General features: G+C 38.5%; 5 protein-coding genes and 1 non-coding gene across 7 annotated transcripts; 2 read left to right on the top strand and 4 right to left on the bottom strand.

Annotated features, from left to right (window-relative positions):
* Positions 1–377: 377 nt before the first annotated feature.
* On the bottom strand, positions 378–10,548 carry LOC117291232 (cysteine/serine-rich nuclear protein 1-like). The gene is made up of 4 exons (XM_033772843.1): positions 10,462–10,548; positions 3,898–4,131; positions 3,077–3,208; positions 378–2,502 (listed from the first exon to the last, which is right to left on the bottom strand). Exons 2-4 carry the CDS (start codon positions 4,055–4,057, stop codon positions 752–754), a joined length of 2,043 nt encoding a protein of 680 aa, XP_033628734.1. The 5' UTR covers positions 4,058–4,131; positions 10,462–10,548; the 3' UTR covers positions 378–751.
* A 1,116-nt stretch (positions 10,549–11,664) lies between these two features.
* On the top strand, positions 11,665–20,233 carry LOC117291664. Its single transcript, XM_033773506.1, has 7 exons — positions 11,665–11,752; positions 13,059–13,244; positions 13,931–13,981; positions 14,770–14,835; positions 16,047–16,119; positions 18,379–18,426; positions 20,206–20,233. Exons 2-6 carry the CDS (start codon positions 13,077–13,079, stop codon positions 18,384–18,386), a joined length of 366 nt encoding a protein of 121 aa, XP_033629397.1. The 5' UTR covers positions 11,665–11,752; positions 13,059–13,076; the 3' UTR covers positions 18,387–18,426; positions 20,206–20,233.
* Positions 19,435–48,950, top strand: LOC117291365 (myosin heavy chain, non-muscle-like). Its single transcript, XM_033773014.1, has 28 exons — positions 19,435–19,443; positions 20,206–20,279; positions 20,885–20,998; positions 22,677–22,783; positions 23,136–23,243; positions 25,057–25,157; positions 26,462–26,575; positions 27,228–27,354; positions 28,536–28,642; positions 29,109–29,172; positions 30,741–30,862; positions 31,596–31,670; positions 32,884–33,083; positions 34,247–34,380; positions 35,036–35,091; positions 35,943–35,997; positions 36,541–36,587; positions 37,629–37,751; positions 38,279–38,335; positions 39,806–39,888; positions 41,086–41,218; positions 42,276–42,398; positions 43,176–43,278; positions 44,186–44,280; positions 45,329–45,405; positions 46,731–46,935; positions 47,804–47,895; positions 48,809–48,950. The coding sequence occupies exons 1-28, from the start codon at positions 19,435–19,437 to the stop codon at positions 48,924–48,926; spliced, it is 2,823 nt and encodes a 940-aa protein (XP_033628905.1). The 3' UTR covers positions 48,927–48,950.
* An 83-nt stretch (positions 48,951–49,033) lies between these two features.
* On the bottom strand, positions 49,034–54,328 carry LOC117291663 (prenylcysteine oxidase-like). The gene is made up of 5 exons (XM_033773505.1): positions 54,075–54,328; positions 53,195–53,401; positions 52,608–52,782; positions 51,742–51,953; positions 49,034–50,536 (listed from the first exon to the last, which is right to left on the bottom strand). Exons 1-5 carry the CDS (start codon positions 54,247–54,249, stop codon positions 49,746–49,748), a joined length of 1,560 nt encoding a protein of 519 aa, XP_033629396.1. The 5' UTR covers positions 54,250–54,328; the 3' UTR covers positions 49,034–49,745.
* Positions 54,329–57,541: 3,213 nt separating this feature from the next.
* LOC117291568 (potassium voltage-gated channel subfamily H member 8-like) lies at positions 57,542–84,357 on the bottom strand. Of its 2 annotated transcripts, none has more exons than XM_033773372.1 (16): positions 84,130–84,357; positions 83,331–83,459; positions 78,638–78,822; positions 77,587–77,824; positions 76,517–76,677; positions 75,552–75,753; positions 74,647–74,844; positions 73,901–74,100; positions 71,517–71,623; positions 65,962–66,104; positions 65,573–65,678; positions 65,354–65,462; positions 64,222–64,457; positions 62,120–62,310; positions 61,420–61,520; positions 57,542–60,970 (listed from the first exon to the last, which is right to left on the bottom strand). In XM_033773372.1, the coding sequence occupies exons 1-16, from the start codon at positions 84,257–84,259 to the stop codon at positions 60,473–60,475; spliced, it is 2,934 nt and encodes a 977-aa protein (XP_033629263.1). In that variant the 5' UTR covers positions 84,260–84,357; the 3' UTR covers positions 57,542–60,472. The 2 variants fall into 2 exon arrangements, with proteins under 2 accessions (XP_033629263.1, XP_033629264.1); XM_033773373.1 differs by having other exon boundaries at positions 77,587–77,821.
* A 35,433-nt stretch (positions 84,358–119,790) lies between these two features.
* On the bottom strand, positions 119,791–119,863 carry Trnas-aga. The gene has a single exon. It is a non-coding gene; the product is annotated as a tRNA-Ser (tRNA).
* Positions 119,864–121,896: the final 2,033 nt, after the last annotated feature.

Raw genomic sequence — 121,896 nt, 5'->3', positions numbered from 1 at the left:
CCAATCGCAGGCGCATGATTTCTCAGTTGTTTTGACCTGAGCATATTTTGTCTGCGCTTTGCTGGCAGTTTGTTGCGGGCGCAAGAAAATCGTAGGTTGACCTTAGGCCGACTTTAGTCTTCAAACTTTCAAACTTGACACATCTTACGCGAGTCCAAACATAGCCGATATCAATTGACAATATTTCGTGATCATTTATAAATAAGCAGAAATGTGGCTTTTTATACAATGAGGCTGTCCTGCTAGTCCAAGTATTTGATCAAATACTGAAAATAATTACTTCGCTAAAATCCATCTTTCATTCTCCAATGAATCTCAATATGAGGTGGTCAATAAAAATCAATAAGATATAAATAAAGACGGCTATGAAAGTCTTGTTTTTCCCCTTTTATTAACAAGAAACTTCATGCCGGCATAAATACATTTTGGTAAAAAATACTTCTGAGTGGGCCAGCATGTCGTTGGTTTCTGTAACAGAATCCTAACGGCAAATTTTCGTTGGTATATTATTTTTCCCTTTTTCAAGTAGGCCTACCACACCATAAAAATGAACAAAGCATGTCACATTCCATGGTACCTGGACTTAACAAGTTGAATTTCAGGTAGATGTTGGCAAGAGCACCAGCTGAGTTGTGCATTTGTTGCTTTTTCCAAAATGCAATACGGCGAGATTGATGAAAACAAAAAATAAATAGAGTATTTCAATATTTGCCTGGTTACCATCTATGTAATACGGTGGCGTAAAAATGACTTACATTAAATGTGGGGACGTAATGCTTTCATCTTTGTTTTGTTCATCAATGCTTTTAACGGACTCAAAACAGTTGAGCTCATCGTGCCCGTTATCGTGTGGCGTTAGCTTCACATTGGGGCAATTCACAGTGACCATGCCCGACACCACGGCCTCGGCGCTGCAATTCTGCAACTCGTGAAAATCGGAGTGATTTGTGGCGTGATTGAAACTGTCCCCCACGGACACAGACACGGAGCTGATCTTACTGGTGGCTAGCTCAGTCTCGTGTTCGTGCATCTCGTCAAGGGGGTCAATTGCATTCAACGCACTCAATATTGTATAACTACTAGTGGTTGTGCATGGCACTGAATCAGGCGTGCTAGAGGATATTGCATCTTTGCCGTAACCACAAAGGTCTGAATGGCTGCCTTGTGGAACAATACCGATCTCATTTCCATAACTACTGGGGCTACTTGTTACACAGCTGGAAGAGTGTGGAGTCACGCTACTTCCAAAGCTACCTGCAAAAGTGGGAATATGAGAATTCAGATCTGTGAATGTGTTGCTACTTCCCATGGACAACCCCAGAGGTAACTCGGAGCTCTCGTCCAAGGTCGTTAATTTAGCGCAAGGACCCTCGGCGAAACTGGAGTCTACAGAGCTAGACACGGTCTTATTCATTTCTGCAAACGTTGCCGATTCTTTGAGTGTAAACTCATCACATTGATTATATTGGTAGCTGTCGTTGGAGCTAGATTCCGAGGTGGATGTCAGAATGCTGTCATCCGATGCCGAATAAGTATGAAGAGTAGGGACACCGTCGCTGCTACATTCCATACCAACATGATGATTATGATGATGATGCACTAAGGTATCGTCCCCGTCGTTGTACTGCAACATACGTGGAATGAGGTCTTGCACGTTCAGATGTTGCTTGACCTCAATTGGAATATTGGCCTCCACGTTGGGACCGCCCGATACCTCATACTCCGGATTATGAACAGGATACACGTGACTGACTTCGGAGGAGGTGCAACCCATTTGTCCGTTGTTGACCTGACTTAATGAATTGTTGTACCCTACCACCATGTTATCTCCTAACGACGAGGAGTTATCACAGCAAGGCTTGGTACAAGATGCTGACGTGGTGTAGTCCACAGAAGTCCGATTTAATAAATGTGCCTCGTCCTCCTCGAGACTGTCACTACCGCTTGGACCCTCTCCGTTCATACTCCTCTCACCGTCTAGTTTCATAATAGTGTGGATGAAATGTGTTCGGACGCGGACAGGATTGAACTCTACTCTGCCTACAGGATTACTGCATCCTTCCTTGGTACAGCCACAGGGGAAAGATAACCTGTCTACTTGACACTTGATGCCAGCTGCTGCACAAGCACACGTTGCTGGGTTACAATATGCCCTGCAGTCACACCCACAGCTCTCTCGAGAAATGCGTATCTTCTTCAAGTCGATCTTCTCCAGGTTGTCGACCTTCTTGACTCCCGCGACACGCAGCAGAGCACGCCGCTGCTTCGTGGGGATGGGCTGCAGGAAGTAGTAATCGGAGATGTTGATGCTGTTCAATTCGTCTTCGATCTCCTCCTCGGAGACGTCCTCCGAGGTCAACTCTTGTGCTCCTCTCTCGAGGAGCTGTTGCTGACGTTTCTCAATCAACTGCCTCTTGAGGATGATGCGGTGGATGCGCTCCTGCTCAGTGGAGTAATCACACAGGCTGAATTTCTTCTTCAGTTCATGTCTAGGCAGCATTCCTGAAGGAAAAAATATGTACAGATGAACTTTAATCAAGACACATGATATTTTGATCTGAGCATCAAGTGAAAACCAGAGTGCACCCTTCTTGTTGGCATAAGTAACAATCTTGAAGAGATGTAGTTTTGTTTTTTAACTTGTCAATTTTGCTTCTAAAGGCATTGAACACCTTTGGTAATTGTCAAAGACCAGTATTCTCACTTGGTTTATCCCAACTACACATGCATAAAATAACAAATTTGTTAAAATTTGGACTTCTTTGGTCAACGGAGTTGCAAGAGATTTTTAAAGAAAAAACACCCTTGTTGCACAAATTTGTGTGCTTTCAGATGCATAATAACAAGCTTTATTCCTGAAGTAAATGTTTAAGTGACAAATTAAATCTTTCTCAAAAACTACATTACTTCAGAGGGAGTAGTTTCTCACAATGTTTTGTACAGCTCTCAATTGCTCATTACAAAGTAAGTTTTTATGCTAACAAAATTTTGAGCGCCTTTAATTCTGTTTATTTGTACATTAGAAGAAGTGGTGTAACTCTTCGTGGCATTGGGCAAACTGCTCACAATGTCTCACCTAACGTGGAACCTCCTTGGCTAGGTACAGATGTGAAACCCTGAGAACGCCGAAAATAGTAGACTGTCACGCCATCAAATGACACACGTTTCCTCTTCTTCCTGGTTGGCCCTAGAATACCTCTTGTGTTACCTTGGAAAGAAACAACAAAAATTATTGTTAGTAGAGTACTTTGTATCATAAAGCAATGACTTCTTACTGGGCAAGATTGTGTGAAGATGAGCAAACCTGAGTATTGGATAGCAGCTGCCTCTTGGTGTGAAAATTACACCCAATGATTTTTCAGGGTGTTACATTTTGGAGGTTTACTGATATTTGGCGGTTTGGGTTATACCAAGGGCCCGAGTCTTTCAAACCAATGATTGTAATTTCGCCTCTTTCAAGAAAATTTGAAGATGCAGGGAGATCTTTGAAAAATCTTGAAAACAGGAAAAATCCTGACACATCACATGCCATCTATGCAACACATTGAGAAGAGCAGACAAGTGCACTGGAGTCAAGCTCTGGTGTTTCTGACCAGCAGAGTGTGGGTTCCACTCTTGTCCTTCAACCATAATTGCTTTGTCCTTTGGATGGGTTGTAAAGTACATGTATTTGGTCTAGAGAGTTGTGTAATGCACAAGAACCAAGTGACACCTATAGCTAAGAGACTAAGTAATTTGCCATGTGGTTTCTTTCAGTGGCTGCTGAATGCACCACAGCACCATGTCCAATTTTACAAGGTGCTACATTAACAGGTCTCATAGCGTCTTACAAATGATAATAAGTGCTTTGAGACGCCCCTAGATAGAGCAATCATATTGTAAACAGAAGTAACTCACCTTTAACCACAACCTCTGCATTGAGATCATGAGAGTTACTGCAGCTTCCCCCACTTCCCCCGGCCTCTGGGGACGATGGGGACGACTCTTCGGAAGGACAAGGACTAGGGGAGCGTTTACGCTTATTGGTGGTGGCCACAGAGGAGGAGGTTGAAGCCATGGTTAATAGGTGACACAACCAAGAAGATAAGAGGATGGAGACAAGAACAGAAGGGGTGTATGTTTCCTCTCTACCTGTAGTTCAAGAAAATGAGACACAAAGCAAAGGTCAAAAATAACTGCAAAACAAATAGACTTGCCATGAAGCTGTACTTTGTTTTCTTGCAGCTGCAACAACAAACACAGGCATCGAAACAACCCAGGGCACCCACAGTAATTGCCTTCTTGCCCAATGCTTTTACTGTGGTGCCCTTGGCAAAGTTAAATTTTCCTCATAGAAGTGCTCCTTACCAGAGGAAGATTGCCGTGTTCCTTCAAGAGTAAAGTTCAAGGCCCGCAAACAGCAAGTAAAATACTTCTCATAACAAATTTCATGATCTAAACTCCGCTTTCCATGCATCAACCAAAGCCAGCAGTAATCTCAGAATGGAATTCATTGCCGTCGCCATTACCTCACTAACCGCAGCCGATTTCACAGAACGCTTGAATCGCTCGTCCTAAGAAGTTACTACACACCATGCAAAGCTTCAAACACCATGAACTCGTCCTAACTAGGATGGGTTCAATGCATTGTAACGTTTAAGGATGGAACTTAACTCATCCTATGTCCTTAGACTAATCCCAAGTTACATGTACATGGAGGAAGAGTTTGGTGAAATCGATGGCTGGCCCCCCATATTTACTAATATATGCTTCCAAGTGAAACTTGAACTAAACTTCACTCAGTTCTACTCTGGAGGTTCTAAAATATAAAAGGTACATGTAAAGAGAGACACAACTTCCTGTGAAATTATTGGAAATATCCTGTGTGGGTCTGTGATGCCGATGCTTCCAATTAGCCCAGACAGCATGATCAGAAATGTTCAACACATTAAACCCATACAAGGAAACACTTCTGTTTCAAAGCAAGATCATTATCAACTGTCCAGAATGAACTTTGCTTGAAGTTGTTTTTCAGTTTGCGTCAGGAAGTTCTTGCAAAGTGAGGATGTTTTGTTTTTGATTTATCTGTCCAAGCTAAGCTTGTTTTGAAGCTCCAAATGCAAACATTGCCAAATATGGATAGAACCCATTGTGCACATGGGGCTTGTACTGTATTGTGCAAACAACAAATTTGTACGCATACGAGCAGAGTATACTGTTCTAAAGGTCGAGACCCAACCGGCTCTTTTCAGAGCCAACACTCACCCTAAGAGATTTACACATGGTTGTACCCGCAAGCTCACTATTTATTTATAGTTTCTTCTTATTGTATGCATACATTGTAGACTGTCATTCCACAGCTGAGATCCTCCGTGCTGATCAATTATTATTTGCTTAAAAAATCTCAAGGTTAGGGCCTACTTATTTTAGCTCCTTTTGTATTTATAATCAGTCAACAAAAAATGATTAAGATGTTGCAAAACTAGAGACCCCTACACGTTGTAAAGTAAGCATTTGGTACATTGTACAGTAGGCCTATACCTTGACTGAAATCAAGAGGCTACTGTGCACACAAATCTGCTTAGCCAGACAACTTGTGCTAAGCAGAGGTAATGCACAGCTTGTGATTGACAATTATAACATTATGTTGACAAAAAACAATCAATGACCCAACCTTTTAACACCCCCATTACCTGATGCAGTAACATAAATTAATTTGTTCATTCATCAAATTGCAATTTACCATAGCAACACAAAACACTGAAGTCTTAAACGCTGAACTTGACAATGAGCGCAATCTATTCTGTATTATGGTATAAATAATTTACATACGACTTGCCGCATCATCATCTGCAGTTCAACCATTTCATACGACACTACGTGAAAGATGTCACAATCTAGCTCCCGCACTGGTAAAAAATAATTATGTAAATTAATCCAAGCATTGAAGCATGATTACAATTTCTCCACCGCCTCTGCCTCACGCAGGGAGCTACACAAGTTAAGTGCACTGTCATTTGTCAATGGAGAGATTTCTATGGCAACCATGCATGTCAGCAGTTGTCAAGGCAACGGTAGGCCTCAGGGGATCGGAATGCTAATGTCTTTTCATCAAGGGTAACTTGCAAGGCATACATGTCTTGAGGCCACTTCAGGGAATACCTGTATGGTATTTTTGTAATAATGTACAAGAATCTGGAAATTAATCAAAGTGACAGGGTAGGTGATAAATAATGCCATATAGGAAATTATTGTAAACAAATCCAAAGGATCAGGACTTTGCCTCACAATGTCCATAGACTAGACATGATAAGCCTTGTGATGCATATTGGATGAGAAAAAAAAATCCCTGCAACCACACCCCCCCCCCCCCCCCGATATTGAAAAAAAATAACCAAACAGACAAACACCCCAACAAACAAACAAACAAACAAACAACAAACAAACATAACAAATTTGCCTGAGAAAAACCTGGCAAGACACTGCTGTGCAAAGGTCATGGATTCGAACTAGAGTGTGATTTTTTTAGAGCTCGGGAGTGTACTAAAGTAAAAATTAATATTCTTTAGATGCCCGATGCAAATTTCCATCTATGAGAAAAACTTAGTGCCAATTTTAATTATAAGATTACTACACTTGATCCTGGCCTTCAATTCTCATGAACCCAAATCTAGTCTTTGTACCTTTTGACCCTGAGATACAAGTAGAGGGCTAAAGTGCAGTTAACAGATTTAAGACTCTTCAAGAAACCCCCCATTCTCTGAGTGATCAAGGCCAACCCGGTGTTACCCTCAAAAGGGTGGTCCGAGATCACAAAACCCTATCAGCTAGGTTCCGAGGTGGATGTCAGAATGCTGTCATCCGATGCCGAATAAGTATGAAGAGTAGGGACACCGTCGCTGCTACATTCCATACCAACATGATGATTATGATGATGATGCACTAAGGTATCGTCCCCGTCGTTGTACTGCAACATACGTGGAATGAGGTCTTGCACATTCAGATGTTGCTTGACCTCAATTGGAATATTGGCCTCCACGTTGGGACCGCCCGATACCTCATACTCCGGATTATGAACAGGATACACGTGACTGACTTCGGAGGAGGTGCAACCCATTTGTCCGTTGTAATAGGTTAAACCCTTTAACACCCTCCACCCTCTTGGATAAAGGGACAAACTGTGAAAAAACCTACACAAATTCTCTAAAGAGGTTGTGTATCATGCAATTCATGCAGCTCTTTTCACATTATAGGTTACCCCCCCCCCCCCCAAGGAAAAATTTTCCCATTCCCATGCAGAATTTATCCTTCCTATAGCTTGTATAGTGACTTATGGATGGGAGAAATCCGATCAAACTTTCATGCTCAATTTTTTGAACAACAGTTTTGCACATTGACGCCCTTTCTCTTATTTCATGTTGTTGTTCTTCTAGGCTCACAACGATATAAGCCCTACAGGTTTGTGGTCGAAATAACTTGAACTCATGGACAGAAAACCATGACGTAGTACAATGTATGTACATTGTACACATGTGGGTTTGACACTCATTACACAAGTAGGCTGCACACAGTAGTAGTAGTAGTGACAGATAATATCCACTGTGAATTATTAATAGAAGTGTCTGTCCAGTCGTAATAACTGATTTGTCAAGTCTATAACGTGTGAAGAAGAAGAATACCTTCTCTTTGAGGTTATTCACGATCAGGTACGAGAGAGGTGGCGACCCTACATGCCATGAATACACAAGTGGTTCATATTGCACTCACTGCCCGAGGAGTTTGCATATTGCTGCCTTACTACTGAATGAGGTTTCAATGTACCACATTACAAATCCCTAGGAAGTGTAAAATAGCTTATGAAAATTTGACGCAGTAAAGGGTAAATTGACACGTTGCAATTTTGTGTAATGGTATTAATGACTAATTGATATCCTGGCTGCTTCTGAATGATTTATTAACGTGGTGGTTTTCTCATGATTTTACCCAAATCCAAGAAATACACAAATATTCACTTGATTTATGCACTCGCAACCTAACTGAAGATCTCTTGTTAGCGCTATTGTTTTTTTTGTTTTTTTTTGGTGCCTTTAAACTTAGTATTAAATTGGAAGCACAATAGACACTCGCATTTTATTAACCACTTAACGATGAGGTTTCCAAAATATTTCTGCGTCCAGGAACATGCTTAATTTTTCAGAACTGGTAAAATATGTATTGTTTTTGAGGCTATTGTTGTCACAATGAAAGCCTGACTAAACAAATATACAAACGACAAATGTCCCCATATGGACTGGATTGTTGTTTTTTATTTGGATTGGGGATGGGGTAGAGAGTCTTTTTTGAAAAAAATCTTGGCATTGAACGTCTTCTGGCCTTAACTGGTTATACTGAGATTGTTCATCAAACTTTCAAAAAGAGGCAAAAGAGGCATGCAGTAGCATCTGGGCACAATTTCATGAAGCCTGTAAGCACAAAAAACCCTTGCTAAGCACACAAAAATATTGCTTAATAGAAACGGGTTACAGGTTGAAGTTACATTCAAAAGGTTTACATTGTTGTGACTGGTGTCCCACATAATTTGTGCTTAGCAAAGAAATTTGTGAAGCCATTTTTCTGCTTTTAAAACAGTATTATGAAAGTTGGCCCTGGTGTGTACATGTATGTAGAAACGCAGCCTGAGTATACTGTATTTTTCAAACTGTCAGAACTACAGTGTAACAGCCATGGGGATGATGAATGAACTGTCAAGGTAATGACTTCATATCCTGAATCTATAACTGGAATATGGGCAGGCCATGTTCTACAACTTTATTTTAAGACTGAAGGCCTTACTGCGTGGTGGAAATGAATCATTGCTTGGCACAGGTTATGCTTTTCAACATAGTAATGCTGGTCTACCATGAGTTGTTTTTGTAGTATTCAATCATACAGAATATGAATCAAAAGTAACAAACGACAATGTACTATTTATATAACTTGTACCATCGATTCAGTTCCTGATTATTAGAACATGTATATCCAACGATAACTCACAGGGTTATCATTCTGTTATGACGTTGATTACTCTTGAAAAATACTGCAATTTTGTTTTATTTTATTTTAAAGAAAAAGTGCAACATTAATGAACACTACTTGCCTCATTGCAGATGTTTGGATACAATCACACTTATTGCACATTAAATTTATGAAATTTACTAATTCTCTGATAAAAATTAGACAAGTATTTTGCAGGGTCATTACCAAAGAATGGCAATGCATTTAAAAAATATGGCCAAAAGACATTTGCCAAATCTATTGTAACCATTCGGTTATGTTTTTATATTCCAGTTAAATAGTGATTTAGTTGCTATAGTCCAACAGGAAAGCATTGCAATTACACAGTTAGTTTCCCCGTAGAAGGAAACAAATCATTTGTCCCAAAGGGATTACTTCATTTCTGTATCAGCCAGTACCACTTTCACTACATGCATGATTCTAATGCAGATAATCTATTCTTTTCCACTGTTCAACCACAGGCTCATAGGTAAAAACATGAGTGAAACTTCTGTAACAGTTTGGTTCTCCAAATGCTATGTCAACAATGAGACAAACAAAGCCCATTAGGCACTTTCAATGTAGACATACGTCGTAGACATACAACATATTAGACTCTAGTTGTGATGACGAAACCCTCCTCCCGACGGCGAATTCGGCAGCCATCAGGAGGAGGGTTATCGCAACTAATTGAACTCTCACTTTGTATTTGGAGTGTCATTTCTTTCAAGCATTGTTCTACATTGTAACCCGTTTGGAATCTGGGCTAAGAACATCACTATGAAACAAAGGGGGGATCATGTCTGCCACACCTTTTCAGATTCAGAGAAGAAACAGAGCATGATTTAGATTTTTAATTTGAGACTATTTTATTGGTACCAGTATTGTCAACAGAACTATTTCCACCTGAATTACTACGAATGATGTGTATTTGATACTATTTCTTAGTTACAAACTTGCCATAGAATATACCCCAAATCCTATGGCAAAATGTGGCAAAACATGAACGGAATCAGAATGCTATCTCATCTGTGCATAAACATTACGTTGTTTTATTGGATCTAAGATTGGATGAAATGATCATACCCCAAATACATAAGCATTTTACCTAACACAGCGTTATTAAGAATGTTACGTAGGTTTGCACTTAGATCAAGATTAATTTTAACACAAAAAAAAAGATGAAAAAAGCTTAAATATAAAAATTAGAATCAATCAATTTGCACTCACAACAATAACATGTAGCCCTGCAACGGAGGAGTCCAACCTGGGCTAAATAACATGTAGACTTCTCATTTTGTAATCTTTATGTTAGAAATTATAATTTGTAATCCTTATTATTCTACAATGTAACATCCAATTCATGATTCAACCAAACCAATACCATCATGATGTTGATTTAGAACAGTACAGTGATGAAATACGCACAATTAATTCATAAAATCATACCAATAAAGTATTTCTACCTCCATGTTCTCAATGAATTGAAAACCAAGCCAAAAAAGGAGCGTCTATACACAAAGTGCAGTCAATCAATTGTGGTCAAATAATGAGTTGCGCTTTCAACCACACAGTGACAATGTCAGTTCAGTTTGACTGCACAAATATAAACGATTCATCATTCAATGTAAAACCGAATGGCGATTCCAAATGCCTAGTTATAAAAACAATTATAATCGAAAGAATTTACCCTCTGCAGCAGTACATAAAGACGCCCCAAAAATATGGTTCATTAGTTAGAAAATTGAACAAATACTTGCCGGAATTCTCAGCATCTGTCCACAACCGAATGGATTTCTATTCCTTCATAAAAAATAAGGGAATGTTAATGAGATGGTAACCACATTCCATAAAGCGTGTCAAAGAAACAGCCATTTATGGCTGGGTACCAGTAATATATTTTACGTTGTTAACTCGATAGTCGCGACATCCGCCGTTCCGTCGCAGACGATGGATACAACCATTTTCAAAAGAGGGGGGATCTTTTTAACACTCAGTCAAGACGAACTATATATGGATTGAATAATAAAATTTTAAATTTACGAATTGATAATAGTAGTAATGAGCTACCCTGGTAAATCTAGAAGCAATGATTCAAGAGTGTATGGCGCTATTTATGGCGAGTAAAATGATTTGACTATAGGAGTGTCACCCCCTATACATGACGAGTGCATAATTTAATTGTTTTTCCATCAGTTTTTTTCCCTGCGTGCATGTGGGCTGTGTACACATCCGATCCATATACGACAGCCCAAGTTCATAGACATTATAATTAATATGAATGACAGTTACACTCTGTGTGCAGAGACTTACTACTGCTGGCTACCCGGCCCCCAGGTAAGACCTTGGGCCCAGACAACGCACGTGCTTTTGTTTACATTCCAGGCATATTTTGTGTTATTGTTGAAATGCCGCCCCGTTGTTGTTCGATGATGTAGCGACGTCTGTGATGTCATAACAACGTTATCTCCACACACAACGCTGGGGTAGTCCCCCTTGCGCGCGCGTGGTGAAATTCTATAAAAACGTACACAATGGATTGGCATTGTCCACTGTCCACTAAATTATAAACAGCGGTGTGGTTTTTGCACACAGCATGCGGGATAGCCACAGTTTGTTTACAAACAGAAAAGACCACAGACCAACAATGCACGATGAATGAACCGGAAGAAATCGCTTCTCTCTGTTGCCGCTGAGTAGATAACTCAACGTGTCGGACAGGCCGAAACAGCCAGTGGTGGTGATTTCAAAGATACTTTTGTTGTGACTTTTTGTGTTTATAAGTTGTATTACTATTGTGTTTGTCAACTAAAACTTTACTAAACTAACAAAAACTAATACCTTTTTATTGATAGGGTTATAATATAAGGATAGGGCCTACGTTTTGAAATTCATTAATTGAACACAATGGCACACCGTCTTTCCATCCCAACATGGAGAGGTACAAGTAGAAATAGCTCTGTAACAACGCTGCTTGTATTTTCCCTTGATTCAATGAATGGCTTCCATATTTGTGCAAATGCAAAATAACTAAAAATGATAAATAATAATAAGTTTTATTGTTTTATATCCATAATTATAAGACCATCTAAAATTGGAGGCTACTGCAAAGGATGCGTCTATAGCCTTAAAATTTCCACAATCAATGCATGATGAAGTGAATCAAGTTTTATAATTTTTTCACACATGCACTAACTTAGCCCTTGCATGCAATGGATGAGTCCAACCCTGGCTAGCACGAACTCAACTTTTACTTGAAGTTCTGGAGTATAAATATTTCAATTTGAAACATTTGACTTAAATAAAAAAGATAAGAGATGTTTAGTACCCACTACACAATAGGAGTAAACCACTCTTATATATCGCCCTCTAGTGACAACTTATAATGTATAATGCCACTCATGTACTAAATAAAGCATTACTAAATAAAGCATTACTTGGACTGAACATGATAACCCAAAGAGTTCTTACAAGTCAAGCAGTCATTGCCTCTTTCCTTTGAGTCTCATTCTATAAAAACCCATAACACTTAAACAGATGACACGGTAATCAAGTGGTAGCCATGGATTTTCTACATCGTGAGTCTACTCTAGGGGCAAGGATCCTTGTTGTGATTCCCTTCCTTAAAGGCACTGTGAACCTTTGGTAATTGCCAAAGACCAGTATTCTCAAGCATAAAATAACAAACCTGTACAAATTTGGACTCAACATTGGTCGTCAAAGTTGTTGTGAGAGAATAATGGAAGAAAAAAACACTCTTGTCGCACAAGTTGTGCGCTTTCAGATGCCTTGAATTTGAGGCCTCAGGTCTCTCATTAAATTCAAATATTTAAGCAAGAAATTGTAATACTTCTTTCTCAAAAACTACTTTACTTTGGAGCCGTTTCTCACAATGTTTAATACTATCAATAGCTCTCCATAGTTTGCTACCAAGTAAGTTTTTATGCTAAAAATTGTTTTGAGTAAAAACCAACAGTGTCTTATGCCTTTTTAAAACACCCTGCCTGTAAATAAATGGGCATAATAATTTTGTTTTGTAAATATAGACCAAGGAAACTTAAAAGATGCCTTCCCTACACGAAGAGATGAATATACAGGACTTGGAGGAAGTTATTCTGGAAGTGCCAGGTCAAGTCACCAGCATCTTTCAAGATCTGGTTCTCGCGCAACAAGTGAGATTGCAAGAGGGAACAATCAAGCAACTACGTACCATTCATGACAGGGTCAAAGCTGTAAGTATCACCTATCCTGCTGGGCCCAATTTCATGGCTCTGCCTTTAACCGTAAGCAAATAATCAGCGTTTTCAGAAGCAGTCAATTCTGTTCCTTATTTCATTGGTAAGCAGGGAATTTCTGCATTACTAGTTCTTCGCTAACACAAGTAGCGTGTCATGGCGGAATGGTTAAGAGCACTAGATTCAAGCTCTGGTGTTTAATCAGCAGAGTGTGGGTTTGAATCCCGGTTGTGACACTTGCTACGTAAAATTGGGGAGGTAGTGCTTTGTGCTTTACCGGCCAGGCTGCGGACTCATGATACCCAAGCTATACATCTGTATTGACGGTAAAAGGGGTAACCCTGTTTCAGCCCTAGGAGTAGGTGGCAACGGCCTCTGGAATAGAATAATTATACATGTAGCCCACACCTTGAAGCGGCCTTGTGGCCTTGTGTGTCTGGCGACTTCCTTTGGGCGAAGAATGGTGATCACGGGCCCCAAATTAAGGAGAAAGCAGTACTTTGGGATCCACCATCAAAATTAAGAGCAGTAAACATTTTTGTACGGTCTAACATCAAACAAAGCCTAGAGCGAAACCGTAGCCTGGTAAAAAAAAAAAAACCCTGAGTTTGGTGCACAAGACCACTTGGCCTCAAAAGTGTTGCATAATAATTGATTCTTCCAATGTTTTTGTACAATTACAGGCTCTTGCTCATTTTGGAGTGAACACAAATGTTCATGCATCCCAGTCTGAGGTAAGAAATTCAACATCTTGCGACGATAATAACATTCTAATTTATGTAATCTCACCATCATCATCATGAAGTATTTAACTCCTAGAAGTCCGTGCAATTTTGGGCCCTTTTCAAAACCTTGGGCTTTGCATTAGGTTTTGTCAGTTATTTTGAAGATGTGTTTCAAAAAGGACCATAACTTATAATTTGTAGGCTATGTCAGACAAAACTACTCTACACAAATATTAAAAAGACAGCAAATGTGGCAATCTACAAGGGATAAAAAGGCTTCGGCTTATTAAAAAAAAAAACTAAAACTAAATGATTAGTTTTTAGATTGTATTTTTAAACATGATCATGGCTGGCTGTACAATGAAATGAACTTTAACAATAAACGCATGCGCAGACATGCCGGCTGTCACATCAAAAGTCTGTGATGGCCAGAACACGCACATGCAGTGATTTAGACTTTGATTGGGCTTTTAGCTGTCCTGATAGTTGCTACAAACAGCGCCCTCTTGTTATCAACCTGCGAGTTAAGGGGCGTGATAGCTAATAATGTGGGGGCGTTTTTCGTGGCTGAGATGTAGAAGAAGCGATCTAAGACTTTAAATAAAGTATAGCAGTGATTGGGTTAGAGTGCATAATTCCATGTACACATGTACAACCACATGTGTATGCCTGCTATGATCATAACATTAGTCTACCCCTTCAAATTGTTTTTCCACTGTACCAAATATCAACCACAATTTAAACGGAAAATAACATTATATACTACAGACAAGTCTAAATCTGTTACCACTCCTCAGATTAATGAAGAAGAAATGAGAAGGCGTCGGCCTCCAGGATTCCAAACAAAAGCCAGGAGAGAAGAGGTAGGTACGGTTTGGACATGCTTTAAAGGAACACGTTGCCTTGGATTGGACGAGTTGGTCTTTGAAAAGCATTTGTAACCATTGTTATAAAATGCATATGGTTGGAAAGATGTTGTAAAAGTAGAATACAATGATCCACACAAATTTGCCTCGAAATTGCACTGTTTTCCTTTTACCTCGTCGACTGACACCATTGGATATTTATGGGAGTCAAATTTTTGACTCCCATAAATGGCCGACCGTGTTAGTTCGCCACAGTAAATGGAAAACCACGCAATTTCGAACCATATGCATTTTATAAAAAACGGTTACAAACGCTTTTTAAAGACCAACTCGTCCAATCCAAGGCAACGTGTTGCTTTTAATAATATAAAAAAAATCTGGTACATCCAGTCATTCAATCAATCAATTTGTAAACTAAAGACAGTGGACACTATTGGTAATTGTCAAAGACTAGTCTTCACAGTTGGTGTATCTCAACAGATGCATAAAATAACAAACCTGTGAAAATTTGAGCTCAATCGGCCGTCGAAGTTGCGAGATAATAATGAAAGAATAAACACCATTGTCACACGAAGTTGTGTGGCTTCTAATGCTTGATTTCGAGACCTCAAATTCTAAACTTGAGGTCACGAAATCAAATTCATGGAAAATTACTTCTTTCTCGAAATCTACGTCACTTTACAGGGAGCTGTTTCTCACAATGTTTTATACTATCAACCTCTCCCCATTACTCGTAATCAAGAAAGGTTTTATGATGATAGTTATTTAGAGTAATTACCAATAGTGTCCACTGCCTTTAAGTGAAACCTTCATTCCTATTTTGCAAATAATAAAAAGAGTATCATAAACAGTGGGATTTGCATCCCACACTTGACCCCCAAATTTAGATTTACTTTTATAAATAGCTATTTTTATAGTTTCAAGAAATTTCAAAGCTCTCGGAATTTAATGAAGAATCCACAAATGAAAAAGGGTGGTTAACTAAAAGCAAATTTTATTTTGTTGTTGTCAGGATGGCAATATTATCTCACATCCATCAATCATATACAAATAACTTGGCATGTAAATGGATTTTGTGCATTTTTCTGGCAAATTATATGCAAAATTTGTTGTATGTTTTTCAGTTTTGTCAACCATTTTGTTGAATATCTTCTAGTTGAATATCTTCTAGTGTTAAAATAATGTCCTTTCAATTGTTCCACTCCTAGATGCTACACAAGCAGAACATCATAGACACTGTTCATGAATTCGTCCAAATCTCCATCAGACGTGAAACTGTAAGTAAGTTCAAACCGCAGTTGTTTTGTGATTAAAGGAATCAATGTGTGGTGAAGAGGTTTTCAACTAGTGGTTTAAACCCAACGAGGCCTGGTTCTTGATAATTTTACCGAGACTCATTTTTTTTACAACTAGGCCTAGCGTTTCAAGTAAAAATCTTTTGAGGGTAGTTTTTAACCATGACCATCTCAATACCATGAAGTTATGTTCAAATCTGTAAGCATAGTTAAGTTTATTTTTTTCGACCTCACCAGTGTTGTCCACATCCTTAAAGGCAGTCTACTGAAGCGTGTACAATAGGTGGAAGTGTTAGTAACTTGGCAGCACTTTTTCTAATCGAACATATACGTATAATAACCAACCTGTGAAAGTTCGAGATCAATCGGCCATCTGGTTCAGGAGAAAAAAGTGAAAAACCGACGATATAATTCCGTTCTTCGTGCATGTCGTGTGAATTTCAAATGCTTGCACAATTCCTAGGACAGATTTTTGAATGTCGCCCTCACGCGTTTGAAACAAGAAATCAACGACTATTTTATGAAAGATAGCGATTTTATTGTGAATGGTCGTTGGTACAGTCGCTCCTACTCAGGCTTCGGGGAGAGAGTGGCTGTCTGCAGTTGGTTAGAAAGGTCATCGAAGGGCCAATCTTTGATAAGCGATCTACTATGCTTTAGCGCGTGGGATCTGGAGACGGTGCGTGTGTGTGTGTGTGTGTATCGTCGGCCTGCATGCTGCATGCAGTACAAATAATGCTAACTTGCTAGCTATACCATCGCAGAATGACAGTGAAGATAAATTCTAGTGGACGTTTTTAGGACTATTTTTAACTTTCTTTTTCATGGAGATAGAATGATATTATCAACGCACACCATGACCATGTTGATCGTCAAACTACAGGGGTCCTGTACCAAGATAAATGTGGAACTTGCATATAATGTCCATATAAACAGATATTTTTTTCCCTTTCCCTACATTGTCACAGGTGGCAATTTACAGGCAACCAGCTCGCATACCTGCAATTTTCCATAAGGAAACTCATTCACATTCCTGTTTTAATTCACAAAGGATATTATTTCTAGTATTACATTTTCCAAACAAAAACAAATAAATGACAATTTATTACCAAAGTCTCCTCTCTCGGCCGTCCTCCGAGACGACACTCCTCCATTTCAATCTTGTTTCTCAAAATTTCTAAATTTATATATTTTATTTTGTAATTTTAATTTGCCTCTGTGGGGTCTAAATATATCAGTAAAAATTGTTAAAATGTACGTCTACTCTTTTTGTCACGCACCATCAATTATCTGACAATTTATGTTGCACCCTGGACCGTGGTCACACTTTGTAACGTGCGTTTACTTTTGTGAAATAAACCAAAGTCCCAGCAGAGTGGTGGCCCGTTGATTTCTTCAGATGCGAGGAGATACAAGAAGTAAAACAATGACTCAGTCGAGCAGTAGGTTTCGTCAACAACCAAAATAAACTTTATTTATTTAAAATCTATAGAAAGTTAAACCAGTCAGTGAAATCCAGAATAAAAATGAAAGGGTTAGTAACTACACCTTATTTGAAACCCCAGAGAACTAGTGAACCAATAAATTTTGAACACAGCTATAAGAAGAAGAAGAGAAAAAAAACAGAGTGCCAGTAAGTTTCAGATTAAAATAAAAAAACCGACACCATGTAGCACTGTATTGAACACACGTAATGTAGGCAAGATTGTGAAAAGAATTACATAGTTGGAGGGGTGACTGGGATCGTGGAGGAACAAGCTGAGATTGATTGTTCCTTACGGTGCCACTCTGATCACTCTCCAAGATTAAGAACGTTTTATTAGTCAAAGACTTCTGCAAGAAAATAACAAACCGTCTGCACGTCTGGGTGATAAAAAAAAAGAGGATGTCCCAGTACGTAAGGTAGGACGCGCGGTTCGGGCCCGCCAACAAAATAATACAAGCTTACAACATATCATAATGAATGTAATGAACCTTGAGTTAGAACAGCAACTTTTTAAAAAATCTAATATAAGCGCCGCGCCGCGAGACTCTGTCTGTAATTTCGTTGATTTGTTGACACATCACACACCTAAAAATGAGCTCATCATCAGAATCATCAGAAGAGATGTGGACTCCCGGCATTCAGGTAGTTAACAGACTGTAAATCTATGTTTTGTAAATCAAATCTATTGACAATAAAATTATTTTTCTGATTTCCTTCATTCATTCATTTATCAAGTCATTTTGATTTTTCTTAAAACAGCTCATTGATGAAGTAGGTGACTGGATATTTGATGTTCAACAAACTTTGGTGAGTTCTGTATTTGATTTGGGAATGTCCGTATATATTTCACATCCTGCTTATGCGTTGATATTTTGCTTACTGTGCGATTTCTGCTAACCAGAAGCAATTGTTAAGGTATGCTTACCTTCCGATGCTTACTGTATTAAGCAAATGATTGGTGTATGTTTTGTGGTAAGAGTCTAGTAATTTTATACCTTTACCAACAATACAAATTAGATTGGCCTGCAACTGCCGAGGCCTTAAATTATGGGAAAATGCCTGCAACTGCCTAGGCGGGGTAATTACTAATTAACAATAATTAATATTTATTACTTACAACTTTAACCAATGAGCAGGTTCTTCCCTGTGAGGGGCAAACACCACCAAGCCAAGTCCAAACCTGCTACATTGGCTAAGGAAAATAGTAGCGAAGAAAACTGCCTTAAATCCACACTGAGCGTGCGACCTGACTCAAATTTAGCTAGCACAAAAAATAACCAACCAGCTCTCTCAAATTGGGCCCAGGATTTCCCCTTGGTTTGGAAGTCCACTTGGGTCTAGATTGACAATTAAAGGAACTTTCTGGAAAGGTTGCAATAGACTTTATGGGCAAATTGCATTTTGGCTTGCCGGCGCATCAAGTGATGTTTAAAGGATTTGGGTACTTTTTAAAAATTTCCATAGATTTACCTTAAACTTACAGGGTTTGAAGATAATGATAGTGGAAAGCTTCCCTTCAAATCTTACATACTGAGGGGCTGTAGTTTTTGAGAAATGAGTAAAACAATGTCATGGAAATACGTTTGTATATGATTAAAACAATTTTCGTCTCATGAGACGAAAATTATTTTCATGACATTGTTTTACTCATTTCCCCAAAACTACAGCACCTCAGCACGTAATATTTTCAGGGAAGCTTTCTACGATCATTATCTTCAAACTGTGCAAGTAAAGTGTAAATCTGTAGACCTTGTGTTTTTTGTCCTACAAAAGCTACATAGACCCTTTAAGCGGTGTTCACTAACCAATTGTACAATGAGTTTTGTGAGATGTGCACATGACTGCGTGTACCAAATTACTCATAAAGATAGCCGATTTACACCAAATTGCAAGCTATCTTTCGCCATTTTCACATTGTATTTCTTTTCCCAGAGGAATACAGCCATGGGTTATGGGGAGGCCTTAGGAATTTGTTTAACCCCCATGGTTACCCAGCGCACTTTCACAATGTTCCACCTTGGTCCCTGTTCCACAGGGTCTGGCTGTATGTTTCAATAATATTTTGGATGGCATGGTTGGCTTGTGCGTAAAGCGTTCGCCTCACACCAAGGTGACCCTGGTTTGATTCTCGGCCAGGGCCATATGTGAGTTGAGTTGTGTGTTGGTTCTGTGCTGTGCCGCAAGGGTTTTCCAGACCATCCGGTTTTTCTCCCTTGGGAAAAATCAAACACTTTCGATCTTGGCTGTGCTCCGTGGTCATAATGCTTCTCGAACACGTTGTAGCTGCATCCTTCGCAATTCAGCTCTTAGCTGCGAGTAAGGATGATTAGCCCCTCGAAATTATTATACCCCAGGGTTTTACCGCTTACCCTCACTCCAGAGCAGGGGGTGGCTGTGTTCCCCGGGGTATGCTCGTTTGCCGGAGTAGATCAGGGGTAAGGTGATCCAAGTGTGAAAGGGCTAACCAGTATTCCCTGGGGTTGCCCCTGGGGAAAAGAGAAGTGTGAAGAGGGCTTATACAATTATTCATAACTATTGTTGAGGTTCTGACTTTTATTATTATGCCTTCGTAATTTGTAAAAACAGGAGCAGAATTTACTGAGCGATGAGGTCATCAAAGAACGCGAAAAGGAGGAGATTGAGATGGAGCGATCAATGAAGTCAGTCAAGTTTTGTCCTCACTGTTTCTTTTAATTTGGGGTTGAATAAATAAAAATTGACTAGAGCAGGATTTGAACCATCGACCTCCGGATTAATGTGCTGGCGCTACCAACTGAGCTGTCCAGCCCTATGTTGGCGGTCTCCCTATTTTATTCGGGGGTTTCTAATGAAACATTTCAAAAACTCAATCCTGATCTATTTTCTGGTTTTTGGTTGACCTTACAAGCTTGACAACATCAAATGACTTGTCAGTCTGTTTAATTTTATTTGTTTGTTGGGATGATTTTCCCTGCAAGGAAACTCAGCAAACTCTAAAGATATAAACAACAAGCTGGCAACAGCCAATCTCTCTCATACAAACATTGTATTACTGTATATTATGATTATGAATTGCACAAACCAAGAAACTGTAATTCAGTAACTAGATTGCAATACCCATGTAGCCATTGTGAAATAATTGGTTTACCTACATGTACAACCTTGGCGATTGCAAGTCTTGCGATCTTACTACTTGTATCGCCATGTCATTTAACAAGTTGATCAAGGTAACTTGATGATTAATTGCTAAACTGAACATTGAGGTATCCTTTTTTTTCTATTCCAGTGTGGTAATAAATGACAGCAGGAAATTTGTGCGGAAAAATGTTGACAAACTACGGAATACTGGTCAGGAGATTTTCCAGATCATGAATGAACTAGCAATGCAAGAAAACCAGGGGTAAGATACAAGTGTTATATATATATATTTTTTTGGAAGTTGCCAATTACAGGGGCTCTAACATGGGGCCCAATTTCATGGCTCTGCTTACTGCTGAATTCTGCGCTTACGATCACCACTCTCTGTTTGTGTGCAAGCGTCACATTTCTGTGCTAGCTGTGTAAGCACAGAATGCCTAGTAAGCACAGAATGCCTAGTTAAAATTCCCTGCTAACCTGTGAAATACTTTTGACGTAAGCGCTTCCGTAAACGCCGATTCTTTGCTTACGGTAAGCAGAGCCATGAAATTGGGCCCAGTCAGCATCGTGCATTTCTGCACCGGCTGCCTGACTGGTGAGAAGCTTCCAAATTGAGCAGTTTTGAGCTGCCACTTCTGCCTCGTCCACAGACCACCCAGTGCCCAGTCTGGAGAGGTCCCTCGGATTACATTTGTCCATGTTATCCTCTAGGGCGGCCTCATCTGCATTTCCCATGGGTTGGGTTCTGCGCTTACGATCACCATTCTTTTCTGATGAGCCCAATCAGTGGTTTCTCAAATTGGCTTTTATAACTTAACAATGTTGGTAATTGATTCCAACTGTTTTAGATGTCATTTGATGGGAGGATTATTGGTCATGCAGCATTTATTATTCAAACTTAACTCATGAATATATTCTCCCCGTTGCTCCTGTAGAGTGGTGGTTTTTTACTTTAAAAGTTTTGCTTCAGAGCCATTACATGTATAACTTGATTAATTCCACCTGTTGATAAGAGTACATTCCCAGAATAACTTCCTTGCCCTCAGGCTACTTTTGGTAGAGATTGCACCAGACTATTATTTACCTTTGTGCCCTGACTCAATTGTGGCTGAAGCATTGTCTTGGCGGTGTAGACCAAAGCCATGAGGACTGTGAGCATTTAGGCAGCTAAGACAAAGCATGTACTTTTACTGGACACTCCTGCCCATCTGTGTAATCTGCTCAATAATCGGGTCCATGTTAATTCTGTATTTTTAGAGTAATTCACTGTTTAGTGCTGTGTGGGTTTTCCGGTTTTCTCATTTCCGGTTTTACTCATTGTTTTTTATCGTTGTTTTGGGGTTGTTTTTTACTCCATATCTAATCAGTCTCTTTGAAGGTTTTTTTTATTGCATAAGTGTTTATTTACAAATTGTTTTGTGTTTCCTTTTTTTGATCTTAAAGCATTTTTTTAAGAACCAATTAATCTTGTTTGAGAAAGTCACAGTCACATGTTATTTTAATTCTTGGCAATTAATTTTGAGTTGTTGGCTTTTGTTGGAGTTTAACAAATAAATCACTGTTTAAGAGCAAGATTTTGTTTCCGTCCCAGTTTTTAAGTAGATTTTTGACTTTTCGTTAGTGGGCCTTTTTCACCGCTACACACCCATAGATATTATTTATTTATATATATATATATATATATGATTTCAGGCATTGCATGGTGAGGTATCAATTTATATTTGGATTGTGGTAACACCATGTGTGTATCTACTTGCCAGATAGAGTTTATTCTTAGAGAACTGTCCTGCTTTTTAACTATTACCTGGGCGGATGGTATAGAAAATAGGCTGGGACTACTACTTTAGCTTAATATAGGATCGTGATTAACTGTACTACCGCGGAGTCAGTTCTTAAATTGGTCTCAACGTTTTGACTTATATATTTTGTTTTGATTTCAGATCCAATGCGGGAGGTTCTGATTTGAAACAAGCCTTTAGTAGTCTCGCTACACAACGACAAGCGGCAGTCAAAGCTAAGACCAAGGAAGCTCAAGAAGTCCTTAACGGTAATTTCAAATCACTTTTAAATCCCTTTTAAAAAACAATAATATCGCCTGACCACACAGTTTTTAGAATGAGAAAGACAGGCCTGCAGCCGATTTCACGAAACGCTAGGATTAATCCTATCTTGAGTTAGGACGAGTTCAATGTGTCCTGTGCCTTTGGATATGGAACTTAACTCATAAGTTAGGAACAGTTTGGTGAAATCGACGGCTGGAATTTCAACTTTAAAAGGGCAAGGCCATTTTCATTTTGCAAAGGACATTTCTATTTTAAAGGTTTGTAGACATTATTACCATTCTCAAGGATGTATTTTGTATAATCCTGTGACTCCCATGTTATCTGCACCCTGAACAGAAAGAGCTTTGCTCGCCGATTCAGCCAACTGGCAAGCAGCAGCTCAAGAAGTGAAGAAAGCACTCGATGACACTTTGAGAATGGCAAGAACAAACAACGACAGAAACAGTATGTTAAATCTAATTCGTATACAAAGATTCTTATGCTGAGCTCCATTTCCAGCTGAAATGATTGGGTCATGTGAAACTAAACATATGCTCCCCCGTTTCCCTGCTTCCACGCTTCTTCTTCTTCTTCCTTATTAGTTCTGCTTCATAAGTGAAGATTACCGCACTGCTCAATGTTGTTAACCCCAGTTTTTCTGTTTGTTTGTTTGTTTGTTTGTTTGTTTGTTTAAATGATCTTCCCATCAAGGGAACTCGGCAAACTCCCACAAAGGGATATAAACCCCAAGCTGGCAACAGCCAATCTCTCTCATACAAACATTGGTTTAGTGTCTATGATTATGAATTACACAAATCAAGAAATTGTGATTCAGTAACTAGACAACAATATTTATTTTAGTCATTTTGAAATCAATGGTTAGCTGGGGATTCGTATCCACAACCTTGCAAGTCCTGCAGTCTAACCACTTGTCCACAGTTGAAGCGGAGACTGTGCAATACGAGCCAACATTGAACGAGGCCCGTTGGCTGGGGCCTATTGGGATAGGGCTGGGATTGTCTGAAATTATTGAGCCTGAAAAAAAAAAAATAATAATAATACGATAATAAATAATAAAAAGACTTCACAAAAAATTAAGAATGTGCACACACTTTGATGCAGAGCATTCATTGGTTACAGAGTAAAACAAGGCAAAAAGAAGACCTTTTTTTTGATGTGGTCAGGCTTTAGAACAAAGGATTGTTATGACTCCATGTAAAGAGGAACTAAATATTCTGAAAAGTTTCTACCTTAGTTTTGGTCTTGTCAAATGTCTTTGGGTTATACTATATCACAACGGCAAACTTTGAACGACTTGTTGACCAGTGTAGTCCCTAACTGGGTCTTTGTTAAACCAAGGGTTTGGTTCTGGCTCCAGGCTCCGTCTGCTGATGTTCAAACTACCGCATGCAAAATACACACTGCTCCAAAAATGTATAGGCCGATTCATTCTTACTGTGTACGCAGCGAGTGGAGCCCAAGCCGAGGTTGGCCCCCTTGACTGGGCCCAATTTCTACATGCTACTTAGCAGCCAATTATGTGCTTACTGTCAATTTCCATTTCATAGTGCTGCTAGCCGTAAGCACACATAAAGTCCTGCTTACCTTCCGGTGCTTGCTGCATAAAAATGAAAATGACGTCACAATGCAAATCCACAGTGAATGAGCAAGATGGCCGCCTAATTTTCTTGCCAACCTGTGGAATTTGCTACACCTTAGCAAATTGTTCTGCTAATTTGCTTACCGATTAAAGGAACACGTTGCCTTGGATCGGTCAAGTTGGTCTTTGAAAAGCTTTTGTAACCGTTTGTTATAAAAAGCACATGGTTAAAAAGATGTTGTAAAAGTAGAATACAATGATTCACACAAACATGCTTCGAAATTGCACGGTTTCCTTTTACCTCGTCGACTAACACGACCATTTATGGTGACTCCCATAAATGGCCGACCGTGTTAGTTCGCAAAGTAAAAGGAAAACCCTGCAATTTCGAGGCAAATTTGTGTGGATCATTGTATTCTACTTTTAAAACATCTTTCTTATCATATGCATTTTATAACAAACGGTTACAAACGCTTTTTATAGACCAACTCGTCCGATCCAAGGCAATGTGTTCCTTTAGTAAGCATGACAGCGCTTTGAAATTGGGCCATGATGTGTTGATCTAAAACCCTAGTAGAAAAAAAGGAAAATTGAATGGTTTTCAGGAGCCTATCTCCCATCTTTGCGTTCTGGTCTTGTCAATGATGATTCAGCGATTACTCTGTTCTTGTGCTACAGTGATCAAGAACGCACTGAAACAATTTAACTTCATGTCCGTTGCCGTGGAGAGAAGGAATCAGGAAAATATGGAACTCTGCGAGCAGATTTTGGAACTGGGGGTAACAAGAAACAAATTCAGAAAAACTTCAAACTTTTAATGAGTAAATCTAATTTGTTGGGGAACTTTAAAACTTCAACAAAAGTTGTGTCAGTAACTCATAAACCCTAACCATTGGGTTTTTTGTAAGGCACTCTGCAAATGCAGCACAGTTGAAATAAAAACCTTGCCTAATGCAGTAAAATGCGTCAGAGGCTGTGAAATGAACTACATGTAACTGAAGCTTAAAGGCAGTGGACACTATTGGTAATTACTCAAAATGTTTATTAGCATAAAACCTTTCTTGGTGAAGAGTAATGGGGAGAGGTTGACAGTATAAAACATTGTGAGAAACGGCTTCTTCTGAAGTGCCATAGTTGTCGAGAAAGAAGTAATTTTTTACAAATTTGTTTTCGAGACCTCAGATTTAGAATTTGAGGTCTTGAAATCAACCATCTAAACGCACACAACTTCGTGTGACAAGGGTTATTTTTCTTTCATTATTATCTCGCAACTTCGATGATTGAGCTCAAATTTTGACAGGTTTGTTATTTTACATTATGCATATGTTGAGATACACCAACTGTGAAGGCTAGTCTTTGACAATCACCTATAGTGTATACTGCCGTTTAGTGTGATGATCGCAAGCAAAGATTTTGGCATTTTGCACAGCCAATAAATTCCGCTAAGCAAAACTAAGCAGAATATCAGTTACATTATGTACTGTAAAATGTTTTTTTTAAGTGGTAACCTTTTTCCTGTAAGTATCATTTTGTTGTGCTGAGCAATTTTTTTTTATGCTTAAGCAGCTGTGTGAAATTGTGCCCGGATTATTGTTATTTTTTCTCAGTTAAAGACAGTGGACACTATTGGTAATTGTAAAAGACCAGTCTTCTCACTTGGTGTATCTCAACATATGCATAAAATAACAAACCTGTGAAAATTTGAGCTCGATTGGTCGACGGATTTGCGAGATAACTATGAAAGAAAAAAAACACCCTTGTCACACGAAGTTGTGTGCTTTCATTATGCTTGATTTCAAGACCTCAAATTCTAAACTTGAGGTCTCGAAATCAAATTCGTTGAAAATTACTTCACTTCTGAGGGAGCCTTTTCTCACAATGTTTTATACTATCAACCTCTCCCCATTACTTATTACCAAATGAGGTTTTACGCTGATAATTATTTTGAGTAATTACCAATAGTGTCCACTGCCTTTAAACTTAATTTGTGAAGTACTTACTTCAACATCTTTTTGTCAATTCTGTCTGGAAACTCGCAACTCCAACTGATATTTATATGATTTATGTTTGATTTAAATGACAGCTCAGCACTAACCATCTGAACAAACTGAATGAGAAATTAGACGTAGAACTCATTAAGAAGACGACACGGCTTGAGGCACTCGAGAACTTCACTGAAAAGAAAAATGTCAAAATTGTAAGTCTCTTTGTTTATCTTCATTGAAATAATGATTTCTTGTGTTTATTTTAGACCAACCATAGAGCTAGGCTCCGGACCAACTGACTTGAGTTTTGTGATGCACTAACTTTCCAAAAGATAAAGTCTCTTAGCTCAAGTTAGTCAGGCCTAGATTTAACCTTAAAGAGGACAAGGCCATTTTTGTTTTGTAAAGAGCACTTACATTGGAAAATTTAAAGTCAATGGTAAACTTTTGCAAGGCCAAGACTTAGGGTTAACAGTTTGATTGCTTTGTGTATGTGGTTCATTTGTTGTATTTTGTCTGTGTTCATTCTTTTTGTTTTCGTTTTTTACTGCGCCTTGAACACAGAAGGGTGGATATTTATGCATTACAAGTCTTTATTGTTGTTATAGTTGGTTGCTACGGTATAGTACATTGGTTGCTATGGGTTTAGTACATTGGCTAGTACAAATGTAGTACATTGGTTGCTATTGGTACCCTTACCATATGACTATAAGGATATCCCTACCTTGTTGCCACGGGTATAGTACATTGGTTGGCACGGTTATAGTACATTTGTTGCTATGGGTATGGTACACTGATTGTTTCAGGTCTTAGTTGCCATGGGTATAGTTCAGTGGTTATTAAAACACTATGGGTTTTTTTCAGAAAGAATTGCAAGAGCAACTAAAGGCCATGAAAAGCACAGTGGACAAAGCCAAAGAAGTCAAGAAACCCAACCCTAAGGAAGAGGCGAAGCGAGAGGCTGCAATCAAAGCTGCTGAGAAAGAAAATGGTAAGTAAGGCCGCGTCCGAACTGGTGGCTACGGCTGCGGCTACGACCGTTGCCAGGGGTGTTGCTAAGGGCGTCCTATACCTCAATGCATGATGATGCGGCGTAGCCGTAGCCGCCAATTCGGATCGATCCGGCCTAAGGGTGAGGTCTTGTGACAATATAACTTTTGTCTCCTAAGCTGTGTCTTGTGACAATATAACTATTGTCTCCTAAGCTGTGTCTTGTGACAATATAACTATTGTCTCCTAAGCTGTGTCTTGTGACAATATAACTATTGTCTCCTAAGCTGTGTCTTGTGACAATATAACTATTGTCTCCTAAGCTGTGTCTTGTGACAATATAACTATTGTCTCCTAAGCTGTGTCTTGTGACAATATAACTATTGTCTCCTAAGCTGTGTCTTGTGACAATATAACTATTGTCTCCTAAGCTGTGTCTTGTGACAATATAACTATTGTCTCCTAAGCTGTGTTCCCATTACTTTTTGGGGTTAAAGTAAAGTGACTTTTCTGTAGAAAGACAATATTAAATCCAATGGGGATGATTGGTAAACAACTGTGATGTAAAACTAACAGATGTCGCGGAAGACTTCCGCGCAGCCAAGGTAACATAACATGGCCGCTAAAAAGTCCAGAAAGGGAAGCCCCTGCTGTAAACCCTACCGTGACCACGCTGTCAAACGCTATGCAAGATCGCGGAATATCCAGTGTGGGAAAGTCCAGGTAGGAACGAATTACGCCAAAGCCAGTCTCAGAAACTTTCTGCATGGTAGCAGAAGAAATAGTCCAATAGGAACACAGCCTTTTTTAAAATTTATTTGAAAGCAGCCATGCGGTTCGCCGTTCCAGTTATATTCAGAACTTGAGTTTCTCATCTGTTGCGCCTCACCGAAGTTGGTAAAAGTGTCACTTCACATAAAAGAGATCCAGACAAATAGCCAACTAAGATTTCCATCATGCTGTTAAACTGGACCCAATTTTATAGAGCTGCTTAAGCACACAAAGAGGCTAAGCACAACAAAGTTATTCTTACCAGAATAGGGTTACCAGCAAACAGGCAAAACTACAATGTCACATCACATGACTGTATCCTGCTCATTTCTGCTAAGATTGTTTTGCAATTTTTTATGCTAAAGCAGCTCTATGAATTTGGCCTCTGATGTTATTGTTTTTGATTTACAGCCCGTTTGCTGCAGGAGTTTAAGAAATTTCAGACAGAGGCTGAAGGGAGAGAAGAGGAATTGCACAAAGAAATTGAACTTTCTCAGGAAAGGCTGATCGATGCGGAGGTAAAAAAAAACATTGTTACATTTAATTTTATTTGTACTAAGTTTAATTTGAGGTTGAAAATAAAAAGTTGACTAGAGCAGTGTTTGAATTGCTACCTCCGGATTAACCTGCTAGTGCTCCACCAACTGAGCTTTCTAGCCCTACAGTTGGCGGTCTCCCTATTTTGTCACTCTTTGTTCAGGAGTGCATGTGTTTTTTGAGAAAAATCACAAGTATATTACTCAGGTGGGATTCAAACCCACGAACTATGCAGTTCTGGGCAGTGTCATTTGCAGAACTGCAAAGGTTGAGGGTTTAAATCCCACACGAGTAAAATGCATTTGTTTTCACACAACTCGGGAAAGTACTGAATATCCAGTGCTAGCACGCATTGGTTTGTATGGGTAAAAACTAAAGTTAATACTCTTTATCCCCTATGCAAATTTAACATCTATTTAAGGATTGTCAAACTTTTTTGTTTTGAAGGATACTGCAGTTAAACTGAACAAAGTGATTGACAACCTCGAAGGGCAACTGGGAGACACATTAGGTAATATTACAGATTGGTGTAGAGACGTGAGTGCTACAGTGTTTTGAACAAATATAATGAGGTTGGAACAAAATACAAAGGATTATTTACACTGGGTTGTTTTGGGTTAAACAACCTAATTTTCATGCTGATTCGCAATTCAAGCATAGAACATCAGATTTTCAAATTTAGCTATCTGAGTATTCCTGAGTATTCCTTAGATTTCTGAGTAACTTCTGATAAAAGAAAGGATTCTCCCCCCAAAAATCTGCATAGTTCTTAAAGGCAGTGGACATTATTGGTGATTACTCAAAATAATTATCAGCATAAAACCTCACTTCGTAACAAGTAATTGGGAGAGGTTCATGGTATAAAACATTGTGAGAAATGGCTCCCTCTGAAGTGACATAGATTTCGAGAAAGGAGTAATTTTCCACGAATTTGATTTCGAGACCTCGTTTAGAATTTGAGGTCTCGAAGTCAAGCATCTGAAAGCACACAACTTCGTGTGACAAGGGTGTTTTTTCCTTTCATAGTTATCTCGCAACTCCGACAACCAATCGAGCTCAAATTTTCACAGTCTTGTAATTTTATGCATAGGTTGAGATACAACAAGTGGGAAGATCGGTCTTTGACAATTACCAATAGTGTCCAGCCGTCGATTTCACAAAGAGTTAGGACTCGTCTTATCTCGAGTTAGGACGAGTAACTCGTCTTAACTTAGGATTAATCTTAAGGTCTGCATGCTACAGTGCAAGGTTGGGACTCGTTCTAAGTCCTAAGATAAGTCTTAAGTTAAGAAGAGTTTTGTGAAATCGACAGCTGTGTCTTTAAAAGGGTATTCAAATGTTTGTTTTGTTACAAATTCAAACACATTTACTCTCATTTGATTTGTTTTCTTTTTTTCTAATATGCTCCTCATTAACCCCTTATTCTGCACACACTTGGGGAGACCATCTTTTCACATGCTGGGCCAGCTCTTTGGAATGCTCTTCCACTGAACCTAAGACAAGAAGACACTCTCTCCAACGTCAAAGCTAACTTGTTTTGTCTTGGCTTTCAGTATCGTCATTAGCAGAGTTCTTTTCTATGCGCCAGGAGAGACTTTCTGATAGACCTTGCACACTACAAATGTCCATTATTGTTACGAACATTATAAATTTCCTTATTTGTGAAACTCATTTTCCTTATTGGTGAAACGCAGCTGCCGTTTTAATTCGAGCTGGTCCTTAAAGGGTTTGGCTAATTTTAATGTGACTCAAAACACAAAGTCTACAGATTTACATTAAACATACGCGGTTTGAAGATAATGATTGTAGAAAGCTTCCTTTAAAATATCACTTGCTGAGGTGCTGTAGTTTTTCAGAAATGAGTATAACAATGCACAAAAATAATTTACGCGACTCTATCAAAAACATTGCTCTGTGATTTTCACTTTTGTCTCAAACACTTATGAAGCTGAAACTTTTCCAGGTAAGTTGTACCAAACATCTTCATTCACAGTGAGTAGAGATTCATGTTGTTGCCAAAAACTTGATCTACAAAAGGTATCAAAACCCTTTCACATTTGACTCTCTACCTTCCCACAGAGCAACTGGAGGAGCACGCCCATCAGTTGGACCTTACACAATTTCAGAGCGAGGCTAAGCAGTCACAGCAGACTTCCATGAGAGATCAATATCAACAACGGATTAAAGAATACAAGCAAGAGGTTAGACTAATCACGATAATAATAACAGAGAACAAGAGAGAGTTCTTTGATATAACAATGTTCCCTTAAAGGCACTGGACACTATTGGTAATTACTTGTAATAATTGTTAGCATAAAACCTCACTTGGTAGTGAGCAATGGAGAGCTTTTGATAGTTTTAAATATTGAGAGAAACGGCTCCCTCTGAAGTAAGTAGTTTTTTAGAAAGAGTAATTTCTCACTCAAATATTAACAGACTTTAGGCCACATGAAGCATTTTATTAGGCAGTCTGAAAGCACATACAATTTGTGCACAAGGGTGTTTTTCTTTCATTATTCTCTTGCAACTTTGACGACTAATTGAGTCAAAATTTTCACAGACTTGTTATTTAATTACACTACTCATCTGCAGGAAAACAGTGCTACCAGGTTTTATGGGCCATGGCTCTTTATTGCGGTACCATATTGCACAAATCAGTTATCAGATTTCTTAGTGTTGGTTTTCTTGCGAATGCTGCGGCCAGAAATGTCTTAGCAAGTAAACACTGTCTTCAGCTGAAACTTTCACTTATAAATGCATCTTTCTTTATTATGTTTGCCTACAAATCAGTATTACATTGACAAAAACCACCCATGACCCGACCTGTAAAGTTGAGTCGCGTCATGAACCAGGAAATAAGATAATGAGATCGCTAAACAGTAATTTCTGACATTTGTGAAATCATGAAATCGTAATTTGTGTCCTTTTCTACAGGTGGAGGGTATGGATAAAAACATCACTCGTCTGAAGGATCTTGTCAAAGTGAAAGAGGAGACAATTCATCTGCAGGTTTGTAGCCATTCAATATTAGTATTAAAGGAACACGTTGCCTTGACTCGGTCGAGTTGGTCTTTAAAAAGCGTTTGTAATTTTTTGTTATAAAATGCATATGGGTAGAAAGATGTTTTAAAATTATAATACAATGATCCAATCACACATTGGCCTCGACATTGCGTAGTTTTCCTTTTACCTCGTCGACAAACGTAGTCGGCCTTTTATGGGAGTAAAAAATTTGACTTCCATAAATGGCCGACTATGTTTGTCGACGAGGTTAAAGGAAAACCACGCAATTTCAAGTGGTACTTGTGTGGATCATTATATGCTACTTTTAAAATATCTTTCTAATCATATGCATTTTATAACAAACGGTTCCAAACGCTTTTCAAAAACTAACTCGACCGATCCAAGGCAACGTGTTCCTTTAAGTCATTTGAAAATGAACACATTTTCACTCTTGATGAAAAAGTGCATATTACAAAAGAATATTGTCTCAGACAAAAGTAGGCCTGTGTGCAATGTTAGTTTTGTTGGTTGTGTAAGTCCTTCTTTGGCAATTGTTTTCTTGAATGATTTGTCTTCTCGTTAAACAATGACATCCTTAGCAAGCAATAGTCATAGCCGTGGCTGTAGCCCCCTATTCAGATACAGCCCTAGGGCTCTCTTGCCCGGGCCCAATTTCATAGCGCTGCATAGCAGCCGATTTTGTGCTTACTGTGCGACTTCCATTTCATAGTGCCGCTAACCGTAAGCACACGAAAAGGCATGCTCACATTTCGGTGCTTACTGCACAAATATAAATGACGTCGCAATGCAAATCCATATTAAACGCGCAATATGGCCGCCCAATTTTTCTGCTACCCTGTGAAATACGCTTGCATCTTAGCAAATTTTTCTGCTACAGTAAGCACAAAAATGTGCTTACCTTTAGGCAGTGGGCCCTGAATTTGATATTCCTCTCTCGTTAATATCTGACTCATGAGCAAGAGAAGCCAAAGTTGGGTCCCTGGGGATTGGAGCGGCAGCCCCCAGTGGCTCTCTAACAGAGCTTCACTCATGCTGCCTCATTACATTGGTATCTGATGAGCTTTTTTTGTTTAATAATACAAAAACGGGATCTTGGGTTTACAAATTAATTTCCTCAGGAAGGAACTCTCATTTTTGATTTCTTTTTGAATAAATCTGTGACCTGTTTAAAAATTAGCGTTTGATTTGATCATTTCAGGAGACAAAGATGGAGGAGTTGATTGCCAATATGAAGCAGCAATCTACAGCCTTGTCTAATGTACATGCACCTCCAGCCAAGGATGTCGCCCCACCATCTGGGGCTTCAGCTGAGGTTCGTAATATGCTGTCTCGTGTGAAGGGGGAACACGAAGTAGAATTACATAAACTGCAGGAGCATTTTACCAAGGAGAAACAAAGGTGAGGGCTTGGATCAGATGTTGATTTCACCAAATTGTTCCTAACATAAGATTAATCTGAAGACGATTTAAGTTTTGTATCCATAGACGTCAAGACGTATTGAACCCATCCTAAGTTAAGACAAGTTACTTGTCCCAAATCGAGATATAGGATTAATCCTAGTAAATCTTGAAAGACGCTGCAGAACCCTGTACAGATTTGAAAGGCTTGTAAGGATTTGCACAACACTGGTTTGAAAGGGGGCTCGCGGTCCAGTGGTTAGACCTCAGGATTTGCAATCACAAGGTTGTGGATTTGAATCCTACCAAGCTAACCACTGATTTCACAATGACTGGAATAAGTATTGCCGTCTAGTTTATACTGAATCACAATTTCTTGATTTGTGTAATTCAGAATCATAGACGTTAAGCCAAAGTTTGTATGAGAGAGATTAGTTTTTGCCAGCTTGGTGTTAATATCCCTTTGTGGGAGTTTGCCAAGTTCCCTTTGCGGGAAGATCATTCAAACAACACACAAACAAACAAACAAACAACCAAACAACAAACAAACAAGCAAACAAACAAACAAACAAACAAACAAACAGAAATTGGTAAGGTAGGGGCCTTGTACAGCATTGGTAAGATATGGGGCTTACTTTGGGTGAGAAATTAGAATAGCTCTGAACAATAAGCCATTTTGACACTATTGGGTTTGGGTAAATTTGTCTGTATACACCCAAACCAAACAGCGCACTCATATAGTGTCTGCCAAACCTCAAAAAAGGCTAAATCTTTTTAAATGAATGAATTTTTTTCAAGGCACTAGTCCCTGAGGCCGAGGCACAGGTTTTGTGTCTCCCTAGCAAAGGGACTTAACCCGGCAAGTTATAACTTGCCTTGAAGGGTCAGCTCAAAGCTTGAAGATATAAATTTACGGTAAACATTTTTGCTTGAAATGCTATAGTTTTTGAGAAATGAATACAACAATTTTAATTTTGTTAGTCCAAAACTTGATGTTTGCCATTATGTACCTGTATACTTTAGGTTACATAAAGTGCAGATACTGGTCTGTTACACTATGTCGGTGTGCATTAATCTTTGATGCAGATGTAAGTGTGGTTGAATTAAATCTGCCAAAATGAATCTCACTGTCAAAGTGAAATCTTGCTGTTATTATCTTACAAGATCTGATGCTACAATGAGGAAGCAAGAGAATGAGATGAGGATACAACTTGCAAACATCTTGAAGGAGAGTAACCGTCTCCTCAGGGCTGTTAATCGTTTCAAAGACGGACTCGCTGCTATACTAGAGAAAGAAGGTAATGATTTCTAACCATTGAATGCTGGAGTCCTAGGGAAATCTCTCCGCCGGAGATTCTGTCCCCCATATGGGAAACTAACATGGGCTGAAGGAGGACGATTCAAAAGAGGGCGGTATCACAACAAGTTGGTTAAAGCCATTGGACACTTTCGGTAAACAGTATGGTCCAAAGGCCCACACTTCATGTATCACAACTGATAACAAACCTGTGAAAATTTAGGCTCAATCGGTCATCGGAGTCGGGAGAAAATAACGGGGAAACCCACCCTTGTTTCCGCACGTTTCGCCGTGTCATGACATGTGTTTAAAATAAATCCATAATTCTCGACAACGAGAATTGATTATTGCTTTAATGTTATCAAAAAGTAAAGCATTTCATGGAATAGTATTTCAACGCTTGAAGATATAAATATCTTGATATTTAGAGAAGTCTTTCCCATTACCTTCTGTAAACCCTGTCAGTTATTTGTTTTTTCTGTGCCGAAAGTGTATAATGGCTTTAAGAATGAAATTATATAATTTTTCCACTCTGAAATTAATCCTTTTCAAAATAAATTATTTTTATATTATTGTCATCATGTAGTTGATGATTTACTTTACACCATGAAATGATTAACTGGCATAAATAACAGCAACTGTATGACCTTTTACAGGTCTTCTTGACACGGCACATGAGGTGAGGCAGCTACACAATATTTCCATTGAAGAGGTAAGCAAAACTGAATTTAAGCCCTCGTATAAATGAGTCCTCCTCTCTCACTATGTTACTTAGCTTCTTCTCTACTTCACTACTTATCTATTTACTTTTGTTGTCTTCAGTTAGCCTGGTATTTTAATTCCATGTATTTTGTCTTCAGCATTTTGTAATGTCGTTGTTCGTATTGTCTGTCTTGTCTTCGTTCATGAGTGCTGTTTTATTTTTGTCTCTATATAGGGTGTTTTCTACAAGCCTGGGCTTACTCTAACAGCCTCATGCTCTCGCTCCATTCTTGTACATAGTTCATTCCTAGTTATTTATTTATTATTTCCTTTAAAGGCAGTGGACACTATTGGTAATTACTCAAAATAATTATTAGCATAAAACCTTTCTTGGTGACGAGAAATGAGGAGAGGGTTGATGGTATAAAACACTGTGAGAAACGGCTCCCTCTGAAGTGCCATAGTTTTCGAGAAAGAAGTAATTTTCAACGAATTTGATTTTGAGACCTCAGATTTAGAACTTGAGGTCTCGAAATCAAGCATCTAAACGCACACAACTTTGTGTGACAAGGGTGTTTTTTTCTTTCATTATTATCTCGCAAGTTCGATGACCGATTGAGCTGAAATTTTCACTGGTTTGTTAATTTAGGCACATGTTGAGATACACCAACTGTGAAGGCTAGTCTTTGACAATTACCAATAGTGTCCACTGCCTTTAACACTATATTAATTTTGTATACTTTTATGCGCTTTTGATTTTGTCACCTTTGGATGTACTTATATTGAATTATGCAAAAGTGATTAGGAATTACTAGTAATTGTTCCCTCCATTTGATACGAAGTCTTGTTTAATGTTTGCAGAAACCAACTGATGTCAAAATGATCTTGGGTCAGATGGCTGGGAATGCAGTTGAAGGTAAGCATCACAACTAAATATATCGCTATTTTCTTTAGCAGTTTTGTTGTCTCTCTTTTAAAGGTATTCTACAGGGTTGGTAGAGCTGACAAAATAGTCACAGACAGTGTTTATATGAATTTCATGACCTGGAACACTTTGTATCTAATACTCTCATTTGGTTTAGTTCAGGTTTAGGTCAGATAAGTCTTTATTTCTAGTTTTTCTGACATATGCAAAAAGGATAAACTGATAAACGTAAGAAAAACATTCAAAATATTAGCAACACTAAACATACATCTACGGTGGGAGACGACAGGCCTTTTTACTCATTTTGTTTATATTCAAAAGTTGGCGAATATACACTTAAACCTCCTGGACCACTTGCCGAATTTTGCAAATGTTGCAAACATCCTTTTTGACCATCGCAATCGAGTTTGAAAACATGCTCATAAGTTGGCAAACCTTTGCATTGTTGGCTTGTGAGTGGAACGCACCCCTAGTGGGGTTTCATTTTATTATTGAAAAAACTCAAATTTTTTGAATGGTATGTTTATATTACAGTGCTGGTATCACTGGAAATCAAAATAGCACAGGCCCTGATGAACAAGGTAAATGTAAAAAGGCATCCTAAACTGCTCACAAAAAGTTCGGAAATTTTGTATTAACCAAGACTATCTTTATTATTTATTTCTCTCTTTGTATATGATCTATAATCAATGCAAAGCTGAAGTGCTCCTCTTTTAAATGATACCACATTGGCAATGATTACATGTTGCTGAGTTTGGCTACATGAATGACAATGAGGCAAAACCACAATTCAAATGTGCCAAAATTACCATTATCTGTACTAAACAGTCAATAGGTGATGATCAATAATCAAACCGGTCAAGCTTCAGAACCATGAATGGTAAACACAAAGATTTGCACCAGTGATCACACTAGCCCTCATTTCTTTAAACAAAAACCTGTGTGGGTATTTACTTAACTACTTGTCTCAAAGTGCATTAAGAACAGTACGTTGTCTTGCTTGTTTTAATTACAGTGTCAACTTGTTTGTTCACGCAGTAACACAAAATGGATAATTTCGGCACATTTGATTTGCAACTTTGCCTCATTCTCATTAGTGTGGCAAAGTCCAGCAACATTAATCAGTGCACATGTGGCATCATTTGAAAGAGTAACACTTCAGCTTTGCATTGATAATATAACATATACAAAGAGAGTAATAGATAATAAAGATATTTTTGGTTAAAAAAAGTTTCCTAACTTTGTGTGAGCAGTTTAATTTAACTGCTGTTACTAAATTATATGTAGGTAAATAGTTTGCATAAAATTGTCCCTATAAACTTCAATTTTCCCCTTAGATAGAAACTTCAAATTTTCCTTAGAACATGTAGAAACTTTAGTTTTCACCTAGGAACTTCAAATTCCACATAGAGATTTCAAATTTCACACAGGAACTTAACTTTTTCCTTAAAGGCTTCAAATTTTACATAGGAACTTGAATTTCCTCATGATGGAACTTAACAACTTCTTTCAAGAACTTCAAATCAACCTCAGAAACAGATTTTCCTTAGGTACTTTTTTTTTTTTTTAAATTAGGATGCTGTAAACCACTAATTTTCTACTAACATTTTATTTCTTTGAAGCGTCTTGAACTGAAAGAAGCACTTATGCCCAGGCAGAGAACTTTGACCCCGCTGGTAGAGGTCGATCAAGAAGTTGAAAAGCTGACCAAGGAAATTGGTTATCTTACAGAAAAACTGGAAAAGGTAGGAATATTCAAAAATACTAATCCAATGTAGTGATTTTTTTATTCAGAGGTCTTTGTTTGCATTAAACAGACTTATAACCTTTGTAAGATTGAAAATTTAATATAAGGTATACATGGTATAAAGATTGCCATATATGGTGGAAAATTTCCCACGAAATATTTCTGACTGAAATGCTGCGGTTTTTTATTATTGAGTAAAACATTTAGTTTTGATATTCAAGTCCAAAATCGGATGTTTGAAAACAGTGAAAACATATAGAGGAGTTTCTCACTCTTTTCTTGTGACTCGGATGTCTGAATGAGCTTAAACTTTGATATGTTTTGCTATTTCATGTATATAATTGGTCACATAAAGTGTGGATACCGGTTTTTGACAACAAGTCATTTGCGAGTTAGATTTGATTACTTTCTGGTACAATGAATTGCTTTAGTCAAATGATTCGGGGGCAAGCTTTTCCAAGAGACCATGAACATTTCTGATATGACACAATGATTGTACTTGCTTGTTTTTTTCCTTTAATCAAGGCACAAGAACTTCTTCATGCAACTGAAGTTATGTTGAGTGAAACAAGAAGAATTAACGTAAGTGTTAATTGCGTTCTTAAATATTGACTAACTTTGAAATTTAGATTCTAGATGCTCTGGGGTGCAATCTTAGGCCAATAAGAGGCAAACAGAATGGAACAGAACATAAGCCTTTAAAACGTGAACAGCAGTAGAACCTTTTGAGTAAAACAGCATCAAGTTCAGGTGCAGATTTATGACACAAGTTTTAGGGGGCAAGTCTGTCAACGAGTGAGCATGCGAGTGTGAAACCTTTACGGCATGGGTCCGGGTCCTCTTAAGGGCTCGGGAATATTTTGCATTTTAGATGCTCTGTGATGCAATCTATAGGGCCAATTTTGAGACGGAACAATGGAACCTTCCCGTGAAATATGCTAATCACATTCACGCATGCGTACAGACCCTGTTGGTTGGCAAACGCCATAGAGTTGTGCACTAAGCAGACGCGCAATTGCGTCTGCGTCACGCACCCATTAGCCATGTACAAAACAGCGCGATGTTCCCTCATTTTGCCAACCAAAATGTTAGTGCGCAGGCGCTATGTGCAATTTACATATTTCACGGGAAGGGTCTATTGATATGGTGTCCCCAACCCTTCAAAAAGTTGTTTCATCCTTTGCCACCAGGATTAGATGCCTATGGTGGGACACAGGGTTTGGTCTTACAGAGTGTCCCCCACCCTTCGAAAATGGGGTGGGGTGGGGGTGGGGAACACGTCCCTTCCACTCTTTCAAGGGGGAGGTGCAAATCTGTCAACAATGGAGCATGGGTGTGAGAAGCCTTTATGGCGTGGGGTGCGGGCCCGATTAAGGGCCAGGGAAAATTTTGCATTTTAGATGCTCTGTGATGCAATCTAGGGCCAATTTTGAGGGGGACATTTGATATAGTGTCCCTCGCCCTCCTTTGCCACAGGATTAATTCCCATATACAGGGTTTACACAGTGCAAAACTTAGGCTTCATGATAAAGATGGTCAAAAAGATGGGGGGGGGGGGGACATTTGATATTGCGTCCCCACTCTCCAAAAGATGGGGGGATGTCCCCCTGTCCCTCCCCTGATTGACGCCCATGGTGAGTCGTTAACCGCCAGTTCTTTCGAGAGCAAACACTACTCATGGTGTTTCCGCAAACCTGTCTTGATTATACTGACTTCATGCAAAGTTTCAAATCCTATTTAACAAAAAGTATGGCATAACTATTACATTTATTGCAAAAATAACATCCAATTGTGTGTTTTCCCATTCCTAAGCAGAATTTAATCGTCCTATTATAAGCTATTGACCCCTTGCACACATGTTACACGCGGTGACTGTGCCTTGCTCACCATTTTTGTGGTCAAAAGGTTTACGTGCGAACGCCGCGTCACCTAAAATGACGCAAAGTGCCTTGACCACCAAAAAGGCGCATCCAAGAATATTCTGATGATGACGTCAGGTGAATTGGGGCAATAATAATTATTTTTTGTGTAATCCTGTTTTATTGTCTTCAGGATGAAAAGTACAAGGCCTTACTGGATCGTCACAAAGCTCTTATTCTTCACAGCAGTAGCTTAAACAGAGAAATGAAGTCATTGTAAGTTCTTTCATCCTGGAACTTATTATTACTTTCATTAAAGCCATTGGACACTTTCGGTAAACAGTTTTGTCCAAGGCCCACACTTCGTGTATCACATCTTCTATATAAAATAACAAACCTGTGAAAATTTAGGCTCAATCGGTCATTGGAGTTGGGAGAAAATAACGGGGAAAACCCACCCTTGTATCCGCACGTTTCGTCGTGTCATGACATGTGTTTAAAATAAATCCTTAATTCTCGATATCAAAAATTGATATTGTTTTACTGCTTTCTCAAAAAGTAAAGCATTTCATGGAGTAATATTTCAAGAAAAGTCTTTCACCACTACCTTCTGTAAACCCTGTAAGCTATTTGTAAATCTGTGAACTTTTTTTTTCTTTTTCTGTACCGAAAGGGTCCAATGGCTTTAAAGAAATGACATGAAACCAATTTAAATATTTTGGTGAATAATTTTGTTTTTAAAAGGTCGAAAAGGTTGAATTGCAAAGGTCATGGGTTCGAATCCCGCCTGAGTAAAATGCCTGTGATTTGTTTTCATGTGTACGGGTAAAACCAAAATTAATATTCTTTATTCCGATTCAAATTTCCATCTTTTCAATTTTGTTTTTTTAGTGAATGATGTTTATGTTTAAGAGGTAACTATAAATACTAAATAGTAAACTTGCGGGTACAACCATATATAATATCTCTTATGAGGTAGTGTTTGTGGGGGTGTTTAAACGGTTGATAAAGACACATTTAAGACTGGCTGGCTTCCGCGTGTCGGGCCGGCGCGCGCGCAAGATTATCACGCGGAACGCAATTCATAGCTATTAGTAACAGTGCGTTATATATGTAAGCGCGCGCATAATCTATTTCTAAGTGCGCGCGCGTACACACAACCCACGCGCATCAAACAGATTCTTCACAAGAAACCTCGAATTTTCAATTGTTAAAGTGTCTATAATTGTATTTTGTTTAACGTTTTTGGAACAAAAGGGCATTTATGAATGGGAATAAAAGAGTAGTGACTCGTTCTTAAACAGCCGTTTAAAACCTTGCAGGGTCTTTGCCATGCACACGGCAACGACCCTGCCGGTTTTAAACGGTCGTTTAAGAACTCGTCGCTACCCTTTTATTCCCTTATTTATAGCTACTTCTTATTCTTCTCACCATGCAAAGTTTCAAACACCACTGATGTTTATGTTTATTTAGGGAGCAAGCATTCCGTGAGGAAATGAAGAAACGAGACACAAAGCTCCGTTTCATGAGAGGCAGTATGGCGGAGCAAGCTCGCCAACAGCAAACATTGGTGACGCAACTCAAGATGGACATGGAGAGCAATAAGGTAAGTTGAGAGAATAACCTTTAAAGACACTGGACACTATTGGTAATTGTCGAAAGACCTGTCTTCTCACTTGGTGTATCTCAACATACATGTACATGTATGCATATAAAATAACAAACCTGTGAAAATTTGAGCTCAATTGGTCATCGAACTTGCCAGATTATAATGGAACATCTCAAAATCTAATTCTGAGGTCATGAAATCAAATTCAAATGTTTTAGTGAGAAATTAATTCACAATGTTTTATACAATCAACAGCTCTCCATTGATTGCTATCAAGTAAGTTTTTATGCTAACAATTTGTTTACACAATTACCTATAGTATCCAGTGCCTTTAAAGGTATTGTATAAGATTGGTAAAGATAAAGAACATTGTTGTTTACTTTAGTCTGAAAGCTTACTAATTAGGAAGTTCATATCAGACCATTTTTTCCGTGAAATATTTCCCCCCGAATTAAAAAGGTATTCAAGAAAACTTTAAAGGTTCAAATCTTGGTCTACATGTAGTCAATTTTCCTTAACCCCAAACTAGTTACATGTAAATATTTGTTAAAGGCAGTGGACACTATTGGTAATTACTCAAAATAGTTATAAGCATAAAACCTTACTTGGTAATGAGTAATGGAGAGCTGTTGATAGTATAAAACATTGTGAGAAACAGCTCTCTCTGAAGTAACATAGTTTTCGAGAAAGAAGCAATTTCTAACTAAAATATTTGAATTTGATTTGAGACCTCAGAATTAGATTTTGAGGTCTCGAAATTAAGCATCTGAAAGCACACAATTGTGCAACAAGGGCGTTTTTTCTTCCATTATTCTCTCGACCAATTGAGCTCAAATTTTCCACAGGTTTGTTATTTATGCATATATGCATAAATAACAAACCTGTGGAAAATTTGAGCTCAATTGGTCGAGAGACTAAGTGGGACGACTGGTCTTTCACAATTACCAACAGTGTCCAGTGTCTTTAAGACAGGTTTTTGAAGATTTTGACAATATGAGACCAATTTATGCAGCATCATGTAAGTGTTTACAAGCTTTTGTTTTGTTCTTTCCAGCGAGTTGAGAAAGCACCTCCAGATATAAGCCAGCTAAGGTTAAAGGTCAGTGACCAGTTGAGGAATCTTTCTGTTCTGGAATCAGCCTTGAAGGAGAATAAGATTTCACTGGAGCTTCATACGGTAAGGAGACCTCTAAGACTGTCATGGTTACCTAATACCCGGTTCAGACAGGCGCTCCAGAGACGCCGAACCAAATAGATTAGTAGGGACTCTCGAATCAGTTTTGGTTTCAGACAGGCAAACTTATTATAACATCTACATTAGGTTCAGCTCATGACAAGCTCGACATCTGGAAGCAAGGCGCTCCAGAGTCGTTCCGAACAACTGCAACAATCGATCTTTTGACTTCTAGCGCGGCCAGTTGCTCCTAATTGTTTCATGGAAAGCTTTAACTTTTCATGCACTTAATTCAATAATTTGGTTTGGCGCGAGTGTGGAACGCATGGTTGAAACGGGTGTTAAACTCTTTAATAGATGTTAAAATTACTACGTGATATTTTGTTTTACCAATGTGTGTAAAGCACAGTATACTCAGTACTTTCTAAAGTCCTTAAAATTAATGAACAATAAAAACTGCTTGCAAACAGGTGAAATGTTAACAGCTGTCACAGTTTGCCCGAAGAAAAAATATAAAATTCTCCGAAACTGAGTAATTACTCATAGTGGCTTATGGTCACCAGTCTTTAATATCTTAATATAGTGGCTTATGGTCACCAGTCTTTAAAATCTTAATATAGTGGCTTAAGGTCACCAGTGTCACCATTCTTTAAAATCTGAATATAGTGGCTTATGGTCACCAGTCTTTAAAATCTTAGTATGGTCACCCACAGTCTTTAAAATCTTAAATTTGATCTAAGGAAACGATTGCTTTTATTTCCTCTTCATTACATTGTTTAGATCACAGTTGACATAATTACTCAGACAATGGAAGTACCTGAGATGAGATTAAGACACATGTTTGAACGCTACATCACCTTCAGAAGATTGCAGGAACAAAAAGGTAATAAGATCTGGGCCCAATTTCATAGAGCCGCTAAGCACAAAAATTTGCTTAGCATGAAATTTCTCTTGATAAAAACAGGATTACCAATCAGTTTTCTAATTGTTGCATATTGCCTGTTACTGGTATTCAGCTGTTGTTTGCTCATCCTGAAAATCACATGGAAATTTGCTTGGGAATCCTGTTTTTATCAAGGGTTATTTCATGCTTAGCAAATTTTTGTGCATAGCAGCTCTATGAAATTGGGCCGTGATGTCTGTCGGTGAATCCAGTCATCAAAGTAGAGGGTTCTGCTTCTTTATAAGACTGCTATGGGGCAAAACATCAGTGCCCAATTTAATAACATGATCTTATGAGTTGCCAACAGAAAAGTGTAGAACCAAGCCTAAATTTTACCCCGACACCTTTCTATACTTTCCAATCCCACCACACGTGGCTTGTCATGGCCCAGCAGTTTAGTGCATCTGTAAGCACACAACTTGTGCGACACTGGTGTTTTTTTTCGTTCATTATTCTCTTGCAATTTGGACGACCAATTGAGTTCAAATTTGCACAGGTTTGTTATTTTATGCATATGTTGAGATACACCATGTGAGAAAACTGGTCTTTGACAACTACCAAAGGTGTCCAGTGCCTTTATTACAACAGAATTATGCTTTGCAAATCAAGATTATTAGCAAAAATAGCATTAGTGTACAATTTGTGACTGGTAACCTGCTTTCCTTTGCTTAGTAGATAAATGTTAAGCACTATTTTCTGCTTCAACAGCTCTCTGAAATTTGGCCATGGGGGTAATAATGTTGGAGCAGTATGAGTGCCAATGAGTGATGGATTTGAGCACTATATAAGATGCTACTACTATTATTATTGTTATTATTATAATTACTTTCTCCTGGCCCTTATATAGAGGAACTTATATCCAAGATTGATGACACATTGACAGTTGAGCATGATAAGAAGTTACAAGGTTTCTTTGCCCGCATGGAGACTCGGATGACTGAGGTAAGTACTGATGCAACCCTTGGGTGTACTGCACCGAATTCAAACTCTGGTGTATCTGATCAGCAGAGTGTGGGTACGAATCCCCAAGTCGTGACACTTGTGTCCTTAAGCAAGACACTTTTGGGACGTAAAGCCGTTTGTCCCATGTGGTGTGTAACGCATGTAGAAGAACCTAGTGCACTTATTGAAAAGAGAAGGGGTTCACCCCGGTGTTTGTGGCTGGATTGGCAGCATATTGCGCCCTGCCACAGCACCTTGTAAACCATTACATGGTGCTAAGGATTAAGTCTCATAATTCGAACTTCATCCCACTCACCTTGCAGTAAATACCTGGCGCTTTATATCCTTTGGAAAAAAGGCTTGTTAAAAATACGTTAATTATTATTTATTACTGATTATCCATATGTAGAGCCCTGGTTTAAAGTTAATAGCATTTCCAAACCATAAAATTTGAAGAGCCTATAGCCTATGTATCAACTGCCAAACTCTGCAACCCCACAGTGAGAAACAGCATAGGGCAAGTTTGAGCAGCGACCATTTGTCAACCTCTAGTCAATGTTCCATGGTTACTTATGCATGCAATACATGTACATGTACATCATGGGTACCAGGCAAAATCGCCCAATGGTCGACTTTACTGAGTCCCTCTCTCGAACTTGACCATAGTGTCTTGATGTTGTTATGTGTATGGCCTCATTGACAGCCAGCCATATTTTGGATGACTGTTAGTGAGGACCCACATAATAAATTTTTCTCATCCCTTTTTCATAGTTATGAAACACCTTTTTTAAATTGTAACAAGTGATAAGTTTTGTCCACACAGTGGGTCGTCTTCCATATTGTTATTTTTCGAACCAATGTAAAAGAAATACATTGTACCCACATGAAATATTTGCTAAAAATTTACAAACTTGCATGGTATGGTCGACCTAAATGTGTTCTTCCTTCTTCATCAAGTTTTTCTTAAAAGTGACAAAGAAACACTATGTGTTTTAACATTTTTAGTGAATTTTAGTGTTAATTTAAAGATCTAAATTTCCTTCCACAGAATGTCAACAAATGGCAGGAGCAGCGAGAAGCACTCAAACAAGAGCGAACCAATCTGTACGAGCAAATGCTTGCAATGTAAGTATAGAGCTAATGCAGCTTTTAGCAGAGTCTGTCCAAAGCTACATGTAGGTGCAGGCAGAAATCCCTGGTAACTACCTCAAAATATCAAGGAGGATTGGGTAGAATTCAATGCGCCGTATTTTTTGCCACTTGAGGACGCGCTCAAGAGTATGTTTATCACTTCTGAGGGTATGTACGCGATTTGTGGTGCACAGTTTCAATAGGCGTTTTGTCACTTTTGTTGCGCCACAGTTTTAAAATGCTTAAGAGGTGGGTTGTATCGGCTTCTTCAAATGTCTTATTGTCCGTGATAGATTCGATGTCTGTGTTGATAATGTGTTCCAGTCTTTAATAAACTGTTTTGGGTATGAATGAGTATACCCCCGGAAGTGATTGAGAGCATCCCGACGTGGTCAAAAAAATTGCCCATTCAATTTTGTTAGGGTTACAGATTTACTGGAATGGGATTTGAAGCTGTGTGACCTCCGGATCAACGCTCCACCATGTGAGCTATCTAGTCCCATTTTGGGCGGTCACCCTATTTTGTCATTATCTTTGTTCGGGGTTTCCATTCAGAAGTCATTCAACCTTGAACAGCAGTATAACCTGGGGCCAATATCACAAAACACTAAGATTCATCTTAAGACGAGTTGTCAGTGTTGCCATAGAGATTTGTATTATGATATCACACTTTGCTTAGCCATTAAAGCCATTGGACACTTTCGGTACAGAAACAAATTTAAAAGTTCAAAGATTTACAAATAACTTACAGGGTTTACAGAAGGTAATGGTGAAAGACTTCTCTTGAAATGTTATCCCATGAAATGCTTTTCTTTTTGAGAAAACATTAAAACAATATCAATTCTCGATAGCGAGAATTACGGATTTATTTTAAACACATGTCATGACACGGCGAAACGTGTGGAAACAAGGGTGGGTTTTCCCGTTATTTTCACCCGACTCCGATGACCAATTGAGCCTAAAGTTTCACAGGTTTGTTATTTTATTTATAAGTTGTGACTTATACACAAAGTGTGGGCCTTGGACAATACTGTTTACCGAAAGGGTCCAATGGCTTTAAAAGGGGGCTCGCAGTTAAGATCTATCTTAGCTCTTTGTGAAATCTAGCCCAGGGATCACATCCAAGTTTATAATACAACCTGGGAAGTGGCAGTACAGGGATCAACCTCATGGGATACACCTTTTTATCAAATATCAAGTAATAAACCACAAGGGAAACTGACTGTAAATTGTAATTAAATTTTGAGGTGAATAAAGAAAATTTGACTAATTTTAAAATGATGGGAATTTTTTGTGGGTTTTCCAATTCCTTGTTCCAGCTTTGATGCCGTAGGTCAAGAAACTGGTCTGACCTTGGCACGCCCCGTAGAGAAAGTCGCCGTCTTCAGACGTCAGAGGAAGAATAAAGCTCATCCTATTCTAGGACCACAAGGGATACGTATGAAAGTTCCCATGGAGTTTAAATCCAACAAGCTGATTGGTACGAGTGTCACACTCATTGGGGATCATGGGCCATTCTGGAAGGTTTGTCAAAAAACACAGATAAAGTTGGGTTTAAAGCATAGAACCCCGAGAACGATGAAATAGAACCCCGAGAACGATGAGTGTCTCATTGTGCGTGCAGTTTCATTGTGAGACCATTTTTATGGACGCGCATACGCCACTTTTGTTACCCGTAATACATCATCATTGACCAATGAACACACTAGAAATGGTCTATGTGCGCTGACATCTTGCCATTTTGCCAAACACGAGTGTCATGTGATGCTCACTTTGCCACATACGCGTGTTACGCGATGATAATTTTGCCATACACGCATATCGCGCGGTATCAATACGCCGCGTCCACACACAACACAGAGGGTGGCCGAGCTCAGCGTTCTCTGGGTTCTATTTCTATGGTTCAAAGGCACTGGACACCTCAAAGACCAGTATTCTCACTTGGTGTATCCCAATATATGTATAAAATAACAGATCATTGAAAGTTTTGACTTAAATTGTCATCAAAGTTGTGAAAGAATAAGGAGAGAAAACACTCTTTGTGTACAAATTTGTGTGCTTTCAGATACCTAAAATGGGCTTCAGTTTGTTGGCTTCAGGCCTGAAGTCTTTTATATTTGAGGGAGAAATTACCTCTTTCTCAAAAACTACATTGCTTCTTAGGGAGCTGTTTCTCACAATGTTTTATGCTATCAACAGCTCTCCATTGCTCGTTACCAAGTCAATTTTTAAGCTGACATTTATTTTGAGTGAATACCAATAGTGTCCAGTGCCTTTAACTGCAAGAACTGTGTGTACTGACACATCAATAAGCCATTTTGTTGTATGAGAATAATGTCCGGTACAATGACAAGCTTAGTCACACATTACTGCTTAAATTTGGTATTTACAGATGCCATCCAATATGCAAGGAGGCGCAGATCTTGTGACTGTTCCTAAGATTCTTGAGATGGACATCGACTCTAGAAGAAAGACTGCTAAAGAGTGAGTAGTTGCTTAAAGGTATATCATACAGGATTGGTAGAGCTGACGAAATAGTTGCCGACAGTGTTTCATGTTTTGTGGGATTAACCATATATAATTACGTATTTATTTTAAACACATGTCCTGACCACGGCGAAACGTGCGGATACAAGGATAAGTTTTCCCGTTATTTTCTCCCGATTCCGATGACCGATTGAGCCTAAATTTTCACAGGTTTGTTATTTGATATAGAAGTTGTGATCACATACAATAACAAATAAGTTAAAATTTGGGCTTAATCCGTTGTGCGAGTCGGGAAAAACAACGAAAAGTTTTTCAGCATGTAACATATTGCATTTTATTTCCTTTCAACCTTTGAGAAACTCTGCTAGGGTTGAGAAAGACTTTGCTAGGGTCAAAATGTGAGGGCATTAAAATGATATTGATATAGGCCATTTTGATTGGTAAGCAGTTCACAACAGCTATTATAAAAACTAAGTAATTTCTGTGGGGTGTCGTGGCCGAGTGTGGGTTCGAATCGCGGTCGTGACACTTGTGTCCCTGAGCAAGACACTTCACTATAATTGCTTCTCCCCACCCAGGGGTAAATGGGTTACTGTGAGGGCAGAGTTGGTTCTTGTGATTGATTAGCCTTGATTGCACTACATATTTGGCGGCACAGGCTGTATACTCCCCAGGGAGCTGAGATGGTTTTAGGAATGATTTTAAGGTCCAGTGACCAGGGGTAATAATGTTGAAGCGCCTTGAGTGTCACTGCGTGACGGACCTGAGCGCTACATAAGAAGCCACTATTCTTATTTCTTAGTCATAACAGCTCAACTTTTCATTTGAACCTCAAGAAACTTTTTCTGCAACAAAACAAAACACAACTTCTTTACAGATTTTCCATTATTTATTTGTTTCTTACTCCTAGAGTTCTACAGAGACTTGGAATGGGAGACATACACAAGAAAGAACAGCCTTCATCTCGGCCGTCACAAGAACCGTCAGTGCCCCCTCTGGCTACATTATTTCCACCCATATCTTCATAAAACATTAGCAATAGTGAGGCCAATTTACTTTTCAGCCAAACTAAGACCATTTTCTGAACTAGTTGTAGTGGCAACATTGAAGAATAGAGACGTAGTCATAGCAACTCCATGTTGTTATAATCACTGTCTAAACAAATTAATGGCAAGTTATTGTTTGCATTATATCCCATTATTTTGTTTGTTACTTTTCAAGATATATTTTATAACACATTATCATCAACATGTATTGTATATCATTATTTTTTATTGCAATTGACAATAAGGGAAAGTATTTAAAAAGAAAAACAATTACTTGTAAGAACATTTAAATCATGTTTTTGAAAATTATATTGTACAAACAAATTTTACAAAGAGAATATTTTATATTCGTTTTAGCAAAACACACAAGTTACTTTACAAGTAATTTGACTTGTCTTGCAGGATATTTAAATATTTAAATATTCTTATTAATTTTGGGTTGAACAAAAGAAAATTTTATTCGAGGGACTTGAACTTGAAACCTCTGGACTATCTTGCAGGCGCTCTTACAACTGAGCTATTTAGCCCAATGCAGGCTGTCTCCTTGTTTTGTCAATATCTTTTCTCGAGGGGGGTAGCCAGAAGTCATTCAACCTAGAATTATAGCCAGGATCACACCCCAGCACTTAGAAGCGGCAGCAGAATGATCACCTTATGGGGATTTGCCCTTTTTTCAAATGTTGAGTAATAATAAACCAAAACAATTCCACTAAATTTGATGGGTGTCATTTGTTGTCATTAGACAAAACATGAGATGAAATCTTATAAAACCACAGTACTGCTGACTTTTATCATCAAAAGCTATAACTCTCGTTTCACTTCTGTTTTTATTTCTTGTGTCTCTGATGGTATACCCTTGGTATGTTGCCAGTGTTTGGTTGCTAGCAATGCGCAATTACGAGCACCAATCACTGACATCTCCATAGCGCTCGCTGCCCATTCAATCCCATTGATATAAAACACACCATCGCTTAGTACAAATGATGGCAGGTCATCGTTTTCAGTGTAGTGCGGATAAGCCAACCAGTCAACAGCCTTGCTACTCTTACGGGACACAAACAAGCTGTTCATTTGTTCATCAGTGAGTTGCTCTGACGAGAATACCTTATATACAGCATCAACATTGACATTATCTTCAGTGATGTCTACCTGGAAATTCTCAGAAAGGGATCTGATCTTCTGACTGACGTTACAAGTTGTAAGAACATCAGGAAGGTAGTCGCCTGGTTCCTTGCCAAATGCTTCCGGGTTTGGTTGACCGTGAATGAAGGTTGCAACAGTGCGCTGGTACCATCCACTGAAGGGGCTGATAGCTGGTGCGAATCCCTGGAACTCGATGTTTGATCCCACACCGGGAGTTAAAGGTGTTGCGACTACAACCATATCATACTCGGCTGTTAATTCTTGGTTGGTTTGGGGGGCAGTGGCAGTCACTTCAAACTTAGTCTCTTCTCCAGTTGTCTTCTTTATGGTGTTTACCCTAGCGTGATGCCACATGGCTCCAGATGACTTCATAAGTGCTTGAGGAATTTGTTTGTTTCCTCCTTGGACAGCCCATAGCCCTGGCATGACGCCTGCTACAGACACCATACCTAGGTAGCAAACAGAAAAAGCAAGCATTGAAACTTTTACAGGCTAAAAGTGAGCCTAATTTATTGAATGTGTTCTTCTCCTGTGTCACTCTACACCAAATTGTTTGGATTTAGATCAGATTGGTAAGCCTGACTCTGTGACGATAAGCACTTGTTGTTTGGGTCTACTGGTCCCAGTCCTTTATAAAGCATTGTCATGCACTTATTGGGACACGTTGCCTTGGATCCGTCAAGTTGGTCTTTGAAAAGCGTTTGTAACTGTTTATTGTAAAATGCATATGGGTAGGAAGATATTGTAAAAAGTAGAATACAATGATCCACGCAAACATGCCTCGAAGTTGCACGGTTTTCCTTTTACCTAGTCGACAAACACAAATGGCCGATTGCAAAGTAAAAGAAGGATCACGCAATTTTGAGATAAATTTGTGTGGATCATTATATTCTACTTTAAAAACATCTTTCTAACCATAATGTATTTTCTAACAAAAGGTTACAAGCGCTTTTTAGAGACCAACTCGTCCAATCCAAGGCAACGTGTCCATTTAAGATATTTTGACTGCATTGTCACATTTTCCTGAAACTAACTGATCAAATCACATTTATCAACCACCTGTGGGTTATCAAGTGAGTGAGTGACATTTTCCTGTGAGTAGCATCTTGATGAGCTAAATTTCTCTGCAACCCTACTCTACTTTCCAAAACAAAGAATTTAACAATAAAGTTGTTTTAATGAGAGCTTTGTCCACAGTCCCCTTCGCCATTAACATCTCTGTTGCCGGCACTGCTCCTCATATAAGTGTGCGCTGAAAACCTTTCCAATAAAATACAGATTACACAAGAAAGGCATCTCGGGCGGAACTTATATCACTCTTGAATAACACCCATTTCAGACGGGCGCTCTAGAGTCGCACCAAAACAAATTCTGAATAAAGTACATGAAAAGTTTGACATCTGAAACAGAAAGGAGCGACTGGATGCCCTAGAAGTCAAAAGATCGACTGTTTCTGGAGCGCCCTTGGTTCCAGACATCGATCTTGTCACGAGTTGAGCCAATGTAAATGTCATGTTAAGTTAGCCTCTCTGAAACCAAAATTTATTTGGGTCAACCTCGAGTCGCTCCTAATCTATTTTGTTTGGTGTGACTCTGGCGCACCTGTCTGAAACGGGGTTAACTCGTTGATGGGAGAGATGACAGAAACACATACCTGCAAATGCAGTTATGTTGGTACTCTGGCCGTAGTTTACCCTAGCTGCCACAGATACAAACTCGTCAATAAATCGATCAGAGTATCCAAGATCATGGAGAACTGATTGTATTGGTGTATGCGCCCATCTGACGAAGGTATCTTTCTCCATTGCATCTAATAACTCACTAGGGGTATTGAAGGTTTCGCCGTTATCTTGCAGCTGGTATATTCTGAAATGGATAAGGTTGAAAATACTTTATCAATTTACCAAATTCACCTGGGCCCATTTTCATGGCTCTGCTTAGAATCGGCGCTTACGGAAGCAGGGAATTCCGTGCTTACGTCAAGCATATTTCACAGGTTAGCGGCGAAGTTTGGCTTCTGCGCTTGCGTACTCCGCGTTACTAGGGATTCTACGCTTACAAGGCTAGCGCAGAAATTCAGCGCTTGCACGTAAGTGGGGAATCGTGATCGTAAGCGCGGAATTCCGCGGTGAGCAGAGCCATGAAATTGGGCCCAGATGTTGTCATCGCAAGAATCTTGGTTGCCCCAAAATTTATTTTTGGTTGAACAAAGGAATATTTACTAGAGCAGTAGGCTATCTCATATATTGAACAAATTGGGAGACCACCAACATGGGGCTAGAAAGCTCAGTTGGTAGAGCGCCAGTATGCTAGTCCGAAGGTCATTGGTTCAAATCCTGCTCTACTCAGTTTGTCTTTGTTCAGTTCCAAACCATTTGAAATTTACCCAGTTAGTTTCTCTTTACGATTATTATTTGGTTTAAAAATGATAAACTTTAGTGGACAGGTTTAACAATTGTAGACAACTTGAGACAGGTAAAATTTACTCAGAATGAAGTCATCTTTAAGAGTTGAACAAACCTGCTAAAAGACGAGAGCATGGATTTGACTAGTGAGAATATTTTGAAGCAATCCATTCCATAGCGCCACAGCATGCGCAGTAACGTCACAACTGCGTATTGACTTTCTGTGAAGACAAACTCTTCGCCATTGTAGAAACTGAGGAGGCTGTTTCCACCTTCTGACTTTTTGAAACCTTTAGGAGAAAACAAAACATAACAAACCAATGATTAAGTACGTTATAGACCATCCTGCATTTAGTGCACGGTTGGGTATGATGTAAGACTGAATGCCGGCACCCTTGTCCTGTAACGTAATTTCCGAAAAAAACACTTGCAAATAGACTTCTTGCATAAGGTCACACTGTCAAACAATCAGCACCCTCATGGAGGCAATGGGAGGTAGACCTCAGCGTACCAGCAGCATTGCGCAATGCAAGGGGTCTTCTATGACAAACATAGAATATTCTAATAAATCATTAAAACATGAATGCAAGATTAGTGTTTTGTTTCTGTTTTGCTTTCAAGATAACTTGCATTTTTATTTTGTTTTATGGTTAGGTTTGCCTCTCGTTCCATTCCATCCCTATTATTTGTTTAGATTCTTACCAAATTCTTCACGAAAGTTGACCATGTATTTGTTATCTGGATGGATGATGGACCCTCCACTTTCATAGTCTCGTCCATCAATATTTATCGTTCCAACTCTTCCACCAATCACGTTGGGTTCATAAAGGTCAATCACTGCGGACGACCCAAGATTCTTGCGTAGAAAATGAGCAGCAGAAGTACCCCCAATTCCGCCCCCTATCACAGCTGCCAAATGATGGAGAATAGCCACAATTTAAATAAGAACCTGTTCAAAGAAATTATATAATACTTCTGCAAGTCAATTGAAACCCTCCATCCTCCCTACGTTCGCAGACTGATGCAAGGGTGGTGACCATCGGGAGGATGGAGGTTTACGATTATGACACTTCTTTTATAAGACCTAGTAACTAGGGCGTTGTATTCCTTTAACTTCGTTTCACTTTTACTATTACATTTGCAGTCATACGACCCATGGAGGTAGAATTCTACCTCCATGTACGACCAAAGTTGTCATTGTTTTTGTTTTAGAAGTTACAGGACTGCGGATGTAAAAATTTGTTTAACAAACTAATAGGAGTACAGCAGCCAAGTTACAGGATCTAGCAACCACTGCTTTCTAATTCTAGCCTCATAAAAATACTGAACAAAAATTAGTGTCAATATCGTATTATACGCGCTATTTAAGTTACTCCGAATTGCAGTATAAAATTTAGGACTGCTGCACTGAAAGGCTTGCTTTCAGTTTCACATTCAATCATAGTGTGTTTAAAGTCCACAATAAGTTGTTGTAAACTTAAAGTGGGTAAGAATAGATCGTAAAGGCCTTTGTTACAATTGAGTACACTACAAATAATAACAGTCCTTGAAACAACACAAATAATACAAATTCTTATCGTACCAATCTGAGGGTTTCCACTCCCTGCTGGCCTTGTTGACGCTTCATTTGTCGTCGTTTCCGCGGCCTGGACAATCAATCCCGCCCGATGACAAACAAAGCTCAGAAAGAGCACCAAGATGACATTTCCAAACCATAGGGATCTAACATTACTCGGCTTAAAACAGCAATTCCTCATGATGGAATCTTGTGTATAAAATAATTGTGTGTGTCTTTGTTTACGTCCAATCTTGGTTCTTCCAGTGTTTACACTTTGACCCGTGCGCACCTGCTATCACAGTGCATGATATGTTGCGTTAGGGCAGCAGACTATATAGAGTATTCTCATTCTAAGGAATAGCGGTCTAATTCCCAGACTTCAGTGCAATCAATTATTTTCACGCACGGTGTGTGGGTCGAGTGAAGGACAAGCGTGACGTGTGCATAATTTCAACTTCAGAGGCGCGAAACACCAAGCGGTCAAATTTGCAAACTTCTGTGTATTTTGAAGATATTTTGGCTGTAAGAGTCATTAAATGTCCGCGCGTGGCCCGGGAGCTATTACTGTGCTAGGTGTGGCAGGTATTAAGAGCCGAAGGTGTCATAAATATGGACAACTTTTTGACTAAAATGTGGAAACAACTGCCAGCAGACGGTCAGGTAATTTTGCCTCCATTTTCTTGAAACTTTAAAAGACCCGGATGTTATCAGACCATGCGTTGTCGACAGAACAGACGACAGGCGGTGAGGATTTGAAGTCCACGTTGGTAGCAGCCCCACGGATTCTCAGCCACTGTAAGTACTGCCATAATTGAATTTTTATTTGTGTTTGCAGTCGTGGAATAAGGCACATTCTTATGGCCAGAAAATTCCTATCTCTTTTATCATGTTTATTCTTACCATACTAAGTTTCCGGCAGCTCCTTATCCATGTTACCTCCATATACACCTCCATATACACATAGGTGTAAGTTTCACCTACTCCAATGTGGCGAAGCATGGAGTAGAAATGAAGAGGGTATATTCCCCCCATTATATGCCCATGTTTTACTCTTGTACAGAATTAGGCCAGCTACGTAAAACCCTCTAAAGAATTAAGAATTTCTGAAATTCCAACCACACAATGATGAAGACACTGAATGGGGGGGGGGGGGGGGCACCATGCACCCATATTGAGCACCAAATGTAAGTAGAGTTTGCCTACTTATATGCAAAGGGTTTTGTATTGACCAGACAGGACTCGAACTTGGATAACATTCCACCAGGAGACCGCAGGGCTTGTGGTCCAAACCGGACAATAATTTATTCAACTACAGCAGAATCATTTATGAAGAAGAGCTGCTTATATTATACTTGAACAAAAACTGCAAAGATGTATCTCATTTGTGTTATTGTCAACATTTGAACACCATTAATTTTCAATTCTGTTCAAGTGACACACCTTATTAGTTCGGTTATGAATTTACCGGCCCGGGGATAAAATCACTAGCTTTTGGCCTGCGGTTCACTGGTGTAAGATTCGAGCCCTGATGGTTTTTATCCTGTTCCACATTGTACGGTAGGCCAAATCCATTTGTTCCCCCAACTATGCTATACTGTTTCGTACTCGATATGTGGTACCCCGGTTAATATTGTGCCCTGTGAATCTCAGGAATTCTTTAGTGGGTTTTTTTTCGGAGGGGGTAGGGATGGTCTGGTTACTTCTCTACCTTTGGGCCACCGGGGCATTATACACTCTTTAGTCACTATCATACCCACCGTTTTGAGTGGAGATGGAATCGATGGGTTCCATCCGTGCAGTTAATGAATACGAACAAATAGTTGTGCAAACGCACATTATTTAGTCTGTTGAGTCCAAGAACTTGAATGTGTTTTAGGGGCATGACAGCTGCCCATTTTTAATTCATAGTTGCTGTTTTATAATACTTATATATACTAATAGCATTGTGAAGTAAGAATAAATATTGGCAAGTCGTATTAACAATTTACATAATGTACACTCAAAAGAGAAAAATAACAGTGTATACTTGAAGCATTCTTTGTTCTTTACATGACTCAAATATATATAAAACCCAACTATGAACAGATGTACAAAATGTGTCTTACAAATGAAAGTATGAAATTTATTTACAGTAGATTCAATAGATACTACAATAATTTACTTATCACTTGAATGAAATTTCCCTTACTGGAGTCAATACATTTCATTCCATAAATAACCGAACAGACATGCAACAAATGAGCTAACGGAAAACAGAAAACGCTTTCATTGAAAGCAGAACTCTGTAAATCGTGTACTGTCTTTAAAAAAAAATGTTTTAAGGCTAAAACTTACACAAAAAGCTGACGGACAAACACTCAGTATTATGATTTTGGATAGTTCGTAAAAGGAAAGACATGTTAAGCTAACTTAAATAAAATTGGAAATTGGAAATAAAAGTGGAAATATATTGGAAAGATTTTTTAAAATCGAGCATCAAAAATTGGAAGGTAGGCCTACTTTTAACCGCAGAGTGCAGACAAACCCTTACCAATGAATTCTAACAATGGCAGGTTTGGGGCCCGATACGTCATAAAATTCCTCAAAACAAACACCATGATCTAAAACATTGATTCTATACTGTCGTGTGACTGATGCAGATGTTGACAGACCTCTACTGCTGGTGATTTTTTTTTCTCATTCACCCTCTTCACCCCACCACAAAGGGGGCTTAGGAATGAAACTGTACTATTGCAACGTTTTGGGACACCTAATATATATAGTTGTGGTACATGGGGAAACCCCAGCTATTCCTACGGTTTTGTTCATTTTGGCTTGTATTGACCATTTGTGACAGCAAATTGTATACGCGTTATGAACCAAACTTTTACTAACGTGTTTAAAGCAGAAAACACTGCTCAGCAAGTATCTTTGACTAAGCAAAAAGTAAGTGGAAACCAGTCATACAAAATGTTCATTTATGGAATTGTGGCTGGTTATACCCGCTCCTGCTCGGAAATACTTCTCTGTGCTTAGCAAGTGAGGTTGGGCCCTTCCATTTTGGGAGTCAATTACGTGTGAAAATGAAAGCACTCAATAATTATCACGCCATCGAAAAATGTATTAGTACTTGTAACGGTTAGTTGGAGAATTTGTACCATAAATGGGATTTTATTATCTGCAATTTGTCAAGACTAACTCTGTACTTCCCTCATCGTGTTAATTATCCTTAAAGACATTGGACACTTTCGGTAAACAGTATCATCTAAGGCCCACACTTCGTGTATCACAACTACTATATAAAATAACAAACCTGTGAAAATTTAGGCTCAATCGGTCATCGGAGTCGGGAAATAACGGGAAAACCCACCCTTGTTTCCGCACGTTTCGCCGTGTCATGACATGTGTTTAAAACAAATCCGTAATTCTCGATATCGAGAATTGATATTGTTTTAATGGTTTCTCAAAAAGTAAAGCATTTCATGGAGTAATATTTCAAGAGAAGTCTTTCACCATTACCTTCTGTAAACCCTGTAAGTTATTTGTAATTCTGTGAACTTTAAAACAATTTTTTTTTCGTTATGAATGTTATAATGATTTATTGTATGATTGTGTGAAATGTCGACATTAAACCATTATTCCCAGGATTACAAAAATGGCGCAAACACGATTCATGTGTGATGTCGTCATGTGAATTGGGTCCATGTAGATTGATCCTGATTTGGCCATTTCATGCATACAACAGTTACTTTCAAAACCTACAACTACTTCGATTTGAATATTAAATTACCCCATTTTTAGCAAAAACGATCCGCGTTTGCAATATTTATACAAAGTGAGTGTCCTATAATAAGAATAATTTGACTTTTAGGTAAGACAGTTAACATTATACAGAATGAAATTTCCCAAATGAACTGGTACTATAGTTTCCATACTATTTTTGGTGCAAAAGTTCCGATACTGCATGAAAAAAAGGTACGATTTGAAAGGCACCAGTCTATTTAGAACACGAGCAATCGGTTACGGCTTCGTCTGCATCGCGCCAAACAAATGCGTCTTATAGGGAATCCAAAAAAAGTGCAATCCCGCAAAAATAGACTTCACGACAAGCCGAGTATGGCCGCTCGAAGATTTTATTTGTTGAGAAATCAAATTTTGGAATCGAAGAAGAAATCGCTTAACTTTTAGTAAAGAACTGCTATGACGCACTAACATTATACTAATTATACAATAATTTGATCAGATTATTAAATAACCCCATAAGTAACTGCGTTTTCTTAATGAAATATTTGCATTCGCAGCCCCTTATAATTAAGGTAAATATACAGCACACACTGAGTTTTGGAATGTTCAACCTTTGATACATTTTACAGAGTGAGTTACATCATCAATAATTATGCAAAACACAGACAAATACAAAGCTGTTGATTCGTCGCTCTGTGAACAGCAGTCCGTTAAATTATCTATTTTGAAAAATTCTTAAAATTGACCTTACTACCCGGGTACAGTTTTAAATAGATAAGGGAGTCTATTTTTATGTTTACCAAATCCCTTTTTTTTCTCTCAAAAATCCTTAAACGCAAAGCAAACACAAATATCTGATGCATGTTTATGGCCAATTTTACCTTAAAAATGGAAAGGCAGAATAGAAAAATGTGAAAAGGTAAAAAAAAAACAGTTTCAAACAATAGCTCATCAAGTTACAAACTGCTACGCCCATAAAAATTTATACAAATGAATTTATTGTTGCGTTTTGGCCACCCTGATCGAGTGAAGTTGTTATTAATGTACCATATTTCGAAGCGAATCATTATGGAGAAGGAAAACGAAAGAATGACACTAATGTCGACAAGAGAGAAAAAGTAACCCTCGAACAAACAAAAGTGTTCATTATTCCAAGACACCGCTTGTCAAAAGTCTTTCCCTTATCTCCAGAATGTCAATGAAAAAACTTATTTTTGCAACGGTTCATTCACGGGGTATTTAAAATCATGCCTCTATATGTTTTTAATTATAATGAATACACAGATAGTCATTAATAAATAAGACAAATCTGATACAAAAAGATTTCAATTTGAAAGATTCTAAGCACGTGTGAGATTCTCATCAGTACATAGTGATTAAATGGAAAAGAAGATTTGATAGTAACAGGGGCCCTTTTCGAAATCGTGGCTTCGGCTTTGGATTCGGCTTCAGACTCTTGCCTCTCGTTTGAAGCCATGTGAGCGCCCACACACAACACGCGCAATATTGTCAAATCAACCGCGGGCCTGCATCGGCCGAATCTGTAGCCGAAGCCGAGGAGTCGAAAAGGGCCATATTCTTAAAAGTAACACAATGGTGGTTGCAGGGATGGAGCTATACAAATTTCTTTTAGTTTGAAATTCAGTAGGAATTTAAAAAGTTATACGAAGTAAGGGTTATCCCTTGGCGAAGCCAATTAAAGTAGAATATTGTAGTCAAGCCTTGAAAAGAAATAATATTTTTTTTACAAAAATAAATAACACATCATAAATAATCAAACACCCCAACACCTTAGTGATTAGAATGTGAAAAACATTGGGAAAAAACGTCCTGAAGGAGATTGTATGGGGTTTAAAAAAAAACATTTTGGTTAGTTGAAGTCCAGTATCTTTACGTCGAACACGACCAGCATGTGTCAACAAGATTGTTGTCAAACAAGAAATGATAGCACTCAATAAACAGTGAATGTGAAAAGAACACACCAACAATTTGAAGAAATGCTCTGAAGACGATCTGAAGTTTCAAGAGGGCTGTACAGAACAATGACATTTTGAAAGATGTCATTGTGTAGAGGAAGGCGTGGAAATATCAATATTGTTTTAATATTGATTATAACAATCAATCAAAACGATGGGAATAATCAATTACGGAAGTAACTTTTTAAATTTTTTTAATTACCAAATGTCTATGATCCATTTGATTTATGTTTCTAGCGTTCATGTTTTTCAATATCTCATATTTTTCAATCTCACTGTATACGCAAGGGTGGGTAACATAGTGGAGAGGGAACTCGACAGTTCAGGAAAGGGGCGAACAGGGGGGAAGAGGGGACGGGGCGGGCAAGAAGCATGAAAGGGCGTATAAAAGCAGTCTAAATGTTTCTGAAGCGTGGACGCGTGAATAATTTAAGGGGCCAATGAAAGTACACGGATTCAAATAAGTAAGACACAACTGTAGTGTGAAAATGGGGTATACAATTCCTAAACTAAAGTGCTTGCTATTTGTTGTTGCAGTGCGTGTCACATCACCATCCGTTTGGGTATACTATGAATATTTATTCAACCTCACAATTTCGATTTTTAGTATTTCAAAGGCAAGTATAAATGCTTTGGATATTTTGGTAGTGCTCTGGGTTTTAAACCCGAATTCTTTAAAAAGATTATACACTTTGGAAGTTATATCACAGTCTCCTTCCTTCGTCACAAATCTGTACCTCCCTCGGAGTCGAAGTCGAACAAGTCTCGTTTGGTGTCTTGAACTTGATCCGTTGGCTCCGTGTCCTGGAATAAGATAATGTTCGTTTCCCGCATTGGGCCTTCGTGCTTTAATGTCGCTCCTGTTAGAGACTGTAACGATGAAGAGCAAGAAGGGAGCTTCTCCTCACATTGAATAGTACTTGGAAGGCCACCGCTTAAGCTTGTCTCAAGTATCCCACTACCAAGACTAGTCTCAAGAACGCCATCTCTACGTTGGACATGGACAATGTCTTCAAAACGGGTCTCCTTTGGGGCCGTTTTGGGGGCAGGTAGTCTAGGTGAGAGCCGCCCTGTGTGGCTGAGTGTTGGGCTGGAGTTTGGCCCATTGACCCCGCTGGGGTTTGGGGAGACAGTGTTTGCAGGTGAAATCACTTGCAGGAGCCGCACCACCGCTTTGAGATCTTGACTGAGGCTGGATACATCCTTGCTAAGATTAGATACCTGCAGGAAGAGATCAAAAACATGAAGTCAACTGTGTTCTATTTTTGGCTAAGCTTCTCTGGTATATATCTCTAACATAGAATAAAATGTCATTGGCAGTCGAGTTGGCTTAGTTGTATCTTTCATCGCCTTCCACCTCTGCTGGGACCCCGGTTCGAGTCCCGCCGGTTCGAGTCCCGCCGGTTCGAGTCACGCCGGGGCACTATGTGGATGGCTTTTGAGTCCCTACCTGAGTGCGATGTGTTTCCTTTGAATATTTCTCTGGGTTTAAACTTCCTACATCTAAAACAGTAGTTACTTCATATTTCTTTATCAATATTATAAACCAAAAGGAGTTTTTCTTTGTCTTCTTTCCACGAGCCTCTTGGCAAGTATAGTGATTAATTACGCTTTTCTGAGAGTCCAGAACAAGAATTAATAAATGAAATGAAATCATCATTTTGCCTAACCTGTCTGTCCAGCCTCTCTACACTATTTCTAGTGTATTCTATTTCATGTTTAAGATCATCCGTGCATATTGACTCCGAAGACACTGATCTAGACCTGGAAACTAAAAAGAAAGAACAGAAAACACGTTCTTATAACAGTGTAAAATTCTGGGAATAACTTATTGAACCTGTGGCAAAAATAAGTAATGTTTCAAGCCTTGCGGGTAGCCACAGAGTGTTGGTTCTGAAAATACTCGTCTTAAGGAGAAACAAAAAGTTGCCCGTGCTAGAGTGAAATAAAAATATGTTTATGATACTTTCATGACAATGTGTCCCCCTACTTTGGCTCTTTTCTGTTCCTAATGGACGACCGCGCCCATATTACGAGGTACAAGTTGTGGATTTCTACATTCTTTAATATTTAATAATTTATTTTTACTATCTCGTCATAAGGCTCTTTCAAAATAGCCTACAAAATAACTGAATTTAATGAATGGAAATTTGCCTCGGGGATACAGCATGTTAATTTTGCCTTTACCCATATACACCGATGTGTGTTAGCACTGTATATATAATTATATAGTACTTTCTCGAGCTCTGTGAAGAAATACAGGCATATTACTCGGGTGGAATTCTAGATTCGAACCCACGACCTTTGCAACTGTAGAGCAGTGTCTCGAAAATTAGTTTGTTGGTTTTTATGTCCACAGTAAATACTTACAATTGATACCGCGTGCTAACTGAGGTGATGTGAAACTCTGCCTCATTCCTGAGTTGTAATGATTGATTAATCTTTGTCTCGGTGCCGAGGTGAGACTGTGATGCCTGGAGGCTTGTTGGTGGCAAGGGCCGGGGAAGTCGAACCGGTTTGCCTTGTATTGGTTAGAGCTGTCTTCAACACCATCTACAATCCTAGAGGTGGTGAAAAACACACATATGTGAAAGTGGTTCATTTCTTTTATCTTGACAGTTTGACGCTTTAAAAATACAGTTATTATTACATAGACGTTAGGCTGTACTTTTCTCAAACCTGTGGGACCCACCTCCAGATAGGGCCCGTGATTCGGGATTTCCAATAAGCACCATCTATACAATAAATAATATAAATACATGTATGGCTAAAGTTAATTACCCTATAAGGATGCCAATCAGTCATTATAATGGTAACTTAAGCTGTATTTTTCTCAAACTTGTGGTACGTATCTTTAGTGTCCGCCAATAAACTGTAAAGTTGTCACCCTTACTGTAAAGTGTCCAACTTATCGGAATGGCTGTTACTAGATATTTGTTAGTATACACATAATGAATGTTTATGAGTGCAATGGTGCGAATATTATGTTCATGAGTTGAAAGATGGAATGTTCTATTCAACGAGGCGGAGCCGAGTTGAATGGAACATTCCAGCTTTCAACGAATGAACATATTCGCACCATTGTACGAATGAAAAACATTCATTATTTGTTTTATATAACATCCAAGTAGAACTTTGTAATTTTGATTGAAAGATACAACTTTCAAAACAAACAATTTCAACTGTAGAAGTAGTCTTGGTGCAAGACGTCCCTGTTTTGTATTTCCACAAATATGATAGCGGTTCGTGGGTGATAGCGGTTGGTGGAGTGATAGCGCCCTCTATGGGCGGCCTGTGATAGCGGTTCGTGGGTGATAGCGGTTGGTGGAGTGATAGCGCCCTCTATGGGCGGCGGAAATTTGTGGAAATACAAAACAGGGACGTCTTGCACCAAGACTACTGTAGAAGCCGAATGCTAGTAATTTTACTATGCCTTCTTGCAGTAACACCTGCTGCGTTACCAAAGACACGCGCACGCAGTGATGTTTTTACTCAGCTTTTTCGTTCCATCCGAAAAGTACCATTGCACGCTGCCAGCGTGCAATGGTACTTTTCGGATGGAACGAAAAAGCACGGTGAGTGACTCAGCGTGCAATGGTACTTTTATTTGCTATCACGTGACGGACAATCCTCCAATCAAATGGCAAGGATCTGCTTGGGTGTTATATAATTTACTTTAGTCGACAGCCAAAGCTTTTACTATAGACCTTTCTATTGTTGAAAACAAACCACGCTGGTTAGCATGGACTGCCGAAAACATTCAATTGTGTTAAAAGCAGTGGACACTATTGGTAATTACTCAAAATAATTATATAAAAAAATAAGCAGAAAACCTTACTTGGTAACGAGTGAAGGAGAGCTGTTGATAGTATACAACATTGTGAGAAACGGCTCCCACGTAGTTTTCGAGAAAGGAGTAATTTTCAACGAATTTGATTTCGAGAACTCCGAATTAGATTTTGAGGTCTCGAAATAAAGCATCTGATAGCACACAACTTGGTGTGACAAGGGTGTTTTTTCTTTCATTATTATCTCGCAACTTCGACGACCAATTTAGCTCAAAATTTCACAGGTTTGTTGTTTTATGCATAATTATGTTGAGATACACCAAGGTAAAAGACTGGTTTTTGACAATTACCAATAATGTCCAGTGTCTTTAACAGATAATCTGACAAAATTCAAAGTTTGTTTTGCAAACTTTCAATGAAACAAAGGTTATCCCATGATTAGTTGTTTTGTTTTCAACACATTCAACACTATTTTTTAAACAGTTGTGTGGCAGTTATGTTTTCCAATAGTTATTCACCCTCCGTTGGCAAAAACGTTGGCTTTGAAATGAAAAAAGGTCTACACTATTACATTTCTCAAAGCTTCAAAATGGCTGTAACTAGTAGCTTGTTAGTCTACATTTCGTTTGATAGCCTAAGCTTTTACTATAGATGTTCAATTAAGACATGGATGTCATGAAGTACCTTGGGCTGAGGTCGGGTGGTACACCACTCCCAACAGAGCTACTGACATCCAACAGCATATGTTTACTCCTATCAAGTGCCATCATCTCAATAGTCTCTGTCCCTACACTCCTATTCTCAACGTCTTTGGCTTTCTCCGCAGCTGCAGCCTCGTCTTCCTCTTCGTCTTGCAACTCTGAGATGGATGTCAGGCGAGACGGCCGGTTACTCTCGAAACCTGCAGCAAAAGGATCTGGCTGTTGGGACAAGTTAAAGAAGGTAAGGTAACATTACTTGTTAATTTTCAAATCAGGGCTTCGTTATGCTGCACGGTAATACAGTACAGTATAATTGATGGACCAAGATGTATTTTGTTTCATCCCTCCACATTTGAGTGAAGTTTGACCCTCTTTGCCAACACAGCGCTTTGTTACTAAACTTTGTGGACATGTCTTTCTTCTGTGCACTTTCAGATTTTTTTTTTTTCAACATTGGTGAAAAAACACACATCCTTAAGTATGCAAGTTGAGACTTCTACTGGTAATTCTTTTGTCCATGTACGTAACATATTCACATAGACTTTGCACACACAACTTCTTATGCTTAAGGAGCACCCGTCTTTAGCTGCCCACACAGCTCTGTGTTTGGTACACTTTTGACATTTCCTTTCTTCTGTGCACTTACAGAGTAAAGGGAATTCTTCAACATTGGTGTAAAAACACACATCCTCAAATATGCAAGTTGAGACTTCTCTTTATAATTCTTTTGTCCATACGTAACATATTCACAAAGACTTTGTACATACAATTTCTTAAGGATCACTCTGTTAAGAGTTTCCATTTGAAGACCCTTTCCCCCCTCTGTTAGTTTTGTCCTCGGTCTCGATGGGGTACCGAACAAATACACACACTGTGCATATATGTGCGTTCGTCCACATAGTGTCTCAAGTCCGTTACGTTCTCAGGTACACGTTGGTTTGTTATGTTTGTCTATGGCTGCTCACACTCGCTGGCTCTTGTGTTTATCACACTCGCTGGCTCTTGTGTTTATCAGTTTTGTAACACAACATTTGCAATTGTTGTGCCTTTAGTGGTTCATAAAATAAACACTAGATATTAGTTGAGAATCTCCTGTCAGTGTCAAGTAAACTTACATCTTGATCAGCACCTTCTCTCAAATTAAATGTAAGATCCCTTGAAATCTCATCTTTGAACTTTGACATGTACTCTGGATAATTATGCAGCACTTCTTGAAGTTCATGCCTGAAATAAACATAGGAAAACTTATCATGAGTATTTGATAAGGGGATACAAAATAATAATTTTTTGTAAAGCAGTACAGAAAAATATACAAGATGAAAAAATAGGTATACCTTGACACTAGCATCAAATCACAGTACGTCAAGGCATGGACATCCCCGCTGCTTTGTATGCAGGTCTCAGTGTCATAAAGATCACACCCAAACAAATCCCCTTTACCTGAAAACAAAACAATGAAAAGTAAATGACATGTTTGAATTGTATTCACTCTTTCAAATATTGTACATAGAGTGTAAAGTTTCAAGACCATGTTTGTATTTCATAACCGGTACTGATTGGTGCACTACTGTATTGTTGTCAGCGCTGAAGGATAAGACACACTGTAACATTTAAACTTTCTAAATTGAACTCTTTGAATTCAGTCCATGATTGTATCCGTTCATAAATGTATTAATGACACAATCTGGTAATAAGGCATCACCAGTTTACCTAATATACCTACCTAAAATAGCTACAACCATGCCTTGTCTCAATATCTCCATAGAGCCATTAAGAAGGAAATATAAAGATATTAAGGAGTCTCCCTGATGTAAGATGTATTCCCCTGGTGCGCAGAAGCCCGTCTTGACTCTAAGAGACAATGACCTGGATGTAAAGAAAGTATGAAAGACATCAGTTACCCCAAAAAAGTACAATCCAAGTAAATATTAAGAATCAGTTCAGGTAAAAAGTTGACATAGTTGCTCACGGTCAAAAAATGATTTTTTTAAATACTTTGTGGGTGGAAGGGCCTTTGGGTGCAACTAAATAAAATTGCATTTTCAATTATATATATATAGCCCGTTGCCATGGTTACAGCTCATTTTGTTTTTTGGCCATTTTAGGCCGATTTTGGGGTCTGAAAAACTGGTTTTTAGCTCATTATTTACAACTCCACCCCACCAAAATGAAATTTGTTTTCAAAAAAACTTTTATATCACCCAAAGTATCATCCTCGCCTTCCTTGAGATAAAAAAATTATTGCTTTAAATACCACCCTTGTGCTATTTTTGCATCATGCTTTACAGTATGTTTTAAGAATTTGCAAAATCGACATATTTACCCTATTTTTGGACCCCAAAATATCAACTTGCCAGGGGTCTCAAAAAATTTTCCTTTGCCATGCCCTCACGTACAAAAATATAATGCCGTAATGCACTTGCGCCCTTCAGCATTTGTGTTTTGTAAAAAAATTACAAAAGTACCATCAGTGTTCCAACAACCCATTGTGGTACTCAACAAGACTCCAAAAGCACCAAAGTGTCCTCACCATTGTCAAGTAAGTTTTTGTGGAATAGAACGATTGTGCGATCAATGTTTACATGTTATCACGTGACCTATAGTGGGTATAGAAAAACAAAGCTGCACAGTAAAGATATGGGAAAACTCGCGCCGAAGGGCCATAATCGGCTGTATTTTCGACAAATAACACTTTTAACTAAACACGAAGCCCTAATATTAAGTTGAATGTTGTGCTGTTGATTTAAATCACTTTTGCTGTTTGATATTTCAAGTATTCTTCTACAAAACGGGTTCTTTTGAGAGTATTGTTAGATTACGTAAATTACTGAGGTTAGAGCGAGCTCACGCGCCGTGGATTTTGCGCTGTGCAGGGCGTGAAGTCGGGCTGGACCAATGGAGACCGCAGATTTTAAGGCGTCCGACTCTAGCTACCCCTTCCAATTTAAAATAACTTGAGGGTGAAAATAAAGTGAATGTGCAGCTTCTTCAGGAGGTTTTTATTGACAATATTGGCAGCAAAATCATTGCAACGAGGGCAATGAAACCACACTTTCCGTGCACAAACACATGACATCGTGTGAAAATTCTCGTGGAATTTCCTAGTTAGTGGACTGTTGGTTTTACCCATTACTGGCATTGTTCAGCCACCGGTAAGGTCTCATGTTACAAACTCCGAAATACTCCCCAGTGATTTTGAGAATTGAATCAAAATTGCAACAGTAATAAATGTCTTCTTAACGCACGCTTGTATGCAGTACACCGTGTTTGTTTACATTTACCCACTAGTCACGTGAGGCACGGAGCGCAGTCGGTCTATTGATTATGACCATGAAAACACCAGCTTTTAAGCACCAACACAATAGCGCAGTGCGTAAGGTGCTGGGACTGTCTCAGCAACTCGGATCATCCGGTCCGGGTTCGAATACCGTCTGTCTCTAATATAGATTCAAGGCTTTTTGCTGCCCCTGATGGGACAGTGTGATTGGGATCTGCCTTGTTTTCTCCCCTAAAGGGACAGGGCCCTCGTGGTGGCTAGGGTTCGAGGCGGGGGGGGATGTGCTCTGGGTCGGATGCAAATCCTGAAGGGTTCTATATGGCAAAGGGGAGGGGCCAGTGTGTGCCATTAACTGAACCGGCGCCTGAATGCCTGACACTTCCGGAGCGTAACCTTTTATATTTTTTCACCAGATTAAATTTGCATTCTTAAATTTCTTTATTTGTTTATTTTGTCTTACTCGCTGCCAAAACATAGGATTCGAACTGCCTCCAGCTACCGGGCTACCTCGGTAGCCTAGTTGACACGACACTGCTCTTGAACTACAGTGGTCCCGGGTTCGAATCCCACCCGAGGAACATGCCTGTGATATTTTTTTCACAAGACTCGGGAAAGTACTGAGTATACAGTGCTAACACACATTTTTAAAATTAATTTTCTCTACAATATTTATTTATTTATTTGTTTATTATTTATATTATTGTTATTATTTATCACGCATACTGGTATGACTGGTATGTATCTGGTAATTGTGTAAAACAGCGTTTCCATTAATTAACTAGGTCAGACTTGTTCTCTCTAATACGAAGGCGGGTTCAGTTTTGTTTGAAAAGGAGGGAACTACTGCCTTAGTGAAAACACATTGTTTTCGTTTTAAATCTTGTTGGAAACTCTTGTCTTTTTTGTGTATAGAATGGTATCCTTCTTGTTTAAAGGAACGTTACAGAATTGGTAAGAAAACAAAATCGTGAAGATCACATATTTACATAAAACTTACACGGTCTAATGACGATGATGGTTGAAAACATCCCTTGAAATATTTCTGTCTGAAATCTCATATTTGATGAGAAATAAATAATTTAACTTTGCGTTTGGAGTTTATCGCTCAGTGAGCGTTTTGTTAATTTTGTTGTTTGCATCAATGTCATGCAAAATGTGTAATCGGTTTTTCACTATTTTCTCGTGACCCATATGGCCGATCGATCTGAAGCTTCTACGGATTTGTCAGTTCATGTATATGGTGGATTACATAAAGTGCTTACACTGCCAGCAACTATGGTGAGAAAAACTTGGGCAATTGTGTCCTGTTGTGACAGTACTGCCTCAAAACTAGACTTTTTTCACCAAAACGTGAACAATTCCTTTTTAAGGGTCTTTTCACATACTACTGACATATGTGTAAACGGTAAAAAAAAGGGCATATTTTTCTTATACTTTGTGGATGGTAGGGACTTGGAGTCCAAATAATTTTTTTTTTTTACATTTCAAATCATAATATAACACGTTGCCATTGTAACAGGTCATTTGTGTTTAGGCCGTTTAGGCCGTTTTAAGGGTGTGAAAAACTGTTTTTTAGTTAATATTTACAACATCACCCCACCAAATAACAAAATATTTTATAAAACCTTTTACATCACTACAAAGTATCATCTTGGCATTACTTGAGACAAAAGAATTATTGCTATAATTGTCACCCTTGTCCTATTTTTAGAACGTGCATAAGAGTATGTTTTTCGAACTTGCAAAATCAACATCTTTACCATATTGTTTGCCCTTAAAAATTGTTCAGGGGTCCCAGAATAAATATTTTCCTTTCAGTTTTGATTAGGGCCAACATCTATCTTTTTATTTCTGGTAAAAAAAACTTGGACAACAAGTGAACAGCACCTTTTTTTTGCAAGTCTATTTTTTTAAATTCCCCTTGCACATCATGTATAGTAAGAAAGTTTGTGCTGTCTCAATTTTTGTTGGTTCTCAGAATATTTTCCCTTCGGTTGTGATTGGGCTTAAATTGTAGTTTTCATGTCTGCTGGGGAGAAACACTTGGGTTTATTGTATCCTTTTGTGACACTTCTGCCTCAAACATGTTAATTTTTCCAAAAACAAGAAAAATGCATTTTGAAGTTATCCCTTAGTTTGAATTGATAAAACACAAAGATGAGCATGCTTTCCATGCTCCTTAAGTAACGAATACAAAGTTGTGATTTAAACATAAGCCATAACCAGTATCTGCCACTGAAAGTTCTTGTTTGTCATGACTACTTTACCTAGTTGTACAGGATGATTCCCATTGCAAGAATAGAAGTAGTGCGATGAGCATTCTTTACAAATTGTCTACACATGGCCTTATATACCTACATGTACAGTCTCCTTGGTCCCCTGCCCGCTACCAAACTAAACATTTTCATTCCCATCAGAACAAAGAGGCTCTAAAAGTGAGCAAATACTGTATCCAAAGTATCTAAATGGCCATTCACCTGCTTTGGCCTTAGCAGTTCCCCCATGGTGGGGTTCATTTGAACTGCACTGTTGCAAACAATATCAACAGTTGGTTTATTTTTTACTTGACAAACAATTCAGCAGGTGATGTTTGACAATGTTTTTTTGTTGATCGTTCTCAGAGACGTATATAACAACTATGAATTAGTAAGACAGTGAATGGAAAAATTAATCAAACTAGCCTGAATAAACTTTTGTCACTGCAATTGCATCTTACTTATTTATGTTGAGCGGGTGCAAGTATTTACAACTTAAAGGAACACGTTGCCTTTGATCGGTCGAGTGGATACACTTGGCAAAAATTTTCTTACCAGAAATAAATAGACCAATTTGGCCCTAATCAAAACCGAAAGGAAAATATTTTGAGACCCCCCCCAAAAAAAGATTTTTTGGGGGCAAAAATATGGTACAAATGTTGATTTTGCAAGTTCTAAAAACATACCCCAATGCACAGTTCAGTGGCACAAGTGTGAACCTTTATAGCAATAATTTGTTGTCTAAAGTAAAACCAAGGATGATACTTTGTACAGATATATAATCGGTTTAATGAAATATTTTTGCTTTTTGGTGGGGTGGAGTTATAAATATTAACAAAAAACAGTTTTTCAGACCCCCAAATCAGCCTTAAATGGCCTAAACTCAAATGAGCTGTTACCATGGCAACGTGTTGTATTATGATTTGAAATGTATTTTTTTTATATTTGGACCCCAGGTCCCTACCATCCACAAAGTACAAGAAAAATGTTTTTTTTTTTAAACCGTATTGTGAAAAGACCCTTAAAAAGGCATTTTTCACGTTTTGGGGGAAAAAGTCTAGTTTTGAGGCAGTACTGTCACAACAGGATACAATTGCCCCAGTTTTTCTCACCAGATATGAAAAGACCAATGTTAGCCCTAATCACGACCGAAAAGAACATTTTCTGAGACCCCTTGCAAGTTGATATTTTGAGGTCCAAAAATAGGGTAAAAATGTCGATTTTGCAAGTTCTAAAAACATACTGTATTGCATGATGCAAAAATAGCACAAGGCTGATATTTAAAGCAATATTTTTTTTCTCAAGGAAGGCAAAGGATGATACTTTGTAGTTGTATAAAAGTTTTGTTGAAATAATTTTGCATTTGGTGGGCTGGAGTTGTAAATATGAGATACAAACCAGCTTTTCAGACCCTCAAACCGACCTAAAATGGCAAAAAATACCAAAATGAGCTGTAACCATGGCAACGGGCTATATCTTGATTTGAAAATGCAATTTTATTTACTTGCACCCCAGGGCCCTTCCACCCACAAAGTATTAAAAAAAAAAAAAAAAATTGACAGTGAGCCACTATGTCAAATATTTACCTGAACTGACTCTTAACAGCTTCACTTATTTCTGTAACAGGTTCATATCTTGTTGAATTATATAACAACAGTTTTTTTTTATGATATACCAAAAATAGAATCCTTAATGGACTTTGTGTTGTGGGGTGTTTTGTTTTGTAATTGAGTTTAAGTTACTCACCTGAGGCATCCTTGGCTAGCTTCGCCAAATATTGGCAATTGTAAGAACTCTTTGTGTAGATGCATTGTGACATCTGCTCGTAACTCCTCAGGAAATCTATGTAACATCTAAGAAAAAAGGTATAATAGTCTTAAAGTTAGTAAGCTATACTCATAAACTCAGAGAGATGACAATTATAAAATAAAAAGCCAATATACAACACAATTTAAAGTTTTGTTGAACTAACTTTGAGGAACAATTGACATTTTGAGTGCTCATCTGTTATTGTGACTGCTCGACGACGACGGCTCAACTGGCTCATGTAGCGATAAAATGGCCCAACTAGCATCAATTACTTATCAGCTCATTTGGCCCCCTATGCCGGATCAATATGTACAACAGTCGGCCATGGTGGCTCATCAAATTTGCACTGCGATACATTTTTTAATAAACCATTTTTGAATTTAATTCAATTGAATATGATGGCTAAACTGGCACTATGATGGCTAAACTGGCTCTGTGCCGGCTCAAGTGGCACTATAATGGCTCAACTGGCACTGACGACTTAACTGGCACTTGTCGGTTCAAATGCACTATGACGACTCCACTGGAATTTTGACGGTTCAACCGGATGGCTCAACTGACATTATAATGGCTCAATTACACTCTGAGGGCTCAGCTTTCACTGAAATAAGAAGCTGTCACTGGGACAACTATGGAATTATGAAGGCACTGACGACTCAACTTGTACTGTGACGGTCCAATGGCACTATGACGGCTCCTCTGGAACGTTGACGGCTCATCCGTTACTATGATGGCTCAACTGGCACTATGACGCTTAACTGACACTATGATGGCTCAACTGGCACTATGATGGCACAACTGGCGCTATGATGGCTCAACTGGCACTCTGATAGCACAAATGGCACTATGATGGCTCAACTGACACTATGATGGCCCGCTGGCACTACGATGGCTCCACTGGCACTATGATGGTTCAACTGGTACTATGATGGCTCAACTGGCACTGACACTATGATGGCTCCACTGGCACTACGATGGCTCCACTGGCACTATGATGGTTCAACTGGCACTATGATGGCTCAACTGACACTATGATGGCTCCACTGGCACTACGATGGCTCCACTGGCACTATGATGGTTCAACTGGCACTATTATGGCTCAACTGGCACTATGATGGCTCAACTGGTACTATGATGGCTCAACTGGCACTATGATGGTTCAACTGGCACTATGATGGTTCAACTGGCACTATTATGGCTCAACTGGCACTATGATGGCTCAACTGGTACTATGATGGTTCAACTGGCACTATAATGGCTCAACTGGCACTATGATGGTTCAACTGGCACTATGATGGTTCAACTTGCACTACGATGGCTCCACTGGCACTATGGTAGCTAAACTGGCACTGTGATGTCTCTAATGGCACTCTGATAGCTCAAGTGGCACTTTGATGGCTCCACTGGCACTATGATGGCTCCACTGGCACTATGATGGCTCCACTGGCACTATGATGATTTAACTGGCACTATGATTGCTCAACTGGCACTATGATGGTTCAACTTGCACTACGATGGCTCCACTGGCACTATGGTAGCTAAACTGGCACTATGATGTCTCTAATGGCACTCTGATAGCTCAAGTGGCACTTTGATGGCTCCACTGGCACTATGATGGCTCCACTGGCACTATGATGGCTCCACTGGCAGTCTAGCACTATGATGGCTCAACTGCCATAACAATGGCCCAATTAAACTCTGATGGCTCAGCTTACACTGTAGATAAGCAACTGGGACTTGGTCAGCTCTGGCATTATGAAGTCTCCACTTGCACTTTAAGGGCAATTTAACTTTTGATGGCGTAACTATCACCATATGGCTCAACTGACGCCGTGACCGCACATCTGGCAATGATAACTCAACTGACACTGTGATTGCTGGCACTGAATGGCTCCACTGGCACTATGACAGCTCAACTATAACAGGCAATCTGGTACCAACTGGCATTGTGGAGGCTTCACTGTTACATTGGATGCTTAACTGGCAAAACAACGGCTTAACCATCATTGGGACTGATCCACTGGTACCGTGATGGCGGGCCCACTGGCACCCTGGCTGCTTGTCGGTCAATATGAGTGATCAACTACCACTTGGATGCTCAATTGGCACTATGACTTCTCAACTGACATTATGATGGCTCTGCTGGCTTTATAAATTTTCAAGCAGAATGCGGATGACCCAGCAGACAGCTTGATAGCTTCAACTGGCATGGTCCAAGAGGAAGTATGTAAGCTTGGCTGGCACCAACCTACTGGTACTAATTGACAATGAGATGCAAACAAATCAAAAGCAATTCATAAAAATGTTTACTCTAGGCTTACCTCCATTGTATCAATGCCCATATTGTTTGACCAAGATGTATTGAAGTACTCATTCATCCTCGTCTTGAGATTAGCAGGTATGTGGTGTGACGTTACAAAATCTTTGAGGTCTCTGAGCTTGAGGTGATACAGTGCTCTTCTGGAGTACATTCTCTGTACAATGGCCGTCACGTTGCCAAAAACTGCCGCATGACAAAGGGCTGAAAAGACAGTAATAATCAAGCTCTAATAATCTATGCCCATAGATCTACTAAAGCCGGCCCAGATCAGAAAAAAACCCGTATAAGCCCAGTCGGTCAGAGCAGAAAGGATAACATAAGACCCATAAAAAACCACTCGGCTCAGATCAGAAGGGATGGGTGTGTATGTCTTGTCAAAGTCCTTCCTGCCCCAAGCCGATGACTTGTTTCTTGCACTATATACAACCTCCATCACCCAATATTTTATAAGGAACGAGCTATATGTGACGAATAATAAATAAGGGATGCTTTCTCATCACACAAGATGAGAGACCAAATGTATTTTTCTTGAGTTAATAATATAATACTCGTGATAACCAATTAAGAATTTAGATTGCAACTCCTTTCAATAGCGTGAACAATTTATGTGTGTTAATCTCAAAGTACAAATATCTTAGCCAATAATGTTCTTGGTGTTATAACAACAAATGAAACAATGCAAACAAACAAGACAATACATTTCCCCTTGTTGAAGTTATCTAGAAAACATCCAGATAAATAACCTACCACCTATGAGCATAACAATGATAGTGAAGATTTTCTCGACGTCTGTGTTTGCGGAGACGTTTCCAAATCCGACACTTGTAAGGCTGCTTAGTGTGAAGTATAACGACGTGATGTATTTACTCTCATTTCTTGGACCACTCCTCGAGTTGTTCTTCTCGAGCGGTCTGTGTAGATCTTCCCCGAGGTTATTTATCCATCCTAGGTGCAGGTAAGCAAACACACAAAAATCTGATTTGACAACAAAATCGAAACTGGGGACAAGGATAGATATTTGTTTTAGAAACTTTGCCAATTACGACCGGTTTGTGCGACCATAATATTACAGATTTAATGATATTATGAACGTCAACCGGCCATCATTCTTAATGGTTTTCAAATAATTGGAAACGAAGTACAGGTCTTATTCTCATGTTTTTTTTGTTGATTTGTTAAAACTGCTCAAAAGTTAACATTTTTCATGTCTAAATGTTACTTTCCCCCAAATTAGGTAATAAATATAGTCATCGTTATAAAGTTAAACAAAAGTATTCGAAGAAAAACTCAAAGCGGTTGGGACCTCATGTGCCCTTGAGCTATGCACCCAACCATAATTGCTTCGTAAAAAGATGGGAAGGTAATACACTCTGCTCTGCAAGTCTGGACCCTAGTGGATAAAACCCAGGCCAACAACCTTATACGGACTGTGAAGGGGGTAACCCTGTTTCAGCCCCAGGAGTAGGTGGCAACGTGCCCCTGATGACGGTTGATTTGGGTCGTCAGACCAAATCAGATAAGTGTATCCCTCACCTTGAAATGGTCGTCTTGCCTTGTGATGGTAGGCAATATTTCATTTGAAATCAATGACATAAATGAATAAACAAATTGACTTTGTCAATCCTCCTCCTCTCCATTCCACACCCCCTTACCTAAATTCCAAGTGTTCGGATTCTCCCTCTCTGTCATACCAATCCCGTACCAGACGCAGCCCAACCAATGAGCCAATAAGGCGAAAGCAAGCATCAGGAATGTTAATGTAATGGCACTGTACTGTGAATATCGCTCAATCTTCTGTAAAAGGCGCAGCAACCGTAGCAACCTCGCTAGTTTTAGAAGTTGAATTGTAGAAACCTGGGCGGGAGGAGAAAAATGTGTTAATGAATACACTTAAGTAACCTGTTCATGTTTGTTGTGTTGCCCATTAAGACAGACTCTGCTAGGGTCGAAACGTCAGGCTAATAACTATTTTGGGCATTTACACTTAGGTCTTTTTGGTTGGTAAGCAGTTTGAAACGGCTAATTCTCTGACTATATTTTCCGCACACCTAAAGTAATGACCCGGACGAACAGGGTTAATTGTTTTGTGTTGTAGGAAAACAGATCAAGTGGTGCGTTTTGGTCGATGCATTGGCTGTTGAAGAAAATTTACAATAGTAATACAAACATCTAAAAACATACAACTGTAATTGCAAGAGGAGATACAAAGATGTTAGCCGAGACAAATACCTTTAAACAATGTAACGACTACCCTATAAGCCACTACATCGGTCCTTTACTGTTCTTTTCCCTTAGTTTACCCATCGAATGTCAAGGAGGCTCTTCATTTCTATTATTTCATCCAGGTTAACAGATGTAGAAAACCTCAATGACGGCCCCTTATTTGCCAAACGAATGCATATAACGATCGCCAAACGGGTCGAGTAATACCCATGGGGAAGGGAAGGCCACTTTTAAAAACGAACAGGGACTCCCCTTGGATATTTTTAAACTCTAGGAACATCAAGGATAAAAACAGAGCCCAACCCAAGGGACCTCAATTATCATCCTGTCTAATTATGTTTGAGCTTTATAATATCGCTACCCGCAATGTACATGTGTCACCTACTGGTCTTACCGTGTTTATATTTGAAACTGTAACAATGAAGTCGAAGGGCACAGCCGCCAATATGTCTATGAAGAACCACGTCTTAGCGTAATGAATGGCTATCGCTCTTCTCTCATAGACTACCACACCTGTCTTGCTGACAAATGTCGTTGTGAAATTAATACCAATATCTGTCAAAAACAAAAATAACAACAGTATAAAATGTAATTTAGATGTGCTGTTAAGGTATAAGGTATCACAAATATTATCTGCCATAACAAAAAGAAACAACAGTTTAGCCTACCAAGTGTCTTGTATTGCAAAAAGGCGTAATTTACATGTCTTGTAAAGGATAAGGTATCACAAAACTGTCACATTGCATTTTCTTTCAAGAGAGGGAAAAGCGACACCAATGCATCAAACAGAAGCCTGTGGTTTTTGTTTCGTAAGAATGTACTTCCAAAATAGTAGTTAATGATATGACATTCAGGCGTGGTTGGCAATGATTGATATGCACAAGGTGTTTTCTTAACCCGCCAAACTGTCTTGTGGTGTGTAGGGTGTGTAGATTCACAATGGGTGCGTTCGTTTAGCTTGCCTGGGTCGACCCCGGTGTGTGGCGGTTTTTTTTTTTTCAGGACAAACGTGTGCAGATAATTACCCACGTTCGTCCTGAAAAAAAAACCGCCACACATCGGGGTCGACCCAGGGAAGCTAAACGAACGCACCCAATGTCTAAGACAGACTGGAAATTACTGACGGGCGCAGGGTAGGGTTGGGGAGGGTGAGAACCATGTGTGAAAGTATATAATTATTATTTATATTTTACAAATCTTCAAACTTTAGGGCAATTGGGTCTGGCATTGTATCTTTTCTCGCCTTCCACCTCTAGGACCCCGGTTCGAATCCCGGGTCACTATGTGGATTGTGTTTTCAGTCCCTGTCTGATGGCACAAATTTTATCTGGAACATTTCTCTGGGGTTTTCCTTCCCACATCTGAAAATGCCTCCCTTTCCTTCTCTCATTGGGGTTCTTGGCTATAATACTTGGCCTCACGAACAATAAAATGAATAAATCAACTTTCTGTATTGCAACTCACCGGTTAGAAAGAGTACTTCTACCATGATGTCTAGTACCGTTGTAACTGTGTGCTTTTCCGGACCAACTGCTACGTTATACGGTACAACTATGGCAATATACAATGTAGCCACCAACACCAACCAATCCCAGATAGATTTAAAGGTGCTGTAGTGAAGGATGATAAACCTGGACTTCTTCATTGCAGCCACTTTGTACTCGGGAAGAACTGCTCTCTTTGGCCCGGCTAATAGGCTCTGCTTTTAATTCAAGAAGCATCAAAGCAATATTAGTAAAATTAACAGTAAATCGAATAAAAATTTGTACCACAATTAAAGTCATGTTATTAGCAAGGCTTTTTCAGTACATTTTCTTTTACACATTAGATGCAGAACCCGATAGTTATCTCGTTTGCTTGGAGTCGGTATCTCTAAAAGTCTCATTTTTCGAGCTCAAGAACAGAAAAGGGGTCTTAAGATTAATATGACCAGCCAAACATTATAGACAGTTCAACTTAAAACTACCTGATATGTTCGCTTCACTGAATTCGTTTGTCCTTATATCCAGACTGTATGGGCCGCATATAACAATCTGATTGTTAGTTGTTCCCCCATTACTTAAAGGACCACGTTGCCTTGGATCGGTCGAGTTGGTCTTTGAAAAACGTGTGTAACCGTTTGTTATAAAATGCACATGGTTTACTTTGCAAACCAACACGGTCGGCCATTTATGGGAGTCAAATTAAAAATTTGACTCCCATAAATGGCCGACCGTGTTAGTCGACGAGGTAAAAGGAAAACCGTGCAATTTCGAGGCATGTTTGTGTGGATCATTGTATCCTACTTTTACAACATCTTTCTACCCATATGCAATTTATAAAAAATTGTTACAAACGCTTTTTAAAGACCAACTCGACCAATCCAAGGCAACGTGTTCCTTTAAAACAAACACTTGTTGTGCTTGGTGTGTCTTTTCGGCAGGTATGCCTTTGTGTTTGTGACCTTTTTGAGTATAATGTGGATGCATTCTTTGGTCAGTTTTTATGAAGAGTATTACATTCAGACATCGCTCACGCTGTTAAGTTTGAGTTTCCTCCTTTTCTTCTTCTCTTGGTCCTTAAGATGACCCGATAAGTGATACAAGACTGCCCTACTCCGTCTTCTGGCATAGTTGTAGTTTGTAGGGAGATCACTGAGGTAGTTATCATTCGTTTCATATCCATCGGAATCATTCTCATCGTCATCTTCTTCTTCATCACCTGAAAACAAAATGGCCAACGATAAGGGAAAAGGGATTAACTCGTCCTATAAAGTGAATAGTGTTATATTTCAAAGGATGGTTGACATCAATGGAACTCCAATTTTCCAAGTGGGAAGCATTTACCTTTATTGCTTCTCCCGAATGTAATTCATTATACCTTCTTATTTCTCTTTCTGCCTCCTTTCTTCTTCGTTTTCTTCCCCATCTCTACTTTCACTTACACTTAAATTACCGGTTCAGTAATTAGAAAGGTACCTAGATCTGGTTTCTTCGCTGGGGTTCATCAACAACATCATTCAATGAGTTAACAGTAAGGTATAGCCACTGAAAGGATTGAGGCCGAAAAGGGAGATCCTTTTCTGCTGTGCCTGTTTTATGTAAAACATTAAATCACTGCTTTCAGAAGCATGTTGTAAATTTGAACCAAACTTATTAACGTGTTGCTTTAAGTGCTAAGTGATGAACGTATACAGTTTGAAGTGACCTCAGTACGTCATACTTCATACTATTATCACTGAAACATATTTTTAAAAGTGGGTTAATTATTAATGTGGTCAAAGATGGAGCAACGATTACTATGCGTCCGAAACCGAGAAGGGAATCGAATCGTGCAAAACTATCTCAAGCTTTACATTCTGCAGCATATTTTTCAGTTGTTCAACTTGTTTTTCTGAAATGAATTTCCTCTAGAGAAGTCAATCTACAGTTTCCTCATGTAACTTGATTATCTGTCATTTAGCAGTGCGCTTAATTTTTATAATATAATGGAAACGGAGATTTACATTTCGCGTAGTTCATATTGATCCTCAGGTGTTGAAGTTTCTGACAATCAAATTAAAATTGACTGAAATTCCACGAACACTCCGAAGGTTGCAGCTTAATTATCATTTTCATGTAATGGATTCTATTTGAATTTCTCCAGGGTTGTGTATTCATAGTTGCTTCATCAGCGACTTTGCTCACATATTCCTCTTGATCAGATCATCTACTCAACTTTATCCACTCAGAGCTGTATGGCCCAATTTTATTTTAAAGGTACTGGATACCTTTGGTAATTGTCAAAATCCATTGTGTATCCCAACATATGCATACAATTACAAATCTGTAAAAAATGGGCTGATGGTCATCGAAGTTTCAAGAGAATAATGAAAGAAGTTACACCCTTTTTTCACAAATGTGTATGTGCGCCAATCAAAGGCTCCAGGCCTAATGTCCTTTTAATATTTGAGTGAGAAAGTACCGCTTTCTCAAAAACAACATTATTTCAGAGGGGGCCGTTTCTCAATCTTAAAAAACCCCAAAAACTATCTAACAATTATTTTGAGTAGTTATAGTGTCAATGCCTTCAAGCACACACGGATGCTAAAAGAGGAAGCTTTATTGTGACTGAAACGAGAATGGTTTCCAAGGATTTTGTGTGTGACCAGTATCGTGCTTATTGCAAATTACAGGATTAAAAGCAAATCAGTGATGAAGGCCGTTCATTAATAAAACTGGGACCCAGTAGAAATGTGAAATACTTTTGCCGATTGTGTTTTATCAGAAAAACCTTGGTTGATTAGTGTGCATGCTTACACAGCTCAGTGTTGCATTTCCCTGATGACATTCCGTTGTTCTGTATACACCTAAAGAAAAACCCCGCATTCTTCAGCTCTGTAAAAACACTCTGTGGACGTGTGTACGTCTACATAGTGTTTCAAGTTGCATGGACTTCTTTTATTATCAGGTAAACACTCCTTAATAAACCGCGTAAAGGGTATGGGTATACGTTTTGTAGTACACACATCACAATGCCCACAGATTTAGATGACTCACACAGTTTGACAACAATTATGGTAGAAAGCTTCCCTTACAATATAACTTGATGAGGTGCTGTCGTTTTTGAGAAATGAGTAAAACTAGTCACGAAACAAATTTTCGTCTCTAAAGACGATATTATCAAAAACTACAGCACCCCAGCTAGTAATATTTAAGGTAAGCTTCCTATACTATTCATTATCTTGAAACGGTGTCACTTTTGTTTCTATCGAAGAACTGTCGCAGTTAATTTTTTTTAAAACTTTTTAGCCAGGAAGTGTTCTCCGCGTAGCAAAGTAAACCGTTGAGCTTCTTTATCCCGCATGAATAAATTATAAGACTTTTTCTTAACACCTCTATATTCCTGCATTTCCAATCCGACTTCGCGAGGAAATGACCGGTCTTAAAACATTTATTGAGTACAATTCTGTTTTGATAATAGCGAGTTCTGCAAAGGAACATGTTCTGTTCAGAGTGGAACAGGTGTTAAGAAACATAACACATCATGTGTAGGCGTTAAATTCTCCTCACACCAAAAAACCCTCAGTATGTCACGAAATGACCCATTTGTTTCGGTGCTTCCTTGTTTTGATTCAAAACATTGTTGCAGATGCAAATAGAATCTTGTTGGATTTACTGCAAGACTATGGTTTTGCGCTTTGGATATCACAGGGGTAAAATATCTCAACCTGGGGCCAATTTCATAGAGCTGCTTAACCAAAAAATTTGCTTAAGCACGAAAATAGCTCGCTTGTTTTACACATGTTACTGGCCAAAATGTCATGCCATAATACATTGCTTGTGATAACAATTAAGTTGAGTCTTGGCCGGTAATCTGATTTTACAAAGCAAGGATTTGTTTGCTTAAGCAAAATGTTGTGCTTAAGCAGCTCTATGAAATTGGGCCCAGTATGGACTATGTTTAAGTTTGACTTGTCATCAGAAAATGAACGTTTTTTAATCTGGACAAATTATATACTTGTTGTAAAGTGGTCTTTTTTAGCCTTTGACAAAGACTATGCTATAGGGGTCGAAACGTCAGGCCGTTAACGATTTTTTGATGTAAAGTTTGTACAGGTTTCAAACTAAGAAAAAATTATTCCTAAAAATATGCTGTTTTCGTTTGATTGAGTTTGAGTCCAATCGAATTTGGCTTGTAATGCAAGGTTACATATGACACGTATCAAGAACAAACATTGTAGGTCGTTGCCGGTTTTTTTTGGAAGTTGGCCCAATAATTTGTTGTTTCCTTCCGGTTGTGTTCATTTAATAACCATCATATTATATTTGTGTACTTGGTAACGAAGAAGATTGTACCGTCTCTTTGAGTTGTGAAGGCAAACTAACAACGATGTAAGTTTCGTTGAATCTCCATGGCGACACTAATGCAAAGCAGATATAATTTTATTCTGTTAGGTAAACATGTTTTTTCTTGATTTTTTCCTCGTTTTCCCCCTCTCCCCTATCAGTCTCATAAGGGCTGTTTGAAATTGATATTGAAAAAAGAGGATGAATATTCGCGTGTCCCTCTCTGCTGGAGACCAATTTTGTAATCTGTAATTAATCAGTTATATTCAATTGTGTTTTGTCGCCAACCCACCGACTAGTTGTGAGATCTTAGCGGTCAATGAGTATTTGCATGTCAATTTCTTTTGCTGGTCGCACGCCAGTCCATTTGCTGCATAATATTGAATGTGAAAATGCTGCCAGTTCTCTGTGCAGAGATTTTGTGTTGTATATCAAGAAACAGGAGACAGCGCGATAAGAACAGTGAATTTGTATATAAGGAAAACACTCTGAAAACTCCCTGGTCAGAATTGATCCGGATGTAGGGTCCTTAGGGGCGTGACTCGTTTCTGGGTCAGGGTGACCCGGAAAATTGTTTAAAAATAGGATTTTAAATCAGATTTGGCGTCAGTCTTACAGATATTCAGGGGTCGATTTTACAAAGTCCTGTTTGGAGTAAATAAAACTTAAGACAAGTCCCAAGTTAGGACGAGTAACCTGTCCTAACTCAAATGAGACTAGTCTTAACTCTTTGTGAAATCCACCCCTGGTCACAGTTTGGCACATATTTCTGGTCACGGCAACCCGGTGTGGCGGTTTCAACTTTCCGCCGTGTTCAGTTTTCCAAATGACCAAATACGGTCACATGATGTCATGCGATGCCTGCGCACAGCAAGCGAAAGTAGTCAATTTTTAGTGCCGTATTGAGTCACCCGTGTTACTCTCCGGTAGCTGTCACGGGCGGCGTCCACGAGTACAACGAGCGGCGAACGCGTGGATCATATGAGAGAATTTGGTGTGAAGACCAAGCAAGCTATCCTGTATTTAACCAGTTGCACAAGCAGTGTAACCTGCTTACAGGTGTGCGCATGAATACGTGTAAAAATAGGGCAAAAGAATGTGACTAAACAGAAAAGAATCGTAATAGAAACAATTTGGGGTCACTGAGAGCACTACAGTATAAGTCGCCAGGGTACTCGCGGCGGTATTTTTGTCTGGCTACGTCACCCGGAAAACTGAACACGCCGGAAAGCTAAAACCGTTCGAACAACGTGCTGAATTGTCCGGCTACGTCAACCGGAAAACTGAACACGGCGGAAGACTGAAACCGCCACGGCGGATATGGGTGGGCTCTTCTGTGACCCAAAATTCCGGGTCATTTCTGACCAGGGAGTTTATTTAAAAGTGTGAGACTGAACTTACCTGTGTGCCCGTTAACGGAATTCATTGTTTTTGACTTCGTGATGTCTTTGTGTGATGCAAGAAATAAAACAACTTCGGCTTTCTCATTCTTGATTGGAACGATGTCCAAAAGGCACCAAAATGGCGACGCTGTGGAAAGAAACACAAACGCGAAAAACTAACTTTGAGTATCAATAATATAACCAAGAACCGAACCCTTTATGCTTTGCTCGTGAATAAACCTAGGTGTATGCAATTCTATCTTGGCTGGGAGGATTGGGGTTGGGGAGTGATCTTTTTAGTTTTATTGTTTACCTGTTTATTGCGGATTATTTCCTTCTGCTGCTGATTCCCAGGTTGTATCATGGGGTGTGACCCCTGGTTGTTACGGTAGTTATCTATAGAATGCTTCTGACAGTGGCAATCCCGTACAAACATACTGACAAAATAGGGAGGCCGTCAACTTTAGGGCCAGATAGCTCAGTTGGACGAGCGCCGGCACAGTAACCCAGAGTTCGCAGTTTCAAACCCACATTCCAGTTTCAAACCCACCTCCAGTCCAACTGTTCTTTGCTCGACCCAAAATGATTGAAAACATTACCCAGTTAAAGAAAGACACTCAACAAAACATAATCTACAAGGCAAGCAGTTATCGCAAACCGCATTTATATTGATACTTCACCATGCAATGTCTCATATCCAATATTATTACCCAGTTAGTTTCCCTTGTGGTTTACTACTTGATAAGTAGTCCAGGTCAGACTTTTTAGCCGGCGGTTGCAAGATAATGGATTCGAACCCTAATTTATTACATACTCACCGTCTTTCTTCTGGAAGATGGCCTCCGTCTTGTACTCCACTTTATTCTCCAGGACATTTTGAATCTCATCAATCTTTTCCTGTGTAGTGTCTTTCCCGAAGAGGAATTTGCAGGCACAGCTCTTCTGCATAACCTCCGCTCGAGAGAAACCGGTAAGCTCGCAGAATCCATCAGAACAGTATACGATAGGATAAGTATTAGGAACTTGAGCATTTCCAAGGACAAAATTACTGTCTGTGAACAAGAAGGAACAAAGTAAAAAGTCATTTAGTTTGTGCACTCATTAATGTTCTCTTCCGTTGCTTCAGCCGTTTTGAGCTATGGGGGTGCACTGTTTGGTTTGGGTAATATATACCGACGAATTTACCCAAACCCATAGTACATATAGTATTGTGTCCAGCATATCTCAAAATGATGCGTTGATATATTCATAGAGTCTCAGTCCTTTTTCAACATCAAAGCGATAAAGCGACATACGACGAAGTGATACCAAGTATATTCCAGAAAACGATTGGTGGCAGTATAGGCGTATCTCAATAGCAAACACATAATATAGCAGTGCGTGGATGGAAGGGCGATGGAAACCTGGGTTGGGGCACTAATGTTTGTGTGTGCGTAATTTGACAATATTTGACAAACATAAACCTTCTTTCGGAAAGTGACTGACACTCATGGCAAGCATGATGGGTCTTAATAATCAAGTAGGAATGTGTGTTGTCTCCCTAAAGAGCTCTGTAATTTCTTCACAATTGTTTATCGTTTGTTATTGTGGTCAAGTATTAAACCATTTTGCGGAAATGGAACAGTAACTTAAAGATGATGCAGTATCTATGTTGCTTTAAGGTTCGTTGACTTTATTTCGACAACACTATTTCTCATCACATGAACTGGTGAACAGACTGCAACATTAAATGGTCGATAATGCACTTCTCGTTTCAGTGATGATACAAGACTCCACATGTTCCATATAGACAGGAAACCTCAACCCCGCTAAATGGGTTTATATTTACCAAGTTTTACCACTGCGTAAAAATAACCGTATAATAATAAGCAAAGACTTCAATTAATCTAGCAATTTCAATGCGGCGTGGTGGGACTGTTATTTACCTTTGTGTCAAGCGTATGTTGACACAAGCAATAGTCGTATGTTGTTTCACAACGAGGAATCCATCTAGAAGCTTATTCTAAGATCATTATTCGTAGCTTATTAAGATGAAATTAGAGTAACGCAAGGACATATTGTTATATCTATTTTAATCCTGGCTAGTAGACAAACAGAGGTTGTTGGATTGTGACATTGAACGCGTGATGTTTTCTTCCTACCCTCGGGGTAGTTTGGACAAGTTTCGACTTGAAAAAAGGAAGAAACAGACATTTGAGATTGTGTGTGGTGTCACGTTTTGTGAAATTAAGCATTGTTACGCTACAAAAATGTCAACTCTCGGGGGTAGTTTGGACAAATTTCGACTTAAAAAAGGAAGAAACAGACATTTGAGATTGTGTGTGGTGTCACGTTTTGTGAAATTAAGCATTGTCACGCTACAAAAATGTCAACAGATAAAACATACACAATTTGTTTCGGTTTCTGATATTGTTAAAGTATGAATATAACTATTACTTTACTATGCACGCAAGCCTTTGTTTACCACAAAAAGAAATGACATCAAAATGCTCTTTATAACTGACAACGCATGAACATACTGTGACTTTGAATTTTGAAATTAAATTACATATTTTTCTCAAAAATAGAAGTCTGATCCATGTATGTTGACTGCATTATGCGCAGCATTATGAGATTCAGCACAGTCTCAGCATTACGTTAAAGCATAATGTCTGTATTCCTATCATTACAACTACATCACAACACAGAATCCATTAATGCTCATTTTACGGTTGATGATGGGCAGAGTTCATATTCGTTAGTCTTGTAATTTAATCCACACAGATATCCACCCGCACTTCCAGTAGTAATGAAGACAATAAAACCAACCTCAAAATGCAAACATACTGTCCGACCCATCCAAAATGGCACTATACCCTTGGTCGACATGGACTATTCACTGATAGTATTATGACCTTTATAGTGCAGTTCAGTGTTACCATGTACAAACCTAATTTTAAGATGACCGCCTGAAATTTCTCAGTATTTACCAAGCATACACAAATCTATACAAACCATTATGGTCTCAGTAAATTGCACAACTTCTTTAAATAAATCGATGATGCAACATTCAAAATGTCACAAAAGGGGCAATAATGTATAATTTAGTTTTAGTTTTTATGCATACGTCAACAGTACAATGAACATATTTTGCGCATACGCAAATTACCACACACGCATCGATTGGAGCAGTATTATGAAAGGTTTTTCAACCACTCTCCTGTAGCGATATGCCCAGTTTATTCATAACATTAAAATATCCACTATGCAACCCAATCTTTGAAATCTGTACACTGGCCTTTTCTGATGTTAAAAATCGCACAAGTGAACGTTTTGATATTCATGAGTACCTCACCATAGGTTACCATAGTGATTTCATTATAAACCCTCATTATTAGACTTTAACATAACCTTTGGCATCTTAAGAAGCACAAGAATCTTAAAAGCAAGTGATCTGGGCCCAATTTGAAGGAGCTATACACAACAAGTAGCTTAGCACAATAAAGATCATGCTTACCAGAATAAAGTCAGCCTAAATGCCATTCAACATGTACCATCTGTTAATGGTGTCCGGCTTATTATTTTTTGCTTCGCAGAAAACTGTTTTTTTCTGCTCAAAGCAACCGTCTCTATTGAACTGGGCCTGACGAAAATAGTTAGATTTCTATTTTAAAAAAAAACTACTCTCAGGCAGAGCTGGAAAGCCACACCAACAAGTGAAAATCAATTATTTCGGCTAAGTAGAGGAGGAAACTATATATGACCTACATAATACATGTAAGAATCACCTCTCCCGGGTTGAAAATAACAAACGTCTTCGATTACAGTGAGGAATATATTAAGAACCACAGCTTGATTTATGCCATTGTCTTAAACATATAACGTTTCCCGTTATCGTATACTACGTGAAATGACACCTTGATTGGATAGCTTAAGATTAATTCTGATATAAATCACATTAAATTGTGTTGACCGCGAACGTGTCGTTGACACAAGTTATGGAGTTTAGTAAGCTCAAAAAAAATCTGGCAAAATCTTAAATAAATATTCTTAAATCAACAGAGCATTGAGACTGCGTTGGGTAAAGTAATTGAGTTCACACACACAAACACAACATATTGTTTATAGTGACTTCAAAATGTAATCGTATACACACAGAGACAGGTTGCTTGACTTGAATTACGGTTGACTCCTTCCCGCGTTTGTGAGGCAGATTTTCTCTCTTGAGAGAGAAAAGCATGAAAATTAAACCATCCACTCGAAAACATTAATAAAAATTCATTCACATCTCGTTGATGTCTTGGCATTTATTGGATGTGTCTACTTTCTTACAATGTGAGAAAGCTTGGAATGCATGACAATTTGCAACATATCACATCGTGTTAAGTCAAGAGAGAAATTCAATTTCATTTTACTGTGCAAGTTACTGACGGGCTGTCATCTGCAACTGTAAACATTTCACCTTTTATTAAACCTTTACATTATTCATTTCGGTTGGGGAAATTTAGAACCCGTCATTTATACAAAACATGTGATTGCTAACTGTCGTGCAGGTAGGAGATTCAAATACAAGGTCATATTCCGTGATGGAACGATCGAGAAATATTACGGTATAGGCCTCTTCTTGAAGACGATCAGAGCACACTATTCGAAACGTTGTGTCGTTAACCACTGGTTCTTTTCAGAACCATCACTACTCAAACGAGATATTCACATGATGTTACCGCAAACCTCTCTTAGGTATACCTCACATATCACAGCAACAAAGAAACAAGTTATACAACGAATCTAACGGTTACATGGCATTCGAGTATTTTATGGTCTTGGGGCATTTTCAAACCTCGGCTAGGGCTCCGTCATAAATTTTGGAACAGTTGTGCATTCTGCTCGTTGTTTTCAACATCAAACGGAGCCTGGAGCACAAAGACAAAGCCAAAGCCGAGGTCTGAAAAAAGTCCCTGGATCATGTGCTATAGTTGGATAATTTAAATTGTTAATCAGTAATCTTCCAGGCCTTTATGCTTCGTTTTTTTTTTTTTTTTTTTTTTTTAAAGGGCAGGGGCACCGAGGCATTTTTTCCTCAGTTAAGGGCACCATGAGGACATTTAGAATTTCTACTGTAGCATATCAATGACACCAAGGTATTATGACTAGGGGGCAAGGAGGCAATCGCTTTCGTTGTCTCTGAGAAGCAGGCCTATCAGGCCTGACTCCACAACACCCTTTTCCTCTTTACTTCTTTTTAAAGAGTGATTTCTGGCAGAATTCACTCTGCAGACAACACCCTCGGATGAAAGTCTTTTCTTTTTCTCATTCCCTCAGTCTCCAATATTTTTTTCGTTTTCCTTTAGTCAAATCAAGGTGTGTTAATGGGTTTCTGCGGTGCAAATCAACCTTCCCCTTACCCCTACCCCCCTAATTATTATATTTATATGGATTTAGATTTGTATGCACAGAGCAGGAACAGAAAGATTTTAGAGTTTAAAATCTTGTTTTTAGATTTGACCAGAGATGTTTGCCAAAAATTTCCGGAACTGAGCGCCTAATGGCATGGGCAAAACTGCTTTATGACAAAATAGGCTAATGTTTGACCGTTTGAATCTTATTGATTGACACGAGTCAATAAAATACCATCGTTGGTGAATACAAAGATGGATCTTCAAATAAAACAAAACTTACCTCGACCTTTTCTCATAAAATGAAAGGCAAGTCGGACAACCAAACCAGACATTGTTTGATTGATGAGATCATTTGCATAATAGGACGTCTTTTCGGGTTATACAGTGTGGGGTTTTGCCAATTAAACTTAGCTATTCATTGATTCTTATAAGTCACACAAACTCGAAATAATTTGTTTGTGGTTTAACATTAGCTAACTCCTACGTCATGATGTAAACTGCTATTTGTATACTTTAAATACTGTTGTAACACTTCCCCATGGTTATGAGGTATGTTCCTTTTGGAATGAAACACGAAATCAAATCTATTAAAATCTTTCATTGTGTTGGATAACAGCATTATGAGAAGCCATCATGTTTTCGCTCACTCCTCCGTCATGATGTAAATTGCTATTTGTATATTTTAAATACTGTTGTAACCCTTCCCCATGGTTATGAGGTATGTTCCTTTCGGAATGAAACACGAAATCAAATCAATTAAAATCTGTCATTGTGTTGGATAACAGCATTATGAGAAGCCATCATGTTTTCGCTCACTCCTCCGTCATGATGTAAATTGCTATTTGTATATTTTAAATACTGTTGTAACCCTTCCCATGGTTATGAGGTATGTTCCTTTCGGAATGAAACACGAAATCAAATCAATTAAAATCTGTCATTGTGTTGGATAACAGCATTATGAGAAGCCATCATGTTTTCGCTCACTCCTCCGTCATGATGTAAATTGCTATTTGTATATTTTAAATACTGTTGTAACCCTTCCCCATGGTTATGAGGTATGTTTCTTTCGGAATGAAACACGAGATCAAATCAATTAAAATCTTTCATTGTGTTGGATAACAGCATACCAGGAAGCCATCATTTTGGAGAAGAGAGCGATTTGTTCATCCACAGACACATCAATTTATGTACATTTTCTTCATACATGACCTAAAAAAATGTCTACCGAAGATCGCCAGTGGAATTATGTGATAAGCGATGCACTCTGGCTTGAGCTGCAGCTTTATATCGTTAACCTATTTTCTCATTCGTAATATAATTGATAAATCTAGTTTCTTGGTAAGGAGAGTTATCCGGGTCAATGCGTTTAAGAAAAGGACTCCCTGGGCTCGACATTTCACACCCTGGTCACGTTTAATTATTTCATTTCTGTTTAGTTTCTTTGCACTATTGCCTCATAAAGAAGGCCTAGTCCTCAACAAAACGAGGCTATAAACGTACGTCAGGGTGTAATTTTTGTATGTAGTGTGGAATTGCCATCTTCAAAAATGTTCAATTTGTTTTTTAAAGGATTCCCTTTTTAGAATCGATTTAGAAGAAACAAAAGCTCTTCATTGAAAAGCACTTCGACAGTGGCAATTTGTGATGTGCAAGAAAAGGAAATGTTTTTGGTCACGTTTAATTGTTTCATTTCTATTCAGTTTGTTTGCACCATTGACTCTCAAATACACGGTCTGATGATGGTGTGCAGGTCCGCACTAAAGTGAGGCTATCATTTAGGCTACAAGGCCTAAACCGTATTGTGTGTTGGTTATCATTTACATCAGGTAACTAGACTTAAACCGTATTGTTCGTAGGTTGCCACAGTTACGTCAGGGTACAGAACTTAAGCATTGTTCGTTGGTTACGTCGGGGTATAAGACAAAACAGCACGACGTGTGTGACTAAGGCCCTTTTCGAAACCCCGGTCAAGGTTCCGTCAATTGTTTTTAAATGTGATCTTTCGGTATACGGGGCTAAACGCCTCTCTTAATATTCATGCATGACGTCAAAATTCTAACCCAAAGTGAGGCTATACGCGCACGTCCGCCACCACTTGTAGTGGCTGCGCCAATGGCCTCGTTTTGGGTTAGAACTGTGACGTATCTCTTGCATAAATATTACGAGAGGCGTATAAGGAGCCAAAGCCGGGGCCAAGGATGAAGCCCTAGTTTTGAAAAGGGGCCCATATATAAAACAATAATAACAGCTATATGTACATGTGTGTACGCGTCTTTGCGATGAACAGACAGTTTCACTAAAGGCCTAATGAGACCCATCGGGAGTCCACTATGATTGCACACGTCATTCTTCCCAAAACATTAATTCCACTAAATTACATAAACATGAAATAAAAAGCCGCCGATTAGCATAATTACGTGTCATATATGATTTAATGTAGATTCAAAAGACAACCATCTGCATGAATCTGATTTGTACAAATGCTGACTGAGTCACCCAAGCATCATTCCGCACAGTCCCTGTGGATTGTTTTTTACGGCAAAGTACCGCGACTTAATCAGACAAAATAGTGCATGCCTGTTTATCCCATTAGTTTGCACTGTGTTGAATATGATCAAAACAAGATAGTTTAATACTGGTTCAGTTCTCCATTGGCATGTATGTATAAAATAATTGTCACGGTGTATAGTTGATTTGAAGTTAAACGAACAATCCGGCTTTTTTTCTGTGTTCTATCCCAAAACATATGGTTTATCATTGGATATTATTGAAATGAAAAAGTGAGAGGTGCATTCGATTGTTTGGTTTTGCAACTTGATAAATTTTGGTTACCCTCAAAAATAAATTAACATAAATACATCGTAAGAAACGCAAATCTTAATATTATTGCATGTAGGACTACGTACATGTTGGTGGTGAATAAATGAAGCTGTATGGCTTCCAACAAGATAAAACAAAAATAAATGTACGTGTAAATGCACAAAGTATAACTACGTATATACATTCGATCCATCAATCGTATTTAATTTAAAATACTCATACACATACTAATAACAAACAAAAACTAATTCTTCAATCTACAGTTGCACTTAAAGATGATATGAAAGCTATTGCGTAAAAAGTTTTATGAAAGCCGCTAGCAGAATTTTCTTCTTGGAAATCTTTATCGCGAAATAAATAAACTAAACCAATTATACTTTGTGCCCTCTGGGGTGGCTTTAATAGTCCCAATCATATCTGAAATTGATCCCCGGTGTAAACTTATCGAGGGTTTCATCCTAAAATTTGCGTAAACTTCCTCTTAATCAGACTATTCAATAATGGGATTTATTAAATAAATTTCAAATGAAACCATGTGCCCGTGGGGATTTTTCCCAATATTGTTTGTCTCTAGTATGTATCTCTCACATTTTATTTTTTATTTTTATGGACTGGGTTATTTATTACACATGACCAGTGACGCAAAGCAAGGATTTTCAGTCTGGGTGCTTTGGGTTTACCGTCTCCAGTTAACTTAAATTTCCCCTGGGTATAAACATAAGCTCAAAGGGAAAAGCACCGTTCAATTGAGAACATTCAAGCCGCAACCGTCTTGTATAAAAATGAACGTTATAACATTCATGACGAGTCAGGACGTAAGATGGGTCAAGAAAAACACCCGACTTAAATAACCATTTGAAGTAACTCAAAACAAACTGAAAGCTTTTGAGAAAACATGAAACTGGGCCGTGCAAAAGTGCATTGATTTAATACCCACAAGACCCATGCACATAACACCTGCAGAATCAGTGTTATGGGGATACGTTGAGCAGATTACCGGTGCTTTAAAACACTCTTTGGAATCTCTCAGCAACAGGTGGTTTCCTTGTCTTCGGAAGAAAAAAAAAGGGAAAAAAAGAAAGAAAAAAAGGACATCCCAAAACAGTCTTTATTCAAATTGTTTGCATTTGGTTTGCACACAGCCTGGGGGATAAGAAGATTGTTGGTGGAATATCAATATGACATTTGAATTCAATCTGTCCGCCATTCAATATCAGGAAAAGATGGATTAAAAAATGCAGAAATGTTCATCCATGTCTTACCGGCTTTGATTAAATATTTCTTTTTGGAAAGCCTTCCCCTTAGAAGCGCAAGATGTAAAACGGTTTAAACTATATTATGTCGGAAAGGCGTTCAAGCCTACATGAAAAACAAAATCCACGTAATTTTTTTTTTCTAAGGATTTTTGTCTGTATATATCGTAGCGTCATACGTTATCGACCCTCGTATGTGTTCGAACCTCAACTTTGATTCCCGTTTACCGCGAGATTGTGCAAGCTGCACCGGTGATCGAATCTATGCAGTTTACTCACGGTCTGTATTTTCATCAGGCTTAATCATGCTGAGAATAAAATTTCCTGTCGTTGGTTATGCTCAAACATTTATAAAGTGATTGATTTTTGGTACAAATCACTAGTGCATTATTATGCCAACATTCAAATGAGTCAAAGAAACATCATCCAACCTCGAAAGTTCAAAACAAAATTACTATCTGCTAGATTGAGTTTCATTCTGCTTTAGTAACTAAGTGGATCACGTGATGTGATTCTATTTGGGATTCTACGGTGTGCCAATATGGGGAAAAAATTTAAACAAATTAAGTGAAAATGACAAATTTTTATTTTTTTATTGATTAACTGCATACTGTAATAAATTCCGATAAGCGTAATAAATACTAAGTCTCCATGAAAGAAATTGGTTTCTTATCTCCTGAAACCAAACATTACTGGTCTGAAATGGGGGGAAACGGAATGTTATGAAGTGTGTGTGCTTCAAGGGGGGTGGGGTGTTTTACTTTCATGCCTTATGCCCTCTGGATTCTAAGTAGTAATTGAATAATATTTTTGATTTATTTTGCACGCCATACTAGCTTCTGAATATTCAATAAAATACCAACCAATGAAAGGTGTGAAAACATATGACGTTGCTCCAATGTCATGCATGCATAAGGACTGTTAATGGCGGACTGTCTCTAAAACCAAAAATTTCAACACACCATGAAGTGTAAGTGTTATTGTTAAATAATTGGATAGATGATTTGAAAAACAAACAAAAAACATTAAGTTTTTGATTGTGAACAATTTTCCTGTTATCCTACTGAAAACACATGACACCAGGATATAACATGTATTTTTTATGTATTTATTTATTTTTTCAAGATCTTTGTACAACATACAAATATCAGCACATTGGCTGTTTTACATTATGATCCTGTGTCTTTAAAATGAGAAAAGGAAAAAACATTACTTAACAATAAACGCACTTGTCTGTTTTTTTTTTTTTACAGAACTTTGAGACAAAAAAACACACAGTTGACGCAAGGGTTTACATAATAACATCGAGCTGTATTATGCCTGATACGATGCAAAGTATTCGTTAGGCTTTGTTTGAGTGATTATTCCCTACTTTATTTTTAGCTGGATGAAAATGGATCCACGGGTCACTATATGCAAGGTATAGCCACAGATTTAAATGCATTTCCATTAGGAGTAGACGACGATTCAGCTTCTCTTTTAATTTGCGGATATTTGTGTCTCTCTCTCTGCTTCTTAATAGTACATACACAAAAATAGTGCCGTGTGATGCAGTTGTTGTCCTGGTAACTGCACGATTGAATTTCAAACTCATGGCCAGTTAATAGAAATTTGGTAAGTGAAGGGTTCTTGTGACCGACTCTAACGATCATGAGACGGGTTTTTGTGGTCCTCTTTCCATCATAGTGTAATAGATACCAAAATGCGCCTCTCAAAATGCATTGCCTTTTATGCATTAGACGCCTGAACTGTAGTGGCACTGCATCTGGCTTTGTGCATAATGGTAGTGTTTGTTGATTAAGATTTATATACAGTAGACGGTAAAGCTGAACAAAAATACGAAGGAAAATGTTATAGTTCATCAGGGTCAGTTTGCATGAAATCTCCCTCCTCTTTCTCTGCTATCACCTGTACGAAGAAATCAACATCTCATGTTGTCACCCTTTAACCCTATATCACGCAATGAACGTGCTTCTCGTCGGGGGGTATTTTCTTGTTGTTTCTTTTCGGTGTCTCACAAGAGTTAAATTTATTCAGCATGTCTTCTCTCAGCATCAGGGAAACGTGACTTGCGTACATGGGAAGGCAGTTGATGAGCATGCCCTCCTTAATACACTGCCCTTTACTGTATTTAAGCCACCTATCTGAGTTCATTCTCGTTTAGAGCTGTTAAAACACCCTAATGTGGCAATTAGGAACTTAGCTGTCCAAGGAGTTCTGGGACGGTTGAGAAATGTGACTCCTTCGGTCGGCATCGGATTTGGGGATCACGTTGGCTCGGTGTTTTCTTTCCCAGTCTATCAACTATATGGATCCCGGTTCGAATCCCACCTCGAACTGGAGCCCTGCATGTGGATTGGTTTTCAATTCCCCATTGGTGGTTTCGTCCCACATCTAAAGCAGTTTGTGTCTACGATGTTGTCTGTTTTTTCTTCTCAAATTCAATATACTAAGTAGTCCAGGCTGATTGCCTACCGCCTTGAATCAGCAAGACAGTAAGTTCTTCTTTTAAGAACTATTGATGCCCCCCAATTCTGAAATTTACGCCCGGTATTAAGCAACATGACTGGTCGTAACCCTAACCCTAACCCTAACCCTAACCCTAACCCTAACCCTAACGAACAAACTACATAGCTATGGATGTGTACAAACCAAACTATACATTGATACCTCAAAATGCAAGCCCTATATTTTAATTTTGTATCAGCTACCCAATAACCCCTGTTAAATCGGTTGTTCTAACTTTTCACATGGTTATTACTTTCCCACTGTAAATCATAAATTTCAAAGACATATTAATTTTTGCAAATCTAAGCAAAATAAGAAGAAGTCATATTGTTTTGGGCGAATATTTTGATCGATATATCCAACGCAAATGTTTGCAGAATGATTTCCGTTTTACGTTTGAAAAGTAAACCATGCATGTATTTCAGATAAATATCGCACGATGTTATGCAAATTATAACGCCCACATGTTTTTGTATTCCCATGTTTACATCATCAGTTGGAATTCTACCAACTTTAATTGTAAAAATGATAGATGGTAATTCGCAATCATAATCCTCATTGTTCTATTTAGGTCAACCAAATTGCCTTGTTGATGGGTTTTGTAACCGGCGACGTTTGGGGTCCACATATGGTCGGTTATTCTGCCTTCATTACACTTATGTTATATGATATGTCTATATTTATCGTCAATAAAAAGACATTTAGGCAAGCACATGTCATAGAGTTTGCTTTAAACGTAAATGGCATTTATTAAAGCATTATTATGTACTGTCTAAAGAATAAAAGAACCAAATTAGCTTTGATAATACAGGATTATAACTGACATTTGAACATGTTTATTCAACAGTCAATGGGGAAAAAAATGAATCAGTGGTTGGACAAAGGAAAATCGAACACGATTAGATTGTTTCCGACGTGGAATATCATGCATTTTTAATATGTGATTTTGTTTGTTTAAATTAAATGTTGGAAAATTTGTACCAGTTGAAGGTCCGCTATTACTAATTTGTTGAACACAATGTACCGGTTATTTACGTTTGTTGTAAAGGCAGTGGACACTATTGGTAATTACTCAAAATAATTATTAGCATAAAACCTTACTTGGTAACAAGTAATGGGAGAGGTTGGTAGTATGAAACATTGTGAGAAACGGCCCCCTCTGAAGTGGAGTAGTTTTTGAGAAAGAAGCAATTTTCCACGAGTTTGATTTCGAGACCACAGATTTAGAATTTGAAGTCTCGAAAGCAAGCATCTGAACGCACACATCATTGTGTGACAATGGTGTTTTTTATTTCATTATTATATCGCAATTTCGACGACTGATTGAGCTCAAATCTTCACAGATTTTATATATTTTTGCATATGTTGAGATACAGCAGGTGAGAAGACTGGTCTTTGACAATTATCAATAGTGTCTAATATCTTTAAATTATATAATGCAGTGCTTGTGTTTTGTTTTAATCGTGTAGTGTGTAATGCTCATTGAAATGTGTATAGGGGAACATTTGTAGAAGTTGTGCCTTTTGTTGCACACGCTTGGAATTTGGTACACGGTCAGAGTATGGTCTTTAGATAATAGGTCCATTACCGCAAACAATAGGTAATGGACTGTCGTTTCGACCTAGAGACCTTCTCGAAGGCTAAAACCATTTACTATTAATTGTTTGCATTGATACCATAGGTCCTTATGGTTGGTAAGCAGCTAATTATATTTTTCCCGATTTTAGTTTAGAAAAAATATAGGTAGTGAGTTTCAAAATTTTTACCACCTATTAAGCCGTACTATAACTATGTGTTCGCTGCATAGCTAATTCTACAAAATAATCATGTACTATGAACATCTAAACCCTTTCAGGATATACTTCTGATAGTTTATGTATTCATATTATGTAATGGTAATAAGCATTTTAAAAAGCACCTCACTCACGTCAAATATATTGTGCCCCCTGGCTCTCTTTTATTATAGAAAAGACTGCTAAATATTTTAGCACAATCAAAACAGTGCACCTTTTAAAATCGGAGACAAATATACAAATAACAGTTTGTATTTATAAACTGATATTCTGAACAATGTTAGTTATGATTTAGAATGAAACCATTGTTGACTATATTTTAGTAATACTTTGCGCCCCTTTGTTCTGTTTTATATGTAGATGTTTTTGCATCGTTTGTTCTCAGGATGGCGTGATTATAATTTACGACCTGCCTTTTTTGAAATAACATAAATCATAATCGACTTTTAAATTCTTTTCCCGCAAATCTGCTGTTATAATATGGATACAATGACTAAATAATTAATTTTCGGACGGCATAAATCACGGGAGTCGTGGTTGCCAGTATAATCCTGTCAAAGTACATGCCACCGACCTGTTGTGCGCAGTTCCCTCCCATGGCGCACAAACCCTGGGTTTTGCACACAGGAAACATCGCACCGAAAGCCCCCAGGGTTTACACCGCTTTGTCCGCGGCACCATTGACTTACTTATTGGATAGTCAAATGAGTTATTAGAAGACGAAACGAACTGACAGTCTCATTTGCATTTAATCAAATGAAAATATGTCCGTAATTTGGGACCCTTGATGGGAATCCGACATAATTGTGTAATTCTGCGTCCTTTTTATGTAACACATGCAGGAAACCTAAAGCGGGATAATTTATATCAATATATTTTGTTATCATTATTATGTACTTCTTGTAATGAAACGAAGGATGCCACATAATGCACCTCGTAAGCCTAAGGAAATAGGTTATAAAGTGTGCTTGATAAGTGTGAACCAGAAACACAGGGGTGAACTCTTCCACGATAAGTTGATTCGATGTTATTGTTCGATGTGCACTACCAATCCTATATAGCACACGGGACCTAAAGCTTAATGTCCCATTCGAAGGACAAATAAATGACAATAAAGTATCTTGCTCAATACCACAAAAAACATGACCGGGACTCGAACCCAAAACACACCATATGGTCTTAACCGCTCAGCCACGACTCAAGTGGTACATTAAATAGAATGGGAGACTTTCTGGGACAATAGAGGGCAGCAGACTTACCGGGTAAATCCATTGTTCTCAGAATTATGCGCATGTTCAGAACTACGTAAACAATGGAAATTTACCCGGTATGTCTGCTGCCGCCTAGCGTTGGAAAGTCTCCTATTGTTGATAGCACTATGTATACACCCTACACCTGTAGAAGTTTCCTAGAGTAAACATTTTTATTATAAACTTACATTAAAATACATCTTGTTTTTGGTAAAATCATAAATTCCATTTATAGTCGAACGGTGACCATGATCCCGTGCACAAACAAGATAATAAAACATGCATGAAGTAAAAATAAAAAGTAGACCTGACATTTCTTTGTTAAATTCGTAAACTTAACCAAATCAATCAACCCCTTTAAAAACATATTAGGGGCATCCGGGGAATTAGAACGTGGGTGTTTCAATGGTGTTCCAATGGCACAATCAAAGGTACCTATGTTTATTTCTCTGACAATGTCATCAATTTTAACCCTGATATCGTTTTCAATTTAATCATATATACACACATACGAGACAATGATATCATTCTGATATGAAACAGGTATATCCGATGATATACTATTATTCGTAGGCAGCAGTCATATTTGATCAGTTGAAGATGTGAACCTTGAAACGATGTCATCCTGAAACCGAATCAAATGTATTAAATTCCACTTGTCAGTTCATTTCTATATCCAGCAATATGATTGATGGTTTTGAGACAAGACAGCCGTGGCATATTTTCTACTTTCTAAAATTAATTTGAAATATCCATTATAATAGTGTGTTGCCGATTGCAAAATCTTTTTCATGACCATATATGGATGTGGGAATTGCTATTAACTTAAATGTCATCCCATTTACGGTAAAGAGTTTCCTGTCAGATCTAGAACACGGTGTCTAAAGGCACTTCATTTTAACTCGTTTAGCTCAAAGCAATATAGTTCCAACATAAAATCAGTATTTTCGATCAAACTTGACTGTAGTGCCCACATTCGTATTTTCTTGGAAACGGAAACAGCACATATGGCGAAAACATCAAAATCAGAACATAACTTATAATTAGATGATGTGCCATGTTTTATTATCGTAGTTAACATGATCGTTCAACTAACCTTTGCATACATAATTAATGTTTATGCGAAGTCAGATTGTAACAGTATAAAGCGAATGAGGTACGTATAGACCATCTTGGGATATGGAATTAGGGCAAGTGTTTGTAATATTCAGAAAACCACCTGTCGTCTTTATGTACGGTCGGCTCACTTCATGATCCCCCACATCCTTCTTGGTGTCTCCTCTCATTAAAGACAATTGAGAAAACACGTTTTTGCCTTTCCCATCTTCAAAGAGCACTTTGGTCACAGGGAGAGCTCGTGTTGGGATCCGATCAACAAACAAGCTGCTCCCCGGTGAATTATGTTAAGTGTGGTATTATTGTATTCTTGTTCTGTTGAGTAGATTATGTCAAAGGATTGATGGATTTATACTGTATTAGAAAGCCAAATTGTATGAGATTATATATGACACGATTGCCCTGTCTGATTATTGTATGTTAATGTAATCAGTATGTCAAAGATGTTTTTAATAAGTTAGGGTTAATTATCCATCGGAGTCACAAAGCGACTCTTACTTTACGAACTAAATGAAAGCATGCATGGTTCAATTTCACAGAGCTGCGTATAAGCACAGCACGAAGCTATAATTATGCACAGTACTATGCTTGTCAGATCAAAATACCTTGTCACATGTTTTTACTGTAACTGGCATCCTGCTCATTTTTGCTAAGCTGGAAATTGTTAAGCAATTAATTTTTTTTAAGCAGCTCTATGAAATTGAGCCCAGACGATAGGTAAAGAAATTATTATACACATAATGAATGTTTATGAGTGCAATGGTGCGAATATGTTCATGAGTTGAAAGATGGAATGTTCTATTCAACGAGGCGGAGCCGAGTTGAATGGAACATTCCAGCTTTCAACGAATGAACATATTCGCACCATTGCACGAATGAAAAACATTCATTATTTGTTTTATATAACATCCAAGTAGAACCTTGTAATTTTGATTGAAAGATACAACTTTCAAAACAAAAAATTTCAACTGTAGAAGCCGAATGCTAGTAATTTTACTATGCCTTCTTGCAGAACACCTGCTGCGTTACCAAAGGCACGCGCACGCGCGCAGTGATGTTTTTACTCAGCTTTTTCGTTCCATCCGAAAAGTACCATTGCACGCTGGCAGCGTGCCAGCGTGCAATGGTACTTTTCGGATGGAACGAAAAAGCACGGTGAGTGACTCAGCGTGCAATGGTACTTTTATTTGCTATCACGTGACGGACAATCCTCCAATCAAATGGCAAGGATCTGCTTGGGTGTTATATAATAGTTACTATACCCCTTCGCTCTCTACCTAATAGTATAACGCAAGATGGTTGTCAGCTCAGATCACTTGTTTATATAAGTATTGGCAATGATTATAGATCTGGGACAATGATTAATGCACGTTGTGATGATAATGATGTAAGCACAGCTCCACCTTTTGCTCTCTAGCACAATCTCTTCCATTTATACACACACAATCACTGCCTCCCTCCCGTCTTCAAGGAAAGTCTTACTGGGGCCCACGAGGAGAAAAGGGACCACTCAAGCGCACACCACCCCACTGCACTTAGCATTCCTGGCTAATTTATTGCACGGCTATTTGTCAGCTTGCCAACCTTGCCCCTTTATGTGCAACTAGACGAAAAGGCAGTAACACTTAAGTTGAGAACCCAATCCTCCCTCAAGGCACACACAAGCTGCAGATGATGTGGCCGATATTTCAGAAATATTGCTGCACCGCAGGGGAAATTATAACAAGACTTGTTGAAGTTGGCAATGCTATTTACTTAGAAGGATGTTTTACGAAGAAGGATGTTCAATTTGTCTCCGGTGAGAACTAAACAGTCTATCGGAGAAGGCCTCGTTGTTTCTTTCTTTAATACGTTGTCATGATTACATCAGGCCTTGTAGTTTTCTTCTTGTGGCCTTCCCATTATTGACAACACCTCATGTTTACTCGTGTTAGCAAAAATGTGTGCTTTGTTCGTGTATGTCATCTTTTGCATCCCGCCTTTCCACTATGTATCTCGTTGTTTGCAACTTGGAATCATAGATTCATGGTTTTTCAGAAATTCAACTCAGTAAACCACTGGAAAGTGTTCACACCACTGGAAAATAGTAAACAATTGCATTTCCACACATTTTGTGAAAACTTTTCAATTACAGACAGTATCAAAAATTTCGCAAAAGGTTAGATTATTTCCTCTTTTGGCAACCCCTTTTATCGTCGTATGTAACATTTAAACTGCTATACAAGATTTACAAAGTTTTCCTCCAAACCTTTTTAAACAAGACATTGGTTTTGATGATCAGATTTGGTAAGGAATGATGTTTTGAACTATTGAACATGAATAAAACTATATGTAATTTGAGGCATTGGATGGTGAGGTATCAAAATATATTTGGTTTGCGGTAACACCATGCGTGTATCTACTTGCCAGGTAGGTTGTGTTCTTTTGAGAACTTGTCTTGCTATGTATTCTACTGCCACAGAGTTTATTTTCGGAGTTCGTTTGTCAAACGTTTGAGGAGAAAGTGACGGGGAAGATTTATTCAAAATGCAAGGTTCAATGACAGAGCTTGCTGTCCCTGGTCAGCCATGGATTTAATCGCGTCAGGAGCAGTTGCCGCTTCGATGATGGGACCAAAATTAATCAAACTTTTACGTTTCCATGGCACCCAGTATCACGTCACAATGAATTCTTTTTTTTACACAACTCAACGATTATTCAAAACCAAAGCAGTGTTACCAAAAATAAAAGCAGCATGCTTTTTTTAGGTGAATAATAATGGCGTATTCACAGGCTTGAAACTCTAGATACATAATTTTGGCGTCTCCACAAGCTTTACAATTTAAGATTTGTGTTTAGCATGTTAATGAATCTCTAAGGAGTCCTCATTATATATGACTATTGCTAACTGCAATCTGCTGGCCACATTGGTGTTGATTATGACTCAACATTTGTGTTTTTGGTCGCGGCGCTGCGAGCCTTCATAAAACATAACCACTTTCATCTTCATATTCAACCATGGACTTTCCAATTTGCAGTTAAACTTTTCGGCACAATTATTTTAACACCAGACGAAGCGCATTTTGCCAATGTCAATAAAACAAGACACGTATTTAAATTCAATAACCGCAAGTTAGCATTACCTGTCTTGTTTATACTGCGCAATCCGGTCCCCATTGTCAAGTGCGCAAGAAACTCTTCATATAAACTGTACAGTCACTTGTCAATGGCTTATCGACATCCACCCTTTTATCTTTTAATTTGTGATTTATATTGCAAACCAGAGTGGCAGGAAGGTTTTTTTATGTATCCCGACGCGATGTCCAACCATACACAAAATCGTTGCATCGCGCTTGACTGTCCCCGGTATGGATTGTAATAAACCTCGTCCGTCAGTTTAGCGGATTGGCGAGCTTCAGACACCTGCTGCTTTACGGATTTTAACATGGTCAACTTGCCATGAATCATATATATTAATTGGATGTAAGGTGTTATATCCAAAGTGCAAATCGCTCTCTCTCTCTCCCCGTCAGTGTTCTTATGTATCCTTCAGAGAGTCTTACTTAACCCATTGCCGGTTGCCTGCTATTAGGATCAATACCTTGCGTAATGATATCAGGGTTTGGGCAGTGATCCGTGGGGAGCCTTTCACAGCCATCTTTGTACACATCATCAAATCTCAGCACATGGCTCTCAATATGCTTTTTGTATCTTGTTTTCAGTAGATGTAATGCAAAAACAATAGAAAGGTAAAACATGTTTACAAACTGTGTAGCAACCATCTTTGCTATCTTGAAATACTAGTCTAAATGAAGAACAAAACAACATAAAGCCACAATAAGTCTAATACATAACTATCATTAAAATAGTTCAAAATACCAAAAAAAAACGTTCGTGGACGGACCATATTGTCATCAGTGCAATTCCTAGTTCAATGACATTGTAATTCAACAAGTTTATAAAAAAAACATCGCTGAGATGACTTGGAGCATTAATTGCCAATTATGAATAATTATCACATTGAAATTGTAATGTATATGTTGCCAGGGAGGGCAATACAACCGTCTGCAATTGAACTGAATCTCTTTCTGGTTTATAACACCAAAGACTGACTACACAGGAAACTCATCGTTGTAGCCCGGAGGCCTAAAGTAACCTTTTATTGAGAAGACAATGATGTCAAAATACCTGAAGGAATACAATCCACTTAATGAGGTATCTGGCCTGAAACTTCAATTCATATAACACCGGGCTTTAGTGCGAGTTGGGGAATAAGACCGGAGACACATGAGCCTGGATCCCTTATGCAATTGTGTGTCCAGAATGCAATATATTTTCATCATTCTGATGAAAGGTTGTATAGCACAATGACTATGAGCAATTCAATTACATATAAATAATTATATTATTCAACAATTTTATTCATCACTCACATTACCCTCTAAAAATAACTCCCGGGTCACAATTGAACCGGAACCAGGGACCATGTGCCTGACCCATTTGTGTGCCAGGTAGACCCCCAGAACCGGCTCGACCCATTTATGTGTAGTTATACTTAAGACACAGACTCCGGGTCACGCTTTGACTAAGACACCGGGTAACGATTTGACACAGACTCCGGGTCACACTGACCCCAGGGGTCGGGTAGTCCTAAGAGATATTACAAACTTAAGGCTAGTCTTATAGGTTAGGACCAGTAACTCGTCCGAACTCGAGATAAGACTAGTTCTTAAAGGCAGTGGCACTATTGGTAATTACTCAAAATAATTATTAGCATAAAACCTTTCTTGGTGACGAGTAATGGGGAGAGGTTGACGGTATAAAACACTGTGGGAAACGGCTCTCTCTGAAGTGCCATAGGCAAGTGCCATTTCGAATCCCCAGCCGTGACACTGTGTCCTTGAGCAAGACGCTTAACCATTGCTTCGTCCTTCGGATGGGACGTAAAGCCGTTGGTCCCACGTGTTGTGTAACGCATGTAAAAGAACCCAGTGCACTTATCGAAAAGAGAAGGGGTTCGCCCCGGTGTTCCTGGTTGTGGCTGCTTAATGCGCCTTAGCACCTTGTAAACCCTTATAAGGTGCTAAATAATTGGGTCTCAGAATTCATCACTGCAATTACCTATCTTTCTGAAAGTTTGTATATACTCAGCGCCTTGAGTACCTTGTTTGGTAGATACGTGCGCTATTTAAGACTTCGATACTATATTATTATTATAGTTTTCGAGAAAGAAGTAATTTTCCACGAATTTGATTTCGAGACCTCAAGTTTAGAACTTGAGGTCTCGAAATCAACCATCTAAACGCACACAACTTCGGACATGTGACAAGGGTGTTTTTTTTCTTTCATTATTATCTCGCAAGTTCGTTGACCGATTGAGCTCAAATTTTCACAGGTTTGCTATTTTATGTAAATGTAGAGACACACCAACTGTGAAGGCTAGTCTTTGACAATAACCAATAGTGTCCACTGCCTTTAACTCTTTGTGAAATCCACCACTGAACCCAGAACAGTGTCAATTCAAACCGGGATTATGTTTTAGATTATAGCACAAAAATGTGTTGAATTTAATGACGTAGAACAGGACCGTGTACGCTGCTTTGACGCGTCAACCTATGGACATATCGTGCACTGTTATATGAACAAAAATCAATAAAAATATGTTGTTGTGCTCAGATAATAACAATTGCTATAATGTGGGAAAATACAAGATTATTATTAAAATTTAAATTTTCAATTCTGTTCCATTAGATTAGATGCAATTACATAAATTACCTAATTATGAAATGAAGCATGCGGACTTTAAGATACGAATCCCCTTCTAAAAGTGAGCATTCTCCTCGACTAATCTGCTGATTATTCCACACTGAATATAGTGGCGTCTGTTCTAATCAAAGGTTGCCCTTCAAAACATGCATTTAGCTTCCCAAATGCTGAATTTATCTCAAGGCTTAAGCAATATCCAAGATTCGTTTGGAAGGTCCCAACGGGAAGGCTTGTGCTTATGAATTTATTACGTGTAGTAGTACACCGTTGTTGCTTCTGGTCAATTCCCGAGCATCATGAAATGCTCAAGATAGACTAAAACAGCTCAGGAAAACCATTGAATCAGGATGGAATTCAGAGAATGAAGGGTTTCAACGTTGGTTTGTTGAAACAGGCAGTTGTTGGGCCAATACTTTACTTGTTTAAGTAAAGAGTAGTAAACCAGCAGGAATTGTTGAGTAAGGGGTTTGATTTGATAAGTTGAATGGGATTTCTGTCAATCAATGTTTTATCAAGATGGCAATATTGAGGAAAGAGAATTGTGTTTGGAGATACCATGAGCAACGTCGTGATGCCTGCCTCGTCATGGTGTATAGTATTTACTTTACATATCATTCACTACTTTGAAGTGCTGCACAAACTACAATATATTGTAATTTCGGAATTGATAACTGACAACTGAACAGCGAACCTCATAATGTTTAGCAGTGGTTATGGTATTTTATCGCTCTTGGGTTTTGCTCAGTCGATTGGAAAAAAATGATCTTATGCTAGCCACGGTTATTTTCTAAATCTAAATTTCCACATTGAAACTCAAACAAATGGCTAATAATGCTTTTCATTTTAATTTGTATTGGCTTTAATTGCAAAGTGATTTGCGTTGACAAACTCTAACACAAATAAATAATAAATTTACTATAGATCCACTTTAATATCTATAATATGTTAAAGTTTACTAATATTATTACAGATCTACCATGGCAAGGTACCTCCAATGGTCTCAATGCAACTGAACGCTACGTTTTGGTCGACAAGTCTGTTTCCCACACAATTCGGTAAGCGCTGAACGTTTTGTTTATTTCAGTATCTTTTTTCATGTATTTCTCTCAAAAGAAAAGATTTAGCAAAAAAGGACCCGTGTCTCGAACTGACAAACATTGCTCCTCAGAGAAATTGGTTTCACACAAGAACGGTAATTCCCACGAAGTTAACCTTAACAAAATGAAAGACTTCCTCGACGGCGGACTGAGGGGGAGTACCTGAAAATAGGATGTTTTTCGTGTTATCGCAAGATTTTGACGGAATGTTAAGGCACAGCTTAAATATATGTGAAATGTGCATGCCGGATAAAGAATATCGGTTGAGTAACTTTTCTCTTTTAAAATACACCGATGTGTGTTAAGCACTGTGTATTCCGTACTTTCAACAGAAGAACTATTATACGAAAAGCCGTGTCATTATACCTTTATCAGATGTTAAAAAGGAGATAGTGTATTTTGTTTATAAGTCTCAATGGTCTTCTAAATCTACTACAAAAGTTGTTCCACCGAGGCTACCGCACTTATTTACAAAAATCCATGAAAGCTTTACTGGAATTATCACTAGATCTGCGGCCCCTCATTGCTTTGGGGTTACATTCAGGTCGGGACAACATTTAGGTACAACTTCGGGGCTACATTTATGTCGGGTTACATTAGGGGCTATATTTAGGTCGGGTTACACTTAGGTACAACTTTGGGGCGACACATAGGTCAGGGCTACATTTAGGTACTTTTGGGGCAACATTTAGGTACAACTTTGGGACTACATTTAGGCCGGGTGACATTAAGGTACAACTTTGGGGCTACATTTAGATCGTATAAAACTGTACGTCGACCGATATGTAGTCCAGTGTCAAATGAGTTTAATGCTGGCATCAGTTTTAAGGCTCAAACTAATATAAAGTTCATTTCTTCTTCATGTCATTTGTATTAAGAGGGTAACACAAAATTACAATAATAACCTTACACAAATTTACACAATTCACAAAAGGCAATAGATATAAATTGTAAACGACAGATTACACAAATGGAAAAACATTCTAAAGACAAGTGAATGACCCGCCTTAAGAATTAAATTTTCGAAATGACATTAAATAATAACAAACCCAACACAAAACTACATCTAAAATCCACAACACCACTAAAAACGAGAACAAAATGTTTTCGTTTTATTTATCAGCCGCGTAAAAAATTCCAAGACAAAATTTGATTCATTTTAAAGACCAATAAATGCATGAGGCTTTGCGAAGCAATCCAGCAATATTGAGGGCAACGCCAGAGCTCTATTGGTTTTCACACATCACAATTCCCATGGGCTTCTGATCAGTGCAGAGATATCAATCGGTGTCAAACGGTCGTTGCGTCAAGCTTACTTAATAGTAATAATATTACACATAACGTAGCTTGACATAATTCGCCTTGTCAATCGATGTCCACAGAGTACGGACCCTTCATCAGTGGGTGCATGAAGCATGTGCACCACACTATTTTAACAAAAAAACATTTGCATAATTTATAAAGTTATATGTGACTTGAGGCTTTGCATAGTGAGGTTTCAATATATAACTCGTTTGCGGAACACCATTTGTGTGTCTACTTGCCAGGTAGATGTTTTTTAGAGAACCGTCTTCATATTGCTCTACTTCCGCTGAGTAGATTTTATAAAGTTGTTTTCAACTCTGTGTCGTTGCTGGCGCTGTTGCAAGATATCCATTCACACGATGGGAAAAATAGCAACATTCCTGGTGAAATTTTGTAAATTTGTTTTCAAAATAATTCAAAAAATAAGCTCCGTGATGTGCAAAATAGTAACATATAAAAATAACTAGCGGAGTCCTCTGGATTACAAAAATAGATTAACAATGCGAGACATTTTTTGTAACCAGAACGTATTCCAAATGAGATGAACAGTCTTTGTAATTCCTTTATACATGTAGAGCAAATACATTAGTTTCACGTTTTACTATTTTGGGGCCAGAACTAATTCAGTGGCCACACAGACAAATGTAAAACAAACAGTAAGCGTTTAGCAAGTTACCTTAGTTGGCTACGGCTCATTATGCTTGAGTATGACCCCAAACAAGAATAGGTCTAAGCTTAGTGTTCCATATCGATATATTAAGGGATGGGGAGAGCAACCTCGCCCCCATGGGTTATCGATCTCGCCACACCGTTTTTCCCCCAGCATAAATCTGCAAATAATGGCACATGACTCGAGTTCACAAAACTCAAGAAATGCTTAGCGCCGAAAGAACGTTTCTAAAGCTGAAACAGTTAACCAGCTTCTCATTCATTAAATTTTACAATGATGCGACTGGTGAATACTAAACAAAATTCTGGTTAGAGAAGTTTGACCTGGTATAGTTTTAAATATGACTTGTACTAAAGTCACAATTATGAGACATTAAGTCATTATAGAACTAATTTGTACACTATGAGAGGAAATTATAACTATCTTATTTTTACTCTCTCATTGTCCCTTTAACTGCTTATGCGCACAACTTGAAGTGCGATTTCGTCAAAATATTTGCATTCTGATGCGCGTTTTAAGGGCACACAAAAGCGCTCTGAGAGCGTAGCTCTAACACGAGCGTGCGCGCAAAGCAATCACTTTCGGGAGCCAATCCTAGCGGTGTTTGTTCGTGTCTCCCTTCCAGGGGTTAGTGACGAGAGTGATCGATACGGGGCTACGTTGCCCATGGGAACGAGGCTCGAGGTTGAGGTAGAGATTCGTTCCATTTAGGAATTGATACTTCAAAATGTGACGGCAGTTGTCCATACGGTACCATATGGAACGAGTTTACTGTATACTATACAACGATGCCCAATGTGTCCTGTGCCCAGGGTGGGTTTGCTGTTAATCGACATGAGAAGGATTCCTATGTGTAATCCATTGGTTCAATTTTAAATTAACTTTTGAGACGAACATCAGGTGCACCCGAACCTTCAATAATTCATTTAATATGACTTTTTGCGGACCCACTGCCCGTTTTTATGGGATCCATCATTCTAATTTAGCACGCTGGATTGAATTCAGCCAGGGCGACCCATATTGTCCCGTTATATGAGACGCACTCGAAGCTAAGTTCATGCGGATTGCTCGACGCAAACAGCGTGGAATTAGAAACACCGACTGCTAGCTGAAAAAGCTTCAAAATCGGATCCCTCGAAATTATCACCCACAGCGAAATAAACAGATAGCAAACAACAGAAACACAGAATTATACCACAAGGGTTTCAGTAGCATTTTGTGAATTCCGTAATCATCATTTTGGGCTGTGTGTGTTGGTAATGCAATTTTTAATGGCTTCAAACTCAGCAATTTCCGTCGGCCGCTTAGTCCCAGGCCGTTGTAACACTAGATTCTTCTGGAAAGCGGTGCGAGGAATCGACGAAATTGTCTTTATATAGCGGGGATGCTTCTTGTTATGGGTCGGAAGCGGAATGCCTTTAGGAACAGTTACCGTTCCACGGCTAAGAAAACAAGCTAAATTATGTTACGAGGCAGCTTGTAACACTATAACAGAGGAACTCTGCCAAATGAGCTGAGAGCTATTGGTCTACCCTTCTTAATTTGAAGAGAGATCAATCCTGTATAAAGATTATTGCTTTAAGTTGACGTTAACAAAAGCCATCCTTCGGATTGTTTCTTGAATAACTTGTTAGTTTTTGTATTTTTGTTAGTTTTTGTATTTTTGTTAAAAGTAGGACGGGGTCATTGCGAAATCCACGTATATATAGCTTTAAATGCAAAAGAGCAAAATTGATAACGTAATATTGGTTACTTTCTTGTTATGATAAATGTTGGTGGGGTGTATCAGGATGTGTATATGCTACAACAAAAATACTTATAATTTCATAATTAATTACTTTAAGAACGCCACATTTTTATGTTTACATTCCTCTGAATACATCTTTAGTCCTTTCATCATACTTTGTACAGTCTATATATAAAGGAGAACTATTGTTTTCCCTTTGTTGTTTGGTCCTCAGTCTCCAATTGGTAGCGAATACTGTTTACTCGACTGCACCATTGTACAAGCGAGGGGGTCAATATGCTACCAGACTAAATCATTGTACACGCGAGGGGGTCAATATGCTACCAGACTAAATCATATTGCAGGATGCTACCTCATTAGTTTCGCCCGTGTAATTTGATTTGATTATTTAATTGTTTGGACATTCTAGGCCGGTCGGAATAAATTGACATGCTTTGTAATGTCATTGTATGCGACTGAGTACTCTGAGCCATGTCAGATTCATCTCAGTGAATTCCAGACATACGGTCTGTGTGAGGATGGTATCACATCCAACGTGCTTCTTACTTATTACAAAACCACAACCTGTATTATTGAGGAGGAGCCGCTGCAGCCTCTCAACTGTACACCTCTGACATTTTGAACACCACATCTCTCACCCACAAGAGGCGCTTACCCCCACCGTGTGCGCTGGTCACACTACGGGGATTTTACGGGACAACATTTGGGGGCCGTTGCAAGGCTCCTATAATTTCCCCGGAGAGAGACCGACAGAAAAAAAAGATGACTGTATGAGAACGCTTTTCTATTTGCACTTGAGCCAGGCTGAGTAAATTGATAAGAAGCTGGTAGCATCAGACGGCGATATCAACGCACTCAGGTGGTCTGGTTGATTGAATTATTTAAGGGCGACTTTAATATGACCTGTCAGTGTTCACGGACATCGTTTAACATTGTCGGGAACATTGCGCTCCTTCGTCCCCAGAGAAACATGAAGATCAGGTGAACTCATCTACGTTGACAGTTGTTAAGTACACGGTCCGGTGCTTTATCTTTAAGTGGAGATGTGGATGACGACTGTGGTTTAAACCACGATGATTAAGGGCGGAAATGGTGGTTCATTATGACGAGATGATAATCTCTGCAGAAGGCGAAGGGTTGTAACCTTGATTAAGCGTATGGGATTGTGACTTTTTTTTATCACAACAAGAGCCAGGCGTCCATTTTGACATAAATTTAAATCGGTCTTGATCCTTTTCGCAAAGATAGTCCTTACTAATATGACTAGTCATAGTAGGACTCTTTATGAATTTTTAAAACCTTAAGTCTAGCCCTCAGTTAGGTCGTCCAATCTCGAGATAAGACTAGTCTAAGCTCTTTGTGAAATCCAGCCCGATCCTTTTCATATTAAGGCACCAGTAACCGACGCGTTCACTGCATTTTTAATACATTGAGGCAGAGTATCTATTTTTTTTACCGTAACATGAGTGCTAAAAAGGGGCTTGTTTAAGACACGACGGATTAAAGTACTACACTTTGCACACTTGTTTTAAGGGTCACATAGAAGCATATTAGGTGGGAGGGGGGTGTCTGTGATGTACATGTCAAATGGCCGCCAACTGTTAAAATTGCCGCTGGTTATCCCATAAATATTACTTATTTTATCATATAAGGCTAAATATTTGCATATACAACTACAGTTTTAGTAGCCAAAAAATGACACCATACAGAAAGACGATAGTGCACAGCATTGTGCTCCGTTTCCTTGATAATGTTACCCTAGTTTCGGCGCTCGGTGAAGTAGAAACCGAAATCATAGATTTAGCACCTCAACATTTATATTGACAAGGAAAAAGATTGTGCTTGTCTGGAGGAAAGTAACAAGAATGTCTTTTTCAATAATACCGGTACGGAACACCGAACAACAGTAAATGGAAATGCTTAATGGGCGATATGTCGGTAGCAGTAACAGGTCGGCATGTAGACAGACCAGTGGCGCGGGTTCCTTATTATGGCATATTGTATACTTCACTAAACTCATGCCCTTCGAGGTACAGATACACATGTACAGGGAAATCTACGTCTTTATAGTGTGCATCCAGGAGTTTAATATAAAATTTGCTTCATCACGTGTGTTGTTTTAATATCCTTAAGGATGTATCGCTGGTTAGCAGAACTGCAGAGATAAACATATGAAGACTATTTAAAATAATGGGCAGACAGTCCGTACACACTTTCGTTGATGACTCACATTTCAAATCTAGTCATTGAACACAATTAATTAGATCAAAATGCGATCGCAGGTTTATTGTCCAACCTCTTTGCCCGTTGTCTTAACTGATCAATAGCTTTTGTTCTCAGTGTCACAGTCGTTACTTCATCTTTATCTATAAATACATTCAGGCTATCAGCCTTGTTATTCAAAGCTCAGGCATTACCCAAATATCATTATTTTTATAAAATGGTCTAATGCCGGCGGGCATGTGCATTATGTTCTTCTGAATGGATCACGGTTGCTAACGACCCCCCCCCCCCCCCCCCCCATCGACCCTATGGCTAGCAGCCATTGACGTCACCAATAGACCAAAATAGAACGCCCAACGACAGACATAATTAGACAAGATTAGAAGTGTTTCTGAACCAGCACAACAATGCTATAATAACACCTTCTGCGCATGACTTGTGAAATGAAATAAAGGGCTTAAAATAGCAAATGGGTTTGGCTTATTACCATACTCTAATTATGTACACATAAACGTTACATTTAGATTAGCAAGATTCCCTTAATTGGACACGTGACGTTGAATGGCTTAAGAATTTGATTCAAACCTCAACTCAAGGTAATAAGGGTGTCTCGGCACACAAGACACACGATGATAATCATAAGATGAACGATAAGATTGTTGCTGTCTTAGAATTCAGATAAGGCAAGACATAAATTATACAAAGAAATATGGTAATATCTCATGTGATGTAAACTCTTGATAGTAGATGTTTTTTCCCCCAAAACCATAGTGAGAAATAACTGTAATTGACATTAAAATACTGTTCAATATACCCGGCACTTTACACAACTAGGCATATAAATAAATACATACATAATGTATGTTTAAAACTTGATTCAAGTTATGAAGCATTCAAAGATTTGTTTAAATTATTTATCATGGGTGATCCATTCAGTGAGAACAAACTCACGGATCTCCCATTTTAGATACAAGCTCGTATAAAAACTACAAAAAATGCATCAAAAAGTTTAACATTATAAAGGTTTCAATTCAATTCAATTATTTATTTATTTACCATGCCACCACGGGAAGCAAATTAACTCATGACAAATTCATAAATAGCTGTAGGATAAGATTTTATTTCAAAGTCCTCTCAACACGTTTACTATTAATGCAAAAGTTTTTTTTGTTTTTTTTTGGTTTAAATTTTTCTTTTTTTCTCATAAATAACTTTGATATAGCTTATACTTTGAATCGTATTTCGGCAGTCTCAAAATGCAGTCACTTCATAGTTTCAGTCTTGCTTGCTTCTTGGTTTGGCAAATCACCTTGGTATTTTATTTTCATTATGTCGAATGAAGATTTCAACATGGTCTGTGGTGAGTACAATACGACCTGCAGTCATCCAGAGGCCACTCACAATTGATTTCAGTTTGTTAACGAAATGTTTTTCTTGTTATATCGATCACACATTAAGTCTAGACTGCGAATCAATGTGCCTTCTGTGTAACGCTCGAGATATGGAGACTAGGTGATTCTCGGTGATGTGTAATAATCAAGCTGAGCAAGGTGTTATAACTATTGTAGTCTCCTATCATAGTCTAACTATAAGAAAATATGAATTAATGTTTATATATTTTTTTAAACTGAAGGCTCTCTCGGTTGCAAGTTGATATATAGTGGTCTTCTGAAGACATACTTGTCTGCATAATTTGTCATTAACCACTTGTGTTTGAAAAGAACTGAAAGGTATAAATGCGAAATGACTGCCGTTCGGTGAAAAGTTCGATCCGATGGGTATTAATTTACCCTCAGGTTACCCATAATGCATCGGTAATTGGGTGAACGCAGGGCATGAAGTCGTGCACTTAACTTCATAATGCACCAAATGTCATGCCATTAGCGCGAGCCAGCGTGATAAACAACCCCAACGCTCAAAAATTTAATATGTATGATGGGAAATACAGCCCATCTTCCGGAAGTGTACCGGAAATTTGTCTCCCTATATATAACTGCTAAAAAGAAAACCACCTTTTTTTCAAATCAGAGGCGTTTTCAAAACCAAGTGCGAAGACTTCAGTAACATCTTGTTTAGAACTATACTCATTAGGAAAGTTATGTATTTGCTAAAAAGAAAACCACTTTTTCAATTCAGTGGCGTTTTCCAAACCAATAATGCTACGGCTCCAGTAACACCATTTGGAACTATACTCATTTAGAAAGTTGTATGCTAAAAGGAAAAACCACTTTTTTTCAAACCAAAGATGCTACGACTTCAGTAACATCACTTGGAACTATCCTCATTTAGAATTCTACCTCCATGGTTACACTAACCGGAAAATAACCCGAAGCCTGCACCCAAAGAGGGATGGTATCGAAAATACCCAAGTCAAACCTGGTATCCCATGTCAGTTCCAATCAACTCAAAAAGGACACGCAAACACCCCTTGCACCCATCTAAATTTACGTCCCCAAATCAAAGCATATAACTCCCCCATGTATATAAAGGTGCTTCAGGTCCTGTGTGGCGCTTTCGGGGGAAGAGTTGAGTGCTCTAATGACTTTTATGGCACGACTTCCTTTCGAACCTGAACTCGTTCAGATATCTCATGGAAAACATTTGAAATAGAACACCATTGAACTTGCGGTATTGTAGAGTGAATCACATTTACCTATAGGCCAAATATAAATGGACACGAACCGATAGAGAGAGAGAGAGAGAGAGCATTCAAGGTGGATAAATGAGTTTACGATTCTCAGGAAAAGTGCATTCATCTCAAGAGAGAGCCATACACCTTCCCCGTAAATTGTGTTTACAGATGACTTTCGGTACTCTGGGTATGTTGGTCGAGAGTCAACATTTTTTAATTAAATTCCCATGGAACCCAAATTGGGTTGAAGTGTTGGAGGCCAGGTCGAGTTGACTTTGAACATTGGTTGATGGAGTTATTACAATAAGTGTCTAGAAGAGGAGTTAATGGAATATTTCAGGTAAAATGTCAATGGTTCACTCTTAAGTGAGCGTGTCACAATTGATTGCTGTGAAACTCTCCTAGAGAAAAAAAAGATACTTGAAACAGTCAGATGTTTCAAACAGGCATGTGACATTACTAGTTCAATGGGATCACTTATTGCAGGCCACGAAATAATCCACTGCACTCAAAACAATTTTGCTGTGGTCCCCCAGTATGCAAAGTTTCAATACAAGCTTAAATTTTCCTCACAGAGGTGCCCCTTACCCGAGGGAAATTGTTGTGCCCGTTCAAGAACGGAACAAAAGGCCTACTGTCTATTTTCAAAACAATGCACACTTTCGGTGATGACCAGGAAATCAAACGGGAGATTTGTTAAATACACTACTTATTGTACCATGTACCAGCAATAGAATAGTTCCGCTTGAGTTATCGTCATCTTACGGAAAGGTTGAATGTATACTCAAATAGAAAGTATGTTCTGCCTTCAAGACAACTTATGAGCTCTGTTTTAATCTTAAAGGTTGTTCACATGTTTGGTAGAGCTGATGAAACATTCGCATGGAGATGAGTGTGATCAACCATTTACATGAAATAACAAACACATGAAAATCTTCGCTCAATCCAAAGATAAAAAAGTGCAAACAATGCACAGTTTTCAGCATGTTAACACATTTTCATTGTTTGTGGCAACAACCACTGTTGCGTTAAAAAAAGGTTTTCAGAGGGTACAGTTTTCTCGATAAAAGACTATTATTTCGGAGGGAATTATTTCGCAGGAAAAAAACATGTTCTGGTATAAACTTCATAATCAGTAAACTTCAGACCAAGAGCTTTAAGAAAACTGTAACATTACTGCAATATGCGGGTACCTCATGTAATTTTTACAGGCAAGCCACCCGGCTTGCATACTAATGTTGTATAGTATCCCTTAAGGAAATAGTTTGCCAAATTAATGTTTTCACTTCCATTGCTTGTAGCATAACCGGTAATTACTTTGTATCTTTGAAACTCTACACTGAGTCACAAGAGCTTTAGAGGGGACGGTATGGCGGTTGTGTTTCAAGTGCACTCGCTTGGATAACCAATAGAATACATGAGAGAAAACGAAACGTCGCGGATAAACCGTGAATACATGAAAATCTCATTAGCTGTGTAGTGGTTGTGGTTAACAAAAATGTCTTTCAAATGTCGAATATAATTTGTGATAATTTTTTTATTCCATTTCATTTCCTCTTATTTATTAATTCTGGTTGAACAAAGACTCTAAGAAAAAAAGAAGATCTTAATCCCAATCTAGCCAAGAGCCTTAACTGAGAAAAGGAGGAAGTCTTCAGTTTTAGGTGTGGGAGGAAAACCCAAGAGATTTAATCACAAAAACCCACGCCATCAGTAATATGGGACTGAACAAAAACAACAAAAATCCACATAATAAATCGAAAAGTGTGATACGCATGTTTTTATTACATATTATTTGCTTTACTACAATGTATGTTTATGATTGTTGAATCAGTATAAAATAAATGTTTCCTGTCTTTGACGGGGATATATCATGTTTATAATGCATCCGTCGGCGTTCGGAAAGGTACCACTGTATACAAACCCGACTATTCAGTTTTAGTTTTTAATGTACTAACCGCTGGCAGATCTTGTTAAAATAATTTTCTCAAACCTATACAACTTTTAATCTAAACTTTTGGGTCAAAATCGGTCAAAAACCAGACCCATAGTAGTGGACGTTATATGTAGATTTCAATGACTTGTAGGTGATACAACGAAAAGTACGCATTAAAGCCTTTAAACGCATGGGCATAGTTGTGAAACCACCTTGAAATAATTTGGCTGGGCCACAAACGCAACGATCTATAAAAATCACCGAAGTATAAGTGTGGATTTGCACGAATACTGAACAGCAATTAAGAACTTGACATAATGTATGTTCTTTGTACTATTTGTTTAAACATGTTTGCATTGGGTTTTCATTCCTGTGATGAATAGGTTATTTTTATTAAACTAAAGTCATTAAAAACGAATGAAAAAGCAAAAGTCGCAACAGGAACAATCATTTTCATCCACCGTTATGTGCCAAATTTTATAGAGTCACTCAAGCACAAAATACTGCACAAAAAGTTTCTGCTAAGCATATTTGAACAGGATACCGTTCACAAATGTAACATGTTACATTTCATTTTTGCTTGTAATCTGAATGTTGTATAAGCCAAATTTTGTTGTGCTTAGCTCTTTGTGTGCTTAAAAACAGCTCCCTGATATCGGACCCTGGATACAAGATACTGACAGGCGACTTACAGTTCTTTCCCCAAGCACTCATGCAGATGCATTAACAACCACTTATTTCTTCATAAGGCATTGCCTATTGCTCACACCTACAGGAGGCCATGGCATTCATTATTGTGTCTCAGTTTTCAGTTTCGGACTACTCGAGTTTTTTTTTTCATGAATAATTTTACCGTGATTTAAAGCCACTATAGACACATTTGGTAATTGTCAAAGACCACTATTCTCACTTGGTGTATCTCAACATTATGCAAAAAAAAGCAAACCTGTGAAAATTTCGGCCGACGGCTGAATTTGCAAGAGATTAATGCAAGAAAAAAAACCTATGTAATATTTCTGTGTGTGCTTTCAGATGTTCAATAAAAGGCTTCAACTGAAGGTTTTTTATTATTTGAGTGAGGAAATACCTCTTTCTTAAAAACTAAGTTACTTCAAAGGAGACCGTTTCTGACAATGTTTCATACTATCAACAGCTCTCCATTGCTCTTTCAAGTAAGTTTTTATGCTATAACTATTTTGAGTAATTACCATCACTGGCAGTGTCTTCAATGGTGATTATCATACACGTGTGATCAGCATCATGGTACAAAAAACGTTGTAATAACAAACGGGGAAAAGTCAAAACTGCATGCATCTAATCGTTGTATGGTTTATTTGTGGTTACTTTACGCCGTCTCAAAATGCATCCATTAAAAATAGGATTTATAACAACAGGAAAATGTTACAAGATGGAATAATTACTAACAACACAACATACTTTAATCGTTCTCGTTTAATTGAGGGAAAGAGTTCCAATTCTTGAAACTACAAATGAACCATCTTCTTATTATGTGAAAAGCACGTGAAACTAAATGTACACTATAGTCCTAAAGAGTCAGATACTCCAAAGCGATCATTCATGACATTTGTTTATGTACCATCCCCTGCAATGATGATCAACTCAAGCATTAATGAATGCAAACCTTTGAATGCTACTGTTAAAATACTAAAGTTTTTGGCATAAAGTTAATCAAGTTTCCCCCTATCGAGTGTTCGGCAGTGAAGAATGTTTGATTCCCCCTACAATACAGTCTGACATGAGCATTCCCCTTCTAGCGTGGTATCATTTTTGGAAGTTGATAGTGTTAGTTATAGTCGACATTCATTACAAATTCTCAATCATAACCACATCGTATCTATAATCATTTTTTTGCGTGGGTTTCAATTTCACCACATATACATTTACCTTAGTCGGTTCGAAGAGGTGGATTTCTAATTAAATTGTTGTTAAGTTGGCGGCGAGGGTGCGATGCAAGGCTGATAGTTGTTGACTTAGGCACGAATTGGCCTGTCACCCATGGCTATATATACCAAGTATAGCAAAGTTGAGCAAAGGGGATCTGTGTTTTTATTAATATAGAGGGGGTACCGTAAGACCACTATGGGGCTTCTATTATGGGAGTTGAGCCTGTAACAGTCAACTTTGCCTGTGGATAAACGAAGCGCAACCCTATAAACGAATTAAGACCAATAGCGTATTATCCTTTCGTCATTGCACCGGGGAGGCTGCTTTAGGGGGTTTCCGTAAGAATAAATCTAGTCACACAACTGAGTTAAATGTCTCAGTAAATAGCTCAAAGACATGAACAGTTTAGTGGATTAGAAGAGAAATGAATTAATGGAGCTGGAAGTGGTATCTTTCATATTAATGGAGTATTTTCATATAGGCCTAATGCGGAGTTTGTTAGTTATTGTATTAATTTCAAAGTTGTTATAAATATAAAATGTGCACCTTTTTTTTCATCGACAAAATCCCATCTCCCGCCAGTGTGATGATATCACATAATTGTGTATATACAATCCCTGAAGGACTTGCAGCAAACCATTGACCCATTGTTGTTCTTTATTGCATCGGTTTAATTATACTGTCTTATCCGCCATGCTTCGTTGCACACATGTACGTCATGGTGGAGGTTTCACAACTTTCTTAATTAGCTTTTTTTCCCCCCTCTTTACAATTATGAGGGCATTTACGTCATTGGACTAAACATCACCATACCGGTAAAAACGATTCTTGATATAATTATAGGCACTGGACACTATTGGTAACTATACTCAAAATAGTTGTAAGCACAATATTTTAGTTTTTGAGAAGAAACCTTTTATTAGGCATCTGGAAGCAAACACACTTGTGCAACAAGGGTATTATTTAATAGATGTTAATAGATGTTAAATTTGCATCGGGATAAAGAATATTAATTTTTGTTTTTTACCCATATACACCGATGTGTGTAGCACTGTATACTCAGTACTTTCCCCGAGTCCTGTGAAAAAAATCACAGGCATTTTACTCGGGTGGGATTCGAACCCACGACCCTTGCAATTCTAGAGCAATGTCATACCAACTAGACCACCGAGATTGCCCGGTAGCTAGAGGCAGTTCGAATCCTATTTTTAGCAGCGGGTACTGCAAACGATTTAATAGATGTTAGGTATTATTCTATCCCCTTTTTTTCTCGCAACTTTGACGACCAATTGAGCCTAAATTATCACAGATTTGTTTTAATGCATATGTTGGGATACAGCAAAGAGAGAATGCTGTTCTTTGACAATTACCAAACTTGTCCAGCGCCTTTAATGAAAACAAAACTTAGACTTGTAATTGTGTTTTTAGAACAGAATTTCTTCCTTATGCACCTGATGTTCGTACTCGCTGTCAACGACCAATGCGGGTCGTGGCCAAGCGGTTAGTAGCATCGGACCCAACAGATAGTGAGTTAGAGCCCTTGTCTAGAACAACTATTATTGCTTCGTCCTTCGGATGGGACATAAATCCGTCTCATCAAAAAAAAAAAAAAACGACATGTTTAGATGAAGTACCCCAAGACGGAAAAAGTGAACTTTGTTATACACATTTCCAATCATACATTGCATTTCCATCACTACAAATATAAAGCATCTCTATATATAGCGAAGGGCAACTCACTGGGCTGACACAAGTACCAATGAAACAAAGTAATTTCCTGTAGATTTGTGAAGACCTATATAGAAGATGCTCACTAACGACAGTGCCGCAAAAACTGCTGGTACTCATTAATATAACATCATGCATGGCTAACCATGTCGATAGTCACGCCACATTATTATAACAGAGCTTATATATTCCGCAACTATATAAGCAATAACATACCATAGCATGTGGTAGTTATAATATCAATAGCCTTCTTTGTGTACTCTAGAGTTAGGGAAAATGAGTTGAGTTACTTTAACTCAGGGCCCGATTTCATAAATTTTTTTCAGAAAATATTGCTTCGAATAATTATCTGCCAAGCAAAAAATTAGTGGGGCACCAGTTGCAACAATGTACTACGGAATTTTGGTTGGTAACCAGTTTCGAACCACCACGATTTTGTCTGTGCTTAGCAAGCCTTGCTTACATGCCTTATGAAAGGTTGCCATATGGCTTTAACTGTAACCATAACAAAGCGTTAATATAACGTTAAAGTATGGGCAGAAGCGGAACAATAGCCATAGCCGAAGTCGTACATGAAGAGCCGAAGCCGTACATGAAGACGTATATATATCGATCCGTACCCTGTAGGATCCTATATCGCCGTGTTTTCATTTCTGCAAAGTATGGTGGACGTCCGAAATGACTGAGTGTATTTATTGGTTCACTGCTCAAAGGGAAACTTAAGGCAAAAACTCCACTTTGTTTTGAGTCCCTACAACACATAGCACGTTAACGGCAAGCCTCGACCTTTCCTTAGTCCCCTGTCATAACAACGTGTTCCCGATTCTGTAAAAATCACTTTAATATTCTGTCATTTAAAGCTGTGTGAGGATGTTAAATGTTTATGTTGAGTGGGTGTTATTTGCATGAGTTTGATTTGCACACGAATGTTGAAGTTGTACTATTAAGCAAAACGTGAAAAGTGAAAGTTGACCCGCCGTGCGGTTCCCATTGGGCCAGGGGTTGACTTCACGAAACGTCAGGACGTTATTTCGAGTTAGGACTAGTAACTCGTCCTAACTTAGAACGGGTTAAATGCGTCATAACGTCTTCGGGTACGGAACTTAACATTTCCGGATCAGTCGTTAAAAATGGGCTTTTAACTCGCATTCTGCAAAATTGTTATCCTTTCTGTGACAGTTTGACAACAGATTCAGGGTCAAACTGACCTCAAGAGGGTCAGGCCACAAAAGAGTTGGATCCGGTTCAGTTTGTGATCAGTAAACGAGTTCTTAATTTCAAATATTCTTCAGTGAACAAGTGCTTAGTTGTTCAATTATATTTCACTATCAGTTATAACGTAAAATAATGATACCATAGTAAACCAATGCCATTTTTTGTAGGTTTTCCCAGTCATTTTCGGCAAAAACTCCCTACTTCTCGAAAATGACGAGGACAATTCTTTGGCGATGGCTTTGTCGAAGAGCCTTCAACATTGCA

This window comes from Asterias rubens, chromosome 6 (genome assembly GCF_902459465.1).
Source record: "Asterias rubens chromosome 6, eAstRub1.3, whole genome shotgun sequence".
Classification (NCBI taxonomy): domain Eukaryota; kingdom Metazoa; phylum Echinodermata; class Asteroidea; order Forcipulatida; family Asteriidae; genus Asterias; species Asterias rubens.
This window is presented reverse-complemented; position numbering and strand designations above follow the sequence as displayed.

Excerpts from the sequence above, each read along its gene's own strand:
- LOC117291365 (XM_033773014.1), top strand. Across the intron at positions 35,092-35,942 it reads ACAATATTTCCATTGAAGAG|AAACCAACTGATGTCAAAAT; the intron begins GTAAGCAAAACT and ends TAATGTTTGCAG. Across the intron at positions 43,279-44,185 it reads AAGATTGCAGGAACAAAAAG|AGGAACTTATATCCAAGATT; the intron begins GTAATAAGATCT and ends GCCCTTATATAG.
- LOC117291232 (XM_033772843.1), bottom strand. The coding sequence starts at position 4,057 with ATGGCTTCAACCTCCTCCTCTGTGGCCACCACCAATAAGCGTAAACGC. Across the intron at positions 3,209-3,897 it reads TGCAGAGGTTGTGGTTAAAG|GTAACACAAGAGGTATTCTA; the intron begins GTGAGTTACTTC and ends TTTCTTTCCAAG. Across the intron at positions 2,503-3,076 it reads CCAAGGAGGTTCCACGTTAG|GAATGCTGCCTAGACATGAA; the intron begins GTGAGACATTGT and ends TTTTTCCTTCAG.
- LOC117291568 (XM_033773372.1), bottom strand. The coding sequence starts at position 84,259 with ATGCAGAAGAGCTGTGCCTGCAAATTCCTCTTCGGGAAAGACACTACA. Across the intron at positions 83,460-84,129 it reads CATCTTCCAGAAGAAAGACG|CGTCGCCATTTTGGTGCCTT; the intron begins GTGAGTATGTAA and ends TTCTTTCCACAG. Across the intron at positions 60,971-61,419 it reads TAGAGAGGCTGGACAGACAG|GTATCTAATCTTAGCAAGGA; the intron begins GTTAGGCAAAAT and ends CTCTTCCTGCAG.
- LOC117291663 (XM_033773505.1), bottom strand. The coding sequence starts at position 54,249 with ATGAGGAATTGCTGTTTTAAGCCGAGTAATGTTAGATCCCTATGGTTT. Across the intron at positions 53,402-54,074 it reads GAGTGGAAACCCTCAGATTG|CTGTGATAGGGGGCGGAATT; the intron begins GTACGATAAGAA and ends ATCATTTGGCAG. Across the intron at positions 51,954-52,607 it reads ATGCTCTCGTCTTTTAGCAG|AATATACCAGCTGCAAGATA; the intron begins GTTTGTTCAACT and ends TATCCATTTCAG.
- LOC117291664 (XM_033773506.1), top strand. The coding sequence starts at position 13,077 with ATGCCTTCCCTACACGAAGAGATGAATATACAGGACTTGGAGGAAGTT. Across the intron at positions 13,982-14,769 it reads TTCATGCATCCCAGTCTGAG|ATTAATGAAGAAGAAATGAG; the intron begins GTAAGAAATTCA and ends ACCACTCCTCAG. Across the intron at positions 14,836-16,046 it reads CAAAAGCCAGGAGAGAAGAG|ATGCTACACAAGCAGAACAT; the intron begins GTAGGTACGGTT and ends TTCCACTCCTAG.